General features: G+C 43.5%; 2 protein-coding genes across 3 annotated transcripts; one reads left to right on the top strand and one right to left on the bottom strand.

Moving 5' to 3' along the window:
* Nucleotides 1-50,635: 50,635 nt before the first annotated feature.
* cdh4 (cadherin 4, type 1, R-cadherin (retinal)) lies at nt 50,636-119,992 on the top strand. Its single transcript, XM_030052695.1, has 13 exons — nt 50,636-50,803; nt 66,905-67,060; nt 74,020-74,164; nt 86,762-86,934; nt 97,444-97,581; nt 104,770-104,955; nt 105,618-105,871; nt 109,467-109,609; nt 112,715-112,951; nt 113,823-114,056; nt 114,996-115,135; nt 117,650-117,814; nt 119,786-119,992. Exons 1-13 carry the CDS (start codon nt 50,636-50,638, stop codon nt 119,990-119,992), a joined length of 2,346 nt encoding a protein of 781 aa, XP_029908555.1.
* Nucleotides 119,993-129,583: 9,591 nt separating this feature from the next.
* taf4a (TAF4A RNA polymerase II, TATA box binding protein (TBP)-associated factor) lies at nt 129,584-143,075 on the bottom strand. Of its 2 annotated transcripts, none has more exons than XM_030052194.1 (16): nt 143,013-143,075; nt 141,843-142,786; nt 140,017-140,174; nt 139,662-139,781; nt 138,846-138,935; nt 138,479-138,601; nt 138,134-138,223; nt 137,790-138,008; nt 137,472-137,616; nt 137,260-137,365; nt 134,828-134,997; nt 134,598-134,728; nt 134,160-134,285; nt 132,281-132,337; nt 132,064-132,186; nt 129,584-131,045 (listed from the first exon to the last, which is right to left on the bottom strand). In XM_030052194.1, exons 2-16 carry the CDS (start codon nt 142,624-142,626, stop codon nt 130,881-130,883), a joined length of 2,607 nt encoding a protein of 868 aa, XP_029908054.1. In that variant the 5' UTR covers nt 142,627-142,786; nt 143,013-143,075; the 3' UTR covers nt 129,584-130,880. The 2 variants fall into 2 exon arrangements, with proteins under 2 accessions (XP_029908054.1, XP_029908055.1); XM_030052195.1 differs by having other exon boundaries at nt 141,843-142,684; nt 142,832-143,067.
* Between the last annotated feature and the right edge of the window lie 1,104 nt (nt 143,076-144,179).

The raw sequence follows: 144,179 nt of genomic DNA, 5'->3' as shown, positions 1-144,179 counted from the left end.
TGAATTACCCCCTCAATCTGTTTGGCGCTTTTTCTCTCAGAAGCAGTTGTGGCAAAGATTTGGTTAGACACTGTGTGAATTAATGTGCGAGTGTGTGAGCGTGTGATTGTGGGCTGCACGTGTTTTCCGATGTGAGGAGAGTGAGATCTCATCAAGGCCGATTGTTTTTTTTTTTTTTTTTTTTTTTTTTTTGTAGCTGCGGCAGTGATGTCAAATCACATTCAATCACAAAGTTCTATCCTCCCAGGCTCATAGCCAGTTTATCAGCAATACATCACTGCTGCAGCCTTGTAGTTTGGAGTGCACTGCATGGAGGCAGGGCTGATCTTTGGAGTTAAGGAGCCTTTAGTGATTACTGTACACTGGCGGTCGGGTGTCTGTAACAGCAGCCTCGTGAAGTACCCTATTACCTCTGATTTGAAGTGTACAGAGCAACAGGCTGAGCAATACAGTCCCCCCTCTGACAATGCCATTCCGCTCACGAACAGGTTGGCCAGGAAAGAAAGGCGAGGAGAGAGAAAAAGAGGGTGAGAGAAAAGCAGCACATCGCTGATGAGCCCATAGAGGGGGCGACTCTTTCTCCAGCATCAACAAACTGAAGAGCTCAGTTTTATTCCTGGCTGTCTGTGGCTACAAGTCCACAGATTAGGGAGTCAAGAGCCCATCAGAGGGGTTAAGCCTGGCTAAATTACATGTTGGGAGCAGGTAATACACTGTAAACATACATATCACCCAGCCACTCTTAAACATCACAAGAGGCGGTGGCTGCAGATTTCGTGTTGCATTGAGGCTCGACTGTACTGCTTGGATATTCTTCCATTATATTATGTCATTTAGCAGACATTTTTGCCCAGAGTGACTTACAGTAAGTACATGTTGTCAACTAACTATATGTCACAGCCCTCATTGGCTTCAGTAGGAATAAGTAGCACTTGTGGATTTTTTTTTCTTACTTAAATTATTGTGTTGGTACATATTTTATTGTGATATCAATGATTTGTTAGTAGGGAAGGATGACAGGTGAATGCCAGTGGAGTGCAGTAGGGGGGGGTCCAGATGTGTCCTGAAGAGATGAGTCCTCGGTATTCGGTGCAAAGGCTGATAACACTCGTGACTGGGATGAAAATCCTGCTTGGATGTACTGTTGCTTTCGCCACAAGGGCCCTATTACAGCAAAATGTTAATGCTTCATGTCATTGTGCTTCCATTCAGTCACTTTACTACAATAATTAATCAAAATAAACATACAGCACTTGACAATAAGGCTTTTATATTCAGGACTAATCAGACAACTCATTAGGCAGTAATGAGCCTGCTCTTGTCGTGTTTGGGGGAAGTTTGGCGCATGGGGAGCAGTGTGTGTATGTGTGTGTGTGTGTGTGTGTGTGTGTGTGTGCGTATACAGCATGTGTATGTAAAGGAGCACACAGATACACGTAGACTTACATGTACCCATGCACACATACACACTCACACACGCACGCACACAAACATTCACACACCAGCCGGCTCTCCTGTAGTCCCACTCCAATTATGGCAGCATCTCACCCGGGAAGAAGCCCACTTACCCAGCATTCACTTTATGAATAATTGATTATTTGTGCCAGTGTTATATTTGTAAATACACGTTTGCTCTCTGATTAATTGTTTTCTAGACATATTCATTTGTTCAATTTGATTAGACTCTTAAATTTATTATTTACTAGCTGGAAACACTCCGATTATTAATCACTACAAGGGCAACAAGCAGATTTGGCATAAGGACACATCTGCATGCAAACACCAAGCCACACACACGCAGACTGTATGGCAGGTGGCAGCGTTTGTGTAACTATGCGTGTTGCTAGGATGTTGTGAACACTAACAGCCTTTTAATGTGTGTTAGTGTATGTCATCCCGGCTCCCGGTAGATTTTTTTTCTCTGCTTTTCTATCTGTAGTACATTAATTAGATTCATAAAGAGTATGCAGTAAAACCAGTCCCTTTGTGAAAAAAAAAGCACATTTGCTATGCGCCAGGAAGTGGGGTAGCCATGAGCCTCTCAGGCCAAGTGAAGGGCACTAGGGAATCTAACAGACAATACGGATGTAATTTGGTGCTTTCTGAGGGTTGGAAAGGTGTTTTTGTGTAATTGATGAAGGAAATGAGTAACTGTGACCTTTTCCCCTGGGGTTGTAATGAGTGGGAGGGTGCATCATGACTTCCTTTCACTGATTCTTTTCACAGCAGTAATCCACAGCCTTGTAGTGACGCTGTGTAAATGTGTACAATCATTTTAGAAGAAAATGAATAGTGTTACCCACTCAACAGCAAGCATGCTCCATTTAAAAAAAAAAAAATGTTCACAAAGCATCAAGGAAGACGTGTTTCAGCATGAGGCCATCATTCATATCATAGTGATGGTTCGTACTTTGCTTTTTCATGTTTTTCTGTGTTTTCAGATTTACACTTTTTATTAAAAAAATAAATAAATAAATAAAACTCCTGAGAAAATAGAAATGCTTTACATTTTCTGATCTAGAGAGAATTAGTATTATTAACAGCTGTATTTGAAACACAAAGTGGTGTGCATATTTAATAAACAAAAGGCATGTGCATGCATAGAGAACGTTGTAAGGCTTGTGAGACAAAAAGTCGGCCTTCAAATTCAAAAGCCTCAGACACCAGACAGTAACTCTCTCAGGCACAATAGCCACTTTGTCTAACAGCCCAGCACCCCACCAGATATATTTAGCTGTTAAACACTGGTAAATGCCAGCGTCCACTATGACTGTGGCTGTTTTGGCTGTTACGGTATCCAGAACACCATTGTTAAAAACCTTGAAACCTGTTGCTGGAAAGTTGTGGACGAAAGCCCAGCAACTCAGCAGGGGTCTCACCTACAAAAAATACAGACATGGCGCTATCATTGGTGTGTGCATGTGTGTGTGCGCGCGCATTTCTCCCTCACTCTCACTCTCTGTCTTTGTGTGTATGTGTGTGTGTGTGTGTGTGTGTGTGTGTGCATGCATGCACAGGCCAGTGTGTGTTAGTCTGCTCCTAGGGAGTGCTATCAGGCCAACAGAAGAGAGAAGGAAAAGCAGCGCTGCTCTGCACCATATGCCAAATATGAGCCTGCCTGCCAATTTGTGGGGGATACTGGCAAGTGCTAGGAAGGCTGAATTGTTGACAGAGGGAGATGAATAATTGAACATGTGCGTAGCGGAGTTCTGTAGGGGTAGAGCGGGGGTGCCTTTATACATGGAGAAGAGGAATGGAGACAGCCGGGCTGTCTACTAGCAAAACTCTCATTTAGATATTGATGTGTTTGCTTTTTGTAAACAAGTCAAAAAGTTGCAGAGATTTCAGATAAACTCGAGATGGATTTATTGCGAGACATGAGCGGGGAAAATCCATGCATAACTCGTCGGCATTTATGCATTTTGATCATGTCAACCACAGCCTAAAAAGCCAAAAGATGCCATTGATCCTGCAAGTAACCACCAACCACACATAAAAATGAAAGATTGAATGCAATTACAGAATGATATATTATGTTTAAAGAAAAGTGTTTTCAACTTGCTCCATTTGCTGTTATCCAAATGGGGCGCAAACAGAGCAACCGTAAAATAAGCTTCACTTTCTAGATCTTACAAATGACCAAGAATAGTTGGAGGTCACAGGCTGAACCTCCAGATCCTCAAGAACAGATTTAACAAAGTAATTTTTGTGAACATGATGCTTGAAAGATCATGTAGTATTCTGGAGAAAGAAAATATAAAGAAATAAATGCCAGGGGCTAATAAATAAAATACTAATGGTATTATGCCTGGGTGGGCCAATTAAAAAAAAGGGACATGCCCAACTGAGGCAGCAGAGAGAGAAAAAAAATGTTGCTTGGCACAAAGCTACTTCACTTAGCTGGATTAACCCAACAGTAAGAGAATTATGTCACATTCACATCATATTGGAAATAATATAAATACAAACTGCCAACTGGCAACTTCATGTCAGCCTCTTAATGGTAACTACAAATAGGATATGCGGGATTTTTTTTTTCAGCTCCAACATCTCGCATGTCACACACATCTCACAAATTCTGCAAGGCTGTCAATGCAGACGACAAACACTGCAGCGACTACACCGATGCCGGCAGTGAGAGATTATAAAAATTATGCAGAGCAGCGTAATCTGTTTTGCTCATGAAACCTCAGTAATGTTAATTGCAGTTTGTTTAAGGTTGATAAGTTAGTTTGATTAGTTTGCAAACACAAAATGTATACAATGACACAGACATGCACATCCTGTGGGCCATATAATAAAGCATATAACAGCTTATCAGTGTTTTTATGTTGTATATATCAGATTTGCATGGTTTAGCCATTTTAGGGGACATAAGTGTTAGTCATTTGCCCTCTGGAGCTGGAGTCTTTTTTCTTTCAGCAGTTTAATTAATGTTTCTAAAACTCCACAATAATGTAATATCAGAATGTAAAATTCAGAGGTAGCAGGCTGAGGTGGGCTGTTTTTTTTTTTTTTTTTTTTTTTTTTTTTACAATAACATGCATCAACAGAAGCAGTGGCATGAATGATTAGCACAGTGAGCATGATTATATACATCCGATTGACTTGTTTGAAAGTGATTAGTGTTTGCAAGAGTCACTTGATAATGATCAGCTGATGGACTGTTTGGATGGGACAGCTGATACGCGATCAGCTGATGCCTTGTAGGGCTTGTTGTTAGCTCAGAAGGAACATTCAGTGTTGTGTCTGAACTAACGCTATGCCCCTTTTCGTTAATGTGAGCCGTGGAGTCGAGCAAAAACTGTGACCACCCCATTCGTTCCAGCACACAGGTCTGCTTTCACGCTCTGTGGGCATGGCTGTGCAGTATCTGCACATCCACCACCAGACACTGTTAGCCAGCACCGCTCCAGCCTCTCCGCCAGTCCCAGCGAATCGTTCCCCAGAGAAGCGGCTTTACTTATGGCGTCAGCTCGTTCTCACCTTGCAGAATCTCTGCAGCATTTTATTGTTTTTCATATAAGAACGGCTGAATTGTGAATTCTGATAAAATGGGGTTTGAAACAGTGTCATTTTCTTTTTATTTGCACAGTGGCATTCCTCAGTGCAGCCCGTTATTTCACTTCTTGGAAATGGGAAGAATAGACGAGTAGAATTCAGCAGGGGGTTCACCCTTTGTTCCCAAGGCACTTGTTCCCTCAGTGTAATTTCTTATTTATCATTATTATTATTATTATTTTATCCTTGTGTCATACCCTATAATGTATGACACAAGTGTATTTGAATACGAGAGTATCTTTGGTAGAAGTTTGATAAGCACCATTTCATATATTATTTACTTAACATGTGCCTTCAGATGATGCATTTTTGGTAATATACTATAGAAGATGTATAGACATTATTATTTTTTTATATTGAAGGAACATAGGACTGAGGGAACATTGGCCAGACAGGACCTTGGGAATATAAATGCACCCCCTTTCAGTCGGCATTTGGCTCATACTGGCTGCTGTGAGGATCTTGCAGCAGATAATTGTTGTTTTGCGGAGTTTCCCTCATTGTCCGTCACAGTTCATCAAAATTCAGGCAACCAAACATGTAGGAGAAGGTGAGTTAAGGAGCTTACTGGTCAACCAAGAGTGTTTATACTCAGCTCATGCCAATCTTGCTTAGTAGTGGTCTGCATTAGTCTAGAAATCTCTTCACCATGATTGAACTGCAAACTGTGGGACAAACTGGTGAGAAAAGGTGAGCCTGCGGGGGGGGTGTTTATATCAGCATTCCAGGTTTTCCGGAAGGCCTCCGTCTCAAATGAAGGCAATAGATGCAAAAGAGAGCCTTGGAGGTTGTTTCTGATCACATCTCAATATGCATCTCAGCAAGGGGACATCAGAGAGGGGCTGGCCACCAGGAGAGAGGAGGCGAGAACCTCCGTGGCCGCCTCTCCCCTTCGCATCACCCAGCTGTGACGCTGCGGTCCGCATTAATACCGCCCACGACGATGCACCCCAAGTGTGCGCAATGTGCACATGCAACACCACTGCAATTCTCCTGTGTTTCATTGAGTGAGCACAAGAGCAATATAGACATCACAACAAGCTTTTGAAGATGATGATGAATCCCATTGCTTGAGGCAATGACAAGAAGTATAAGAGGGAAAACAAACTGTATTCTGGTTAAATGGGGCTGCCTGGATAATAGACAGAGATAAATGTTAGGGACTGCAGAGTTGTGGCAGCAGATTTTCTCCGGCATCCTTACTTTTTCTGTATGTCACTGTCCCGCTGTTGCCCGTGACAAATGGCTTTCCATAAGTCTTTGAAAATTGATCTGTTTTGTTCTGTTTAACGGTGACTTTAGTAATACAGCGCTGTTTTTACTGAGGCCTATTATGTTCTAATCATCATTTTCTCTCTCCCCTTGCCCTTGCTCTCCCCTTCTTTCTCTCTCTCTCTCTCTCTCTGTGACAGATACCACCCTGTCCAGTGAACGTGGTAAGTACTGCAGCCGCACGCTCCCTTGATTTAGAGCCATCTGTGTTGACCATGCCAGGGACAGCGGATTGGCTGTTTTTGTTGATGTGGAAGAAACCATTCTCAGATGTTAGTCTCAGTGGGGGAGAGCCGAGCCACAAACATCATTTGCATCACCAGGAAGCTATTTTCCTCTCCATCACATTGCATGTCACGGCAAATGTTGAAACGACGAGAAAACATCAAGCGAAGGCAATTATGAAAGCAGCATCCGCGGACCCATGTGGCCAATCAGAATTTGAATTTAGCATATTTTCCCTGCACGCATTTTGCCTCGACCTACTTAGTCAATTTACCCCCTTTTGACTCCAAGAGTGTCCAATAAGGAGTATCTTTTTCACTCTGTCTCTGCGGCTTCAGTAGCATGCATCCCTGTGTAGGAGTAGATGGATTTCCCTACTGTAGTAACCCTCTATTTTCATTTCATTATGAATTGGACTCTCTTATGTAGTGCTTTCCTGTGCTTAGAGGAGCACTTTAATCACTCAAACAGGTAGTGAGAGATGATTTGTGTGCAGTCCTTTGTTTATACATTTTGTCTATATTGCATGCATGTATATATATGTGTGTGTGTGTGTGTGTGCGTGTGTGTGTGTGCTCTGCCCAGTCATCCAGTCCACCCGCAGAGCCCTGCTAAGGCTGGAAAGCACCTGTGTCTATTACTCTGCTGCACTGCTGTATCTGCTTATGGATGTTTTCAGTGTACATGTGGCTAGCACTTTCACTCATCAGAGTTCAGGCTTTAGACCCGCTGAGACAAGAGGTGAGCTTGTTGAACTGCCTCTCTACCCCCATGAAGGGTGGGGTGGTGTTTTTTTGGGGGGGGGGGCGGAGGGGTATTCAGGCAAGGTTTGTGTGGTGAGATCACATGGTGTTGACAGCCCACCACATGCTGTGCGTGTGGTCTTTGAAACCTCAAAGTGATGAGTGGGAAGAGCAGAGAGAAGTTGTGGTTCAAATCAGACACCTGAGGTTTATTTTTGTGTGCCTGGTTAACCTCCATCCGCCGGTGGAGGAGACAGTAATACACAGCTCAGAGAAGCTTGTGTGATCAATTTTTCATTGCCAAGCTATGGCATTTTTTTTTTTTTATATTTCATTTTATTTTTTCAGTTCAGCACAGCTTGAAGAAAGACTAGTGAATAAGAAGTCACAATGGGCAAAGATTTGTATTCATTCTGAGTTCTATCCTTGGTTTTGTCCTCATCTCTGTCTTTCTTATCCGCCCTCCCTCGCTCACATTAAAACACATGCATGAGTTCTCTCTCCCCCACCTACTTTCCTCTCCTGTGCTGCTGACTTGTCACATAATGTGAATGATATTTGAAGGGAGAAGAAGGGAAGAGAGATAGAGAAAAAAGATGGAAAAGGGTAATGAATGAATTGAAAAGCAGGTGACAGAGTGAAAGGAGGCAGTGTTAGGGCAAGGTCTCTGTGCCCTTGGTCTCCTTTGTGTAATGCTGCCAGTAGGCAACTATCCAGTTGACTGCTTAGCACCAACGTCATAACGACGTGCAAATCAATGCCTGCCTTCAGTCATGTTCGAATGGGTGTGTCCACATAAGAGCAGAAGCCAGCATACATGCAGTGCAACACACCGTCCGCACGTACAGTATGCCACATCCTCCCATCTTCCTGGGACTAACAAGCCCCTCTCAGCCTCTCTGCTGTGATGGGTTGTGTTTGGAGGTGTCTGATAGGCCTCCTCGATGTGAAGTGGCTGCCGGTGAGCTCTCTCTCCTCGCTTAATTGGCTGTACCTGAGGCAGGAGGGTGAGGTGTAATTGCGATAAGAGAAAACGCTGTGCCTGGCTGGTTTTAGTGCCCTTATCTGTAATCTCCGGATTGATTATGGTTTTTCTGCCAGCCGTGCAAATTGTTCAGCCCCATCAACGGCCCTGGAAGCCAACTTAACCCTGTCTTCACCGAACCTCCATGTAAATTGGCCAGCTTCATATAAAACGCACCATTCATGTAATGCTCATTAGGCTGCAGTGTTCTGACCATATGCTTTCATTTGCAGTCTTTGCTGAATATAAAGCGGTACATGTTTTTTGTTGTTTTTATTTATTTATTTATTTATTTTTAAAGGCAACAGGGATTATATTAAACACATTACAGTTAGTACAGCATATCAAGTGTACCATATAAATGTTTGTTTATCCTCAAATTAGCAAGGTTGTGTCTCCCTGTGGATAAATGGATCCATTCTATAACTGATTTTTTTTTTTAACCTGACTCTATATCTTAACTGTTAATCACATATTGTAATTACATAGTATAAGTATAATTTCTTAAATCGTAACTTAAAATCATATTGATTAACCTGAATACATGGAAAATCTCTCCCTGCTCGCTACATCTGCACCAGATACACTAATTGAAGTCCTTTGTGCTTGTCCTTCCTGTCTCTCTCTCTCTTTCTCTCTCCCTCTTTGTCTCCCCTGCCCCTCCCTCCCTCTGGTTTTGAGTAGCGGTTTGGGCTGAAAGAGCAGCTAATGGGCTGCAAAATGTCTCTGAAGCTAGTGCAACAACAGAAGCTAATGTCTCAAAGCCCTTCTGAAACAACACAAGCGTTGAAGAACCCTGACAGTGCAAAGAGAAGAAGAGGGGGGGAAAAAAAACTCCTAGTTTCCCTAGTTTCCTCTAATGTGTCAGAGAGGCCATTTCTGTCGGCCTAATTGTAGCGAGGCTTTCCTTGCAGCCTTGGTGAAATGGTGTAATTGCCTTCTGGAATGGACCAAGTCTGCATTGCTGGCTGCACCCAGTAGGGTTTCCTCCTGCAATGTAACGCAAGATCTTGAATGCAGCTCCACAGAGTTCTTACATTTGCTGTTTCAGTCTTTCTTACTGCAGAGTGCAGTGCTTAGCAGGGCAAATTCAGGGCTCAGGGATATTGACAGCACAAGGTGAAGTATTGCACATGGCGATATCAGCCAGACAGGTTGATTTACCTGCACTGAGCCTGAGAGCCATCAGTCGTAGCGGTGAATCAAGAGGTGGAGTTTTCCAGCATGTCTTATGTTGCTAATGTTGAACATGTGTTCAATTGAACTTCACTCAATAATCTAAGTAATTTTTTTGCGCAAGAAATCATCTTGAAGTGACTTGTGTGAAAACGTTGCTTGCATATACTGCCTGTGCCAAAGAAATGCTGGATGGAATGCAATTCTTGATCATTCACAGACATTTTTTCTCTAAAATGTGGTGAAGCGTGAGGCCCCTTCTGCTTCTCTTCCCCCTCAGTACCAATTAAAGCTGTTTTTCTGCAGCGGATCTTGAGCTGATGAAGACAGCCACTAAGAGCTCTTGAAGTAAAGTCACACAGGACCTGTATGGCAGATGGTTTGTGCAGGAGTATGTGCAAAGAGAGATAGCAAGAAAGAGGGAAACAAACAAGCATGAAAATGGCATCCTGTTTCCAGCGAGAAGCGCCTATTTTTCACCCAATTTAAGACTCGCCGTTTCCAAATTTTCAAACTTTTACACAAAAATGCTGTCAAGCCTTCAGCAGCATCTCACTGAGACCAGGGCCTGGGAAAAACATGAAATATTGTTCTGCTGAGAGTTTTTTTTTTTTTTCTTTTTTTTACGTCCTTCCCAAAAAACTATTTAGACAACTCCAATATTTCACAGAGAGAAATCTTGGGCGCTGCTTGATCTCATGCTTTGACCACCGTTCCTAGCTCCCCTTTCTGAAAGGGAACAAGCTTTACTCTGGCCTTCTGCTACAAAGGCTGAGACTGCAGAGAGTCCAAGTACAGAGGACAGTGCCTAATGGCTACAAGTCCAGCTTTTCCTAGTGGATTACATGTTTCAAAGAGGGTAAGAGCGAGGCTTGATCAGTGTTTTTATGGAGAAAAAAAACAGATTTTTGTGATGCTGATGAGAGCAGACCGTGAACTGGGGTTGGGGGGAACATGAGGGTCTAGCAGAGCCGAGGCTTTGTGCCTGGGTTCAGAGCATGGAGAGAAAGATCACACACAACAGACACTATTCTTCAGGGCTGGAAGACCACTTTACCGCGCAGTTTATTTCTGGACCACCTTTGGTCAGTTCTCCTTTATCAGCTTTGTCTGCTGGTGTTGAAGAAGCATATGAATCTAGTCGTTAAATTAAGCATCAGAAAAACTAATTAGGAGCTTCATCATGAATTGTTTTTGGACTATAGGCAGTCCTTTTTGATGACTAAATCTGATACATTTCCATATAGCGCTTTGCTGTTTTTGTCAACAACAAATGATACTGCTTCAGTTTGTTCAGATTTCATTTTAACACCAGCGCTGGGACTAATGAAGCTGCCTCTCTTAGGGTTATTTATATCAACATTATGTGATATTATGAGGAACAGGAGATGGCAAAGCGCACTGGAGTATTCTTCGCCGTCATCATTGCCTACCACTGGGGGAGACTTACTTCCGCGCCGTTCCCCTTCTATCCATTTATAAGTCTGTATTTTCTCCTTTTGGCGGGCAGTTGTGGGCACAACTTCCCTCTCTCTCGGCAACGAGGCTGGAAGGCACTGTAGCGGTAAGGGCCTGTGCGACAAGGGTTGTCCAGGCAAATCCCTACACAAATTAGAGTGTAGAAACCATTATTAAAGCCAATTGCTACTGCCGGCTCCCAACAGTTAAATTACAATGTCTCTTGAACACAAAGGCAAGCGGTTTTTATTACCCCCTTTTTCCTTCCCTGGCAGAGCTGTGCAGTGGAGCGAACACAGCTTTGGGACTGTGTCATTCCTCAGGATCAGGGGTGGAATTATAACGTACCAGGGAGCTGACACTCACATGAGGCGCGGCCCTAAGAGACGCACGCTCATGATTGGCATCCAGGTTTGCTAACACAAAGAGCATTAAGTTTCTTTATTTTTGAAAAAAAAAAAAAAAAAAAAAAAAGCCAGATATTTTTCCACACATTTCGCTCCCGACACTCAGCATGTCAAAGGCACACGCAATCCTCAAGTTTGCTTTCATGTGAAGCACACCGAGGCGATTTCTGTGGCTGGCTTTTAACTCTTGCGTTCAATGCTTTTCTCTGTCAAATGGGTATTTCAGTGGGAACGATTTGCCTGTCAATCAAAACTACCTCTCAGTGTGTGTTCCCTACACGCATAGATTACTTTGCTGCTGCGAGGATAAACTCTGTTTGTGTAAGTGTGTGCATGTATGTGTGTGTGTGTGTGTGTGCGTGTCTGCATGTGTGTGTATGTGTGCACACTAGCCACTTTCTGTTATAAGTAGTAATCTGTCACTTCCATAAGATTACTGCTGGAGCTGACTTCAAGCGGCGCATGTCAACGTCACAGCTGACAGAACCTGCTGAGTCCCTGTTTCCCTGACGTTCATTCTAAGTGCACTTCCCTCTACGTTACCAAATTACTTTAATCGACCTTAACTCGACACATTAATATCATTTAAACCCTCTCTCTCTTTCTCTCTCTCTCTCTCTCTCTCTCACACACATCCTTGCTGTAAAGAATTTTTCCCATTTACCAGCAAATTCGGTATGTAGAGCACATCAACTCTCCCTGGGCCTTGTTCCATTAACAATATAACACTGTTGTGTAATTATTGCTCATGTTCACTTGAAAGGAAATGCCACTCAACTCAACAATTCACATATGATACGGCTAAAAAAAAAAAAATGCAGTCCAGTTGTCCAGCCGTAACGATATATTTTGATTTATTTATATATTTTTTTTGCAACCAATGCAGTCAGCTCTGAGTTGAGAATGTATATGCACACCCTAAAAACAAAACAAAACAAACTAACTAACAAACAAACAAACAAAAAAAAAAACATTCTTGGTGATTATCTAAACTGTATATTGGTGTGATCTATCACAGATTAAGGGATGAGAGACCAGCTTTCACTTCTGGCTATGGTAGACAATGGCAAACGTTCACCGACGGCACATAAACTGCCGTCTGTCATAATAATAAAGCCTGTAACTCAAGGTATTCCTTTTTAATCTTGAGGGCTTAGACACTGAAATAGCTCCAGGACTACAGTGTAATGCACTGCAAAGTATTACCGCTCATTTTTATGGAGACCGAGGGAGTTATGTGAAACACTCAGTAAAGTATTCTCACCGGGAAAAGAAAAATGACTTGAGTGTTTCCTGTGAAGTATGAAGAGGCGTAGTATTTTTCTCACCTATGATAAACTCTCATTTCCTCTGCTCCCTAGTCACGCAACTGTCAGAATCACTTTACCATGGCCATTTTCTCCCTCATCATCTGAAAAGGCACATTCACCATCCACCTGTGAGTCAAACAGGCAGAGCGCCATATGGCCAGGCGCATATTGTGGATAGAGGAATAAAGATAAAGGCCTGGTTACCGTGCATCCTGCCACTCATAAACCAGGAGAAATGGGTGGTCTGTCATGTGTCGAATTACAGTGGATGGGGACATGTAGATGTGTTTAGATTACACACCATGCAATTTATTGATGAAGTGTTGTTGCTCACCTACCTCGTGTACCTCTGTTTCAGTTGGTGATTTCCTGCCTCTCCCAGAGTGCCTTTTGACATCGGCTGGCGAATTTTTTCCATTTAGTCTGTTTGTGAGCTGTGTGTGACTGGAGTAAAGGTAGCTTGATCATAGTGATAGCGAATATTGACTATTCTGTGGGTATATTTTGTGAGATAATTGAAACCAGTGGTTATAAATTCTCCTTTTTGTATTCCAGCGATCACAAATACATATGGTGTGGTTTATTGGCTTGGCAAGTTATTGAAGGTGGAAACAAATATCCGCCAAATATCCCATATCAGGTAACATTTTACATGTAGGAGGAGAGAGCCCAAGATGTTGTTGCAATTTGAAAAACAAAACAAAACAAAACAAAACAGTAATGTAATGAGTGGTGACTGCATTGCATTCTGGTCTGCTGAGGCTACTGTTGGAGAAAAGGAGAAATTGCTATCTGTGCCTCTTCTGCAATGAATTTCTCCCTGTATGTTTTTTTGCACAATGGTGTTAAATTATGAGCCTAGAAAGAAACTCTTGAGCTTTGATTTTAAGGGACTTACACCACAATTTGACTTTCAACTATTTATGTTTTAGATGGCTAAAAAAAAAAAAAAAATGTTGTATAGCTCCTCTGCAAATGCCTTGGATCCAGCAATGCAAGATCCTGCTGTTTTTTTTTTTTTTTTTAAGCAGTGTAAAAAGTCTTTTAGAGCCAGTTTTTCCAAAAGGCAGCAGGCGAAGCAGAAGTCTCATCCTCTGTCATCATTTCCATATCTCTAGTATAAGCCATTAGTTTCTAATTGATTGCACTGGTGTGCACCCCTAATTGTTTTCATTTAAGAACAGGGGGAAAGACAGCACCTTGCTGGCTCAACTTTTCCTAACAGCATCGGTAAAAATCGTTTTTTCACCCCACTCTTGTTGCCCCCATCACTCTCCCGCCCGGCTTCACCCATGCTCTAGATTGGCTCTGCATAGCACAAGTGGAGGAATGAGGCCGGCTAGAATCAAACATTAATCAGCTGCTGTTTTATAAGACAGAAGGAGTGTCTGCACTGCCTAGACCTCCCTCCTTCTTCCCCTTAGCCTGGCCTACGTCCGAATGTTAATGTGGCTGCCATTACTCATTTATGAGCCACCCGCTGCTTGCTGCCCGGAGCCTGGTGTCCGAGTGCAAGCTGGCATGGTGGGCACACTGCAGGTGGACGGCTGTGCCAGGGCATTCAGCAGAATCATAGCCAAGTCTGTTTTTTAAAGACGGGGTGTTCTGGAGAGAGGGAATGTGGGTTTGGACACACCAGCTCGTAAAGAGGAGGGACCTGCATCATATATCATCCTGACCTCTTTAACTGTCTCTGGTCTCGAATAGGCCTCTAGCACTATTGAAGACTCTTGTGGACTCTTATGGTTTCGTATGTACAGTCGATGACAAGGGGCATAAATGCTCAGTTAGAAGACAACACTGTCTTCAAAATGTTTAACAAGAGGACCTCTGGTTAATTCACAAAAGACCGAATTCAAGCTGTCCAGTTTTTTTCAGCTAATGGGCTTTATAATATGATGTATTCATATCTGGACTGTTGTAATCGGACATAAATCTAGCTAAATTGCCTCAGTGGAGAGACTAAGCACCCCGATATGTGTAGCCAGCTCTACTGAGCTGGAGATGAGTGGTTGTTTTCAGTATCCAGGACACAGAGTGCAGCAGGAGTCATTCTTATTCTTAGTACTGACATCAATAAAGGAGCACGCCTACGCAAGGTGAGGCAGGCAGACACTCTTTCATGACAGTGTGTGAAGAGTTTGTCATCAGTGCTAGGCTGTGTAGCAGAAATGGATGGAGGAAGATGGGATGGTGTATTTACATATGCAATATCTGTGTGGACCTGTGTGCACGATGAAGGGAAAGAGAGAGGGCGAGAGAGCAATGATTAAGATTGAGAACAAAGAGGAGAGAGAGCAAAGAGGGTGTTGGCATGTATTTTATATGGAAGTGGCATCCTGTCTGTGTGCACCTGTGTGCGCATGTGTGCAGCAGTGACAGCAAAGGTGTTGCTCAGTGTGAAGTGGCTGATGATCCAGAATCCCACAGAAAGTCACGCAACGCCGTTTCCCAGGTGGCTGTGCTCTTTGCCTCATGTTCTCTCGGTTGTCACTACAGCTTAAATAGAATTGACTGGAGACCGTTCACGGGTACGAGCCTTCACTGTTCCCATGCATGTTTAATGCCTGCACTAGAAATACCACAGATGGCACTCTCCACCGCATGTCAACATTTTTTGTGCGCAAAACCTCTGTTACAGTTTTGCTTCGTTTTATACAAATGGAATCCCTCTTCAGCACAAAGGGGCCTTTGAACATTGTTTTTACACGCTGAATATTTAAACATAATCAACCAGTGGTGGTGTAACTCACCGTAACAGTGCCTCTCATGAGAAAATGGCGCATAAACAGAGTTTCATGTTTATTTAAAAAAAACTTGCCCAAGGTGTGTGCCATCTCCTTCATCCTTTGCTTGACTATGGAGTCTCATATATTTGTGGCCCATGGGGAAATCCCGTCATGCAACAGGAACAGGAAGTGTGTAGCCTGTAGGTAAAAGGCACATATTCCTCCCAGAGTGTAATGCAATTCACCTCCACACATACACACACGTTTACTCCTCTCCTATGGGAGTGCTAATCCCCAAGAGATGAAAGGAGACTCCCACTGCTCTCTGGTCTCTGTGTCCTGCTGTGGCGGTTCATTTGGTACCTGGCAGAGAGAGACTGGTCCAGTTGTTGCTCCTATACATGGTGTCCTTGACCGAGGCAGAGCGGTGACTCAGGCCAAGCCCCACGCTGATCCAGAACGTTCTCTATTAGAAATCGATGTCCATTTGACGCCCCTTTCATTCAAGCCCCCTTTGTGGTGTATCTTTATCACCATGGAGAGAGCGGAAAAAAGACAAGGAGTGAGAGAGACAAAGTGTCTTTGTGTGCACACTGAAGACCCTTCTCCACCTCCTCGATTCATGGCGTTGCCTCAGGGGAGGCCAGGCATTAATACCAGATTAAGTGTCTCCCCTTCATTATGGGAAACAGAGCCCTCTGCTCAACCTTGATGCTTTGAAGTGGTGCAAAAGTTCACCTGGAATATGTTGACTGAGCCCGCTTGTGTTCAGTCCTTTGTGTTTGTGTTTATGTTTCCATACACCTGTGAATGCGTGTGTGTGTGTGTGTGTGTGTGTGTGTGTGTGAACAGCCCTTGTGCATGTACAGTATGTCTGGCTGTGCATGCATTCGTGTGCATTTGAATTTTTGTGTGCTAGTGCGTGCGTGTGTGCACAAGTGCAAGAGAGAGCCTGCTTAAATAAGCGCAGTGCAGCACCACTTAGTGCCGACAGAAAAAAAAAAAAAAAGAAGGGAAGATTTCCCAGCAGAGAGCCGCCCCAGCTTCCACGAGACTAAACGAATGCTTCCATGGAATAAACACACTTGCAGCTCTCCCCACACCCAAGCCAGTGCATCCAGGCCAGTGTGGAGAGCTGCTGCTGGCTGACGTAGGGCTTTGTGGTAACTCTCCTCAATGTCATGAATTTTAAAGAACAGATAATGAACCCCAAGAGCTCTTATTCAGCACAACGGGGCTTAATAAGGAAATTGCCAACGTATATCCTCTATATTTAATCACAAATAGGTCCAGATGACTATCTTCAGTTCAGATTACATCCTTAATTCTCTGCTTGACTGCTGGCCTAAATGGCACCTTCCTTCACAGAAGGAAAATAAGAGAATCAGCAGTAATGTATGGTGTTTGGTTTGTCATTTCTCTGCAACTTTTCTTTCCTGTCTCTGAATCGTACACTTAAGCCCACCAGGGCTGATGAAGCCAGAGATACATAATATCTTAGTGCTTAGTGCGCAGTGTTTCAGACACACACGCACACACACACACACACACGTCTCAAAAAACACAACAATGGTGCTTTTGATGTTCACAACTTCTACATAGCACCTTCAAAGAAGTCATCTCAATCAGAAACGTATTGTCTGTTCAGCCAAATATGAACCCGAGGCTAACTTGCATGCTTGCAGCCCAGTTTTAAAAGTTGCATCCCATTTTGCCGAGTAGGTTAGCTCCACTCAGGCCATTACAGATTCACCTTTGCAGTACTTTGCACATTGTGCTGTACTTTAACCTACAGTGTTGCTAAAACAGGTGGTACATGGTCTCCCTGCAAAAGGACACCTTTGTAAGCTCATAAATAACAATGGTGAATGTGAGGGCCATGTAGAACACACTGGGGTCACCTCAGCACAAGTAGGGCAGTGGCGTCCATAGAGGATTGGGGCGCATCCTCGCTCCCACTATCCAGAAGTGGCTAACATCAGCAGGTTTACAGCGAGAAGCGCCTGGTTAATATTTAGGACGAGGCACACCGAACATTAGTTTCCCCCAGGCTCTCCTTTTCTCTCTCTCTCTCTGGTGCCAGCTATGCGACAGGTGTCTTTTCAGCCCAGGATGTAATAAATGAAAGGCTGTTCATCTGAGGCAGAAAATAAAACATGCCCCATAGGGCAGCAAATAAAAAAAACAAGCATCCCAGACATCTTGAATTGGATTAATCAAACAACAAAAGGTGATCTCCAGAGACCTAGTCTGGCTGGTCATTCTTGAGAACAGCCTCTATTAGTTATCCATTAACAGTGTAAATAAGCCCTGCGCTCCTCACACTGGACGATCAATATAATACAATTGTACAACTTCTACTTAACACTTGATAAATATATTTAATTTAGTGAAAGAGAGAGTTTAGATATGAGAGCTTTCTCAATTGTTAAACTTCATTGTGCTGCATGTTTGTGCTGACACAGTTATAGCTTGACATTTATTGTAGTCCCAACACGGCACAGTGTCACTTAACCTCATTAAAAGAGTGTATGTTTTGCCATTAGGATTGTTAATGTAAGAGTTAATGATGCCGAGAGAGAAGGGCATTGCTCTGGGGTTGCTGGAGGACAGAAGACATGTACCTGCCGTCTCCTGAGACACTCATTAGGCAGCACAGTCTTCGCATGACATCACTGGTTGAGTTCATGCAGGGTATATTAACAGCTTATTAAATTGCATAACATGTACATGCAGGCATTTGGCCTTGTCAGATTCAAAACAAATACCTAAGTGCTGAAGTGAAATAAAAATGCTAAAGTAAAATTCTACCATACCATGGAAGGCTCTGTTGGTCTGCACTGGTGTCGGCACCATTTGCTGGCATTCACAAGGATCCGGTCTTTCCAAATGATAATCGCCTACACAACCCATCAGGCGTCATAAAAAGGATACACACAAGGATTAAAGAGCAACCAAGTATTTACTTCAAATCATCGGAATATTACGTTAATAGAAACACAGCCTAAGAATCAACTCAGCTGCAGCCAAAAACAGCTAAACATAATCACACAAGTGCAGGGGGAAGAAAGTCTCAGCTGGTCGGGTGAAATCTGGGACTCACTGGGCCCAGGTGTGCACCACTGGCCCTCCCAGTCCAATCTGCCAGTCCCCTGCACACAGAATCTGGTGTGTTTTTATATAGTTGTGTCTTACAACTCTGTGTTGCATGATTTATGTGTTAGGTGTACAGTATATTACCAATTTACTATCTCATAACTTATATTGGATTTAGTCCGCTCCTGCAGTATAACTTTATTGTAAAAACTCTTTACCACAATGCAGTATGTTCTCAAATATGGCCCATATTGTATTATTTTGTTATTATAGGAATCCTAACAACATCTGTCAAGGGACTGCCCATGAAAACTTGCCTCTTGGCTAACTTGGGCATATGATTTTTTTTTTTTAATTATTGTTTATTTATTTATTTATTTAATGTTGATTAATGTTCATAGAAATAAAATAGAGATAAAGGAGAGCAAACAGACAGCAGACAGAGTGTTGGGCTGTCATACTCAAGCCACAGTGTCTTTCTCTCTTGATGGAGTCGGTGCCCTCTAAGATGATGAAGATAATGATGTCTTGCCATTGCGCATCACCACCATTGAAGTCAACTCCAATAACAATCAATAATTGATGCGGAGTTTGTGCTCACATGTAAATACACAGGCATGCATATTGTGGAGGCGCATGCACATAACTTGCATGAACACCACCCTCCCACCCATGAAAATTCATGTACTACGGAGTGACATGCATGACTTTTAATGCACATACACACACACACACACATGCACATGCGCACATACACATTGCTCTTCTTTTTTGTCGATGTTATGATCATTTATTCATCTCAAAACCCCGATGTGCTCAGTCAAACATTTTTCATCAGCCAACTGTTTCCCCCCTCTGGGTCCCTACAAAGTATCCGGCCGCTCAGCGTGCTCTGTCCTCGAAATACCCCATTTAAGCTTAGACTCGCTGGCTGTGTTGTAGCATTTGGCTAATCTCCAGCTGATCAGTATGGGATGCTATAGGATGTGTGATCCTGGCTAGCGTTACGATGTGTGAGTGGTCTGCCTATAGTGGTGTGCAGTGTTGAGCTAATCACTTAACAGGCCCACTGAGGGAGTGTGCTCGCTGGGAGCCTGCACTCAGTATGGCTGAGTGAGAGCCAGGAGAGGTTGTGTTTGTGTGTGTGCGTATGTGTGTGTGTGAACGTGCGTGTGTTTGTGTGTGTGTGTGTATGTGTGTACACGCGCACTGAAATGACTGAAGGGTTGTGGCAGAACGAGGTCACTCTGTTCTACCAGGTGAATTTGTGTGGGGGTGGACAGGATAAAGAGTTGTGTGTTCGTGTGCCTGTGTGCCTACATACATTTGCGTGTTGCATATAGATGGGCGTAGGTGTGCGTTTGCGCGCGATTGTGTGCGCACACAAGTGCTTGCAGATTTGAGTGTGTAACGACTATGTAAGTAGATATCTGAAAGGAGAAAAGGTATGTGGCAGTGCTCAAGTTAAACTAATGTTTCCCTGAGTCTGCAGCCAGCCTTTACACTCTTTCACAATGTATATCTTTCAACAGTGGGCGACAAAGGTCCAAGTGCAAGGATATACGCGGGGAGGAATGCAGCAATTAAGTTAAGCATTCCTGGCGTTTTCTCAGGCTCGCTGCTGTATGCATGCCACAGTAATAGTCATCCAAAGCCTTGCATTCATTTAAAGTGCTGCAGTATTTCAAGTCCTATTGTTGTCTGCAAGGAAATCCTTCAAGAGGCGAAGGGACTGTGTGGTTGTGCATTACCAGTCCTTTGCAGGAATGAAATGAGGGTGAACCCACCTAATCTCACTCTATTTTAATTTATAAAATAGCGCACTGTGCCCACTTTGCAAAAGTCAAACACCGTGGGATATTATGATATGAATTCACAAGAGAAAGTGCAGCTCGCAGTATTCAACCGAAGTTACATTAAAATCAGTGTTTTTAGAAATTTTTGAAGAATCTGTTTATGATGGTGGTGCCCGAATGAGACTCACCTTTTGATTTGTTGCCACATTAGGGGCGTACGCGAGTAGCCACTTTCAGAAGTACACAGCGTTTCACCACAAACACAACGCGCTTCGTCTCCCCGCCTTTTCTTGTCTATTTTTATCTGATCACGAGTTCCCCAGCGCCCTCGCTCATTTTCATGCTTTACTCCTTTTCCTTTCTTTCTCTTCTCATTCTTTTTATCTTCGCCTCACATCTCTTTTATTCCTAATCCTCCTTCCTCTTTCTCTGTCCTCTTTGGTTTCATTTTTGTCGCCTCCAAAATGTTGTGATGTGCCGCACAGGCCTGGGATTTTTTTTTTTTTTTTTTTTCAGTAATAACTGTGACCTATTAACTGACAGTGATGTCTCAGGGGAGAACCGCTTGTCCTTAAATTATACATGATCACTCTCTCACTTTGTGCCTGCCTCTCTCTGCCTTTCTTACTTTATCAGTCATTCTTTGTATTTTTTCTCCGTCTTTCTCTCTCACTCTCTTTCTGTCGCTCTCTTGCTCAATCTTTTTCTCCCTCATCCTATAAGGTCACAGTATTACTTTATAATAGGTAATGCTGCAGAACAAAAAAAAAAAGAAAAAACAATGATATGAGAAAAAGCAGGGCAGTGACATTTATACATATTAGATCATTATTTCCAATGTTTGCATTTCTCTTGATGTCTGAGGAAAGTATTTCTTTCCATTCTATCATTGTTTTTCTCATTAATCGCCTCAGCATTTCTCTGCTTTCAAATTAGCTGCCAGTTTCTTTTTTTTCTTGGAATTGAAGGCATGTGTTCACAATTTCCCAAATGTACTGAATACTGACTCAACTCCTGATATGAGGACTGACATCATTTATAACAAATGTATCAAATGAAAGATCTGGGAAACTGAAATATGTCATTTCTTGAGCATTGAGTTAATTAGCTAGCTAGTCAGAAGTGACTGTAAAGATATTTGAAAATGAGTCTTATTAAAAAAGCTGTAAATCCCCACAGAGATTGGCTGTTTAAGCATCAGGCTTTTAATGGATGGGGCCTCCGCTGGGGACCGGTGAATGTGACTTGCTGGAGAGCTGTAAAAATCATTTCCTCAAATAATATTTTATTAGGTAAACTGATCACAATCCAAAAGTGTTAAGGCTGTCTGACCTGGCACAAGTGACAACAAACCTTTTCTGTCTCTGTTTGTACTCGCTGCATAAGCAACCCTGTGGGGCATAATACTATAAATATTAATAACATAATAATAAAAGAGGAAAAGACGGAGGTCATGGCCCTCAAAATCAGACAGAGAAAATCTGTGAGAATCTTGGCTCCCTTGCAACAAACATCAAGCCATCTGCCAGGATCCTCAGGCCACTTTTTTTTTTTTTATTATTATTCAAAATTGAACTTTGAATCACAAATACAAATAACAGTTAAGTAATGTTTGTATCAGTCGCCAAATATTAATAAAATCCAGTCAATCCTACCTGCTGCCAATTTGAAAAAAAAGTTACTCGTGCCTTCATTTCTTCCCGACTTGACTAATTAAGCAGAGTGTTTCTTCAAGCAGCCACAAAGTCAGGCTTTCCCCACATCAGCTGACAGCAGCTGATCACAAAGCCATCACTGCTGTTGTCATCGTTGCCTGCTCTGCTCTCTGCCCAATGGCGGGGTCTTTGCTGCTGCTCGCCTTGCTTATGGCTTTCCATGTACACATATGGAAGGGCAGGGAGGTCCCAGACAAGAGCCATACTCCCAAATGTATCCTACTACTTCAGATAGCAATGAAGTTTTCCTCACTGAACTGAAACTTTAACTGGAACTAAGCCACTAAGGGTCTAATGTTGTGGAGGAGACCACAACAGCCCTCACCACTGGTTCCCAGTTGGTTTTCGAATAAACGTCAAGACTTTATTGATCCCTTCAAAGTCATAAAATATTACCCGCCATCAGATGTGATCGAAGCGATGACTACGCTAGTGACATTTCGGTGATCAGTGATCAATTTAGGGGAAATCTTTGCTGCTAAGCGGTCATGTGTTGTTCTTGCACCACTCCACTTTTCAGAGATCACATGTCGGTAAAAAAAAAGTGTAACATGCTGCAACGTCTTTTTCTTTGGGTTTTCTGTTTTCTGTTCTGCTCTTTTCTTCATTTATTCAGTCATGTTGGCCATCGCTGCTGATGTTAAAGCTTGTGTAGGTAACTTTTTTCCTCATCATTTTGAAAAATCATTTTGAAAAAACTAAAACAAACCCAGCCTAACCTACCATAAGTATAGTATTTTGGCTTAGCTTACCTTGAAGAATGGCAGAGAATGCTCGCTGGCTTGCGACGTCCTACTCCCCCATTGCATCGGCATTGGGGCAAAACGTACGAGCATGCACGAGGGGGTCTTGGACGAGGTACTGAATCATGTCGGTGCTGTTTGCGTTTGTCGCCCCCTCACTGCAACAACATCAGCTTTTAGACTGGCTAACTGTTCGTCTTTTAATTTAGTGATGCCGTAACATTTCTTGAGAACAAATCATCAAATTCATGCTGCTGTCAGTGACGTCACAACTCCTCACAGCCGCTGCCATGTTTGTTTCCTGCTGTGATGTGAAGGCGTCATTAGAGAATTTGATGACCAGCCAATCAGGAATCTCACACAGTCAGATCTGTCAACCGGAAATGAGGGCACTTTCCAGACGCCAGGAATCACCGCTTAATTCAGAAATGTGGCGATTCACGGGGCAGGATCCAGGCTAACTGTTGCCGCTGCAGGAAACACAAAGCACATCACTGCCTGTTTTTCCTGTCATGTCAGAGGACAAAGATAGTAATTTATCACTTTTTAGCACCATGATTATATTTATGATCGTTGAGTGAAGTTTTGATGAAAGAGTGTGTGTGAATGAAGTGTGTATGTAGATGTATGGGGATATGTATATATGTAAATTGTATGTATGAATGTATGAGTTCCTGCAAAAAACTGTTTACAGATTAAATTAATGATAGTAAGAAAACATATATTTACTTATTTTAAAATATCAGATTATCATTTTCATTACAGTACAAATTGAGTGCTTGTTTAATATTAGTACAGTGGGAAATTACAGTGTTGCCCTGTGGGATGTAAGATTTTAAAACTCAGTATTTTTAAACTCAGACGGATCTTCATAATTCTGAACTCATATTGCATTGAGTATTGCAGAAGTTTGTTCAGTATGTATGTTGAAAGCAGGTATGGGGAAGGGTTGGAATTGTTGCAGCACTAGTTTCATTCAAGTGTGAAACAACACTGAGGGGAGAGCACTTATTCCCACTGCACTTGGGCTGGAGAGCGCGAAGACAGACTGTTGATGACTGCAGAAACGCCGAGTGCCAATGCAGAAAACCAGATTCTTGAGCGGCGGTATAGAGATGTCTGTCCTTGTGTCTTTATACTGAGATAGAGCCTTTCATCATCTAAAGCAGAGGTGAAAAGGTCTCCGAAGAAACAGCATCAGCTATGTTCTTCAATTTCGGTGTTTTTAGCCAGATGAAGCTGGGAGTATTCAGAGGTGTACTGTGGGAATTGGACGGCTCATTTAATTTACGTGTATCTACCTCGTAAATAAGATGCTCACCGGGGAACTCGGCGAAGAGACGAGGCGCTGCTCGTTCTGCCAATATTGTATGAGTAGATTATTTCCACAAATCCAGTGGAGCCTCTTGTACTACAGTACAGAATTACTTTCATATCGAGCTTAGACCGTTAATGCTTGGGCTTATGTTGTGCGAGTCAATAAGAAGCATGTTAATGACATTTGATCTATATGAAGTTCTCAATGTAAAATACAAAAGGATGAGGAGAAATTGGAAGCCTTGAATGTAATCGCACCTCTGAATTACCATTCATCAGTGTCTTTCTTTACATCAGCTCTCCCATCTTTTTCAAATATTTAAAACAAATCTTTATTTTTTAATTTTTCAAAAGTTGAGACACTCTCCTCTGCCGAGTTGTTGACCTTGATCCCGGGTGTTTTATATGCTGTGCAAAAGTTGAACGGAACAGCAACACACAAGAAATGTCCTGCATGCATCATGCATTTTACAACCTTGGCCTCTTGTGTCCCACACTTCAAATTTTAAGTGTGTCTGCTAACTTTGTGTGCAAGCAGCGTTGCCTTATTGAAAAGTAGAAATAGCCAATATTGATGCATAAATTATACTGCTGTAGCTACCTCACAGACAGGGAAGGACACCTGCCCCTCTCTCTGTCTCAATAGAGGGAGCTGTAACCATTTTAGCGTTTTCACGGACGCGAGTTCTATAGGCTTTGCACCTTTGTCGGGGCGTCGTTTTTGGCACTGTGCTTTGAATATTCAGCGACAATCTCTCGATGGACTCCTCAGCCCAACAAACTTAAAAGCACACACTGGTGCCACAGCCATTCCCAGACAATGCTGGCAGTCTCTCAACGCAGCCAAAATGCCACGTCTGCTCTTTTGATCATGGAGCGATGCATTTTTAATGAGCCCCCATCACCGTCCAGAATGAGGGAGCAGAGAAAGTGGCGGAGCTGCCCAAGTCAATTTCAATTTTCCTGGATCACTCTTTCTCCTCTGTCCTCATCACATCTTCATTATCTCCCCCTCCCTCGGTTCATTTTTATCTGCAAATAACCAGAGGACTAGTAAATGAGGATGGGGGAGAGGATGCCTTGATGCGTGTAAGTGGAGCAGAAAGAAGTCTGATGTGTCATACGGTGAGGAGAGAGGAGATTCAGAGGCGCATGCTGCAAGGATTGTTCCATTTTGTTTACAGCAGCCAAAGCTGGACTCATTGCTCCTGTTGCTCTCTGTATCTAGCTTAAGGCGGGGGAGAAATGGAGAGAGTTTGAGGAGCTGACACAATGAGTCAGAGCAACGCGAGAGTGTGTGAGACAGAGGCCGAGACAGAGAGGGAAAGGCGGTAAAGGTTTAGGCGCATGCATTGACAGCTTTCTCCTGCCGTCTGACAGAGCTTTGTCGGGGATCCGGGGTTCTTGCCGCCGTCGCCGCTCCAGGGTTTCGGCGATGTTGCCGCTGCAGCGCACACCCAGTCCTGACCTTTTCCTACACACTGTACGTCCATCCTTCACAACATGACCACTTCGCCGCGACCCCAGGTCACCCCGAGTGTCTGGATGATATTCATGGAAGAGAAAGGCAAGCGGAAAAGGGGCTGTCACGAGTTGACAGATGGCCTGCGCAGTCAGGACAACGTCATCACTGACCGCGTCTCCCATGAGGCGATAGCTCGGCCGAGCGCTGGCGAGGATGGCCGTTGCCTTCTGTGCCCCGCAACAGATGCTGCAAACAATACGGACGCCGCATGTGTCACACCGCGTTTCATCCACGAGGCTGACTGTGATGTCCCGCGCAGGATATTAGTTTGGGAGCATCAGCGCTGTGAAAATGGGTTGATTTTTTGGTGCTTCATCCCGCATACCCCGACTCTGACATATTGGAGCTGTAAACCTCATTCTGTCTCTCTCATTTCTCTTTCTCCCTCGGTCTGCCTTCCCCTCCCTCTCTCTTTGTCTGTCACTCCATCATGTCTATCTCTTTTTCCGTCTATTGCCCTTACTCTTCCTCTCCATCTTCCTGCCTGTGCTCTCTCTCTCTCTCTCTCTCTCTCTCTCTCTCTCTCTCGCTCTCTTTTTCTCTCTCTCTCTCTGCCGCTTTCTGGCTGTAGTTTAGAGAGCGGATGAAAAAAGATGAGCAAACACGAAGGCTGTCTCACGATTTATATTCATGCCCCACACGCTCTTACCATCTCCCCATCTCTGCCTGGCTTCCACCTGCATTATTCCTATTCTGCTGCTCCCACACAGGATTAGGCTTAAATGAGAAATGTATTGTTTCCTTCATTCACTCAAGTCAAAGAGTAATGGAGTTAATCTGTCTGGCTTCTGTCTGCTGAGGAGCAGGAGAGATTAGGGCCTCTGTTGGCAAAGATGAAATCACAGCTTTAAAAGATGGAATAAAAATGCCATCATGTCTTTAATGACAGCTGGTTTGACATTTCCCAGCAAGCGTTTCTCAGGAAATATTCATTCATTTTTTTTCCCCCCTTACCATCACACTGGAGGAAAATGCCATGTCGATGTCGCTCCTTTCGGTTATCGCAGGATTTGTTTAAACTAACTTACACAAAACACTGCATCAGCTTGTGCGTGTCAATTTTTCAACACGTCAGATGTTTTCATGTCTTTTTTGTCACTGACTCCAAAATATTAAAGGATCCCCTGGGCAGTTTACTTTAAACATCTGACTAAGGCAGAAGTCGCAGTAAAAACTGGTGTCATGAAAAACTATATGAAGGTATTTTAATAGGCTTCTGTAGATAATATACGGCATCTTAGCACAGGTCCCCTGGGTGAACTAAAATTGAAGGGGAAAAACCTTCAGGTCTGCTCAACGTAAAACAAGCAAGCCATTTGAAGCATAACTAGTGCTGCTGAATTTTTGTCGTCTCTCCACATCTGACAGCCCTGCAAATTTGTCTCTATGTGCAGGAATTTGCTTACCCCCCCTAAACAGTAACCATGCCAACACAGCAATTGTGCCTAATGGATTTCACTGTGCCGTTATTGCTGAACACACAAATAGTTACGGCGTGAATGAAGGCTTTTTTTCCCATGCACAGCAGGAAGACTAAGTTCAGTTTTACAAGTTCAGGCAGAGCAATAGAGTTTATTTTTTTGCAAATAGATGCTTTTGATGGGGGCTTATTACTTTATTGTCAGACTGTCAAAAGTGAGGTTTTAACCAAACATTTCTGTGGACATATGACACCTGCGCAATTCAAAGCCAAGGCCTTCACTTTTAGATGCTGTAGGTTTTCAGCCCACCTCTGATTATTAAAGCGATTCAAATCTGAAAGAAAGTTAGGAAAAGAGGTATCACAATGAACCGGGAAGCTCACAATTCAGGGTCAATGTTGTATCAGATTCTGTCTAACTGAATGGACTCTGTGACCTCTATTAATTCCGTTCAGAAAGCGACTTGGCTAGAAAGTCCACCGGATTCATCCAAAGTGAAGTGGGATATGAATCACGCAAACTGTAAACCAGTGTACATAATGAATCACCTTGGAAGGTAAACACTGGCCAGCCAGACAACAGCATATTTCGCACACACACCTCCGCTGAGGCCAGACTCACTTCCACCTGAGTAAATGCATGAGGGGATTAGCAGAGTTAAGTTTCCCTGAGGACCAGTTGGCAGGATGAGGAAGACAAGCAGGTGTCTGACTGAGACCAGAGGTAGATGTAGGACTAGACCCCCAAAAATCTTCTCATCCGTCCTTCTTATCTCCCACTGCCTGACAGTGTTGAAGAATCTCACTGCAGACAGAAAATTATAAAGAAGTTCTCGGTGAAATAGTTAAGCAGTTATTTAGCCAATCAGTAAGCCACCTGTCTGACTCCAGACACATCAGCATTTTCCTCTCCTGTTCTCCGGGCTTTTTCTCTTGGGTTTTTGACAGTGATCAGGGGAGTTTGAGCAGAGCTGAGCTGAACAGTGCTGACAAAGCCAAAAGACCCTGCACTGCAGGCTCTGGAGTGGCTGGATCGATCGAGTGCCATCTCTGTGGCCTGGGGGAACGGCTGCCACCATCCTTCATACTGCACTGGATGTCCTCATCTAACTCTCTGTCACCTCTCTGCCTGCGGCGTGACAGAGATTTATGCATAGCAGACAACTTAAGTCCAAGCATACGTTATAGGTTAGCAGGCTACAGAGCATGATGCTAGCAGTGCTGCTGGCTAGCCTCGATAGGCTTAGTGTCTCTCGAAACTGAAGGATTCACTATTTGAAAAGTTGATCACCGACTCCAACAAATTGGATGCTGGCGAGAAAGTAAAATGCAGTTATGGATTTGGCACGAAAGTAAAACTCAGTAATTAATTTGATGTTTTAAAGCCTCAAGCTGTGATATCAGTATGGTTGACTGTGTTGAAACACTTTCCTCCACTGCAGGCTTTGTTGACATTGACGATACGCTGGTTTAAACATATTTTTCACACTGAAATGTATGGCCTGGCATTTTCATATGGGACTGATGAGACACACCTACACTACGGGTACATACAATATTGTATGTACCTGTAGTGTTTACATTTGTGTGTAGATACTGGAGTAAATCATATTTGTACTTTAAGAGGAATCAAAATATTCCTTATAAAAAATAAAAAAAAAGTTTTCTATCTAAAAGTTCATTTCTTCAAGAAAAGGGTCCAGGATGTTATTATTGTATTTCAGTAGTAGCTATTATGTAGTGTAGTAATAAATATACTATTGCACAGTCGTCAAGACTCTCTCGTCCTGCAGGTTTTGGTCCCAGCCTTACGTCCGCACACCTGATCCTGTGAAGGGCTTCATATTTTCACGGCAACATAATTGGATCAGGTGTGCGAGACTGGGGCTGGATGCAAAGCTCACGAAGCAGGTGGGTCCGGAGATAGCTGTGTCGCCCACTACAGCCGCGTTTCTCAAGTTACCACGGTAATTACTGCATCAGTTTCTTGGTCAGTAGAGGCGGATCTGTTTAGACGATAACAAGAGCAGGTAAGAGTCTGATCTCATTGAAAGGAGTTAAAAGATCAGACGAGGTTCCTGGGAAATACAAACATTAACAGAAGGGGTAATTAGACCTATTCACGTTATTTGCGCGATAACGCGTAGGCCCGTAGTGTACCTTTTTCACCTGATAAACTAAACAGCCTGATTCTTTATAGATTAATGACTCGTCTCCGACTAATGTATTTTTATCACAAGGTCATGAGTGATGTATTATCAGTTAATGAGAAATACCGAAATATCTGGTGCGAGAGCGGCCGGGAGGAAGCAAACACACACGCTGAGAGACACCCACATTTGACCTTTCAGAAGGGTTTGCTCTGGCCTGCGGTGAGTTGTCCAGCAGTGATAAGAATAATGGTTTTCACACCGCAGCCCAGGGGTCCGGCCTCCCGTCCCTTCCCTGTAGATATCTGAGCAGAGAGGTTCAGCGTCTCCCATTGTGTCTCCCACATCTATAGCGGACAATGAGGCTTAGTGCAGCCCACTTAAGGGACACCCATAGATCCCTCTGATAACTTTCAGTAGGGGACTTACATTGCAAAGGTAGGGGGGTACAGGGACAGAGGACATAATGCCGCTTAGTATTAGATTATTTACAAATCGACCTGCAGGGAAATTGCTTTGCGTTTATGGCTGTAGCTTACGTTATGAGATTGTGTTAAAGGGTCCCAAAGACAATAGAGGACAGTCGCGGGGCATATTCCACCCTCCGTCAGACGGCCTTTTGAGGCAAGTTGCATTCCTCTGTAGAGTGTTGTTCAAAAAAGAGCACTGTAGGACTCCACTGATATGCTTCATTATTTAATTTCACTTTAATTTTAGGTTGGCGCTTCACTCGAAGCACTAAATGAGTTCGAAAAAGGGTCCTTGTTGAAATCCTCCCATCACTATCTCTGTGATCTCAGCATTTATGCGGCGTTAGGCAGTGGGGGAGATCAAAAGCTCTAAAGAGGAAAAGTAGAAAATGTTAGGTGCAAATGTATTAGTCGTGTTATTAATTGATTTTCTGGAACAGTCCAGGGTGACTTCAAAGCAAATTGCTGTTGAAAGAAACTCAGGTTTATTTCTTTTTAAGTGGGCTGCGCTCTGAAGGACTCGGGCATTTTTTTTTTTTTTTTTTTTTTTTAACTTCAAGTCAAATTTACCAAATATATACATACCCAAATTCAAATTGGGACTGATGACACAGGATGAAACAGTTTGCACTTCACAATAGAATTATAAAGTTAGTGACATCTGCTAGCTTATATAAAATAACCGGTGCTGTTGACAGCTCAGCGTGCATTTGCTGCCTCTATGACATTTTTTCCGTAAACACTGCTTATTCTCTGCTTCAGGGTTTTGTTTGTTCCTGGGCAGTTTGCACTGTTCATTTCATCGCTAATGTCTATTGAAGTCATGTTTGTGAAGTCTGTTGTGTGTGTATGTACACATTGAAAACAGTAAGTTCATCTAATGCGTATGTTAGACTCTATATGACTGTAAAAAAGCTTCTGGCTGGACTAGAGTCAGTAATCGATTCCTGTTTTACTTAAACACAATGCCTTCCGGCTCGGCGGTACAAGTTGAAGAAGCAATTATCTTCATGATGGCAACATCAGCACCTAGCTCACAATAATTTGTCCCCACGGCCCATGTAGTCCTGCTGCTCAGATGAACATCATGTGCCTTCAGGCCTGACCCTCTGGAAACCCAAACCCACTTTTGTGTGCTGGTTGACAATAATGAGACCAATTAGACGGCTCTGATTGATCAATGAAATGACCTTTAGAGTTACCAGACATCCACATGGAAGGAATCCGAGTTAACAATTACTTCAACATCAATTTGGCTGCATGTCGCCATCTGAAATCTCCCTCGCCAGATCAGATGAACCTCTACTGGTGGGAACTGACGGAAGGCAAATTGATACATCAGTGCTTTTGATTCAATAACATCAATTACATTCCCGGACAAAGAGTCAAAGAGAGAGAGAGAAAAAAAAAAACATCGGGCAATTACAGATAGACGACTAACACCAGTCGGTGTGGCTGACTTCTGAGATGGCCTTGATCTCCTCCTAGGCAGAATACAGATGAGTTTTTGTCCCTGGTCTCGGGGCCTGGAGACTAATGGCTGGCCCTGGCCTATCGCTTGCCCCAGGGGAATTTGGAGTAGAGAGAGGATTAGAGAGAAATGGATGAGAGCGACGGATAATGAAGGAGATCTGTCTTAAGTCTAATCACTGGCTTTAGACGACATGATCTGGGCTAGAGAGAGCGAGAGAAAGAGAGAGGGAGGGAGAGCGAAAGTAAGAGAGGATAGAGGTAAAGGTCGGATTTGTCTGTTGTCGTGATTACGCCTCATGTCATAATAGAGTATTCGATATATTACTTTTGTCAGATGCTGGGACTGTTGTATTCATTTAAAGCAAACATCTAGTTCACTGATTTACATAAATTCTGCAAGTATTATTTCGGCAGACCAGGTAAGGTAACTCATTATCAGTAATAATAACAGCAATAATAATATATAACTCTGCTGCCCATATATAAAATAGAGTAAAGTAATGAAATTTATGGAGGAAAAGCAAGTATTACTGGGGCAATTACAAATATGAACATAAAAAACAATAAAAAGCACACCTGATCTCCCAAGGCAGGGCACGCCAAAGTCTGCGGGCTCTAACAGGAAATGCTTTCGTTTTTAGCTGCGACTTTGGGACGGATAACAGAGTTTTGCCCGAGGATCTCAGGCAGCTCGTTTGGTCGTAAGGGGAGAGCAGCTCCGAGATAGTAAGGGGATGCCAAACCAGACAGGGCCTTGATTAAAAGGATTTTAAAATTGATTCGTAAAGACGTGGGTTGACCGATACAAGGCCTATACAGAACAGGCGTGGAGGAGCAAACAAGGGGAGGCACAGGGAAACAGACACAGGAGCTGACTGGGTAACAAGACACAGGTGAAAACAGTAAACCAAACGTGACTGCAGGGCTGCAGGCAACAGCAGGAACACATAGGAATAACACAGGGCAGGCGAATAAACTAGAAAACCGAAAACACAAAGACGCCAATAAACACAGGGGGAAACACAAAAGACTAGTAGAAGTTCAATGAAAGTCCATAAACCACAGAACCATGAAACAGGTAGCCAATGGAAACATCCTTGGGAACCAGTTAGGAGCCGAGCTGCAGCATTTTGTTTGAGGCGGAGGCAACGGAGAGACTTTTGGGAGACCCGTGTGTACAGGGAGTTGCAGGAGTCGAGACTTGATGAGATAAACGCGTGAACAACCTTCTCCAGATCAGTGAATGACACAGATTAGACTGATACACCTTTTATTACACAAATGCACGAGCGTTCTCTCTTCCTCTGGCCTCTATTGCCTTAAATTAGTCTTTGTCAGGCATAACAGATATTTCTGTTCCTCTCTAAGTGCATATTTGTAATGCTAATTAGGCAAATTGTAGGGAATCAAATCAAGATGCTGAACACAGCAGCTAAACAATCACCAGGGAAGGATGCAAACGCTTTTATGCTAATAACAAGAGAGAGGGGAAAAGATGGAGTGGAAAAAAAAATGAGCCAGAGAGAGAGAGAGAGAGGAAGGGGTGTGTGTAGGCTGTTGAGTGAGAGTGATAAAGACAGCGAGAGAGGGTGAGAGAGATACCGAGAGAGTGAGAGATAAAGTGAGAGAATGGATGAGGAGAAGGATAGAAAATTAAAAGCTGATTTCCTTCTGAGTGAATTCTCAGTTTCCCTAAGGACGAGGAGGAGGAGGAGGCCTTTTTTTTTTTAGTCTTTTAGTATTTATTAAGGCCAGTCTCCAGGGTAATCAAGACCGGCTAAAAATAACCAGCGGAGAGGTGCTGCAGTCATAAACACTGGAGACAGTCTAAGTGGTGCCGTATATAACTGGAATCATTTGCACCGTGCCGTACCTTCACTCTCATTCACATGGAAGCCTTTTTTTTTTTTCTCACCATGTCAATTATTGTGATAAAACTGTAATCATGGTATAAAACTGGATGAACATCTATATTTTTTACAATGTGGGTAATAGGGCAGCGTGAGTCATACAGGGAAAAGTTGCTTGCAATAATGGGTTTTCATTACAGTCATTATGCGGTCGAGTGAGTATCACAGATATTTCCCAGAAGCCCCTTTTGTCCCCTGGTCCCTGCCCCCAGTTTGCTCACGTTCAGCTCTTTGTCACTTGGCCCAGCTGAGGTCCTACCACCTAGCTTTGGGCAATGTGAAATTATTATATTGTACTGGGAGATAACAGACAGTGTGTAGCCTTGAGGCAGTTTCTTCGCTTCACCTCCTTAAAAAAAGATATTGCTGTGATAAAGCATGGGTCCTTCTCTGCTTGAGCTAAATTGAAGGGGAAGCCTTGAAGGCAAGGTCTGCTGAGTGGGAGCCAGATGAAAGAAGGGGGGGAGAAAAAAAATCACTTGATGTGTTTGTCCGGCATGCTGTGTTTCAGAAGGAGCGCATCTCGTTACCATAAAGCTCCGAAGAGAGCTCCCTGCCTAATCAGGGGAATTTTCTGGACATTGTTTGCTGCAAGTTTTCATGGCGGGCAGCGATTGGAGGAGATGGTCAGTTAAAGAATGTGCAAACAAAACCCAGTGACAGTCAGTTTCGACAAAAGCCCACAACAATCCCGGCTTTAACAAGATTTTTAGACAATATTTCAATAAATCAGCATTCAGTACTTCATCCTTCTATAGGTACATCATGTCTCTGCTTGAAAGAAATTCTAGCTCTCTGATGACAAGTAATTGAAAGTATATGCATAGGTATAATTTGAAAGGGCAATATAACAAGAAAAAAGCAAGCTCACTATGAGAAGGAGACTTTTATTGTTTATTAAGTTTCCACTCACTTCTTGTGTCCAACCCTATCTAGTAAACTTACTAATCCTAGATAGGGGTGGCTGCATATCGTATATATGTGTATTCATGGGCTTTAAGTCTGACAGGTACAGATAATTTCTCTGGATGTGTCATGTTGGGTTTACGTCGCCACGTAACCTTGAAATGGGTTTGGCCTGATACACCTGAGGATCGTGTGTGTACAGACACACAGGTGCCCCCTAGCTGTGGTTTGCTCAGGAGATAACCAGTTCACGCACACACACACACACACACACATATATATATATATATATACACACACACACGACACACACACAAAGCAGAGAAAAGCTCCTGGGCTGAATGGTGGTGTATTAATCACAGTGACGCCTGGCACTGCGATCTGTGACCCAGTCTTTTAATTGCATCCGCTCTGCTTTGCTCCCACTCTTCCTCTTTATCTTGCCTCTTTCCCCTCTCTCTCCCCCAGCCTCCGCGTGCCGTGCCCATGAGAGGGGGCTAATGCAGAGATAAGAGGGAGGGCTGGAGATGTGCGAAACTCCACTGCTTTCCCCAAAGGGCCCTGGCCAAAACGCGGGCTGATAGGACAGCGCAGCGGCGCATTAGACATTGAGATTCGTGATATCATCTCAGAAAGGGTACAACGCGGCTCAAGGCTTCACAGGCAGCACGCTACTGCTGGACTTTTACTGTGCGGTTTAACATGATGATGCACAAAGGAGGCAGCGTGTATAAGAAAAGAAAAAAACAAAAAAAAAAAACATGCCAACTTTGAACATAACCTTTGGAAAATCACCAAGCAGCAGCTGGCCTACACAAGAGCCTGTGTATTTGTGCATTTACACTGCGGATAGATGTGCTGTATAAAGTTCTTTCAGTATCTGACAGGCCTGTAGGCTCCGCTCCTTTTACTGCTGGAGCTGCTGATGACAGGAGGGCCCACTCTTACAGAGGCTCCTTCATACTTGCAGAAGGAGGGAGGAGGGAAGAGAGGGGGGTGGAGGAGGCGTGAAAAGAGTCGGGTAGGGAGGTACTGTAGTAGTGGTACAGTATGTGCGTGTGTGTGTGTGTGTGTGTGTGTGTGTGTGTGTGTGTGTTTGTGCAATAGGATTGGGGGGTGGGCATATCGATGTGACAGAGCACTAATGATGTGACAAGGTTTCGTTCAGCCCCATAAGTGCACCGGTCACAGATAACAAGCACACGCTGTTAAAAAAGTGAAACATGAGCGCTGATGCACACAAATGCAGGTTGACAGGACCTTCTCTCCCACACACACTCTCTCTCTCTCTCACATACACTCACACGGGGACACACACATTCGAAGGCCCCTTTGTGCAATCATATGCATCAGCTGTAATAATTTTATATGTAAGGAACTCGTGTCACACTCCCACTCCCATTTTTCCCCTTCTCTCTCCCACTCTGTCTGTCTTTATCTCTCTCTCTCTCACTCCCTCACTCCTTCTCTCTGTCTCTCACAGACGCGTGCAGGCACACACACACATTGACACCCTCGCACGCAAACACACACCGCACACACTTGAGTCACAGTGGTTTCCTTTTGTGAGAGGGAGCTGTCAGCTGTGTGGGCTTTTGTTAAAACAGAACTGCAGAGGCAGAGAAATTCATTTCCAACTGCGGGAGGGAAAAAAAAGCCTTTTCAGGAAAGTCACATTGTACCTGCAGTGTTTTAAAAACAGCAGCATGTAAATTGAATTAGTTATAACCATTCCTGCGGGGGCACAGCGGGGTGGATCTCAAAATACTTTCAACGCTTGTGTGTGTTCTGCACGGGGCGCCGCAAGTTCGACTTGAGAAGTTGAGAACATGTGCCAATCGTAATAATGTTAGTTTGAGAGTAATAAACTACTCCACGTCCTCTGTTTCTGTGCTCTTACTCGGAGTTATTCCAAGCGAACCGGCCTCGCGTCACAGCACTCTTTACAAAATGTGTCCTGTCATTTAGTCACATGTTGCTTTAATGGTCAGCCCGCTCTGTGCCGCTACCTCTGTCTATCACAGCTTCTGCCATGCTAAAATACTGTTATTTGCAAATTGAGTGGGAGGCGCTGATTTTCCTGTTGGCTTGAGAAAAGCAGCAGGGTACTAGAGGGAATGTTTACTTAGCACTGTGCCACCACTGTGATAAACAGCATCTTAACAAAGAGAGCGCCATATGCTCAATCTGGACCTATTTACCAGCCCTCACTCTGGCCTACCTACAGTAGCTTTCTACTAAAAGCGACACGGCAGACAGACTCTCAAGTTTTGCTTTTATTCAGAGAATTGAATCGTGCCAACTGCACAAATCGGGATATTTGGTGTCCTCCGCCAACCCTCTGCTGTATGTTTTAAGTCAGGATTTCATTTTCCACTGTTGTTCCTAATAATATAATGATGTTTATTTCCGCAGCCCTCTCAAAGCACAGTAACAAAGCCAGTGAAACGCACCAAAGAAAAATTAACAGCAAAAGCAATAAAGAGAAACTTAAGTAGTATAAAAGTAAAGCAAGAGTCATAAAAAAAAAGGCCAGAACAAATAATGAACATGTAATAAAAGCAAGTCTATAGGGACAGCCATGTGATTTGTGATGTAATCAGCGAAATGAATACTGACACTAAATAAGGAATATATAGATGGGAAAATAAAGGCAGAGATAGAAAAAAAAAAAAACTTCAGAGATGCTGACAGCTACAAATAAAATAATATCAAACAAATTATGAAGTGAGTACTTCCATGCATATTACTGTTATTTTTATTTGAACAATCAACAGTCCACTGAAATGAATGGAAGTGCTTGGTCTGTATGTTTTGATAAAATCACAGTGATGTGGTCCTTTCTTACTCCTAATTATGGTGTCCGTTTTGTGCCAGCTTTTTTTCCATCCATAATTGCAGCTATGCAGCTCACTAACAACGGCAATAACTGACCTCCCAGGGCAGCCATATTCATGCCTCAAGCTAGTCATTTAACCTGTGGGTCACTATACGGAAAGACCCATGAAGTCCACTGTGAGTGTCTGCCGGGGGCCATTCTTCACACACAGGTTTGCAAACGTTTTGTCGTACGGTGTGTTGGTTTGCTTGTTTATGCGATGCATCGCTTTCGAGGAGAAGGACAGCGGCGGCGTTTGTCTTCTTGCAGCAGGCTGGAAGAATGTCCGCTGAGTCTGGATGCATGCAGCGGCTTCCATCCGGGAGAAAGTGGCTCTGTCTGCAGGGAAGAAACATGAAGCGCAGGAGAGGAGGACGGATGAGGATAGGTTGGGGGGGGTTAAACGGCGAAAGAGAGAGAGAGAAGGGACGCAGCGGAGGGAGGGCAGGCGCATGTGACAGTGGAGGACAGGGGAGGAGACGGGAGGTGTAGATGTGTCGACAGGTGAACATGATGTAGGCTGCAGGGGAGAGAGAGAGAGACAAAGGGAGAGAGAGAGAGACAAAGAGAGAGAGAGAGAGAGTGGGGGCTGGTGCAGAGGGAAGCTGGGTCCATATGAATGCACAGAGCAGCAGGCTCTGCAGCATTAGGGCCTGTCATTTACATTATAGTATGTACATGCAATATCCCATACAAGAACAGGCACTCCCTCCTCTGGGGTACAAGCAGCTCCAGTCATGGAGCTAGAAGAAGAGACAATAAGAGAGCACTGTGGTGGGACTGTGTGTTCCTTTGTGTGTGTGTGTGTGTGTGTGTGTGTGTGTGTGTGTGTGCGCGCGGGGGGTCAGTCACAGCTGCTCTCCCCCTCTGTTTTGCCCCGTCTATATATTGCGCTAGCCGCTCTGCTGGACAGGATGTTCTTTGCTGGTACGAGTCCACAGAAGAGCAGCCGAGCAGAATGACACTGGCCTCAGCAGCCCGCCAAACACCACTGTGGAATCACTTAAATATACAGGACATGGAGGAGCACACACACAACTAGACAAGTAGAGACTCACACACACACACACACACACACACACACATACATACTCACACAAACACACATGCACACTGAGAGGGAGGAGTTTTTCTTGCAACAACAAGGACAGTTTGTCCCACCGCCACTTGTGTTTGTAGGGACGGTTGGCCAAGCAGCAGGCACCACCACCAAGGAGTGTGTCGTAGTGGCAGCATGGGAAATTTGCACTGGTGCCGAACAAGACATGGAAAAATCACCACTATAAACCACCATATTTGAACTTTGCCCGGATAAGGACTGGACTACATAAAATAAATAAAAAACTTAACATAATGTGTATTCTTTAATCCAATGTATGCATTCGTTTTCCATTTGTTTCTTTTCAAGACATCAGGACCCGGTCTAGCAGCGCCTCAGGAAATTTGCATTTGCAGGAAAATGACCTGGCTTGGGTCATAACCCGTTAAACGAGCTGAAATGACTGGTATTCTAAGGTATAAGGGGGGGTCACATGATGTCCTCTCCCTCTTTTAAACATTCCTGGACCACCACCGGGATACAAACCCAGGTCTCCGTAGTGGTGGGCGTTTTTCTGCCGCAGTAGCCCACGCCCACGCCCTGTAGACCCGCATTCATTATATTCCCGTGTCTCTCCTATTCAATCACTTGGCCTCCGATAAGCTGGCCAGGTGATGAAGTGAGTCCAATGGCAGCATAGACTGAACATGGGGGAATGTATGTGTGTGTGTGTGTGTGCGGGTTTTATGTTTATTTATTTATTTATTTATTTTGATAAAGGACCATGGGTTTACTGACCTTCAGGGCTGTCAGCACTGAAAACAAACACTGGCGCAGTTGGTTCAATTCAATTTCAACTTTTTTTTTTTTTTTTTTTTTTTTTTTTTTCCACTGTGTGAACAGGGATCCCATATATTTGCAAAGCAGAGGGTGACAAAATGAATTGCATTCACTGGAGAGCAATAACAATCGAATCAACACGGGTTAGCTATCCACAGTGTTCGTACTCATTGTTAGTATTCATTCACCCTTTTTTAGTCATTCCCTAAAAATCGGGAATTTTTTGAGGGCTAGATTTTTTTTTTTTTTTTTTAAAGTGTGGCATATTTTACTTCACTTTGAAAAAAGTAAAGTAAAATATCTTTCTTTAACTGCTTTTTTCCTGTCTCGCATGCTATCTCTGTCCCGCCCTCTCTCTTTATCCCACCATCTCTGTCTCTCACACAGACGCGCACACACACATGCACACACAAACACACACGCGCACAATTTCTTTATCACTATCTTCTCTCCATGTTGTCTCTTTCTGCCACTTTCATCTTCTGTTAACAGCTTGGCAGATCAGATCCCACCACCTCCGCTGATATGCAGGGTTTGAGACTCTCGGCGTGCTCTGTATGAGCTCTGTGAACAGCGCTTTAAATGAATTGCAGAGTGTATTGATTATGAATATCTCCACGCTAAATGAATGTGTCAGTAATCAGGGTCGTGGTCTTGGCCCCCTGCTGGTGTGTAACAGTAGGCGGTGGATGGCAAACTGGGAGCCGGCCTGGTGCTCTTTTGGAGAATCAAAGGCCCGCCTCAAACAATGCTGCATTACAAAGCCATGGCAGTGGCTCACAGGCCATGCGTGTGTTCCCATGCCAACTGGCCCGCTGTCACCGCAACACGCAAGGCAGCAGATTCAGACGTGCCCTCAGAGCCCCCGCTGGTTTTATTGTGGGATTAACAGAGAAATAAATATATGCACAGAGGCTGAGGACAAGCATTCATAACCAGATACTGTACTTTGAACTCAGTACTAACGCACATTCGGACATACACACACAACTACAGCGCATGAATACGCACAGGCAGGAACACACACAGGCAGTACACCAGCATGCATGTATCCTTAAGCCGCGCTTCGCGAGGTGCACCACAAGAGACCTGTCTAAGTGACAACAATTAGCCTGCTCATTTCAAGCTAATTGAAGTCATTTGCATAATACATGCCCGTCCTCAGCTGTGCCACAATTCATCTATGGACAATTCGAGCAGGTCTGTGCCATATATTGTCACACGCTGTTGTTAAATCACCTCCCCTTGATAAATGATTCCCGAAGCCAGGCAATAATTTCACACAAAGCTTATCACTCACATAAGAGCATCCTCTACCGGGCTGTGTTTTTTTGTTGTTGTTGTTGTTTTTTTTTGGTTTTTTTTAGTAAACAAAATGTGGACTGTGTTTGCCAAAGTAGATGGGTGCACTCATTGTCAAAATTGTGTTGACCATTCCCCTTATTACCCGCGCAATTACTCTTGGGTTGGAACAAGCAGCCTCATTTGTGTGATGCTGAGCTGCAGTGGTGAAGATCTCGTGCTTTATTGGCCTGTTGTTTTGGAGCTGCTTTTGACAGGAAGCTGGGCGATAAATTGAATAGATGGCTTGATAAAAAGCTTGCTGTGCAGAATTCTTCACGCTGGATTTTTGAAAAATCGCACTGCCATAGCTCATAACGGGCGACCTGTTCCCTGGGTGATTTATGAAATCAATTTGTCTTGTTATCAACAACAAGACTGTGTGAGATAACATCACAGCACATGCATTTTAACTTGGGGGTAAAAGCGAGATGAGATGAGTAAAGCACAACATGTGTGTGAGTGGGAGTGTGTGTGGATGTTTAATTGTGTGCGTGTTTGTGTGCATGTCCTTCTGTGTCTGTGTGCGCCTATTATCACCACTGACAATCCTTCATTACCAAAATCCATGCCGTTGCATCATGGCATGAATCATCGCAGGACGGTGATGCACTGAGGGTTCATTGACTTTAGAAATGGAATGGTGGACTTTTTCAGATTGCTCTGTCTCTCCGCATTGCTTTTGGTCTCCTGTGTGTGTTGTGCGGTGTAATGGCATATTCATGTCATCTGTCATTGGAGGGTCGGTGCTGATGCACTCGACAGTGCATCACGCCATCTCTCTCCGTCTATCTATCTATCCCTCTCGCTGTCTGCTTGTCAGCTCTGATCATAAGCATGTGTGAGCCTTCCAAACCAGCTGCTAATATGTGGAGCGGAAGAACTGCAAACACGCCTCCACCCCACAACAAGCCACCCAAACACCTCATACAAACATAACGTTACTCTGGAACGGTGGACAAGAGTGCAGATATGTGTGTGCATGTATGACTTTCCTCACGATAGCCTTATGTTGTTTTCTCTCTTGTCACGTTCAAGCGGACGCCTCCAAATGTCATTCAAAGGCTGTGCTGTGTGTGCATGACAGCACGGCATAGTGAAGACAAATTTCATAGAGAAAGATAAAGACTAACACAGTTGGCACGGACAATCGAATGTGTTTTAGACCCGCTCTTCCAGCTTTCCCTGGAGAAGCCAAGGGAAATGCTATTTTGATATGTAGCTAGTTTAGAAAAAGAATGATATAAAAAGAATTAGATTTCCCTCCGTGTATTCTGGTTCAAAAGCAGATAAGCAGTTTGTTTTGCCGAAGACGTCAAAGCAGGGAGTCGGGAGTGACAGCGGAGGCAATGAGATATTTCAAGATACATCTTGATGGATGCTGGTTAATCTTAAGACTGCCAGATGTGTCAAGGATTTGTGAACACCTCATGGACTAAATCTGTCTGTGCTCTCTAACTCTGCACACTCTCCCTCTCTCTGTCATTCTCTCCGCAGTGAAGTTTGAGGATTGCCAGCACAGCAGAGAGGTGGGCTTTGTCAGCAGCGACCCAAACTTCAGCGTACGGGCTGATGGCTCAGTGTACGCCGAGCAGGAAGTGGCCAACCTGTCAGTGCCGGTCCAGTTCATGGTGACGGCCCGGGGGCTTCATGACCCACACATCTGGGAGACCACCGTAAAGCTGGCCTTGGCCGGACACCCCCCGTCTATACCACTGACCCAGGTAATGAAAGAGTACATATTTGGGAATACAGTAAAAAGGCACAGGGGCAGATCAACATGCCTTAATCTGCATACCGCAGCAAGATAATTTTTTTTTTTTTCAGAGGGTGATGATTTTATTGAACAATGAAATAATACAGCTGAAGTAAATAAAGGCAATTTGCACCAAGATTTGTTTTAGCTTTTTCCCACTTATGGAAACTATTGGCAGAATAGGATAGTGTTGTTTTTCCCTCTCTTCCCTCAACCAGTCCGACTTCCACCCCTTGATTGTTGTGCTTTTTACTCTATTGGTTATTTTATTTTTTGCAGATGCAGTGTTTTTTTAAGGTTAAGACTTTCTTTTACGGCTGAATGTGGTGTCAACATTTTCTGCTTCTTGAGGCCGCTTGGTTTTAACGTGGTTGTTTTCTGATAAAAAAAAGAAAGAAAAAAAAGAAAAAATGCTCAATTTTTCTTGCCCAGAATGCAAGAGGAAAATTAGCCTTCTCATAGGTGCCCATGAATCACCTACGGTGGCCCACAGGGGACAGTACTCACATTCACACATGAATACTTGACAACTCAAGAAATAAAATATGGATGTGGCGACATGCAATAAAAGGTACTTCTAATTCCGGGGGTCAGCTTTTGCCCCCTCATTTTTAATTTCACGGTCATTTTTTGAGCTGTCAGAGCCATTTTTGCCACACACACACACACACACACACATACGCTCTCACATTCCTTTTGTTTCTTGCTTTTTCTCAAGGTAAGACATTAGCAAACTGCATGCACAGCACTAAAGATGCAGTGTGTCCACATGTGACAAGTAGAGACATGGCCCTATTTGCTACCAACGCACTATTAGCCAGCGGAGACGATAGTAGAGCGCAGGGCCACATGTATAACTCCTGCTACTGATTTTCAATATCGGGCTGCGCTTTGTTGAGGGACAAGCCCATTATCATTTTTCCTGTAGTACTTGTTGAACGCCATTGGGCTTAATGTTCACTCATGTTTCTAATCATGACAAAAAGCCCAGGACTCATGTAACTAAAGCAATTGCAGAGTTGGGATTAAAATTCTGCCCACTCCTGGCAGTGCAATAATGGAGACCGCAAAATAATTAACATTGATAGAGCTAATGTTCCACTCTGATGGAGGCTGCAGGAACCAGGTGACGTGGTGGCAGCATATAATTATGTTTCCCCCATCGCTGGACCTAGAGAGAGATTTAATAATAGAACAACAATAATTGTGTTTCCAGTAATCAAATAAAAAAAAAAGCATAAAAAAACACTCACTTTATTAAGTGTATACTTTTTTTCTTTTCTTTTTTTTCACATGTTGTTTCTGTTGTTGTTGTTGTTTTTTTTATGTTTTTCCTCACAGGTGTTTTTTGTTGTTGGAAATCACTATCATGCTGTGCAGCAGGGGATAACAAGTTTTAAGTTATAATAAATAATTGGGATGGTTTTCAATGAGCATGCCGTCATGGGCAATATAAGTGTGAAAACATGGGCCACAGGAGAAAATGAGACATGAAAACAAATTCAGAAATACTGTACTTATTTAAGGAGTAATTATTCTATAAGAGCAAAAAGTCTTTTTGGTCACCTTTCCTCCACTTTATCTCCACCATAAATTCCATAAATTCAAAACATTTTGGTCTTGCCTGATGTAGAGTAGCTTGCAGTATATTCTTTATTTTCGATCTGTTATATACAATAGAGTGTTTAATGAGCAGCAGTAAGGTGATTTCTGATGGATTTAATGAATAAAACTGCACAAAAATAAGGGATACTTGCCTTGAGTGTTGAGTGTGCCCTCTGAACTCCTCCATTTTTTTCTTTTTTTACATAATTTAGGTCTTCATTTTCTCAAGGTTGAAAAATCTTCTTTTAAACTCTTTCCTCTCCTACATTTGCAGCCTTCTTGCTTGACTCAAGTAGACTTAAAAGTTCAAATTCATGGAGGGAGCACAGTCTTAATGGAGACACTAGCCATTCGGGAAGGAGTGGTGTTTGTAACATTATGTACTCTCAGGGGCGAATTGTCAAAAGGATTGCACGGCTTTTGCAGCCAGTAAACCTGCGCAAATAAGACAAAAAGAAGCCGTGTGACTCACAGAACACCCGCAACGGGTGAAATAAACCCCTAACCGTGCTTCCAAGCAAACAGCGTCACAGTGCACCTTCACTATTTCCACATATTTAAATTATGTAATATGCGTACATTTGGTGCAAAATTGGCCCCTTTCTGTGAAAATGAGCCTCGTTGCAAAAAACAATCCAGTTCACAAAGACCAACGCTAACAGCCACACATTAGAGTGAAATTATTAGCATCTTGAGAGAGAGACTTTCCAGTGATCGTGGCAGCAGTGATTATAGCCAGGTGAAGGACTCCTTATGGCAGGCGTGTGCGAGAGCGAATATTTTAAAGGAGAATAACACTTTTTTGCTTTAACTGAGAATTATTTAAATTATTTGCAGATACAGGTTGCAAGGTCAAACTATTCTCGCTATACATGATGACATCGGATGACATTGAGCCTGCCACACACAGATGCCACGCAGTACCTGCCATCATCCTGACAACTGTGTTCTCAGTGCAATATTTGTACGTTGACACAAGGACAATAGCAGTCAGAAGCAAAACTTTATGGGTGTGTTTGCACAGTAGTATCATTAGCATAATATTTTTTTTGTTGACACAGGGCAGATAGCGGTCACAAGTGGCATGCATTTCACGGTGCCATCAGCGGCCACCGTCCATTCTTTGTGAGTTCGCCCCTCGTTGTGTTTCTTTGTGGGCATGTATCCCTTCACTCAGCATGGGAAAGGTGAAAAAGTATTCCATGTAGTACAGCAGAGTCTCCTCTGAGTCTGTGACCTGTTGTAATGTCAACCAGCCCTGCAGACAGGCTCGGGATCTGTGGGCGAGGTTATGTGGTTCACTGTGCATGGGCTTCCTAACAATCTATCACTCCCTCCCCCTGCTGTTCCCTGTTGCCCTCTCTTTTTCACTCCTTTGGACAGATAGTTTCCTCTTTCAAACATGTGGGAAAACATTTAGGCAATATTCAAACAATTTTGACAACTGCACATGGTCACACAGTGTCATACTTAAATGTAAAGCTGCACTAGGCAAAATGTTTGTGTAAAAATGCACCCGTCTTATCAGGCTGAAAATCACAAAGTAGGGCTGCAGCAGAAAAGAGTGTCCCGTCCCCACTGATCGAGACCCAGCGGACTGCCCAGTTTGCCCAAATTTCACAGGCCTCAGATCTTTTGCCTCCGACGTCCCTTTGGTATCCTTCAGTATAAAGCATCCCAGACCGGCTGGATTGGTAAAGATGAGTGTGCTGTGTGGAGCTCAGTGCCATCACTTTGCAATTTCCTGACTACTGCAGTTCAATTTTTCCCAAGCTCCCTCTCAGCTGCCATTTGGAGTTGCCAACATGCAAAGTTGCCTTGGTGCAGCTTTAATTATGGAAGTTACATCGAGGCACCCACACAGGGATGCTGCAGCACAGCATTTTTGAACCCAGTGGCTCATTTTCCTTTGTCAATTTGGTAAACAGACATGGTGGTGAACACGTTGTTATCTGATCCCGTCTCTTTGTTCTGAAAGTCACTCGTGTTTTTTTTTTTTTAGAAAAGAGGTTATCATAATCGCATTACCTAACCGCAACCCAGCCCTTGTTAATCAACATGGCAACAGTTGGAGAGGCTATAAACAGCTCCAGATACGCTCCTCTCGCCTTTGCTGATTGAAAGATAGGCAGCTTAGTTACCAGGTCATTTCTCACATTGCCGACATGTATAGATGGAACCAGCTGACATGTGCGAAGAGAAATGCCACCCAACCTTTATGCTGTGATGCTGGAGTAATTGCAGGCTTGGTTTATCTTTGCACAGATGAGCTGGGCCCAGAATATAGCCTGTTATTAATATCTCTGGGTTGCTTTGTTGCATGGCACAGGTGTCAGTGCACATACGCTTTTAATATTGGGCTTCGTTTCCGCCTTTTCTTGTAGTTCTAGCAGAAACCAGCATTCGTTGAATATGCACCGATCAACAGAGTTTTTTTTTAGTATTTAATCTTTTACAATACATTGTACAATACAGCAGCAATTGAAGTGCAGTGCATCTTTGGCCCAGAGGCTTTTCTGCAGTGTTTATTTGCTCAGGCTATCGCACCTCACACAGGTAGGGCCTCTCAATGAGGGCTCTCCACCCCATACTGATTTCATGGCACGCTGGTTTGCCTTCTCCACCAGCTTAGAGCCCATCAGTTATGCACCACTGAATTTGGAGTTGACTGGTTGTCGGAACGGGTGTTAGTGCTTATTTGGTTTGCATTTATTTCCCACAGTCTCCCCAGACCGCCTCACCTGTTCAAGGTAGATTACAGGCAAAGGCTGTTAGCAGGGTGTGAGACAGAGCCCTGGAGCCAAGCGGTCACTGAAAATCAAGACCAGCAGGGTTGGATGGGTGGACCTTTTCCTGTGCATGTTGTATTTGCGATTACTGTATGGCCTAATTAAGCTGGCAATACATGGCAAAAAGTACCAACATGCATGCAGCAACAATGATTATTTCAATACTTTATACGGAGTTAGATGCAAATGTTTTTTCTTCACTTTAGTTACTCTGGAACTTTGTCCTTACCAAACTCTATCGCTGTGAAAGTTGTTTTATCACAGGGAACCGTCATGGGGGAACAACATTCCAGCACTAAAGACATTAAAAATAAAAAAAGGAAGAAGAACTGAATAAAATGTTTTTTTCAGATTGACAGTGAACAGGGAATAGACAATGAGACTGTTATTATGTTATTCTGCGTGTTTGTCAGATTGATAACCTCCAGATGTCAGCTCCAGGGCTGGGGGGGCTGCACACTTGAAGAATGCCCCAACAATGTGCAGGCTGCCTGTGAGGAGAGAGCTGCCAGCTGGCCTCCCTGCCTCTGGGCCTCAGGAGCCTCCGGCGCATCAGGGGCTGATTTCACACTAACTGACTCCTGATTGTGTGTTCATGTGTGTTCGCTCTCATACACAGCACACACATATATGTATACGCGCGTGCACACACACACACACACCTACACACAAAGACACGTGTGCCACACCACATGTATAGGAATTTTACACATTTGTATGAAGTTGCATGAAGACTAGCATACATGACTGCACCGCATGCATGTTGGCAACACACTGCTCATGCGCACACACACACACACAAATACTCAAATAACCAAACTCTAATAAGCACCTTGATTTCTGGCAGCCCACAGAGAGTCTGTTCCAGTTTTGACTTCCTTCCTTTGTAATTCTGGTGTTGTCATGTTGCCAAGTCGGCCAGCCTGTCATCTACCATGCTGTTTGAAAGTGACAGTCGCATGCAGCCTCTGCGCTGATATCATGCCCAAGCAGGCCGACAGTAAAGGCCCTCTCTTTTCTCTGTCAGTCTTTCTCTCTGTTTCCCCTCATTTCTGTCTCAGCGACGTGTCCAAAGGAATGTTGGTGTTTGTCCAATTGCTGCCAATCGGATGCTTTGACCTTGTTATCGCCAGGCCTGATGTCCTGCCTTCGTCAGCAGACGGAGTGGCTCGTGGAGGCGTAGAGCACCACGATGCATTGTGTTTCTCCGCCGATAGCTGGGAAGGGAGATAAGGACTTTATCTTCGTAGCAACACGCTGGATTGAGCATGGATGCAGAGGAGGAGAAGTCTCAGACAATCATATGTTCACATTCGGAATCATAACCAGCCATATGTATATGATCCATACGTGATCCATAGACAGCCCTCATGATGTGGTTGTTCATCATTATCTGCCAGGGAGAGGGTTGTTTTGCTCTTTGTTGCTTGTTTGCTCTGGGTATATTTTTTTTTCATTCTTGCTTGTTTTCCCTTGCTTTGTGTTCATTTCAAATGAGCATTCGCAGATATGCAAACAGCCGCAGAAACACACACACACACACAAACACAGTAACTAATTCCACCTGCTGCCCATGGAAGGACTGGCACGCGCCCATCTCGCCCCGCTGCCCCCATGCCAGTTGGTACCTGTGAGTGTTGTGGATGACTGGAGCTGGAACGAGAGTTATCTTATCTGTGAAACACATCTGGTCCCCTCTTTCCTCTTTATGTCCTCTACCAACCAGCCATCCATCCACCCAGCCACCCCTCTGCCTCTGCCTCCTCCTCCTGCCCAGCTAAATCCACAGCCCTGGCTATCTGGAGGCCTGCAGTAAGCTTGCAGTCCAATCCTCTAAGCTGTGAAGCTGTGAAGAATTAAAACAAAAGATGAAAAATATACACTGCGTTTGCTCAGGTTTAGTTTACAGTCTGTCTCTCTCACAGGCAAAGCATGTGTATATTGATAGGATGACCTGCCAGCCTCTGTTTGGCCTGACAGTGTGTGTGTGATTGTGTGTGTGTGTGTGTGTGTGTGTGTGTGTGTGTGTGGACAGGTGGGTGGTTGAGTAGGTGTTTGTACTTGCGCAAATATGTGTCTGTGTCTGTGTGTGTGCATGTACATCTGCGTCTTTGTGTGTATGGCTGTGTATGTGTGTTCCAGGTGGAATGAGCAGGAGGATTTTCACTGTGCTTCAGGTGACAGGGGCACACTGCCAGTATGTGTGTGTGTGTGTGTGTGTGTGTGTGTGTGTGTGTGTGTGTGTGTGCGTGCTTGTGTGCCTGTGTGTGTGCACCCAAATACGCACAGAGACACCGCCAGTGTGTATGGGCGGTGCAGAGACAACAATAGGATTAGGTGGATTACAGCAATACAGCCGTCTTACACAGGAGGACACCATAGAGGATAAAAAAAACTCTTCCTTTCTAACACACCTTTTTTAACCCTAATTTCACCAGGCTAGCAGACTAAAGACACCGTTTTCTTTCTACAACAACATCCCAGGGGAGAAGCGACAGGGTGGAGGGTTATGCATCCATACGTCGCTCTCTGGGAGTACAGAGATGGTCTTGAATGGTGCTCAAGTTCACCTCAGCCACCATCAGACAAAACATGTGTCATTCACTTACACTGCGCATGTTATTGCAGCTGGTCTAGGGATTTAAAGGGATTTAAATTAAAACGCATCACAGTGTCATGGTATTAGATATCCTATGAGCAAGACCCCCCCCCCCAAAGCAGTCTGATACTGTGTTCAGTGCTTGTCAGATGCTCTGTAAATATAGTTGAATATATGGGATTTTTTTTTTTTTTTTTTGGTTTGTTTGTTTTATTTTTGTTTATCTTCCACCGGACACCACCAATGTGGGAAGTATGTCAACACAAGTGGGAAACATAGCAGGGAAATCCAAAATCATTCAAAAGTCAGCAGTCCAAGGTATTAAATATCAAAATGATCATTTCTGTTAATACTAATACTCCAATGTGTGCTCCAATGAACCATGAAGAATGTGTGCTCCAATGAACTATGAAGAATCAAGAATACGTCTGAGCTGGAGCAACAAAAGCCTGTTCTTACCTTTCCTCCGATATGACCTGAATGCAGCACAAAACCGACAGCCACTGAAGTGAATAAGGAAGTGTGTGAGCAACGCTAAAACAGCATCAAATGGGTTGTTATACCTGAAACGCTGTGGTAATTGTGAAACCTAAGTGCAGTGTGACTGTTGATAGGTTGTGTTTTAATTGCTTTTGGGTCCAATTATTAGAAGTTATGTTGGCCCTGTATGTATGTCATGGACATCAGTGCTCCTGGCAAACAGAGGCTTATCTCTGTGGTGAGGTAAGCGATGAATACTAAACACGGCCGGTCCACATGATGGCAGAAAACTAGGAAAATATGGCCCAGGTTGAAAATAAAAGGAATTATCCGTTTAAATTGCCATGTGGATTAGAACACAACACAACAGATGCTAGAGTCAATAGAGGCAATATGTTCATTTAACTTCAACTTTATTGTAATTCAACCTAATGCATGTACAGGAGAACAGTGAGATGTGGAGTTTTTCTTAAGGTAATGGCACATTCACAGTTAAAAAAAAAAAAAAAAATGTTGCCCTGTGTTGCAACAAAACAACATAGGGCAACACTGATCAGAATTGAAATGTTTGTTGTATTACGTCCAGAGCGAAAAAAAGCCAAAAGCTAGAAAAGCTACTAGGACCAGAGGGATGCAATGCATACCCATGTTAATTCCCCTTTTCAAGTCTTATCTCTCTACAACAGGTGGAGGAAAGCTGTCTTTGATAAACAAAAGCCAGTGGATGTGGCTTCTGTGCGCTCGCTGTGTTGACCAAACTGCTGGGTCATCTGCTGGTTGTCTCCTCTACTTCCCCTGTTATTACTCTGGTATTTCATCAATACCTGTTTTATTTGATGATAGGCCTCTGCCAGGGGAAAATGTCACAGAGGGCCACCAGTGTGTTTTTTTTTTTTTTTTTTTTTTTTTCAGTAGACAGGCGGGGATGGGGACAGGCAGGAATAATGTTGTCAGCCTGAGAAAGCTTTGCAGGGACACAAAGCTCAGCACCTTTGTGGACAAAGCCCAGCCACCTAGCCTGGGGGAGGTCTCACTTTCTTTTAAACAGAAGCCAAGGGCTGGGGCAGGTTCAGGTGTCTTGCCAAGGGCCTCATGAAACATGACACAAAGGCATTCAAACAGCGTTGATTCATATTTCCTTGTGTTTTTGGCTCTCTGTCACTCCGCCAAAATGGATTCTATTTGTGAGCCTGACACCCAGTATTTTCTTTTCAATTTTAGCAGAGGTGAAAACTTTCCATTTTGGAGCACTTTATAGCTCCATCCTCTGGCGTGCTATGACAACATAACATTCTTTAAATGATAACCTGCCTGACTTGTTCAATGCTGGATTCAGCGCAATGTAATATGTCTGCTTTTCTTTTCAGGTTGGCATAGAGGAGATGTTGTCAAGAGTCTGGGAAACCCAACCCAGAGTTATCAAGTTTCCCCGAAAACATCAGAGAAGCTCCTCTGCCAATGGGCTGAGGCGGCAGAAGAGAGACTGGGTCATCCCACCTATCAATGTGCCCGAAAACTCCCGAGGGCCATTCCCCCAGATGCTTGTCAGAGTGAGTGATGGCTCATTTAATTTCAACATGCACCACACCTACTTTACTGATTCTGGATGTCATTGGTGTGTGCCGCAAAGTTTTTCTCGCACCTAACTTTTCCTTGCCTAGAAACCCTAATTTAGTCTTTTTTTTTTTTTTTTTAGCTGAGATTGGAAAAAAAAAATAAAGTAGACAGCCCACATATTCTTTCTAAGTACTGACTCAGGGCAGGCAAGCGAGAAGAGTGAAGAATAATAATATCTCTTACAATCACCATAAGGCCCAGAGACTCAACATTCCAGTATTTTCTATCAAAAGCACCCAGTGGGCTGAAAGAGCTGCTCTTGTCTCCAATTTAAGCCTTGATGCCGGGTGATTTGTCTGCTCTGCCTCCTGGCACCACACAGACACACACACATAGACAAAAGTAATCCTTGCATGGCGGGCACACAAATACAGACTATACGCTCGCTCTTGGAGGTATATCTGCGAGGATTATTCAGGACTACCCTCTCTTGATTGCTTTTCGACGCCTATTAATACTCCTGGCAGATTATTTTTCATTTCAGAGTACATAACTTTGCAGATTACAGGTTATTCAGATTGATGAGCGCTCCTCACATCTATAATGTCATGAGTCCAGGGAATCCAAATACTTTCAGCAATGAATGCTTATTAAAGGAATGCATCAAGTTTTTGCCGGCAAGCTCTTTGATTAAGTTGCCGTTTTGCGACAAGAAGATTGGTGGCCGTTTAACCTCAGTGTGTATTTAGTTAGCTACAGTGCATGCTAATGACCCCACGCGCTGTGATTTTTCAGGGGATGGCAAGTTAGCTCAGCATTGCCTCAGATTTGTTACATCGGTCCGCTATGAAATGCTGCACACTAAAAACTGTATGCACAAAGTCTGAAACTGCTACCGATCTTGCTCTCCTTGAAGATGGCGATGGACTGATGGGCAGGGCTGTGCTGCCACTCTCTGATCTCACGGTGAAAAAAAAAAAAAAAAATGTGACACTAAACATCTACATAATATTTACAACCGAAAGATAGTAATGGATGTCGCAAACAAGGAAAGTCGAAAAGTCCCATCTGTTCCACCAAGGAAACGCGTTTCTGAGGGGAGCACTGTCAGCTCTGTGCTTTTACGCTGAACTCTTCTCATTCGCTGCCTCTTATCAGTCACTCAGACAGACACCCAGCTTTCTGCTGGCGTTTCAAACACACATACACACACGCACACACACACACACACACAAGTCCCTTACGCCCATTTGTACAGCACGGCTTACACTCTCGGATTACCGAAATCGCCTTTCACCAATGTGTCGGCAAGAGGCCTGATTTTCCACCAAAGCGTAGAAACACTCACACTCACAAAAACACACATAGTGGGCCGTGGTGTGTCAGGGGAGGCGCCGAATTGTACTGCCCCGCTGGAGAAATGGACCCTCTTTTATCCCCTTTTCATATGTTGGCTTAGATGGTTGGATTTGCTGAACCTCCAGGGGTTTCTTTGTGTGTGTGGCCTTGTGAGTTTTGAGCACGAGTTCTGAGAAAGTGTGTGTGTGTGTGTGTCTGCATGTGTGTGAGCTTGCACAGCATACGTGTGGGCACATTTGCACCGGATATGTATGCGCAATATGTGCATAAATGTGTGTGCTATACGTCTTTGTGTTTTTCTACGTGTTTATGTGTGCGGTAGGTGGGTTACAGCCCTTAGCTATAGCTGAAAGCACTGCGCTATGGGGGATGTGACTCATGCCGTCCATTGCTCTCTGAGCTTCTCCATCCCCAATTCTCTCTGCAGCACAACTCTCTATTCTGACAGGCAGCCAAGTAAAGGAGCAGTGGGGATTTAGTGCTTTATCTCGCCTGTCTCAGAAGTGGCCGAGAACAACCTTTAAAGCTTACGCACTTGATTTCAGAACACTCAAACTCTCCTGCACTGTGGAAAACGCTTTGACTTTTCTTCACTTGTGTTTCTTATGACCGGGCCTCCACGTGGTCAGGTTCACCAGGTTTCAAACAGACCAATTAACCTTTGGGGTGTAATTACCCATTTGCATCCATCAAACGATGCAAATGACATGCCTAAAGATGTGTGTGTGGTGGGCAGGTGGTCGTTCTCTCCTCTGATTTGGTGGGGAAAGAACTGGCAGCATGACACCGGGCACAATGAGAGGCTAATGCACCTCTGCTGTTGTGGGATATTTGATTAATCCTAGTTCCTACTGAACATATTGAAAAATCCCTGCTGATTGTGTTTTGCTTTGACTGGCAATGATATTCAGTAATTATCGTAAAAACACATTCCATCTACCTTGTTTTTCTCTGCCAGTGAATTCACTCGAATTGTCTTTTCTATTTAGACACTTTGGAGATTTTGTGTTATGTCATCCTCCACCATCATCATTGCTACTTACATATCACCATCATCATCATCACCATCATTATCATTATCATCGCTGTCAACAGTCCTTTAGTTGAAAATATCAGTCTGAAAGTTACTCTTGTCTTATGAAAAAGGGGTAAAAAATCTCTCTCTCTCTCTCTTTCTCTCTCTCTCTCTCTCTCTCACACACACACACAAACACACACACAAACAGTGTAGCAGAACTCGATTCCACTGCTACCCATTTTGCCCTGACACGTGCAATTCACTCATGAAGAATCACAACTGGCACAGCTTTGATGGCATTGATTTACCATTGTGCTCAAATGGAATATGCTTCCCAGCTTTGGCTGTCATATAAATTATTTGACTCGACAGATGTAAGAGCAGTGGAAATGGAGAGGTTGAAAAACAGCTTGAGTTAAATAGATACTGAGATAGATGGCAGGGCCTGCTCCTTTCAGGAGACAGAAAGAGAGACGGGGTGGGTGATGGAGAAGGGAGAAAGGGGGACAGGGACAGAGATTGAAAAAAAAGACAAGAAAAAAAATAGAAACCTTTGGGAGAGTGCTGTAAATGTGTGGGGTGAGGGAGGCCAACATTAGTTTCAGGCCATTTGTGGCATTCTCATCTCAACCATCTCCTGCAGCACCTAAGACTGGGGCCAATGAGGCAAAACTGATGGAAAGCAGGCCAAGAACGGGAGAGAAAAGATCACGCCTCAACACTGGCTCCCTCCCTGACCTGCGATTAGCAAAAGAACAGAATCGCCAGGAAAGAGGAGAGAAAAGAGAAAGGCTGGTCTTAAAACAAAGCAATAAGGCATTACTGACAGCCAAGCAGAGATCAGAGAGTGGAATTGATTGAAGCCATGATTTATGAAGGCTGCGGCCCACACCCACTCAAGAGGCAAACTGTGAGATAAGAGTTAGAGTTCACTGAGCGCTCTGTGGAACATGATTATAATATTATGTGATTCTTTCGCTTCAAGGACCACACTTAGCCGGAGAAAAGGCGACAGAGAAAAGCCTCTGTTTGTTATGTTTCTACTGGGAACAGTTTCTGCTTGATTCTGTGTGCTGGCCGTGGCAGTAAAGTGCAGCTGTAATGATATCAGCCCATAATATATTCCTATTCATATTGTTGAAGAAACTCAGTCTCCTAAGGTGAACAGGTAGCTCAGGCAGTCCAGCAATCTCTGGCTCATTATTCTGAAAAGTTCATTATTTTAGCACTCATGGGCAATGTAATACATGGTGTAGTTTGGTTGAACGTTCAAGTTTCCTAATCAGGATGACTGGAGGCTCCTCGTTAAGAAGTATTTCATCGAAAGCAAACAGAAACACAAGAAAAGAGAAACAAATGGTGAAGTTCACCACCTGCGCCCACCACTCGATTTAACTTTCCACACTTTTGCAGAGCCAACGTAATGCTCAGTTTAGAGGCAGAAAGAAAGATTTTATGGGGTTTCGTTGGCTTTTTAATTTAGTTTAATGTGTAGCTGAAATATGTCTGTGCACGTACGTGCGCGTGTAAGCAAGTTAATGCTAATGTCAATGACACTGTAATGTCTGTACCGCTGTTTGCTCAGTGCCCAAAATGAAAACACAGTGGGTTTATTTACAACCTCATATTGCAGCGTATTTCATTACAGCTCATAATGAGTTCATAATATGCTTTTCAGATGTGCTTGTTTTGTTTGCAGTTTTATTGCATCCCTTGTGCATTGAAATGCATTGTGTCCATTGTGTGTAGTGTGTGTGCTTGAGTGTGTGTGCGTGCGCGCGCGCGTGTGTGTGTGTGTGTGTGTGTGGGTGTGTGTGTGTCCACCACCAACATATCGTCTCATCCAGGATAGAGCTATGAAACAAAAATCAGAGTGATAGTGCTGTGTTATGAGGCAAAATTCATGCTGTCTGACCTGTGATGGTTGCTATTCAAATGTAACATTGTAAAATGCCATAAATTCAACATTTATAATTGTGACACTTTCAACTCAGCTGCTTCTACAAAAAACTGTTAATTTGATGAATGACTGAGTTCTCCGTCGTGGATGATTTTAATTCTTAGCAGTTTCCAAAAAAACAGGTTTTTCCGTAACACTTATTCATCTGGTCTATCCAAATTGGTACAGCAATAGTGGAAAACTTGAAAAATAATATCACAGATCCACTGCTCCACAATCTGGTGAGCAGGATTTAATCTAATCTGGTAAACGTGTTCTCAGTACCTCTGTGTGAATGCTTGGCACATGGATGCATTATAGCCACAGAGAGGTTAGATATATCATTATAAAACATGGCATAAACTTTATCGTCTCTGTTATGAACACACATAACAGCTGCAAAGCATAAACTCCATCCTGGGCCTGTGTTGTTTACAGGTAAACTTAATGTAGTCAATACTAGGGATGCACCAGTGTGATACTGGTTTAATCTGGTATAGGTACCAGATTAAAATGGAGAATCACTAACTGAGCTTTTACCCGTGACCAGTATCTGACACCAAAAGCCCTGAGTAACATGGCAGAAATAAAAGCAGTTGAATTTCTGCTTTTTTGGCACGCAGAAGCCTGTATTTCTCATATTTCACCGATGTGCCAGAACAACTCGACCCAGTGCTGATTCACTTGTTTTTCAGGTGACATCATGTCCCGTCACCTTGTGACATCATTTAAGTAACATCCCAGACTGCAGGGTTACATGCCAAGAGAGGGGAAAAACTGCTTTCTGTAACCCTCACCCCACCCCTAAAATTTCATACTCAGTGTTTGTATCGACATTGATAAAGTGGTATCGGTGTACGCCTGGCCAATACTTAACTGCCTAGCGGGGGAAAAAAAAAAAAAAAGGCTTCCAGAAATCCAGTAGCAATAACAAAGGGTAAGTGTGCATGTGTAAAGCAGCACACAAGTGTAAATGTCCACAGACAGGTTCACATTTGTGCGCTGGTTTATGTCTGTGCGTACCTGTGTGTGTGTGTTGATGTGTTGCATGTGCGTGCCTATTTGTTATTCTCAGCATCCCCAGCCGGACAATTAGAGGGTGACAGTCCCATTACAGCTGGCCTGGTAGTACAAAGGCTGAGTGCTGTTGTGACTGACAGAGAGCTCAGCCCCTCACTAAATAACTGTCAGTCTGCTCTCGTCCACTCTGACCCCTCTGGCAGCCTCCCTGTGAGCCTCTCTAACCCCCCATGGACTCTCACTGGCAGCCTTCGCAGCTCCCAGAGCCAAGAATGGCCCTGCTTTCAAACCTGGCCTCCAACTGATTGGTTGGACCTCGCCAGCCTTTGGCATGCCAGGAGGGCTTTCAACTGGCCTCAGGGTGCTGCTGATTGGCCAGGCTGTCAGGGCTGCACATCTCCTGTGGGACCGTGTGGCAGCGGCACGGGTTGAGGGATGCAATTTGACAACGGAGGTAGGCGGAGAGGAAAAGTGCAACAGCAGCAAAAATGTCATCCCTTTTTTCTCTCTCTCTCTTGCTCGCTCTCTCTCCCTCTCGCTTCTCCTACGGTTGGCCTCCAGCAGCCAGGCACATCTTCACTGTAATTATCCTATGGTACGTTTCCCTGTGCATGGAAGGCCTGGAGTTTGGTTTACCTATTGTGCTTGTGTTGGGGAGCTTTGGGGAAAGCTGGAGAATGGAGCCATTTAACGACTCGAAGCTCTCCAGGGGCCCCGCAGTCTGCATGGGCGGAGCAGACAAGAACGTGGGCCTCTGTCTCCTACATTCTCACTGCAGAGAGAGGGACTGTGGCTCCCTTTATACGGCAGACAGAATGGCTGTATTAGCTCTATTCTTATCCCTCTCTGTGAATCAGGGGAATTAATGCCATTGTTAATGCAGGGAGACCGCTAGTACATTTCAACAGGGTTCTCGCCTCGCGCGGAGCTCATCTAAATTGCCTGGCTAATGCAGTAATTGGGTTTGTGAGTCACTTCTTAACTTCCATTAATATTTGTTCTCCCTCTAATTGCTCCTTTTTCCCATTCTACATTTCATTCCTTCCTCTGGTTAATGGTCTAAGGTGGAGGCGGTGGGGTGCTGGTGCGTGTGTGTGCATGCGTGTGTGTGTGTGTGTCTGTGTGCGCACAAAAGCATCAAATCTATTTTTGAGTGTATACAAAATGTTAAAGCCTTGAGACTCCCTTTTTCTCCTCTGAATTAACAATGAAGAGGCATTTAGAATTCTAAAATCCAGCTCAGAGTTTAAGGATTTTCCAATTTGAGAGAGAGACATCAGAAAGGTTCATGGTCAGAACTTGAGGAACAACCTCGAGTTATCTGTGGATCAGATGAGCTTTGGATGAAAATATTCTTCCCTCCAAGGACGTAGCCAGAGTTCAAGCCTGCTTTTTAAAACACAGCCCAACTCCCTCATTTGAAGGTTATTTCTTGGATATGCTGCCGGCGTTCAAAACGCTCACCTTTCTTTTTGCGCGGTTCATTAAAAGACATATCACTTGACAATGCTTCTGTTTCCTCAGAGGTGGGTTTTTTTTCCTCCCCCTTTTCACACTTTACAGAGAGTAACTGGATTGTCTTTTCCTTTAATACATCACATCAAAACTCTCCTCAGGAGGTAGAAATTTATCTCTCTGTTTTGCTTCCATTATTTGTCCAAAAAAACCCCCAAAAAAACAGTAGCTTTAAATCCAAATCCAATTCTCAGCGAGATTACCTCAGGACCTGAAAGGATTCAATTCAATTGACCATGTTAGAGAAGGCAGGAGGATAACTGAATAATAGTGTCAGTACGAGAGCAAACCAAACCCTCCTCAGGTGGCAACCGACGCTCATTTGTACTGATGGGACTCTCTCTGGTCCCTTCCCACTGGGAGGAATGGCAGCGGGGAGAACAAGAGACGGTGAGATACACAGGAAAAGAGGGAGAGAGATAGAGACAGAGATAGACAGGAGTGAGACATACTGAAATGGAAATCCCGACAGAGAGAACAGGAGAGATGGCAAAATGAAAAGGAGCACGAGGCAAAAAAATAAATAAATCCATATTCCAGGACTGCGCCGTGCACGCTTCATTTCCCATTCAGTTTCCGATCCATAATGGAGTAGCCTGTCTGTGTGCCGAGGCGCAGGCGCAGCTGTTCTTTATGAGGATCAGGGATAACTGTGTGCGACGGTGGCTGTCACTGGCTCTCACTTGAGAGATATTAAACCTGAGCTCTCCGCAGCTTCCCGCTCTCACAGGCGTCCTATGTGACTATTTTTAAAAATATCTTCACTGTTCTTTTCTCGTGTTGCCACTAAACTGACAGATTTTTTTTTTTTTTTTTTCCCTTTTGTCGCCACACTCTTGCATGTAAGGTTGTTATTGTATTTTGTAAGAACGAAAGTTTGAAAGCTGGCAAAAACTCCTGGCCCCATATCTTCCCTAATTGGAAATTTTGTTTCCATTTTGTCGGCCTCTCTCTCTCCCTCTCCCTCTTTCATCCTCTGCCTCACTATTTCCTCCTCTGTCATTTTGTTGGATGTTTGTGTGGATGGTCTATCAGACTATTTGAATTCCTCTTTCCCATCAAAAGCAGGGCATATCAGCTTTGAAGAGTGACAAGCGCACAGCAGGAGGGATCAAAGCAATGCAAAACTGAAATTTAAGAGGAAGTTAAAAAGCATGTAGTTTTGCCATTTCCCTCATGTTCAACAAAGAGAAAGCAGATACTCCATAACAGCAGGGAGAGATGAGACATTATCAAACACTGATTTTCAAGGATGCCTCTGTAGTGTGCAGATGCGCTGATGCTTTTGATAGTGCTGTTAAACATACCAATACAACCTTCCAAAGTGAGTCATGTTAAAAGTCGTCCTTATACCCATGAGTGCGAAGGTTTATTGTCAGATCTGAATATATAAACCCCAGTGGCACTCGAAAGCTGGAGGCATACTGCCAGATTGCTCAACGCTGCTCAAGACAGGAAAATCAATCGTCTATTCTGGCCTGTCATGTCTTTTTTTTTTTTATTCTTATTATTATTTTTATTATTTTTTTTTCCCTTTAAGCTAACTGACTGGGGTGCAAGACCTGCTATGAGCCTGTGAAATAAAAAATAGCATATTTGTAATTCCTCATCACAGCGGGCGATAGCATCAAAATGAACAATAAAGCAAATAAAAATTAATACCACACATATGTGCTCCTTGCTGAAATCGCTTTAAGGTAAAGTTGTTGGAAAATCACAAAACTGGAGCACAACTCACTCTGGGGAAGGGGAAAAAAAAAAATTGTAATTGTTGTCAGGTTTCACCCATTCGACACGATGAACTGAACTGAACTCATGCAGAAAACTTCCTGACTCCCGACTGATTAAAAAAGTCTGGACAGTGAGGTTTGGTGTTACTGTACTACTAATATTAGAAAAATGCTGATTCATGCTTTCCTCGCCACCAAATAACCATGCTGTTTGCGTCACGTGCGTGTCTGTGAGTGGCGTGACCAAGTGAACAGACAGTTCAGAGTAAGAAAGCGAGTCTAAAAGCAAAGAAAGCTTGGGAGTATATGAGCCATCCAGTCAGTAAATAGTTTCCATTAAAGCCATGCAGAGATTTGGCAGACACTTCTTAATTAAGGGTGACAGCTATGACAGCTAAAGCGTGACTGAGAGGATGCCAGAAGGGCTTAGTCATAGCCTGTCTGTCCCCTGAGTGGCTGGCATCACTTCCTCCCACAATGCACCTCAGGAAGGAAATACCACTGAATTTGGCAGTATCTGCTGCATGCTAACCATCTTTCATACCCCCTGTATACGATATGCAGAACATGATTCACATGACTACATTTGAAATACCAAAGTGGAATTAGTGCAGTGTTGTAGGCGTTCTCCATAATTGGTTAGTTTTACCATCAATGACTTTGTGCTGTTTCACCCAGCACGATGAATAGCTGATACACTGCTACTTCCTGGGCAGCATTTTCCCATTATCTCCTCTGTTTAACACACACATAAGTGTAGCATTTTGAGTGGATGGGGTTCCAAAAATATTGGCCCACTGAAACATTTTCACATTCTACTTCTTCTGCTGCCAGCCCTGCTCATCTGCATGTGCCGCGTAACGGTAGCATTAGCAGATATCTGGCTTTTTGAGAGAATCGGTATCCGCCGACGCCGGCACTCGAGAGGTTGATCCTGTTGTTAAGCGCACTAAAAGTTTAGTTTTGTTTTTCCGCTGGCCACCGCACCATGATAGGAGGTGTTTGGACAGAGCAACAGTTCATGTCCGGAGAGACTTGACCTGTTAAGCAGGTCAGCTGGGCAGAGCCTGCGCTGCAGCTTCAGCCGCAGATCTGCTTATTAACAGTCGATGAACTCGTGGCGTGCTCCGCTCCAGGTTGCACCCAGACTGTTTAAGACAGCAGTTTTTGGTTTTCCGTGTTGCATGATTGTGTGGCGATGTAGGACTTTTTAACCCTATAAAGCCATTTGTATTATATATGATAACATTTTCAATTCTGTTTTTTGTTTTCAGTTTAATCAATACTTGACCAAAATACTGTTGTATACCTTTAAACACTTCCCCTGTTCACCCTGGACCATACCATTGGCACTTCAAGTACATATCATATATCATACACCACAAAGGTCGTGTAATAACATGTTTTTTGAATTTTTTATATATATATATATATATATATATATATATATATATATATATATATATATATATATATATATATATTGTTATAGGACTAAATAAAGGGTTCAATCTCAAAAAATTGGAATTTTCTGCCAATTCTTTCATAGTTCAGGCTTTATAGGGTTAACCTACAATGTCCAAGTCCTCTAGTTACAGTTCAATTAAAAAAAAAAAAAAAAAATCAGCATCAGCCATCACAGCATTCTTAATAACACTGAATGTTTGCAATTGATTCAGCTATTAGAACGTTTATACTTAAGTTAGCAACACAAGATGGGGGCACATAAAATGAAGAAATTCAAAGGATTTATGTACAAAATGATCAAAAACAATGAAATGGAGCATGGCTTTCATTGGTGTGTGTGTTTGTCTGTGTGTTAGCACCGGTGACCTGTCCAGAGTGTTTGCCTGCCTTCTGCCCAGTGCACTCTCACATAGGTTCCAGCCACCTGAGAGCTAAATAGGAATAAGTTGGTATGGAAAACGGATGGCTAAACGGGTGGATGAATGGATCGATGGATGATTGTCGATAGTGTCCGTGGCATGAATGAGTGATCGACGTTGCGGCAGCGTTGTGAGGTCTGAACCAAACGAACAATTCAAAACAACTAAACCAGCAAAATGTGCACAGGAGGAGAAAGCAAGTGTGGTGCCAGGCCGCAGACATTTTATACCAAAGGACACGGGAAGCCTCGTTAGGGCTCGGGCAGGGCCCTAACGAGGCTCCCGACTCCCTCTTCCACCGTCTTTGAACAAAACAAAAACAAACAAGGCAGACATGGAGGGGTCGTCACCCCCAGCGGATGTGCTATTGAATGAATCCCTGGCTCCCTGGTGTGGCGCTTGAGCCTCTCTAACCTGGGAGGGGGGGGTGCCCCAAAGGCAAGGAGAGGTGATTGAGCCCATAAAGAGCTATAAAATAAAGAGAGAGAGATGTGTGGAGCCAAAGGACTACAGCGCAGGACTAAACCATTAAGCGTGTATGAGGCATAAAAGAGGCTATCAAAGAGTGTAAACCACAGATTCCCATTATTGTGTGACATTAGCCCGTAGCACACTGTAACCCTTAATGATCCCATGGGTGCCTGCAGCATGCTGTCCTTTAATGATTTCCTGGTTGAGTGATTGTTGTTTCCTGGAAGCAAAATTCTGCTCGGCTAAAGGAACTGCAGCTCCCCACATGTCTCTCTTTGCATTTGGGGATGCTGCTTGTTTTGTCATGATGCTAGAGCTGAGGAAGATGGCGGATGTGGAGTGAGGAATGCAGAGCAACATCAAATTAGTCCCTGTTTATATACGCATCAAACTATTTATGCAGCCGGGGTAATCAGACAGGGTTGAATCAATTAAGAGAGATTTGGACAGACTGAAACTTCACAGTGCGCTCATTAGGCAGCCAGCCGCCGTGCTCAGTAAATGGAAATTATTCTTTTCCATTCCTTTCTCGCTACGTATTTGTGTGCCACATGTCACCCTAAGGAGTTTAACAGAACACTAATTCCTCATCTAATTTTCCCAAACTCCCCATTGCTTTCTCTCCCTGCGTTGCTCTGTCTGCGTCTCTCTCCGTCTTTTCTCTTCATGCTGATAGCTCGTCCCATAGGATCCTGGGAGTTGTCAGTAATCAAGGAAATCACTCTCAAAGAGCTACAAATGGGTCACTTATCTGATGTCTAGTCTGATCTGACAGAGGCAGACAGCTAGTTAAGTCCCCTGAATTGGTCTCTCCCGGCTATTTTTGGTCTGATTAGTAGCCATTTTATCTGCCAGGAGGTCCTGAAGAGAGAGAGAGAGAGAGAGAGAATGAGGGAGAGTTTAAAGAGAGAGAGAGAGAGAGAGAGAAGGATAGATATCCCAGCTTTCATCATTAGTGCTCCCTTCAAATGGCTCAATTGAGCAGTCGTCACTCATGGGATTCCCAGGACTCCAAGAAGCCGTGCTTCTTCATTTATTCAATTTATCGATATAAAGACTCTTCATTAAGAAACACCGGCGAATGTGACATTGGGTCTCAGGTGGCCTCGATGTGGAATTTTAAACAGGCATGGAAGCCGCGGCCGCATGACTTGTAAGAGCTCTGCCTCCTCTTGGGGCTATTAAACCAATGCGCCTGCCACACACAGCCCCTCTTTGAAGTTCCAATGAAGACACACATCACACACACACACACACACACAGACACACAGACACGCATCCTTGCTCGCGTCTAGATGCAGAAGCACAGATCCGTGGCAGGTGGAAATTTCACATGTGTGTTTCCCACATGACGGCCTTGTGAATTATTGAACTGAGCTGGTCCTTTTGATCTGCGCTTTGGTGCCCACACAGCGAATCTCTAACCTGTCAAACACTTCACTACCCACACATACATGGGTACCGCAGCCGCCTCGTGTGCACACCAAGGAAATATTTACATGTTGAAAGAGATGGTGCTGGGTGTTGGATTTGTCTTTGTTTTTATGCCGCGCGTCTTCCTGCAGCTGCGGCAGACGGGACTCTTGTCGCAGTGCCTTCGTTAATTTTTTGTCGCTGTTTTGAGCACAGGGGCCTCGGCGTGTTTGTTTCCCTCAACAGATAAGATAGAAGATTTCTCAGGCACACTCTCATTACTGAAACGCGTGATCCGTCTGTTCCGCTGCACATTATCTACCAAACAGGTGACATTGATGATGAAGGTGAATGATCAAATTCTTGCATTATTTATGCTGTAATGTATTCGGCTTTGATTGATGGATGGTGGGCGCAGTGAATAATAAGTCTGATTAGATGTACAATATCATAATCATGCCACAGTGATTGTGTGTTTGCCAAATAAAGCAGCTTGAGTGCTCAGACTGATATGAGTTATGCTACACTGCCTTAAATTTGGATCTGAAGATAGAGCTGCGCACACGCGGCTTTTTATATAGCATAGATCTTATGTGAATTAAGCTGAGGAAATGAGAGGGACCCCTGCGAAAGCTTGCAGAGGAGTGATTTCTCCTGCCTCCACGAGGTTGTGGGTGTGGGAGGACCATGTTGGAAATTAAGAGAAGGGGTATCATGTTCAAACAGCGAGATGTTTTATGCAGAAGCTGCCGTCACCGCTGAACGGATGAAGTAATTTCATTTTCATGCATGATCTCCAGCCCCACAGACCAGGAAAATTGCATAGGAGGGGAAGAGAGAGATAGAGAAAAAGAGTCGAGTCTTCCATTTTCTCCATTTGACTCTGTGATTACTCCCTCTGACTTGTAACCATAGTGACGCTTCAGGCCCAATAGGAAATAAAAAGGAGCAAACATTCTGTTGTGTTGAGAGTCGGGGGCAAGGTTGGAGAAAAGATGATATGGACTATTTGACGCATAAAGGTAAATAAAACTCGTCCAGGATCCGCATTTGTCTTGCGCCTGCTAAGTGGGTTACATCACTCCACTGACCTATTATCCCTGAAAAGAACTGCATTTCTGGAAACATGGACGACAGGTCAGGAGGATCCAGTAATCCGATTACTCGAAAATGATCACTGTAAACCATTACAGCTGCTGCAGTTCAGATTGCAGATACAGTGTCTGGCTGTAAATGGAGAAATCTATATTTGTGTATGTCTTTCGATCTTCTCCGTGAGCGTTCATCTGATCGACTTCAAACATGGCAGGTGTATCGCTGGGGACCCAAGGGAGTGTAGCGTCACTTTGAGGTGAGAAAATCGAAGGAAACACATACTCATATAGCTCAACGGAGGCGAGGCCGGTGGAGGCGGGGGGAGGGGAGGGGCCTCCTGGAGACATCAGCAGGTGATTGTGAGCCACCATGCATGGTGACCAGCCACCGTAGACTTAGGCCATAAAACGTTCAAGTGAGCTCCTGCGCCCAAATGACATGATGCAAGCATTTTCACATTTTCACATTTAACGGGTACGGCACCAGAATATGAAAAATCGCCATCTTCATTTTATTTTTATTATATTGGAATTAGTTATGACTGGATGACTGGCACCTTTAGTGTTGGTAGGGTTTGCAACACAAGTGAATAATGTAACTTTATATATTTTATATGTTTTATATATTTTAAAACAAAAGCTCATTGTGACAGCAGATGATGATAATAACATCATTCAAATACATAACTTTCCCCTCAAATCCTGTGCATTTGAGTGTTATGTAGAAGTAACAGAAGTCGTCTGACCACATTGCTGTTTTTATGTTTTCCTACAGATTATGATATTGATTACAAATTGGAACAGGTAATCACTAATCTGTAACAAACTACATTTTGAAAGTAGCCCTATGGAGAACCTGCTGTTGGAAAGAAGGCACTTGCTGTCTTTGATGAAAGCCCTCATGCCTTTTTTTGTATCTACATAATTTTTTTTATTAACAGTCCCAAGTCCATAATAAATCCACATGATTCATTACAAAGTTTGTGCAGAGATGGGACCCTTGGCATGTCTACTTAGCAGTGGAAATTAGATTTAATAGCACTTTCAATGAATGTGCAGGAACCACTCGTTTAACAGTATCGTCAAATTAATGCAGTGGCATTGTGTGGTGACTCACTTGAATCCCTGGAGCTCATTGAAAATCAATGCCACTGGAAGTAATGCCATGACACAATATTCTTTTGTCTTCTTTGCAGACGGCGGGGCACCGAGCAGAAATATTGATATTTTTTATTGCTGTGGCAGTGGTGGTGCTCACACATGCTGAAACGTGTTCAATGTGCAATATATCACTCTGTAAGTGTCAGATTTTGGATGGTGTGGGAAGTAACAACGGAGGTGTTAAAGGTGGAACAGGCATATTGAGAAATGCTGTCTGGATCGGCAATAACAACCAGGGAACCTCTGCTCTCAGCCAAAGGTAACCGAGAATAAACCATGAATCTGTTTCACATCATCCAGGCAGATAGCTGTCAGAAATACCTTCATAGCTGGCAATGAGGTCCTGCTCACACGTGTTCAAAGTCCAGCGAGAACTGCCATGCAGGTAAAGAAAATCACCAGTCAAACAGCAACTCAGCAGCTCAGATAAAATTTTTGACAGTGGAACGATCCCCTCCATGTATTTCATTTGATTTTCTACCTCCAGCCCTCACTTTTAAAGTGTTAACAGTAAAGTAAGCTTGACAGGAAAGATCATATATCCCCAAGTGCAATCATTATTGTTAATGCATCTGCCAAATACACCACCTACACTAAGTGCTCACACAAGTGAACTTTTGGCTTTACTCTACACACTTTATGTCGCTCATTATGCTGTACGCTTATGCAGTGCTGTCTGATGGAGGAGCAGGTAGGATCGTAATATTGTAAAATTATAATACAGACTCGGTTTCATGTCTTTTTTCATTAAAAGTGGACAGTATCATAACTGCCAAAACACTTTTTTTACCCACTTTCGTTGAATAGTGTTCGATACTCTGAGATAATGAACACAGCGGTGTTTTCAGTCTTCTCCTGCCCCGTTCCTTTCATCCCATCTGGTCTGATTAAAATGTGTTTCCTTGTTTGGGTTGCCGTCACCTCACAAGGACACACACACGGTGTCTAAGAGGCAAGAGCACCCTCTTGGTAGCCTCTCTGTGTATTATGACAAGTCAAGGCACATTTCCATGGAGCACCAGCTAGTGATGCTGGCATCCGCCGAAACCGGTGCACTGTGAGGCGGATTGAGAAGGATTAAGTGTCAGTGGAACAAGGTTTTAACACTGAATTTGAGACTAACTCACTTGCTAAGATGTATGTTTTCTGCAGTGAAGGACCAAATCATTTATTTTATTATGTATATATGTATGAATGTCATTTTTTTTTTGTTATTATTTGTAAGGGACAAATACAGAGAACACCGACATTTGCAAAAGCAGTGATAGCCCAAGCAATCATTAAAATTACATGTTCAAATTTAAAAGCATTGCGTATAATAATGAAACAGGAATGACAACCATCTGTGACAGCACACAAACAAAACGTAGAACATCAAGGTGCATCAAAGCACATCAAAACATAACAAAGTGCATTACATTTATATCATGACTTCAAGTGTGAAATATTCTCTTGCCGCTGAACGTGTTTCTCTGGGTTTCTCCACAGATCCGCTCAGACCAGGACCAGGACATCGGCATCCGCTACAGCATCACCGGAGCCGGAGCCGATCAGCCGCCCAGCGACATCTACAACATCGACCCCGTCCACGGCAAGATGTATGTCACCAGGCCCCTGGACAGAGAGGAGAGGGCTTCCTACCATGTAAGAAGACAGCTGTCGGTCTAACTCATCTCCCTGCTTCATTAGACTTCAGTGCCCCCTCCAGCTGCATGCATGCGTGTCCCATCATCTCCCAATTATCCCGGTGGAAATGTGCCTTGCTTTTATACCTCCCTCCCCGTCTACCTTTCTGTCCGCCTGTCTGCCTTTTCCCTCTGACGCTAATGTTGCCTGCCAAACAAAACCAGAAGTCAGAGCACATTCAGAGGACTGCCTGCTCTGTTCCAACACATAACTACCTTCGAACCAGCCTCTCCAGACTCCTGAGCGATGCCAAAGCCAGCAATGAAATAGAGATGGCCTTGACAAAGCACAGATTTTCACAGCCACTCCAGCTGTCAATTAGATGGAGGTTTACCTGCAAAGAGCAATGAGGGAGAGATGGGAAAAAAAAAAAAAAAACAGAAGAAAAAGAGACAGAGAGAAAAAGAATCAGAGAGAGGAAGAGGGAAATCGAGGCGGGGCTGGAGGAAAATTGTTGGCTGTGTTCTCACCATAAGAGCTAATGAGCAGGTGCTGCACGTGTGTGTGTGTGTGTGTGTGTGTATCTGTGCTCGTACATGTGCGTTTTGCATGTGATATGAGCACGTGTTACAATATGTATGCTGATTTGATATATGATGTGTGTTTACATCATGAGTGAGATCATATCACACAAGAGGCCTCTTTCTCTCTCTGTCTCTCTCTATTTCTCTCTCACACACACTCACACACACACACACACACACACACTTTGTCTACAGCCATCCAATTTTGCTTAACCACCACATTGGAGCATGTTCACCCCATGCACTGTGCAGCTGTTCTGTTCAAAGACACCAGCTGACAGATGTACAGTTAACACGCATATGGCCCATAGGACCCTGCCACCGCACACACACACACACACACACACACACACACACACACATGCACACACATAGGCTAGGGGGTTGACTTCATGACTGGCCCCCTCGAGCCTTTGGTGCATTGCACAGGGAGACCTCCTGAGACTCCTGTGAGCAGAGGGCTGTTGGTTTATGTACACACATTACAGGTTTCATGTATACAAGCGGGGACTAATGCCGCCACTTGAGGTGAGCCTCCTCCTCCTGGTGTCAAACCTGCGAGCCCCGCACGCCTGTCAGCATGATAGATGGCTGTGCTGCTGATAGGGCTAATTCAAAAAGCTCGCTCTCGTCCCGGAGGAAGGATAGAATAAAGGATAGTCAAGTTACACTGAGCTCTTCAGTGGCTCACACACACACACACACGCACACATTCACCAGCATGCACAGATTGCAACCAGCTACACACACACACACAATATAAACAAACACAAGGCCCTAGCTGATGGTGTGTGTGATGGTTTGACTCATACATCTCTGTGTATGTTCCCTCTGTTCCATTTAGATCCAGATGAGCCTCCTGTCAGCTCAGCCATCAGTCCCTATTACCTCAGTTGCTACCTTGCTCTCTCTCTCTCTCTTCCTCTCTCTCTCTCTCTCTCTCTGTATGTCTCTATGTCCGCGCCTGTGACTGTGCCTCACCACACCTGCTCTTATGCACAAGCAGCAAATTGGGATCGATAAAGCAAGCCGCTTATTGGTCCCCGGAAAGGACAGCTGCTCGGTAAACAGCTCTTATTCGACACTGCCTGCAGCGAAAACAGCAAGTTAGGTTGAGGGCACTTCAAGTCGAATACAGCTCCTGTTTAGACTCCCGTGGACCCATCCTGCCTGTGATTTGACGTATGATTTACTGAAGGAGAATGTACGCCAGTGTTTGGCCCAGGGGAAATTTAGTCCATTGCTTACTTTCTTTTAACTTGACAGGAAGTTCCCGGCACTGCCGCGCTCTTCCAGGCCAAACTTTGCTTGTTAGTTTTGGGTTCAAGCAAAAAGAGAGACGAGGCTGTTCTTTTTGACAGATTAACACCGGGGGGAAGTGATCTGCAAGGTGGGAAGAGTGGGTGTTAGCCTGAACTTCAGTTTTGTCAGACAGAGCTGCTGTGAGTCAGCAGGGCAGTAGGGAATACGGCAAATATGAGTGTCTGTCTTTTTTTTTTTTTTTTTTTTCCATAGTTGTGTGCATGCATGTGTGGACCTTTCTCTCTCTCTGTGTGTGTGTGTGTGTGTGTGTGTGTGTGTGTATGACTGAGAGGGCTGCACTGATCCGTCAGACAGCAATCACAATTGGCCAATAGACATTTTGAATACTGTTGGTCGAGGGTGCAGGTTTAGTTTGAAAATAGATAGGGACACAGAAATTGACAGGAAAAAAAACAAATTTGACTTTTAATTCTTAAGTAGTTCTGAAGTCATAACTTTCTATCTATCCATCTATCTATCTATCTCTCTGTAGGAGTTGAAGTGAAATGTAAAAACAAGTCAGGCTCATATCATTCAGTGCTGTGTCTGGATAGGCTGTAAATGGCTAATTTCCTACACCTCTGTCAGACTTCTTTCCACGTCCACTTAAGTAAGACAGCCAATCCTGTGTCTTGTACTCCCTGTTTTATCCTGTTTTATAAGTTTTGTCCTATAAAACGTTGTGTTGATCTAACAAATGCTTTAAACTGTTAAAACGACCACGTGGCTGCGCGGGTGTGTGTGTGTGCTCGCTGCAGCTGACAGTGTGTCACCGGGTGTTTTAATGGCAACACACAAACACAGCATTTATTATTCAGCTTGCTTTTTCTTCATCAGCCTAAGGAACTGACAAACTGTGTTCATCGGCTTTACCAAGTGTCATATCCAAATAATAAGTTTCCCTCACTGTAACATGCAGCCGAGCCTCTCTGGTGTCTCCAAAATGCTGTACCCCTGAAAAGAGGAAAATCAATAAGGAGGCCGTCGACCATGAAATTCTCTTGTCTCTCAGACAGCTTTATTCAGAATTTATCAAAGCCCAAATAAAAGTGTTTATGAAAACGACTTTGCTCCAAACCAGGATTCTCTCTCGCAGTAGCCGGCATAATTGTTTTAGGAAAGGCAAATGAGATTTGTTATTTAATTCGATAGCAGCTTATCACCAGTTCAGTCAGATTTAGTTTGCACCTCGCCGGCTCACCAGTGCAGGTGAATCCAAGGTAAAATTGTTAATTTTTCCTCTTCCCTGCCATTATAACACACACTCCTCCTTGCCCGTGTGCGTTTTGTGGTGCATTCTCGGGGAAGTGCAAGAGTGCAGGCGCATCTCATTTGTCAAAATCCATACCTCATACAGCAGCGTCACTGAACAGAGCAGCTGTGAGAGAATTAATCATCTCTGAGACTGATTATAAATGTTGGCTGTTTTGTTATTCCTCAAATGACCATACCTAAATCTGCATCTGTGCTGCAGCTCATTCAGGATCAGCCAGGCACAGTTTCAATTCCCCAGATTCTGAAAGCTGTCAAATTCATAGTGTTGAAAAATATGAAAAAAGAAAGGAACAAGGTTGAAATGTAAACACTGTAGTTGAAATCTGCAGTATTAATTGAACATAAATTAATTTTCTCATTGCTACTCCAAATCACTGATGCCGTTTTTCCACTAGCACCTACTCAGCTCTACTCGGCTCGACTCGGTTTCGGTGGTTTTCCATTACAGTTGAGTACCACCTCATCGTCAGTGGAGTCGTCATAGCAACGCGGCCACACCACCAAGCACAAAAAAGTCTCCACCTCTTCATTTGACCACAGTACCGGTTTGCTTGCCATTTTCCAACTTCAGTGATGATCAACATGCACGGTCGCTGTTGCTGTTTTTTTTTTTTTTTTTTTAATGCCAGGTTTGGTTTTCGTGAAGGAGTCGCTCTCATGTGTCGCCGCTCCCTGTCCAATCAGTGGCCTGCATTTCGTTTACGTCACAGTTTCGGCTCGACTCAGCTCGCTTGGAACCCCGGCCGAGTAGGTACTAAAATAGTAAGTGGCACCAGGTACTGCCACCTAATGGAAAACCTTACAAACCGAGTAGAGTCAAGCCGAGTAGGTGCGAGTGGAAAAGCACCATAACTGATATAACGCAGTAGCGATTCAGCCTATAAAGCACAACACTTGCTTTTCCAAACACTCGCAGTCAAGTATGTGTTTTCTAGGAAAATCCTCTTGTGCCAATTAAGTGCTGTGTGTTACAGTAGCCTGTATTTTGGGCTGCAGCAACAGCAGTTTGTTTGGAAAAAAAAAAAAAAAAAAAAAAAAGAACTTCACTCTGATCTTGTACAAAATAATTTATGCTTCAAGTCTCACAAATAAATTTCACACCTTAAAATTCTTGTTGCGGATGATTGGTTTCTCGTACTCGTGATCCTCACACTTCTTTATTACTCTCCCATGATTGGTTTCATCAAGTCAACTTCTCCTGTTCTAACAAATGCAAGTCAAATCAAAATTAAAATGAAAACAAACAAAAAGACTGCAGTATTGTAAAGATCAGGACAGTAAAAGAGATAAAAGGCAGTATAACACACACACACACACATAGATAGATAAAGTCAAAGTGTTTTAGAGTGTACGCTTCACATTCACTCCAACATCCGTACACTGGTGACAGATGAAGATGACCGCTCTACTTTCTAAGCCCCATCTCCCATAGTGGATGCTGTAGTTAAGAGTTGTTTTCGCATAAATATTAGATGCTGTAGTCATAATGTCATAGTCATAATGGGAAACATCTCCATCTTGGGTGAATGCAGTGTGCCTCTGTATATTTTAAAAACCATCGCACCAAGTTTGGCAGGCTTTGACACGTCATTAAAATAAACCTGGGATCCAAAATCTTTAGAGCTGCTGCAGGTTCTCATTTTCTCACTTCTGCTCTTGCACCAGTCGTGTACAATTACCGAAAATGTTTCATGCTAAAGCGCACCGGACAGAAGACAGACATGATTTTCATGTCAGCGCTTGGCGAAGGTGACCACTGGGCCAAAGTTGGAGTAGTCCCTTAAGCTGCGTTGCTCCTCTACAGTTTGTCCAGTTGTAGTAGAACCCACCCTGCTGAATACTGATGTTGGCTCACACCCGCATTTGCAGTCGGTGCACTCGACACACTCCTCCAGGCCCTCAGATTGCATTTCCAATTCCTCCGTCGAGCACACAAGCACACAGACACCAGTGCACACACACAGGGGTTACACACACACATACACACACACAGACATGAATTCATGGACGCAATCAGAAAAACACCACTAACGACACACTCACATACGCAGACACATAGAAATGCAGGGGCGAAACATCTGCACACACACACACAGTTGCAGACACTCAGACATGCAGAAGCACAAACACAAATACATCGACATGCAGTAACACAATAAAAATAAATAAATAAATACACACACGTACCTGTAAACATACACGCGAACACACAAATACAGAAACACAAGGCCAAAACAGACACACACACACACACACACACACATGCATGGATGCCATCACACATATCATAGTCAGCCCTCCCTCAGCGTGCAGCATTCACAGCTGAGAAAACAGATTGGGTTTGTTTGTTTGTTGGGTTTTGCCCACCGTGTTTGTTTGCTGTGTTCCAGCCTATGGAAAACCAGCATCTTGAGGATCATTAAGTGACTAAAGAGGGCTCTTTTGATTGGCTACGTGTGTTTCCCCAGTGTCTGTCTGCGCCCACGTTAATATGTGTAAACGTGTCTGAATCGGTATTTGAATGTGTGTGTTTGCGTGTGTGTGCGCGTATTCTCAAGCAGGCATACATCTGTGCCTGTTTTCGCAATGGCAGACACAAAAGCGGCGATGAATCATGTTGGGGCGAAGGCAGGTGTCGACGTCGCAAACCATTCAGTCCCTCATCTCGCTATAGAGTACATTGTGAATTCCTGTGAATAGACCGGCAGATAGATCCTGTTAGACAATGTCGAGGCAGACAAAATATTTTGCTCCCCAACGTGTGGCGGCAGCAGCCAAAGAGAGAGAGCCCTTCTCTTAGCGCCGCTGCCTCTCTTGCTAAGCCAAGCCATGATTCAATAATGCTTCTGCAGAGGATATGAATTTCCATGTGATTGAATGAGAGAGTAATGTAAGTCACGGCGAACGGCGCTGTTTGGGTTGCAGGGCTATTATGAAGCTTTGTGTTTTGTTAGATATCATTAGTGGGGATTGGTGGGGAGTAGAGGGTGTGCAACAGCGGCGGTGGAGATTAAGACGTCCCGGTGTAGATGATGATTGCTTTTGTCAGTCCTCCCCGTTAAACCCCCAAACCACCGCCACCCCCTCTCCACCCTGCGCTGCCTCTTCATATTTTCATCGTATTTCACTCTCCTCCCTCCCTCCTTCTCCTCCGTATCTTCCCTCACCACCCTTGTTTTTTTTTATCCTCCGTGCTTAACCCCCCCCCTCTCCCATCCCCCTCCTCCCTCACTCACACTGTGAATTGTCAAGAAATAGCTCATCGGCGAGAGACATCCATCCAAATGGCTGGCTTTGTCCAAACAAACCGAGACAAACATTCTCCCCGAACAAAGAGAAGCCACAGCGTGAGCAGCAACACCTCTCTGATGTTTCTGGGGCCTCTGGCTGTGCTAACAACAAAATAGGTGTTGTTTGTATGTCTGGAACATTTCACTACTTTGCCCCTCTCTGCGTTGTTATGGTCCATGCCAAGATGCCAACAGGGTACTTATGCCCTGCTGACAGAAAAGAAACTGAATATTTTCCAAAAGAATGAAGTTTCCTATTAATAAAAAGTCAAAGTTAAGCTATAATAAAGCTCTCCTCGTTCCACTCCAGACCAGCCCTGCTGCGATGTAGATATATATTTATAAAATCCAGGCTCCGCAGCGCTGCCAAGTTCAGCGGAGGAACGTCATGCAGTTAAGCTGGAGAACTTAAAGGAAACTCGTATTCAAAGCGAGATGCTAATGATCCTCTCTCTGTGTGCGTGTTTGTGTGTGTGTGTGTGTGTGTGTTTGTGTTTTTTTTTTTTTTTTTCATTTATTTTTTTAGCTGCGAGCCCATGCGGTGGACATGAATGGTAACCAGGTGGAGAATCCAATCGATCTGTACATCTACGTCATCGACATGAACGACAACAGGCCCGAGTTTCAGAACCAGGTCTACAACGGCTCCGTGGCTGAAGGGTCCAAACCAGGTAAGAGTCCCTTCTACACACTGTGGTTGGCGCTGGACTCATCCGTCTTACTGGCTAATGCAGGATGCACTTTTCAATGGCATGTCTTATTTTAGAAAGTACAATGCACTGTAGTAATGCCATGGAGATACTGTATAGATCCACGAAAAGGAAATTCTCGCTCTGCTTGCTCCCTCCACTGGGAGGTCAAAGGTCAGGGTCTGCAATGTGTGTTTGTGTATCGATGTGTGTGTGTGCCCAGAACCATTAAATAGACTGATACTCACTGTAATTCAACCATTCTATTTCTCTTCAGCAGTTGCCGACTCAAAGCTCACTGGCCTTTAACCTCGACAGGGTTAGATCTGCCAATCCCGGAGGTTTGCCACGTTGCATATCAACTCGGGGTTGATATGACCCCTTCCTGTAGCGGACTGTGATGAGAATGAGAAGGGCTAATTATCACTGGTCAAGACATTTGTGTGGCTTTGAGTCTGATGGCTTGTGTTTGTGTGGTTCCAATACTCCTAGTTCTATAAGCACAGGCAGAGTCCTCTAACGAGGGTCCTCTGCTGCTCCCATGACACTCGGCAAAGAGAAATGAACATGGAATAATGGGGAGTTCGGGGTTAAATATGCCTCGTGATTGGAGCGGAGTTAAAGCCTGTGGAGCGTAGTTATAGGGCTCCTCCTGTGCTTGTAGAACAAGGGTTACAATATCGTAACTTTCTTTATATGCCTTTGTGCAAGAACCCATGCTCAGCACCATGCCCCCCCCTTTGGCCAATCAGTGTGAAGTTAATTAGTTTTTTCCATGGCCCATTACCAACATTTCCACAAAGTTTCCTGCATGTTCTCTCACGTCTTGAGATATCCTGGTAGCAGATAAACAAACAGACAGGCAGACAGAATGGGCTGAAAATATATTCCCAGTCCAACTGTGCTGGTGGAGGTAATTAAAATTAATGTAAAATTAGAAAACGCTGAAGGCACACCGGAATTATCTTTAAGACAAACCTGTTTCTATCCATACCGTCGACGGTACGCTCGAATGTGCTCGCGCCTAGACTTGTATGGCCAACCGAAATTTTATAGCGTGGACTAGGGATGAATCCTTTAGGTCGGTGCAAATGATGAGCAGGTTCATGAGATGTTTGTGTTGGCTCGGTTGGATGTATCATTATCAGCTCCCGCAGAGCATGGAGAGATGTAGACATTACCTCGGAATAAGAGAGCAGAGTTGTGGTCAGTGTAAAGCCAGAGACGAGAGCAGAATGTGCAAGTAGCTCTCATGTCTCGACTGGAAGAACTCTTGTTCTAACAATCAGACCCCGAGGACCCATGTTTGTCTTCATAGTGTTCAGATATTGTTCTGCTGCAAAGTTTAATCTCAGGAGGATTTGTAAACAATGTAGGAAACTGTGTGTGTGCGTGCGTGCGTGTGTGTTTATGTGTGTGTGTACAAGTGGGTTGAGTGAGTGTGTGTGTGTGTGTGTATGCTGGCCTCTTCTCAGTGGAGCGTAGGTCTCTATACCAAGGCCCTAATTAGCGAGGGCAACCAGACTTTCCTAAAGTTACTTTCTTTGTTTTTGATTCTGATATTTGTGCTCTGCATTTTTCATAATGAGAGCTCATAAAGACAAAATACACAGAATAAGCGGCTCTGAGGAGAATGAAATCTAAAATGTGCCAATTAAGAAGAAACACATCACATCTGTAATTGTTACGCTCACCATTAGGCAATTCCTGCTAGGTACAATTTGTTCTGGGGCCACAATCACAGTATCAGATTTTGTGCGCTGGTGTTAGAAAACTCTATCAGCACATAACGTATAAAACGCAGCACTTGCCGACCTCCTTTGCACAGTCACTGCTTTATGAATTGATTAAGTTTAATTGGAGAAAACAGGCCGAAAAAGCTACAATGGCCTAATTGCCTGTTTAGTCTAAGAAAATGAGAGTGGCTGAGGTTCACCTAACATTCATCTCTAGTGTACGTTCAAGTGAACGTTTTTAAATTTCTCTGGCCCATTTAAGCGCTCAGTAGATCCACCACCACTTAAAACCAAACACTTTATCTTGCTCACTAATGGGCCCAATTCAGACCTTAACTTAAATGCTGCACGCTGATGCTTTAGTTGTTTTTTATATATACATATAGCTGCAGTGTTTCCATTATGCACACTGTTGTTGCTGATATAAAACAAGACATCTGCATACTATTTAAGAAAAATAACAAATTTAATATGAACTGCTGAATCACAAAACCTGAAGCAATAACCAGGAACACTAAAATTAAATTTTGTTATTTTGAAGGAAGACTAGAACTACATTAACAGAAGTAAGTGGATAAACAGTAAATATTAAATAAATACATGTTAAAAAGATAATCACAGCAATCTCAGTCCACTAAATCCTTAACTGGACGCTTGTAAGATGGATTAATGTGTGGACTGTTTCCTCTCTTGCCTTATATCTGCCGTTATCCACAGTAGACACACTCTTACATAGTTTTATTACAAATGCAAGGGATCATGAAAAGACACATCTGAATCCGGGATGCACAGAGGGTGACACGAAAATGTCTGCATGTGAACATTGTTTGGATCATTGAGCAGAATGGAAAGATGATTTGCGGAGCCACATGGCACAACGGACATCCTTGCAGCGTTACTCAAGGTAGCACGCTCCCTTCCTATCCTACCAACAGGTGCTGTGTCGAGGGGCAGGAAATCAGACAGGTGCTGTGTCAGACAGGGTGTCCGGGATGTTTTGGGAACATCTCAGCCTTCTGCTTGCCGCTGCCCGGAGCGGTTTATAATAGTAATGATCCGTCCTGGAGTACTTACATCCATAGTGATGCAAGAAGCTGCACTACCATAGACACTTTCGATTGAATGTGAGCTTTCCCAGCATTTCAGTCTTAATACATCAGGCACAGATGCAGAGCAACACGTCTGCTGCAGCAGACGGCGCCCATCATAATCCACTGAAGCTGCTACACTGACCATGGCAGCTGCACGCACACATGCAAGCATCACACTACACATCTTTATTTTTAAACAGCAGGCCGAGTGTTTTTTTCTGTTTGCAACGTGGCCTCCAACAGGTTAAAACCACATAGAACTGTGTAAAAAATAAATGCAATCTGCTTAAAAAATGATTTTAAAAAATACATCATTGTAGTAAAGCACTGATTCTTGGGAATTTGGATAAAACAGGTTTTAATTTTGAAAAAAAAAAGTGAGTTAAATTACAAAATCTGAAGGTATATCATAATAGGCCAAGGTCTTGGCTGTTCAGCAATGTACCGGTGCAACCTCCTCATTTTGCATTTTTTTCATAAAATAGGTGTTTTTCCAGTTATTAGGCTACTTTGTTTTTGTCAACACCATCACCGTAATGTTTTTTTTTTTATTTGAAAAACATATTTTGTATTAAAAGAGACTAATACTTAAATAATTCAACAGCACCAAAGAAACATATTGTAAGCACATTCATTTAAAACCAATATAACTGCCTCTGACGGTGGTGACACTAATCTGACGGTGGTGACAGTCGCCTCATTAAAACATACATTTCCAAAATTTATACCACTCAAGTCAATGGCTTCTTGCTTAACAGCTTTATTTAACTATTTGGTACAAAAAATAACAATCCTGAGCACTGTTATAAGCATTTTTCAGACTTCAGTCATCACCGTCACACAGAAAACCTGACGGTGGTGACGTCTGACGGTGGTGACAAAAACCTACTTTTTCACATGATAAGCAAGAGTTGTTCACATTAGCCAGCTTGTTTTTGCCCTGTTGCTACCTGCATCAGACCTCTTCTTAAAAAGTATACATTTATGCCATAATATAATCTAATATTTTTATACAAAAGTGACGGTGTTGACATGTTATGGTTGTGACAGTAGCTGTGTCCAAAAATATGAAGAGATTTAAGAGAAAATAGCAAACTTACAGGAGCCTGAGTGGTCTTGAAGCATGCAGTAGAGCTGAAGGTTTGAAAAGGGCTCCTCAGGCATGTAATTGACCTTGTAGTTATTTTATTATTATTTTTTAAATAAATATCTGACGGTGGTGACGAATATGCGGGACACATTTTGAGCAACCACAAAATAATAGTAAATATTGTTCAAAAGTCATCGTTTGTAGTTTTTAATACATATTATGATGTACTCTTTCATGTGGTAAATATATTATTCAATGAAATTATTACTTTTTGTTGTTTTAATCAAGTTGAAATGATTATCTCCTATCCGAGGACAACTGGTTTTGTAGGCCATGGGCCAACATATAATCATTAAATTAATAAAAATTAAAAATAAACCTATGAAAGAACCTTACAAATCTGCAAAGGACCCCCTGATTATGCCCTTGATTCTTTTTATTCATTAAAATGTCCAACAGAAATAGCATTTTTCTTCATGGGACATGATTTTGTCAAATTCCCAAGAATCAGTGAAAGGTAATGCAAGGAAGCAGTGCAGCTTTGTCGTTAAATCAATGTGTATCCATAATCCTGCAGTTAAAATGGTCTAGTTAATTAATTCAGTGCCACTTCATATAGTAAAAATGTGAACAGGTCTAATTTTTGTAATAGTTTAAGTGGCAAATGCTTTAACTTACCCATTTTCCAAAGTAGCCTACTTGAAACCTCCTCAGAATACATGGCTGGCACGCAACCTCACACAGCACAGACACAGATGGTGTAGCAGCTTAAAAAAAGCCCTCTGTCATGCTCCACACCACCTACTTGATGCGTTGATTAGGTGCCTGGTGTATTTCCCCCGTTAAATTTGCCATTGACTGTGTCATAATCAGGACACAGAGTGCACAAGAACAAGTTTGGAGGAATAGCAAAAGACAATGTCTGCATAGTTTGCCTTACTAAGTGTTTGCACAAAGTTTCAGCATAATGAGCAATAAACTTTTGGAGTGGTTGGATGGTGAGTTGTTTTTTTTGTTTTTTTTATTTGGAGATGTTTTGGGAACAAAGAGAATCTTTAATTTTTATTGGCAAATGTGTAGGATAGAAGGATAAATAGCCCAAATCATATTTTTTTGAAGTTTTTTGGTTCTGTTTTTCTGTTGCCAGCTCCTGAAAACATTTGAAAGCAGTGCCTGAGCAGTAAGAGCTTAAGGTTAAGATCCACAGACGTTCTTTCACTAATATGAGTAAGATGTCTCACTATGGGAAGGAAGCCTCACTGTGACCCTGAAAAGCACGTATCTCTCGTTCCACCAATCCTGATTGGCTGGTGAACGTGTCCATCTGCACCTGCGTTCAGGGCCCCTGGGACGTGTGTTGCTCCCAGGGAGAGGAAATGATGGCTGCTCCAGAGGATCGGTCTGCGTGCCAGCGTGTGTAACTAACAGGAGTGCAGACCCCCTTGATGGTTGACATACACCGCTGTCGCTGTATTGTTTGTCCTTACTAAAACATGATGAGTTCTGTGGAAAATGTTCTGTGGAGTAATGGATCACTTTTCTCTATCTGCCAGTCTGATGGCCAGTCTGGGTTTGGTGAATGCTAGGAAAACGTTACCTGTCTGACTGCATTGTGCCGACTGTAAAGTTTGGTGGAGGAGGGATAATGCCATGGGCTTGTTTTTCTGGGGTTGGCCTCGGCCCCTTAGTTCCAGTGAAGGGAAATCTTAATCTAAATCTTCAGATCACCAAAATATTTTGGACAAATCTCTGCTTCCAACTTTGTGGGAACAGTTTGGTGAAGGCCTTTTTCTGTCCCAGCATGACTGAGCCCCAGTGCACAAAGCAAGGCATGCTTAGGTGAGTTTGATGTCGAAGAACTTGACTGGCCCGCACAGAGCCCTGACCTCAACCCCATCCAACACCTTTGGGATGAACCTGGAGATTGCAAGCCAGGCCCTCTCATCCAACATCAGTGTCTGATCTTACAATGCTCTTGTGGATGAATGGGCAAACACTGCTACAGACACACTCCAAAATCTTGTAGAAAGCCTTCCCAGAAGAGTGGAAGCTGTTACAGCTGCAAAGGGTGGACCAACTCCATATTAATGCCTATGGATTTAGAATGGGATGTCAGAAAAGTTCCTGTAGGTGTAATGTGTCGGTGGTCCAATACCTCTGGCCATATAGTGTGCAAAGAGCCTAAGCGTTTGAATAAACCTGTGCAGAAGGAGAGGTGCAGACAACATCTTCAATGTGCACACTAAATAGTGCAAGTTTATGCAAACAACTCAAATGTGCAGATCTCACTCTGTGTAGGAAAAAAACTTGACACAGCGTGAAAGGCAAAAGTTGCCTGATGAGAATAGTTGGCACCATCACACAAAATGTCTCTATTTTTCTGAGCTGCAAATGCCAAGCTAAGGGGGGATGTGAGGATATGCTTTAAGCTGCGCCAGTATCACATTCTGTATCTACAAGACACAGATATCAAAGGGTCTCTGAAGTATTACAACGCACATCTTTCCATCTAAGCACTGTGTGAAAGCCATCAAAGACGGAGACCTACAGGGAAACGCCCTTATCACTGTCACCAGACGTAACGTAATGTGTGATCCGATCAATCCGTCAGCCAGGATCGGTTTGAAACGGCACTGTTTGTCATTTGCCACCACAGGGCCCCTACACGGCAGGAGATGAACTTGTGGCTAATAGAATTTGATCCGTCTAGGCAATCAAACAATTACAGCACATAACAAAATGATCTGATTGCATTCAGTCCTTGTTTTGATATTAATGAGGAACAAATGGGATTGAATCTGAACATTTTGTGGGCGGGTTACCTTAGGAGACCTGCTAGTCAGACGGTGGAATGGGTGTATTGCCAGTGAGCTTAACATGTTAAATACTGTAATTGCAGGTATGGTCCTATAGTGCATGGCCTAAGTACTCACATAAGCACACATACTCTCACAAACACACACACACACAAAATACACAGCATAAATCACATCACCGCCATCTCCCTATCATCAAGTGAGGTCGCCACAATAATCTGTCGCTCGACAAAATCTTCTGGGCTGTAACAATAAACAGTCACTGCATAAAAAGCTGCAGTAAGTGGCTGATAGCAGACATGACATGACTTCTTCAGAGGGCTCCTCTGTTCTGTGTCTGGAGTGTACTCTGAACATCTGCCCTGTGATGTACTGCCCTTCTCCTTCGCTCCCTCCCCGAGTCTGACAGCAAGTTGTTCCCTTTTATGGACCCTCTTTTTCAAAAAGGCCCACTGAAATGAGAGTGCAAGATCAAAACCAGCAGCTGACTGCCTTCTCTCACAGTCGATTTGCCCTCCCAAGGGGGGCTGGGGGTGTGTCTCTCCCCTCTCTCTCCTGAAGAGTTTGGTAACAGTCAGAGAGAGATTTAAGAGACTTTCTCCCTCCATCTTGCCTGGGGGGCTAATTAGGAATAGGCACAGGAGGGGAGAGATGGAGGGATGGAGGGAAGTAGAGGTGGAGGAGCACAGGGATGTTTCAATCAGTGTAATGGACCCCGACTGTGTGGGTGTGTGGGTGTGTGAGTGTGTGTGTGTGTGTGTCTCAGTGTTTGTGTCTGCCTCTCTGTGTGTATCATTATGTTGGCCAATACAGGCAACACTTAAATTCCAGGTGAATAGTTTCTGGTCACACAGTGGCTCCATGCTTCACACTGTCACTTCGCATTACTAGTCTTTCTGCAGTTAATGCGTCCTGAGTAGAACCCAATGAAGTTTTGAAAAATGCCACACAAACACACAAACAGTTTCAAAATTGATGTTTTGTTTAAAAGAAAGAAAAATAAAACTTACTTTATGGTTTTAATTACATTGCATATTTGGAAAGCCTCATTGCTCCCGCCACATTTAAGCCAAATCTCCCACAGAGGTCTAGTCCTTCTGAGCGTTGTGATGAAAACAACTGGAGTCAAATCTACAGAGGACAATGCATCGCACAAAACACAAAATAACATGTTGGCAGCGCAGGCACAACATGCCCGCCTAACCTGCATAGTGTACCCAGCACCACCAGCCTTAGACCCTCGGTAAACATATGGAAAAACTCAGCTGAGTGTGCACTGGGCTCCAGGATGCAACACGGGACAAAATGGACAATGATATGGACACGTAAACAAGTAAGACAAAGCTAAACATGATGCGACAGAAAGATCTGACTGGCCATAAAATCTATTGTGCCTGCATCCACTGCAAGGAAAAAATCACTGCATACAACAAGTGTCTGAAAAGAAGAAAAGAAAAGCCGGCAGACAAAAAAACACAAACACAAATAAACACACACAACCGCACTAAGAGTGGCTCACACACTCCGTGCCGATGTATTCAGCAATGAACACAGACAGCAGACAAGCAGTGAGTGTAATGATGCAGAGAGAACGAATGGCAGCCCTTGACTGGATTCCCAAGGGCCAGCTCCTATAATAATGCTGTCAAAACTAAGGTAAATTAAGGTAGGAGAACAGGCTGTATTAGGCCTGAAAATGCAGGGCTAGGGTTGGTCAAAAGGCAATAATAGCAGATATGTTTTGAGTTTGGATTGAAAGATTTCCAAAGAAATAGCTCCCAGACAAAGATAAGCCAAGACGTGGAGCTCCGTTGGCAAAACTCACCTTGAGGACTCGCCGGATCGTGTCACTCAAACCCTCAGAGGTGGTCCGGGACACACTGGACCATGTCGCATTTGTGGCGTGAATGTTAATGTGTCCTGATGAAAGGAGCATTTGATACCATACTGTTGTTGCGAAATTCAAATTTTAATGAAGTTTACTTTTGCAGTGAGTTGGCTGTGTCTTTGTGATGAATATATAATAGGAATAGGCCAGGTGGGGAATATTGGCAGGATAGTGACAGCAAAGAATATACAAGTGAGGAGGAAGAAAGGACGCGAGCGAGCCGGTGGAAAGCGCAGAGGAATCAAAATGAGAGAAGAACGGAAGGGGATATGGGCGATATTTTGGAAATATTTAGGACAGATCTGAGGGCGATCACATATCCAATCAGAAGTGGTCACTGGAGATACCTTTGAGACACATGATAGTGTCAGGTTCAGCATCAGCCGTACGCAATAAAAGGTGAATTTCTGCAGTGTTGCAAAAGTTGAAAGAGGCTGTCGTCAGGATATATTTGATGTGAGGCTTCGATCCAATGTTATGTCATGATTATTAAATATGGGATAATAAAAGTATTAAGACAGCAATAGCCTCTAAGTCTCTAATGGACAGTGCATTTAACTGGAGAGACTCCTCCGACTCTCTGGAAGCAGGAGCGGCTTAAGCAACATTAGAAGCCAAAGTCAATAGAGATTTTAGTATCTCGGTTGTTTTGTTTGTTCGTTCTAAATCAAGCTTAGCTATTTTAGGCCCGCCAGCATGCCGGTTGGGAAGCATTCTTTATGGCAACAAATTAAAATGCTAACAGTGATCAAGGCTCCAAAACTGCCCGGTACATTTGACTCAGTTCAGGGAGCTCAGCCGGCACATCGGGGTATGACTGCCGCCGGCTTCAGGGCTCGTTTTCTAGTGGCTGCTCCTGAGTGATTCTCCCGACGCCTCCGCAGACCGGTGGTGAGGAGCTGAGGGTGGAGGCGAGGTGTCATTTGGTCCTTAGAGAATGATGGGCTCCATTAGAGGCAGCTGTGTGACCACTTTGTGTCCCCTTCATCACTTCAGTCCCCTAAGATTCACCAGGCTTCAGCTGTTTCTCTTACCTCTCTCACACCTCTATCCATCTCTCCGTCTCCTTCTCTCCCTCCGTCTGTCGTTCTGCTACCACTCTCTTCTGTGCTATCACAAAGCAAACCCTCCCTTACCTCTGGTGACAGCAGTTATTATTCGCCTCTTACTCTCGATTCCTTGTCCTCTCTTTCATTTTGCCTTTCTTTTTCCCTCGTGCCTTTGCTTTTCCTCATGAAACTTTTTCTCGTTTCCCGTTAAGCAGTTTCCTCCTGTTCAACCTTTGCATCTGTTTGCATCCATCTTTCTGTCACTCCTCTCTCTCTCTCTCTATTTGCCCGTTCTCCTTTCTTCCTTTATCTATCTCTCTCTCTAATTGGGAGGCAGATGTTGACTCTGGCTAACTAATGTTTAGGCAGCAGATAGACCTCACCGGTGATCTCAATCCCCTGCCTTCCCATGTGACCGAAATGGCCCACAACATGCCCGCCACCAGTTAAATTTTCAGCTTCAGCAGTTTTGGCGGAAAAGCAATTAGGATTTGGAATTAGTTTTCAAATTAAGGAGGAATTAAACAGGCTCAGAGGTTAACCATTTCAGGCATGGACACCTTGATTTGGTCTGAGAGCTCACCGTTGACATATTACTGAGCTCTCCCCTCTTGAAATGAAAGGTGGCAGAGTTCAGGTGATTTTCTACATCACGTTGTCTTCTCCCTCCCTGTCAGGCTGAAAGGTTGTTCATATATTGATGCTGTCCTCGGCGGAATAGCAGTAATTGTTTTTCTTCTCTCTGTCTTTCATTGGTCTCTGTGTCTTTTTTTTTTTTTTCCTTGCTGGGCAAAGTGACAAATCCTGCTTTGAAACTTAATGAAGTTTGAAATAGAATTCTAGGCTACAATTATCCTGTCGATGCAGGCTGTCACAGGAATGATGGTGCCATCTAGACCCAATTATTAGAGTCAGACTGAGGAGACACCTGTAGCTGCTCAGACCCATAGGGGACCTCTTATCCCTCCTGCCTTCAAATCCAGCAGGTCTCCTCTTTCCGCTGATACAAGCACTGCCTCACATTTTGCTAAATTATTTTGTTTATTTTTCATTTACATTCATCATTTAGAAGGCGATGAGGCGAAAACTTGCCGTAATCTTCCTCCCGTTGTACACTAAATCATACAAGACCTGAGTTTGCCCTGCTAATTTTGATGGCTTATGTAATAATTGCACTCTGTTATGGTTGGTGCCTGCGCAGCATGACCACCCCTCACCATCATGTCCAATAAGGCAATCTGATTTTTTTCCTGACTCGTTTGCTGCAGTGTTTTTGGGAACCCACTAACAGGAAACAGTGGGATCTCTCCCCCCCAAAAAAGTCATTAAATTTGAAATGCTACAACGGTAATCGTTTTTAAGTCTTTAAATATACATTAGACATTACCACTCTTTCTGCCTTTCTTTCTGCTTCTCCGCCTCCCTCTCACATCTCATCTTGCTCTCCTATGCCTGTGTCCTCCTCCTCCTCCTTCTCCTCAGGTTTTATACTTACTCTGCGGTTGAATTGAAGCATGTTAGTGGGTGCTTCATTCCCTCTCTCCTGTGCCCTTGTCTTCCTCCTCTCCAGTTTTTCTGTTCTTACGCTGTCTTCACATTCAAGCATGTTAGTGCTTCAGCCCTCTCTCCTCGCTGCTGTCCTCCTCCTGGGAGATGTCTCCTCCTCTCTTTAGCAGCTGCAGCAGCAACAGCAGCCTGTAAATGGCTGCCTGATGGAAAGTGACATTTTCCCAGAGCTCTGCGAAAGAGAGGCGAGGTGATCTCTCCCTTTTCCTGCACAGAGCGCTCCTAATTGCCTGGTCACATTTGTGAGCCCAGCTGACAAGCTCGTGCAAATCAATAATTCTGCTCGAGGAAAATGGGGAGACACGGGCCTTTCACCCCGAAACGTGCAGTGGGAACACACACACTCATGCAGACCCACACATGCACACACTCTGTCTTTCCCTGCATCCCTCCCCTGTCTGCTTTAAATGGCAGTGATTATCCGTGATTCCAAGACAAATAGGGAGAGAGCATCGGAGCATTAAGGGCGGCCACGGTGCCGCTGAAGGCTGAAATAATGGATGGTGGAAATGGCAGAAGACCCAGTGCTGCTTGTTACTAAATGGACTCTGCAGAGGTGGAAACTTTGGCACGCTAGCCTTCTATATACAGAGGACAAAACAGCACAGCTTGAAATGGGGGCTTATTTAACAGACTTTGTGTGTTTGTGTTTGTGTGTGTGTGTGTGTGTGTGTGTGCTCTGTCCTGTAATAGCCCTCTCTCTAAAAGTTTGTTGCCGAAGAACAGAGAATGTCACTGCAAAGTCTGATTGAATTATTTCTCTGTATATAAATGGGCTTTGTTTTCTTCTCTGAGTGCTGTCTCCTTGGATATTTGCTGCAAATTCATTAATGTTAATGGGTTTATAGAAAAAAAACTTCATGTTCCACGTATTTTATGTATAGAATGTGTGTATAAAGGGCCTTGAAAAGTGCATCATTATATTTTAATGAGTGCCACCAGCTTGCTGTCCTTTCTCGCTTTTTATGCCTCCGCGCCGCCAACCACCGTGGCCGAAGGCGTCATGTTTTCAGGTCGTCCGTCCATCCGTCCATCTGTCCATCCCATTCTCGTGAACGAGATATCTCAGGGACACCTTGAGGGAATTTCTGTAATGACGGTTTGAGGATGTGTGTGAAGAATCGACATTTTACAGCTCCTTTCATCTTGGCAGCAACATCCATTTCCGAAGCACTGTCCACTGTTTTTTTGTGAGTCAGGACAGACACGGATGTAAACTGCAGCTGCGGGATTTCTCATCTTCATCTTGACCTAAACTGGCGCTTTGTGTGCAGATAGTTGTCATCTTCTTTTCAGATTATTGTCTCTCTAACCCCCGAACTAATAAAACCTTTCATCGGCAGGCTCATCGGTGATGCAAGTGACAGCCAACGACTCGGACGACTACACCACGGCTAACGGCATGGTGCGCTACCGCATCCTGTCGCAGACGCCCCACAGCCCCATCCCCAACATGTTCACCATCAACAGTGAGACCGGAGACATTGTCACGGTGGCAGCGGGTCTGGACAGAGAGGTCAGTGTCTTCGCTGTTGACATCACTTGATCATGTAACTCCGATTTTTGCCCACAGCCGTCAGATTGTGGTCGTGGTCTGATAAGGTTATGCCACAGCCAGTGCATTGATTTGCTGCACTGTATGTGGATGACTGTCTGTGTTGCATTTAATAGCTTCAGCCCTTAACAAGTTGCTGATAAGGCCAGTTGCCCCTCTCACCCCACCCCTTAGCCATCAGGGGGAAAAATAACCCGTGAGATGCGTCTAATCTTAAAAAAAAAAAAAAACCTCAGGGTTACTTTTATCTCCATTCCAGTCCTTTCACAAAACAAAACCAGACCCCCTTTTCATGTTTTTTCTCTCACAGTTTTAATACAAATGGCTGGCCAAAATAAAATGTTTTCTTTTTCTCAGTTTGTAGAGCAGGCCCAACGACAGTATAATGGCCATGCAACTCCAATACCTTTATTTGGACGAGGTCAAGGGAGCTTTTTCTTCATCTTCTTGTGTCTCACTCGCTGTAGGTGCATGTGTGTGTGCGTGTGTGTGCGTGCATATTTGTTGTTTTGCACTAGCCCACCCACCTCCACTACCGCACACACACACACACACACACACACACACACGCACACATTGTCCCCATTCCATCTTCCATCCGATGCTACTAATGAGGGAGGTCATGCAGGGTCGGCTTTTGTTTATCCCAGACTGCGTCAGGTGGCTGTGGGCAGTAGTCTTTCATGACAGACCGTTCACCCTGGGGCCTCTTGCTCTCTCTCCTACACAGAAGCACACATTCACCTTCATTCCTCCGTGGTCCAACTTTCAAGGAAAACTACAACCTGGAAAATGATATAAACATTTGAATTTATATGGTATCATTATGATGATAATCTGATCCTTGTAACTTAGTTGGCTGATTTTACTGCCAACATAAAAGCACCGTTGTCTGTGTCTCATAATGTTTATACTCTGAGAAGTCCCGCTGGTCTCTCTCAGCACTAAACCCGGCCAGATAATACTTTGGAACTAAAATGGGATTTTACCAACAGTAAGGCGAGCGTATTCGGAGAGTAATTACGGGTAAAACCTCAAGAACAGAACCAGCTTTTGATAACAGAAGAATACAATACATCAATGCTCGTTGCTTATCCAAGTTTTATAAAGAGCTGGCATGGCATGATAGCGCCGTACATTTGTGGGACAATATAAATGAGTCTAGTGAATGCAGGCCAGCTCTGTGTCCCTGTTTCCAGTTTGGCCCAGGCGGCAGCCGTAGCAACTGATGTGAGTGAGGGAAAGCTCATTAATCTGGACACATCAAGCCAGGCTCAGTTCCACCTGCCTCTGATCCTCCCACTAAAACTGGGACACACCTGGGAGTTCACCCACCTGCTGTCGGGGTCATCAATGCAAACACACAAACACACTCGAAACACATGGCCACACGTTCACATACACACCAGGTAGTTATGTTTGCTGTTTATATGCATTAAAGCATGCATGAGTGTGCATATGCAGCGAGTAGCGGGACATCCGCAACCGTGATTCCAGGTGCCACACTGGATCCATGCAAACAATGTACAGCTTATAAATGTGCTGATACACAAGAGTATGAATATGCATATGCACTGTATAGACACTCAGCACACTATGAATAGACTACGTAACCCATGCATGCTCATTCCCCCTGTCTCCCTTCCCCTCTCTTTCTCTCACACTCTGTGCTTTAGCTAATCCTCCTCATCCACCGTGCTGATGTCTAATTAGAATATTCATGTGCTAATTAAGGGGTGAAGCAGGTTCTCTCATGTTGAGGAGAGCAGAGGGTACATGGAGGTTAGCTCGGCATCACTTAGCCCTGACACCAGTGAATACCAATTATCCTCATACACTCACAGCACCACGACCCCTTACTTCCCGTGACCTCGCGTGCCTCCACATGTACCAGCCTAAAGGTTAACAAGCAGCGCTATGTGTGTTTGACTCTATATCCTACATATATCAGGGATCTCTGTGTGCATGTGTGCGCTTCTGTGTGTATTCTTAAGGTTAGTTTGGAGTTAGGATTAGAATTAAGATTGGATTCAGGTTAGAGTAGGGGCTGGTGTTCATTTTTAGAGGTATTTGAATTTTAGTTTTTGGTCTTAGTCATCTCTCAAATGTATTTTTATCTTTTTTTTACTCAGATGTTAGTCATTCATTTTACATTAGTCTTACTCGAGTCACAGTCATTTTAGTCAGGACAGGACACCAATCTAAAATTACTGTTGCATTGTCTGAGCTGCCTGGGCTTATTGTTCTGGCCAGTCCCCTTGCTCGCATTACAGTGCAGCATTTGCTCTCCACTAAGATTTTAGAATAAGTGATCATCACTTATTTATTGTATTAACTTTCCACCTGAAACACCACAAAGAATAAACTATACCTCAGCTGTGTCAGCATTAAAGTTCATAAATAAACACACTCTTCTTAACTAATGTGATTGTTAGAGCTTCATTACAGGCGATTTGGCTGTTATATGAGATGAAGAAGAACGCTCTGCTGTTGCCATGACAACTGAGGGAGTGATGGGGTCAAAGTTGAAGTAGTTGAAGTCTCAAAGATGAGCTTAACCACCACAGCATTGACAACAACGAGGGCATCATTGACCAAATGTCATTGCGACCGACAAAAAAAATGTGATTCTCGCGGCCACCACAAATCGCCGGATTGTAAAATGACCTTTAGGCTCAGGTTTAGGGGTTAGAGAGGGAAAGCTATCATAAAAGGAAGGTTATCATGAAAGGTCCTAACAAGTATATTAATATTAATGTGTGATTGTCTTTCTGTCTCATAGGCCCCTCTTTCTATTTATTATGGGAGTTGTATTTTCTAATGGATACCAAATTACGGTGCAGTGTGGTATATGTCTGTGTACATGTACTTGTGTTTGTGTGTGAGAGAGAGACAGGGAAAGGGAGCCTGGGACAGAGAGACAGCGAGAGCGTCTCAGCAGGCTCACAGCACCTCAGTGTGCCACAGCTGGCATAGCTGATCTCCCTTTGTGCCCCCTCTCCCTGGCACCGGCTGCAGTGGCAGGCTGAGCTGTTGTCTTTCATTACCCCAGGCTGTGTCGGTCTTGTGAGCGCTGGACAGGCATGGTTTGGCATGGTTTGGAGCAGAACCTCCCTGTGAGCTAGTCTGATGCCAGCTAGACTGTCTCCGCATCGATTAGGACATCACCATGACTGCTTAGAGGACATGAAAGCCCACAACCAGGCCCTGTTAGGAACCGTAGGGCCCGACTGTTGGGGATCTACTATTTCTATGCTATGTTACCTCACCATATGCCCAGGAATCGGGATTTTGACATCCCGAAGCCCAACAAAAAAGCCATTGGAGGACTGTGAATGGAGAGTATCCACTCAGTGTCCAGTATAGTATGTACATCCAGCTAGTGCAGAGTAGGAGCTCTTTTTGCCTCCAGAACAGCCTGAATTATTGATGGCATGGATTCAACACGGTGCTGGAAACATTCCACAGACATCTTGGATTAAATCAGGGGGTGTCATCCTGTTTGTTGTAAACTCGTGGGCATGTAAAGCCCTTTGAGACTGTAAACAGTGACACTGGGATTTAAATAAACTTGAGCTTAAACTTGAGCTCATGACATTTCGGACATCATTACATCATCAGCAGCAGCATGGATCTATGGATGGATTCATGCAGTTTATGACAAATTTTCACCCTGCCACCAACAGATTGCAACAGAAACCTGGATTCATCAGACCAAGTAATGTTTTTCTACTCTTTATTCATCCAGTACTCTTTCATTCCTCCTGACCACCAGAGACTGTGCATCACACTCAGTGCTATGCCCACCCACACATGTGTAGGTCACGTGTTTACACCAACAATAACTTTAGTGACTCTGGATAAAGTCGGGTGGCAGTTCCCTTCTCATTATTAAGCCCTTGCCATCCTGAGGAATGTCTTTTCTGTCATCTCATAATTTGCATCACTGCTTGAGTCAGAACAAAGTGATGATGGCTTGTTGCAGGTAGCCCCTTAACTGTTTATAGGAGATACTCTGGTTCACTGAATTTGGCAGCATTAGTGCTGCTGTTCTGTTCAGGGTTTTGCTCCTTTTTGTTTGCTGGTTCCCTGTTAGCGTTTGTTTCTGCACGTAAATCAAACCCACAAGGTTCAGGCTTAGACTACAAGCACAAAGTTTCCATGATGTCTTTGTGCAGGTCATTTCCTTTATGGTGAGGAAGCTGACTCTCACGTGACACAGGTGTGGCTGACTCAGTCTCCACTGTCAGAGCTGAGCAGAAATGCCCTTAGCGCTCTCATTGCAGGTAAGGTGTTTGGGCCTGAAGCATAGCAGACCTTGGAGCACAGAATTCAGGCAAATTGCTTTAGGCAGCAGACACGCAGGGGCTGGGCTTCTAACCAGGATCCCCCCAGGGCTCCTAACGGCTGCGGGAGCAGAACCTGAGGTCTCTGGGCTGCTTGTCAGGTAGTTTTCCCGGCAGCACCTGCATTTACCTCATTTATATCACGGCCTGTCATGGATTATGAATTAATTAATTGTCCTTACTTACAGTGTCAGCAGTGTGTCCAATGGAAACTAAAGGTGAACAGCAAAATATAACCGAGCACTGGCACTGCACTTAGCTGCCTACAGTGGTGCTGGACAGTTTTACATATCTCCAACAACTTGAAAGTGTCCATTTGCTGTTTACAAACACCATTACATTAAACACCTGCCAGTTTAAGTTTCACTTTTATTTTCACAGCTGAGAGCACTTTAGTCTCTCAAAGAGAAATAACATGATGCACACCAGGGAGAGACTGAATTAGATATTTTTTATAAACATCGACTGCACATTGGGACAGCATTCAGAGGGGCTTAAATACATCTTTTTCCTCAACTGACAAGCATGTTTACAGCTGCCAGGCTCACTTTCGTCAAAGTTTATTATGGCGTAACAAGCATACGATTATGTTGTGGCGGGATGGCTCTGTCCTCAAGCTACCCGCCAGTCCAAGCAGAAGAGCCACAGGCAGGGAGACCAGCAACCAATACCCGCCAGGGCACAATAGAACAGAGCCTGTGCCAAAATGACATTGAAGCTATGGCACCGATACAGTATAACACAGGTAATGAGTACTTATGATTCTAATCAACTTAGGTCAACAATGTGTTTAACAATACACAACACAAATGCCGAAATAAAGAGATAGGATGTGAGGGGGAGCTGAGGCGGAGGTGGGATATTGTGTGTTATATACAAGCATAGGTAGCTGATCAGATTGCACTGTCAGCAGCATTGTCACTGACAACATGGCCAATCAGAGCTTGCACATGCTTCATTTACATGCAGATGTGGCCAAATGGTTACATAGGTACAGGAGGGTCAAAAGGTTCAGCCAGTGGAACTCCAGCCTTAGAGGAGCAGGGCATTGTAAATAAAATTCCCTTGGGGCAGTTCCTTGATATTTAGAAGTGATGGTCATAGATGTCTCCGCCTCTGGGTGGGCTGTACAGAAGAGGCAAGAGCATATAAATGTGCTTGAGCTGCATGCTACACATTTATTATCACAGTTGGGTCTTTGCACCTGGCTTCCAAACCCAGTGCACCTGCAGCTGTGCATCCAGGCAATGAGGGGCCCTATCCACCTCTCAAAGACTGTGACCAGATAGTGGTCCTTACTATTTCAAATTCCAGAGCACCTTGTGCTTTGTCATTCTGTGTCATTCTGAGGTACAGAACAATGTACCTGACAGTATCTAGGTGCATATGATACTCTGCCTCCTGCAGTCCCTGTTGGATAGCAGCAAGTTGGCCTCTACCGTGAGGGTCTATGTCAGTGCCCTGTCAAGTGCACAGCCTTATGGCATTTTTCCTCTGGCTATTACTTCTGTGAATGAGCTCCTTGCCTAATCTGGCTCAGGCATGGCTGGAACCCTGGTAGAGTAAGCTTGTGGCTGAACCCCTTGTTTCTGACTTCGAGGAGGTCTGTGCTCCATTGCAATCAGTCCTCTGAGTTGACATTTAGCACTGAGCTGCCACAAGGTGAGGGGCCTGAAGAGTCAAGACTGCTATGTCCTGTTCAGGTCCTTAGGAAAGGTCATGCCTGATCTAAGTCGGGACTATGTGGGTTGTCAAAGTGTTTACTGAGGACCATGAGTGTAGGTGTTTGCTGGCTATCATTGCTAACAAGAATTTTTTTTTATTTTTTTCTAACTTTTTTGGCTTCTCTGAACAAGAAATAAGAAATTATAGCAGTGGCTACTCAGCTTTATCATGTACCTTGTTTTCATGCCATGTTTTTCGTGCTTTCAGGTGATTCCCAATAAGGCGATTAAGAGATTCCTCATGACCTTGTTTTTTATAGTGTGAAGCACTGCTTTTGGCAGTGAGTAAGAATGAAATTGAGTGAGAGTTATGGATGTGGCTGTGGTTGTGTGAACTCTAGCAGACTGCCGGATTTGCTGTTATTTGGACTGTCAGTGAAAAGATTCTGTAGGGACAAGCTTCAGCATGGCAGGTGCTTATGATGCTTAGGATTAGGGGATGGCTTCCCTACATTATCCACAGTCACACATGGTTCTGTTGATATAAACACTTAAGGATAGTACCCAATGTGAAGCCGTAGTTACATCTGTAATTCTCATTTTGGTGATCAGCTGGCCACTGTAGGCTCTTTTTCCAAGCCTCAGCTGACAGAGTTCGAACAGTCTGGTCTTGTGCTGCTTCACAGTAACAAGGGTCAACAAGTTGTGTGTCTCAGATGACCTACACACCATTGCTGTACTGAGCTGTAATTTGCACACTTACCTGAAATAGGTCTTACCTTTTTTCCTTGACCTCTCTCTTCAACAAGGTGCCACACAGAGCTGCTGCTGAATATACTGTGTTCATCTGTTTTAGAGATGCAGGAGCTGCTGTATCTGGGAATTACAAGCACACTGTGTTCATCTTTACTTAAGCAACAAGTCTTGCCCATTGTGATGTTTTGTTGAACAGCCAATGATCCAGTCTGCATGATTTATATTTGCAATATGCTTTATTTATATGCTCCTCCCGATGCACTGTCGGGAGGAGCTCTTGTGTAAAAGTGGAGGTGTATCTGATACAGGGGATCCTGAAATATCTTGGATTTACCATAGCTGTATTTCTGGGTGAATGTTCTTATAATAGCCAAAAGTGGAAAGCCTTCAAACAGCGGTTTGTTGCCTTCAACAAGCCAACAACGTTCTGTGTTCTCTTCACACCAGTTGTGGAGTTGTTTATGTCCTGTTATTAAGAAGTCACTGCAAACCTGATAGAGCTTCAAAGAAGGGGCTCAAGGAACTGGATTCAGCTGAACTAAAAGGAATGAACAGGGGCAGGTAGTGCGTGTTGAGTTAGGAAGGTGGGGAACAGTGAGGGTCTCGAGAGAGAGAGAAAGTAAAGCAAGGGATGGAATCTGGTCTCTACATTGCCTAGCCATCTGAGGTAGATTATAAGTGACACACTAATGACTGTGGTCATTAAGAGCCCGACAGGCTGGAACGCAATCTCCGAAAAAAGGAAAGTGTTAGTTCCCGTCAGTTCTCTCTCTCTCTCTCTCTCTCTCTCTCTCTCTCTCTCTCTCTCTCCCTTCCTGTGTGAGTGGCTTTGTCCAACACACCAAGTAAAACCACACTTAATCTCAGATATAATTTATTCACTAGCGTAATTGTTTTGCTAGAAAATGCACTCTTCTCCATTTTCTTGTTAGGTGCCGCTTTAGCAGTTCAAAACATTATTTTCCCTGCTTTGTTCTCGCTAACAAACAGCCTCACTGGCACCCGGATCTATTCGCTTACAAACCATGAGTGGGCACTACGAGGCAGGTTTGTCCAACCAGCCTGGCCCCTGCTTGGTTTGAGCTGTTGAGTAGCGAAACACTGAGCTGCTGATAGCTTGAAGCCCTTTTCCTCTTTCTTTCCTCTGTCTCCCAGGCGATAAACTACCTAATTTAGTCCCTGTGAAAAAAAGTAGCGAATTTCATTGTTGGCAGAGCTCTGTGTAGAGGTGTTCCTGTGGCCTCAGATGAGTTTCAGCCCCCACAGATTAAGTCTATGACGCTCAGGGCTGGGAGAGGCTGGGCTGTTGCTGTTGGAAGTGAGAGGAGAAGGTTTATTTCCTCCGAGCACTGGACTCTAATCTAACAGAGTGAGCTTCTGTTCTGCACTTCTATAGGACTCATTAGAGAGCCCTTTACTGGCTTGTTAGGGCAGCCACTTTTGGACAGCAGAGTGTGCTCGTGTGTGTGTTGGTGTGTGTGCGCGTGCATGCGTGAATTGGTGTTTATCTGTCTATGAGTCCACGTCTGAGTTTTTGCATCCAGTGATGATCCCACAGTGTGTCAGTGTGTGTGTGTGTGTGTGTATGTGTGTTTATACCCATTACACTCATTGGAGCATTAGCTGTTGTATATGTGCACTAGAAGAGCCATAAACCCACGACTACCCTCAGATGAGTGATTTAACCCTGCAGGAAACGCCAGCCCAAATCCCCCACTGTGTGAGAGCTCCCCCTGCTGGCTTGGCTCTGCTCATCGCTCCTTACCTGACCAAAGAAGGAAATGTTCATCAAATCTTCAAAGCAATCGCTTCCTAAAGCCATCTGGTGCTATTTCTAAATTAATGTACGTGACTGGATCTAAATGCGTCTGGAGCAAGACAAACTCATTGTAGGCTGTATTTACTGACGCGCTCTATGAGAAGCAATGGTATTGATATTTCATTATGAGTCTAATAAAGGGCAGCTTGTATTGAGTTTTCATTAATACGGCCTGGTTTGGAGCAGATTAACATGTCTGTGTGCTTCCTAATGACTTGGAGAGACTCTAAATGACTCCAGCTGGGTGTTTCAACTGCCCTCAGTGGTCTGACTGATCTAACAATCAACTGTAACGTCTCCGCCCGAGAGAGAGAGAGAGACAGAGAGGGAGAGAGAGAGAGAGAGAGAGAGAGAGAGAGAGAGAGAGAGAGAGAGAGAAAGGGGTCCACAGAAAGAAAAGAAGAAAGAGTGAAAGAGACAGCCACAATAACAGGCAGAGTACATTGAGCAACCAAGGTGTGATGAGAAAGATAGCGAGAGATCAAAAGAAGTACAGAATGTGAGCTACAAAGAACACACAGCGAACCAGGAGAGAGATAAAAAGAGACAGAAAAAAGCAAAGATGGAAGAAAAAGACAACAACAAAAAAAGCAGGCATGTTAGCAGGAATCAATAACTCCCACACCTATAACTGCACAACATCTGGGATTGTTCTCATGCCTTTAGGCGGTCCGTGACATCAATGCCAGTGGCGCTCAGGTCATTAGATGCCATGACCCCAGAGTGGAAACTGCAACATCAGCCTAGCAATAACCAAGCACTAGCCCACTGATAGAATGCATTGTGGAGGCTGAACAAAGCAGCAGGCTCTGAGCGCAGAGCCCTGGCCTGTCCTTGACGTCCAGCCTCCCTCCCTCCCTCCCTTCCTCCCTCCCTCCCTCGCCTCACACTGACACGATGGATGTTTGAGCCAAATGGATTAATAGGGAGAGAAAGAGACCGCAAAGCAGAGAGGCTTACACTCAGAGAGAAACAGGGAGACAGAAAGAGAGGAAGATACTTCTCCACAGTGGTGAGGCTGGGGATAGACTGAACTTTCAGCACCATGGACAGTGACACTGTGCTGGAATATGGATGCACTGTACAGTATGCTCTCTCTCTCTCTATCTCACTCCAGTTCCCTTTGTCTCCCTGCTTCCCTTTTTCCTCCTCAAGTGTCAGTTTGTTTTGTTGTGTCTATGAAGAATGAGACAGAAAGAGAAAGTGGAAAGGCACTTGAAACTCTCTGTTGTGGCTCAGTATGGAAACAGCATAATGTTATTTCTTGTCATGGTAGTATTACGTCCAAGTCCTCCGTGTGTGGAGGTCAGTGATGCAGCACTGCTTCAGCGCCAACTCCCCCACACTCTCTAACTGGACGAAATAAGGTCCACTCACCTCGTTGTATTATCTACAGCATCGTGGTGCATCTTAAAGTGGCGGCGCCTCCGTTAAAATGAGCGATGATCCAGGTCTGTTCCTGCAGCTGAAAGCCGAGACTTTTAGCTCGTAATGGATAGGCCTTTCACCAACACTAGTTGCTCCCTCACTGTACCTCATAGCCTTCACTTCTCTTCCATGTGTGTGTGTGTGTGTGTTCGGATGCTGTCACCCATCTTTTAGTGTGCAAATAAGGTATTCTAATCAACTCCAATTAATGAAGTTACTTTAAATGGGTGTACAGCTTGGTTAGAGGTTGTGGGTTTTTTGTTTAATCAGACTGTCAACTATTCTTTAATTAATTTATTTATTTATTCATTCATTTATATTCTCACGATAGCATTAGCAAATGGAAGAACTCGGGCCATTTATTCATTTATTCACTGATTCAGCTCTGCTATCCAAGCTCGCTGCAATATCCGATATGCAAATCCTTGACAGTGTCTATCTGTCTCTCTTTCCACAGAAAGTGTCCCAGTACACCATCATTGTCCAAGCCACGGACATGGAGGGGAACTTGAACTTTGGCCTGTCCAACACAGCCACAGCACTCATCTCCATTACCGACATCAACGACAATCCCCCAGAGCTTACAGTCAGGACGGTGAGTCCAAAATCCCTCTGTAGCACATCATACATGCTTGCCGATTTTGGGACTATACCATGGGTCCTCTTTTTTGAAGGATGTTTTATCTACTGGTTATGTTACTTGGCTGCACTGACGAGCCACCTCCTATGTCATAGTACACAATGTTTCATTTTTCAGAAATAGTTCCACATATTTCTGTGATAACAGAGGAAAGACTGCTTTTATTCCCCCATTACTGCTAGAGAAACACAGTTGGCCCTATTTTTGTGCCAGCACAGATCAAGTACGCTGACCTTGTGCCAGTAAAGTGGATTTCTTACTGCCTGCACCTTTTCAGTAATTTCGTGGCTCACCATGACATCAGTTGCACCAAAATGGATGGATAAGAGCACTGCAGGAGAGTGTTAATATAGATCAGGTGGCACAGTGTAATTTTGGTATCAAAAAATTACACATGTACTTCCAACTATTGAAACCACATCCTAGCGCAGATGCAGGTGTTTTGAGCTATCCTCCAAAATCACATAAACTAATTTTGTGCGTTATGAGTTATGCTTGCTTGATTCGCTTTGATATAAATTCTCCAACCAGTAAACATGTCTACATGCATATCAAAACTGTGATTTCGGTGTGATTAAGGCAACAATGTGAATAAGACAGAGTCTGTGCTGGGCGAGATTAAGGACTGATTCTCACCTATATCTGTCATCCTCAATTGCTTGTAGGATGTATGAGGACCTTCTAGTTCTGTTGATTAAATTGCGGTACCCGTGTAAAGCTGGTAGGACAGGTATATGGGTTTCATCAGCAGCCAATAATTTAAAGGATGTGGTGCACATTTTCAAAGCACCGTGCAATTATGCATGCTTCATCCAGTGAGGGTGCCTTGGTTAAATATTGCACAGCTACCACCAGACTCCTGCAATTGGCAAACAAACTTGTGTGCTTTGTGCACAAACTGGCTCATTATTACTTGGTATTCAGCATAGCTTTCAGGTTTATGTAGAGCAAATTATCAAGTCTACATGAACACTAAAATTCAGGAGCGTCAACAGTCAGCATCCATTGTGGGGACACAGTGGATGCAGGGGTTCAGACGGCTCCATCAAAGATTTTCGGGGCATTTTCAAGTTTCTCTCCACTGTGCATCACCGAAATCCCTCAGGACTCACCAGGCCTCATCCCACACCCTCATCCAACATCGCCTTGTTGCCAGAGGTGCAACATTTCAGGCGCCGCATCCTCATATCCAATGTTTTGCCCAAATGTAGCACCTGATGTGATAGAGCAGAATTATGGCTGCAATCGTTTTAGGTAATTTGGCAGTGGCATGAAAGGCAAGAGGTTTTAGTTTCGTTTTTGTTTTTTGTTTTTTTGTTTTTTTAAACATAGAAAATGCTATTTCCACAATTCTCTTTGGATAATGGAAATAAGTACTCCTTTCATGGAAAGAGGGTTATTATGGTGAGTCAGTGTATGCAAATATGTAAATGGATAAAACAGACATTTGCCTTGTTTGCAGTATTCCAGTGGTTCAGTTTAGTGTACTACAACATTAGCTGCAACTGTATATGTGGTTATTGTCACTGTCTCTTCCAAAATAAAACTTTCGTTCTCATCATCAATGATGGAAAACAAGGTGTCAGGGATTTTAATTCCTCCACAAACATGAACTCAACTTATAATTCACATGCTGCAGCTCTGCACCTCCCAGACAAGGACATTCGTTTCTTCTTCAGATATACCACTCTGGAGTCATAACAAAATTGGAAAGTCATGTCAGTGGACGTCATAATGCATTGACACTTTGTCATCCAAACACCACGACAGCATCACCTCGGATCACAAACAAATATGCACTAGAAGCATCACTTAGCGATACATGGTTAGAGAGCAATGTGCACTGAAATGAGGGGAATGTATGGAAACAGCTGACAATGCTGAGGACAGTTGTAGGAAAAAACTGTAAAAAAAAAAAAAAAAAAAAAAAAAAATACCAGAGAAAGTGACAAAATGACAGAGAATGACTAGTGAAAATAGCATATGGATGGATGGGAAAGGGTGAAGAGAGAGATAGAGAAAGAGAGAGAGAGAGAAAGACAGACAGACATACAGAAATCATAGCCGTGCAGTTTGGTGTTGGGAGGAGTGCTGCTCCCTCCCTCCCTGTGTTTTCCCTGCCAGCAGGGCCTCTGGTGGCCAGGGTATGTCTGCAGGCATCTGGCCCCAGTCCCTGATACCTCCTTATTGGGCTGACAGGAAGCCACACTACAGCTGGCCCACTTTGCCATAGCGCTGTGTGCGTGAGAAATGTGTGTGGTGAGGTAGATGGGTTGTTTGTTTATGAGAGTGGGGGTGGGTTGTTATTGTACGAGGGGTTATTGACAAAGACAAGGAAACGGCATCTGGAGGAAAAAGCTCTCTTGGCCAGAGATACGCTTGAGTGTTCATGTGAAAGCTGTGACATTCGTGTTCGCACACGCGTGTCTTCGCATGCGTTTCGTTTGTATCTTTTCCCTCTGTCCGGTACGTCTGCATCCTCAGCCAGGCCACATAATACAATCAAGTGCTGACCACTACAGCTACGGCGTGACAACTGCAGTTTGACAGATTTACAGAATTGTAAGTGGCCTGAGTTTCTGAGTTTCCGGAGAGAGACAGATGCTGTCTGCAGAAGGGCTCAGAGGCAGAGCTAGCAGTGTGTCAGCGTCACACACTGTGATCCCCGGCTCCTCAGTGGGGCCGTCGTCAGCGTGCATGCCAGTACAGTTCCAGCCGCATGCTCTGATAAGAGCTCCCCAGCTGTCCGGGCTAGAGCTCGTCGAACAAGACTGCTGCTCTGCTCTGCTCTGAACTGCTCCGTCCCTGTCTGTGGTGCTGACTCTGTCACTACTCTCTTGCTGGTGTGAGCCTTTGGGCGAGCTTCCCACAACCAGATAACCGTGGCAACGCCCTGCTCACACACACATGCATACACATACACATACACATACACACAAGACCACATGTACATTGTCCTTGACGCATGCACATCTGACACATGCTCACAATATTGCATTAACAAATCACTCTTAGGTCTTCAAGTGCAATTTCTTTTAGTACAGTCACAGCCAAAATACTAAACAAATCCTTAAAAAAAAACATTAAAAACTTAAAATTGATTGGTTCCATAAAAATACATAAGAAATTTTGAGTATTGGGTCATTTTGGTACCAGTGATGAAGGTCGTTCTTTTTATTAAAAGGCACAATTTTTGTTGTCAAGCTTCGTGTCAATATAAAGCCAGCACATTTGAGAGTTCTTCAGACACAAAAATGACTAAAACAAGGAACCTAACGCAGGAAACACGCCTGAAGATAAAGATTAAACTGTCAAGAATTTAGTTTTGTTAGTTTTTTTCTTGTAAACAATAAACAAAAAAATATAATTTGTATTTGTTTGTATCTGTCTAATGCAGCCACACCTTTTGAAACACACACAAAAAAAAAAAATTTCCACCAATATTTCATGATAATATTTTAGATTGTGAGATTGTGTAAAATTTTAAGGGTGTCCGAAAACTTTTTTCCACCACTGTACATGATAACTTTACTTTTGTAAGCCTCACCCATGACACCTTCTCTTGAACACTCCTCCATAAAAGACTGGATTAATGACCTTTTTAACTCAAGTTTTATTAAAAGAATCTGTAAAAGAACAGCTGACTGTGTTTTGTGTCAAGCCTGACTCAAAGATTCAAGGATGGTAACAGGCATCGCAGTCATAATGAGAAAATCTTTCACATGTGAACACAATCAGGCAGACACTCTCACATGCATGCACGCACTTCCATGGCAAGAAAGTGTTCTCCACCAAATGCCGTTTCCTCTGCTTTGTCAATCTGTAGTTTGTCTTTTGCTTTCCACACAAGCAACTAGACTTGGAGCAGTTCAGTAATTATTTGTGTATGACAGACGCGGGAAGAATTCACGGCTCTCTACGGGAGGCGTCGAGAAAACATAAGCACGCTAATTAAGTGAAATTGCTTGCGGGGGTGTAAACCAAGCAGATATATTGCGCCTCATTTGAAAAAAAAAAAATTGTTTTATTCATTTCACCACACAGGCATGAATGCAAGAGTGCTATGTTCGTCATTATGTGATAAACAAAAAGACAATGGTACTTGCCACAACTCATTAAGCTGTATTCAGCGTTAGCATCATCTCTCAGAGAGTTCTGCTGTTACTATCTAATCAAGTGTATCATACCCCTGCTAACGTGTACCCAGAGGTTTGTCATTGTCAGATCAAATGATGAGGAGCAGGGGCTTGGTTGGAAGACTGGGTTGAAGGGCTGAGCTCCCAGACACACCGCGGATCTGTGTAAAAGTGCTATTTCTGGTTCACCTGTTAAGCTGCAGCTTCCAAATTGGCTAAAAGGGTTGGAGTGCCTGAGAGATTATCAGACTTCATCACTTTGCGATCCTTTCTGTGTTCTCTGATTCGTGTGAGATTCTGCCATTGATTTAAAAAGAAAGTACCAGAGAGCGCTAGAAAAAGTTGTTTGATATCTGTATATAACAAGATAAACAAGCGAGGAATAGCCATCGGCACATCTGTTGCCAATAGCTACATCTTTATTATGCCATAGCGAAGGCCTAATAGCCTTCTTAAGTGGACTGATCGCAGCCTTTTTTCAGTGGGAGTCTGTTTTGGGACATTTAGTCCTACTTAATGCCGTCATTACCATTTGCCTGGTGCTGTTTTCAACACCCCACTAAGGAAAGTAAGAACTCATTTAGTCAAGTCGAGCCGTGGCTGTGCCATCCAGTAACTAGTGCTCTCATTTGCAGTCAGTTTTCAATATGATCATGGCAGATTTATCCTGCTGCAATTCGCTGGGATGCAGGTTTATTTTTCTTAGACATTTCTATCTCTACAACACTGTTTTTTCAGTGATTTCCCTCGGCTGGTAACGTATCACCGGCTGACTCTAGATGGTTAAATGCGCCCCGTGTTGTCTTCAGGCAGAGTGAGAACCGATAGAAAGCATGGACAGATATGCTCAACACAAACTGGTCTGCATAACCAGGCTCGAGTCCAGTTCTATTCTTGATGCACCTGTGCAACCCATGTGAATTGTTCATAACATTTAATGACCACTGAAATTCCTTTTTTTTTTTTTTTTTTTTATTCTTTTCTCTGAGGATGATGCATTTTTAAGTATTGACTATGTACTAAGTGAACCTCTCAGCATGTATTACTGATGCTTTGAATGCAAAATGACGGTTGAAGATGAAACACAATTTCCTCTCCATGGACACCAGCTGTGGGTAAAAAGGAGTCTGAGCTGCATCTACTATTTTTGCCTGATCGTGTTCTTTCAAGTTGTCCTCTGGAGAAGCACGTCAACACCTTATTCCAGGGGAGACAAGGAAATGACAACAACTTTCTCTAAGAAATTTAATTTTTAATTGCTCATTTTTATGTGCATTTTTCAATTTTGATCCTTTTCATCTTCTTAGGATGTCAGTCCCTCAGAAATGTTGTCTCCACTGAATGGCAGCAGTGTATCTACCTGTCACAGAAAAAGCCTGTGCTTTTCCATAGAACCGCCCTTAATAAAGTTTTTCTCGTTCTCATTGTTGAATATTTAAATAGGCAGAGCACATAAAGTTTGTATATAAAGCCCTAAAGGCCTGAATCTGTAATGCTGCAGGGCCTGAATTGGTAATACCTTTTGTGACATACCAACTCAAATTAAAATTTTATGATTTTTTTTTCTCATTTGAATTCCACTTCTACTTGCAAAGTAGACTGAGGTCTCTTTTGTTGATTACCTACAATTAAATCTTATTTGCCCCACTCATTTCCCGCCCTCTTTTGTAACCATAAAATCCTTCAGAAACTCAGAGTGTGTCTCTAGTGGCTTATCAGTGGGTCCACATTGCATTTTCAAGAAAGTGTCCATTTTGGAAGCGCCCTCTCCTACAGTCAGCACCATTGTGCATGCCTCTGAGAGAGCATATTCCATTTTGGCTCTCTCTCAGCATGGCCAAACAAGCTTGGAAGGTTTGCGGTGGTGTTTGTGCTAAACCTGGGGGTGAAAATGAAATGGAGGAGCCCACACACCAGAGACTGAGAGTGCATATTTAATTTGTTCTGTGCTTATCAGCCTGGTCGTGCTGCAGGGGATAGGAGGAGAGGAGGAAAGGAAGGGGGGAGGGAGGGGAAGAGGAATGGAGTGTTTTGGATGCTGCTTCAATGCCATGATGATGAAGACATTAAAGTGAACAGCAGCTGGCAGACGCACACCATAAACAAGTTAACACTTCACAAGAGGAAACAGGGATTATTGTCTGACAACAAGAGCTCTTAGTGTGTGTGCTAATGTGTGCATATGTGTGTGTTAGAGTCTTCCGCGCTCTCTGTATTGGTATGACCATCTCTCTGTGGCCAGATAAATCTCTACAGAGCAAGACAGTGTGTATCCTGCTGCGCTGTTAATTCTTCTCCGGGCTCTGCAGCTGTAACCAACTTTACTCCAGACTTAGTTCAGAAGGGAGTTGTTTCAGATTGCTATATAATGAAGATCATTAGCCAAAGATTATTCCTACCACCGCCTTAATTACAGTACTTATCTAATTGCTTATTAAGACTTAGATTTGGTGAATGCACAGAATCGAAATTAAATGGGTAAACACTTAATTGAAGAAATCCATTAGTTCAAATAAAGAGCTTCATACTAGCAGACATGGCGTGGAATAAGGGACTGCATTAATGTAATGGAAGCAATGATTCCCTGTTATCCATATTTAAACAAATTTGTCTCTCCCACTTCTCCCTCTTTGCCTTTCTTGGTGGCTGATTTTCTCTAACCCTTCATCCTGTCTTTCGTCTCTCTCTCTCTCCTCCATTCCTGAATCATCCCCTTTCAATTCAAGCTTAGATTTAATGGGAACACCACTGTGGCATTTGACATAGGGCACAAAAGCAATTTGTATCAATAGTCGCAATTATGAAAAATGGAAGAAAAAAAAAATGATGATGCCAAGAAATAAATGATTAAAATCTCCATGAATCTGTTTATTAATACACATCAGCCGAGTGTGGGTTGCAACTGGAACCGTAACCAAACTGTAACCTTTCTCTCTTGTCCTTTCTGGTACCACCCTCCACCCCCGACCCTCCCGTATCCCCTCCCCCTTCATCCTTCTCCCTGTAGTTTTCTGGGGAAGTGCCAGAGAACAAGGTGAATGTGGTGGTGACCAACCTGACAGTGGTAGACCGTGATCAGCCCCACAGCCCCAACTGGAACGCTGTCTACCGCATCGTGAGCGGAGACCCCTCCGGACACTTCACCATCCGCACCAACCCCATTACTAATGAGGGCATGGTCACAGTGGTCAAGGTAAGATGAGGATTTAGCCTTGGCTGTAATGGAAAAAAGGTCCATCATGCCCTTCTTTGGATCACATTATGAGCAATCTGTGTCTGAAAGTGTGACAAAATGAAAGTGAAAATGAATTCTTTATTTTCCACTTTTTTCTCATAAGGCCCTTTCCTCAGGGTGAATAGCAAGAGTGTATGCAGCAGTATTTGCTCACATAGTAAATGAAAACTCCTATTTTGATTCAGTTTTTACCATACACCAAAAAAGGTGATTTGTTTTCTAACATTTTTTATGTGCTCTGACATTGCTTGAACTAAAGTCCAAAAAAACTGGAGTTCAAAGACGGTCATCCAACTTGTAATTCCAAGTTGGATGACCGTTCTGTTTCTTTTTTCTTAAGTCAGAGCTTGTTTTTAGCAGGTTCCGAGTTGAAATGAATGAAGCATAATACCACCAATACTATGCAGCGTTTCTGATTGTTAATCTGCATCTTGTGTGTCTCCACCTGTTCTGAAGTGCCAGATGTTGACAACTGATTGCACTTTTGTCGAATTGTTGCGGTGAATTATATGCAATTTCTTAAATTGGAAGACAAGGTAATCAGCTGAACTGATTTTCCTGATGATTCCTTCCATCTCGTCCTTTCCTTCCTCTTTCCCTCCTCGTTGCTCGTTCTCCAGCCAGTGGACTTTGAGATGAACCGAGCCTTCATGCTCACCGTGGTGGTGTCTAACCAGGCCCACCTGGCCAGCGGCATCCAGTCCTCGCTCCAGTCAACAGCGGGGGTCACCATCTCCGTTCAGGATGTGAACGAGCCGCCCGTCTTTCCCGTCAACCCCAAGCTGATCCGCTTTGAGGAGGGCGTGCCGGCAGGGACCACCCTAACTGTGTTCGCTGCCCAAGACCCTGACCACTTCATCCACCAGACTGTCAGGTACTTACAATTTAACAGGAGCCACAGTGCTGAGCATTCACTCTTTTCCTGGATGATGTAGGAAAACTGACTGTTTTAGGCTTTCTCATGGCTCAGCAGGCATATCTTAACATGTCGGTTCAAATCCCACCCCAGTCCTTTCACTATACACCACTCAATAAGGCAAAAATCCAATTTAAATAGTATTTTAAGTGGTAATCCCTTATTTTAGTTGTCATTTTTGGGAGTAATCAGTCACAGATAAACGGCCACTTCATTGTCCTTTAATTTTCTATTAATGAAGTTTGGGTTTCTGTAGCTGGCACTCTTTTCTGTATCTATTGGGCACTGGTTGCTATTGCTGCTCATGTTAACTATCCAGCTCTCCTTCTGTTTATTCCTCAAAAACCGCTGTTGCCAGTGCCAAAAACATAAAACGCATAATTTCCTGCCCGTTAGAGGATTTTTCCCAGGATAGAACTACCTGTCAGTGGGTGCTTAGAATAGCAAATATAAAAGCTTTCATGAATTGGCTAAGTTAAATGACTTCATTTCTCCAGATATATAAAAATGTGGGGCAGTATTTCTTTAAAGAGGATAAATACACAGTTCAGGTTTTGCAGCACTGGAGTCCGGGGGAGGACTGCAGCCATTCTGAAGGCGAGGGGTAGCGTTAGACCTGCAGTAATTGACATTCATATATAGTTAGATGTGTCCAATTTTTTCTCCACCCCTGTGTATTTACATGCATATAATTGACGTTCATCACCGACGTTGAATCAGAAATGAGCGGTCTCCAATGGCTGTCACTCTGCACTGACATTCTCAGCTGACGCCTCCTCCCACAGGCCGAGCTCCAGTTACCTTTCTGTTGCCAGGCGACGCGTGTGGAGAGGTCATCTCGTAATGAGCTGGACTCTGGTCCATCTGCCCTCTTGAGATCCCGTCTTCCCCTTCCCCTCATTGATCCCTCTCTCCATCCCCTCCCGACCGGGGTGGCACACAGCAGGCATGGTGCCATCCAAGCATCGACCCTGTGTGACAGAAACTCCCATATGCCCACCGAGGTCCAAGGGCACCGTTCCACCACATCACCAGCTCCAACGGGAGAAATCGATTTTTCTTAATGTCAGTGAGACAGCCGTCCGCCGAGGAGGCCACTGGAAATGTTACTGAATTGATAGAGAGAGAGAAAGAGAGAGAGAGAGAGAGAGATCCACAGCTCAGGCCTCTTTTCCTAAAAAGATCCAGTCATGCAAACTAAGTGGGGTGAGCTGTTTTGCCCTTTGAGAGAAGTAACACTTCTTTTACTCTTTCTCTCTGATCTCATCCCTCCCTCTCTCTCTCTCTTTCTCTCCCTCTCTCTCCCCCTCTCTCTCGCTCCCAGTGACCCCGTCTCTCTTTCTGTCTGTCTGCGTGTCTGTTTGCTGCCGTCTTCTACAGAGTGGCTTGCCAGCAGACACACGGCTCATGCTCAGACAGCCTCATCTCCACTGGCATATTCCCTTTTGGTGACCTCACTTGAAAATTCAGATACACAGTCAAAAAAACACCAAATGCACGCAAGCATACACATACACACACACACACACACACATACACACACAGAGGACGGGTGAGCAGGCTGTGCACATGCAGTAGATGGGTGACTGTATCCCTCTGTCTTTCTATTTCTGCATTTCTCCTTGCATGCTTTTTTCCCCCCTCTTTCTCTGTCTCTCTTGGGGAAAGGAAAGAGAAGACAATTTAAGGCCAGACCTGTTAGCCAACTGACTGTACTATGAAGTCGAGCTGTGCGATATGGACAAAGTCTTCTATCATGATTTCATATCTTCTGTCCTTCTGTAAGTGATCGAGGGGCTTTATTGTGCTGGAGTCTGACAGAACCCGTGCTCTTCAAGATACCGCTTTCTGTCCGCGTCAGATTTCTTATATCCAAACGACAAAAGCTCTCCTCTTTTTAGGTACAGGTTCCTCGTCTTGTCTTGTGTCCTGACTTTATTTTTTATCTAAGCACATGTGTAGCAAGGGTGCATTCAAGATGTCTAGGCGCTCTGACTCAGTGATAAAAATACTGGCATGAAGCAGCTTTACGATAACATCAATTGAAACAACAGAGGAAAATCTCTATCAATAGGTGTTTTTCTCTCGTCTCACAATACAAATTGTCATATCACACAGCTCTAATATGAAGTGGCAGCTTATCTGCGTATGTTCTTGTGCTATAGTTATTTCTGTATGGGAACTAATTTGAGTGTTAGACCCTTACCGTAGGATTAAAATTGGGGTTTTAGAAAGAAAGAGTAGCAGTACCATTAAGATTAGGCTAGGGTTTAGGTTAGGCATGTGCTGGTGAAGGCAAGAGGTGAGGGCATGACTGTTGTCAGCGGGAGGTCCTCAGTAGTGTAGCGAGAAGTTTGTGTGAGTGTGTGCACTTTGCTCTGCTCCAGCAGCTGGGTGTGCTTCCCCGCTCCGCCAACCGCAGATGAAGACAGCATGAGGTGGCACCTAGTTGGCACCGGGAGGAGAGGAGAGTGCCAAGCTTACCTGCCAGACAACATCAAACCCTGACTGACACCAAAGTCATTTGCGGGACACACTCCAGCAGATTTTTGCTGTGCCACCGTCACAATATATTTTTCATTTTTTTGTTTACTTTCTCAACAAAAACACTCGTGGTATGAGAATAGCGCCATCCAGGGTGTGTGTCCCGCTGTCAGTCTGTCTCTTTAATTAAGCAATTTGCTAAGTGTGTGCCGGTGTGTGTGCAGATGTGCGTGTGTCATTAGCCCGGGCTGGATTTAGCTCTCTGCCATTAGCTCCCCCACGCCTGCTAGGCTCCGGCTAACCCGTGTTAGCCTCCAACGCACTGCTCTAATTAAACCCCTTCTCACTCACATCACGTCTTCTACTTACCCTGCTTATATTCACAAATGTACCTCTGTTTTCCCCGCTCTCTCTTTTTCTGTTACGCGCCCACTTTCTGTCATCTGGAGTGACAGGCAGATCATTGCATTTCCCATACCTGTGGGCCTGCTCACTTGTCTGCAATTAACCTTTGCTCACGAGGCTCACTGGAACATTGGGAGGGAAGTACTTTGTTCACTCAGTCAGTTGTTAAGTCTCCTCTTACTTATAAAAGCAATGCATAGATTTTAATTGCAGCTGTCACTTGTCAGTCTGTTGATGTTTTGACTTGTGATGGCGGTGATAGTTTGTGCGACTGCTGTGTGGGTACAAAGACTGCAGAAGTTGTTAAGAGCGCTGCTTTGCTGCTCTACACAGTGGTTCTGGTTTTCATCGGTCCTCATGCAAATGAGTTTTTGCTATAAGTTCAGAGAGCATATGCTCCGCTCTCCATCTCAGTATAACATTTCAAAGGTGTGCTGGTATGCACAGAGGCTGCTATTCCTTATTATTGTAAAGAACATTCAACTTGATAATGGATGTATCTGTTCAACAGATAAAAGAGAACTGCTGGAGCTGAAGCTCAGTTGCATACAGAAGTTAATATGTGGAAGGTTGCATGTATGACTCAGTTTTTAAATTTGGGTCTGTCTTATCCTCTCTGTCTGTCTGTCTGTCTGTCTCTCGCTCTGTGTGGACGTGTGCACAGGTACTCCAAGCTGTCAGACCCAGCAAACTGGCTTAGGATCAACAGGACCAATGGTCAGATCACTACCATGGCCCTGCTGGACCGAGAGTCCATGTATGTCAAGAACAACGTGTATGAGGCCACCTTCCTGGCCTTCGACAATGGTAAGTCTGGTAAGTCAGGATGAGTGTGTGTGTTGTGTTGATCTAAACGGTGGCTGCGTAGCTTGCAGTGCAGTATGCTTTTCTGTGTGTGAATGAGTGGGAGAGCCAAAGTGAAGTGTGTGCGCATGCATGTATGGCATATGTAAGCATGCATCAATCTTCCCTGTCTGCTTTGTGTCAGATAGAATAAAAATAAGATCTGTCAATAAGGGTCTTGAGTGCAGCCTCAGCCGCTGCAACAATCTATGGAGCTAAAGAACTAAAGCTCTACAAACAGAAGTGCTTGCTCTCTGTGTAAGTAGGAGGGACCCAGGTGTTCTTACGCCCGTGAGAAATGAGGGATTGGTTTGCGGGGGAAAACTACAATGTTGCCCTGAAGCACACCAACGTAAGCTCAACAAAGTGTTGACTGCCTATTGATTCTAGAGCCCAGTGTCAACAAGGGGATATATTCCACTTTGATTGAAATTCTCTTTACTTATTCTACTCAAGCCAAGCGAGAGAAGCAACAAAGCACCCAGCCAATCATAACCGACAAGTCAGTCGATGGGCCTTGGGGCCCAGAGCAATAGACCTTTACATAGTTGATGCACCAAGTTACTGTCTGATGGAAAACAAAGTTGAAGCACAACGCTGATGAGCTACTGCTGTAAACCCCATCTATGCTGTACATCATCAGGAATTTAGCTTAGGCCCTTGACAGGCTTTATGTGCGCGTATGTGTGTGTGTGCATGTGTGTGTGTGTGTGTGTGTGTGAGTGAGTGAGTGAATATCAAGGCTACAATATATCATTGTAGAGTTTGTTTGTTTAACAGAGCAGTGTAGACACTTTTTCAGACATGGTTTAGAGCATTTATGCTATCGGAATTGCTGGCAGCAATAGTATCACCGAAGGAGGTCTGGTGATGGTAATTATTACCTGAGCGCATCCATTGATTTTATTTGGTTCAGAACAGCTATTTCGCTTTTTTTTCCCCCAGCTGCTGTGGAGGGAAAATTTTGACTCCAATTATGCCCTGTTTCTTTCCACGAACATGTCTGTCTGGATTCTTTTGATCAATGTAATCCCAGTAATTTCAAGTACATCCCAGCGCAAACAGTTTAAAATGATTTCGCCCCCATTGGTTTTGCACAGTGAGCATTGTGCCCACATTTCTGTTGCACTGACAGCTTCATTACAGGTGAATTTTCTGGAATATTTTTTTTTTGTAAGAAACGCACAGCACAATACAACAGTGCATTACTAGTGATGACACAGTGCAGCAGTCTGATCTTAAGGCTTGCTGGATCTTCCACCACCACTGGTGACGTGAGACCGCTTTCCCTGTAACAACAAGGAAAATTCATGCCAAGGACGTCAGCGTTGGACACGGAGATGTTTGAAATCATTTTCAGTCAAAGACTCGAATTTATTGCTAACACTTTTATGTTAAAGGCAGATGAATTGGCATTAATTCATGTACTTCATTGTTGAAATGCTTGAATATACATGAATTATCAAGAATGTACAGTTAGTATCAGTATCTCATGCATTCCTTAATGGAATAATAATACATGAACAACAACAACAACGATACTACTACTACTACTACTACTACTACTACGACTAATGATAATAATAAATAAATAAATAATAACAATACTACTACTACTACTACTACGACTAATGATAATAATAAAGATAAATAAATAAATAATAATAACAATACTACTACTACTTCTACTACGACTAATGATAATAATAAAAATAAATAAATTAATTAATTAATTAATAATAATAATAGCAATACTACTACTACTACTACTACTACTATGACTAATGATAATAATAAAAATAAATAAATAAATAATAATAACAATACTACTACTACTACTACGACTATGACTAATGATAATAATAATAATAATAAAAATAACAATACTACTACTACTACTACCACCACTACTACTACTACTACTACTACTAATAATAATAATAATAACAATAATAATAATAATAATAATAATAACTAAAAGAAAAAATATCAAACCACAATGTGAAAGGCTGAAACAGAGAAAGACGGGGTGGGAGCTGACTGAAGCTCCCCAGGGAGGGCGTCTCAGAAGCCAGAACAGCTACACAAAGCTCTTTGTCCCCAGCAATTCAACCTGGCCAGGAGATCTGCCTCAGAGGACCTGAGGTTGTGGGAGGGGGTATAAGATTTCAGCAGAGAGAGAGAGAGTGTATCAGGTGGGGTGTGCTGAGTGTTGTAGGTGATGAGGAGGACACTGAAGGTCAATGTGACACAGATTGCCCTAGTGAGGATCCAGGCGGCAGAGTTCTGTACATACTGGAGTTTATTGAGGAGTTTATTCGGGGTACCATAAAGAATTTTATTACGGCATGTGAGTTTGCATGTGGCAAAGGCATGGATGACAGTGAGACCCGCAGGGGCGCAACGTTATGATGAGGGAAGAGGGCAGGTTTTGTGATGTGGTCGATGTGTTTTTCAGCCGAGCAAAGACTGGTCGAAAATGATGTAGAGGTTGTAGATGTGAGCTGAAGGAATAATGCTGTGTCCATCACTGCTGTGGGAGAAATCAATTCCAGGGTAGGAGTGAGTAGTTTCATCATCACCAGAATCGTGATGCTGACTGATTAAGCATGTTCATGGCCTCTTCGTTGTAGTCTGTTGTAGTTTTTTTTTTTTTTGTATGCTTCAGTATTAAAGTACACAGTATTGTCCCTCTATTTTCAACACCCCAATAAACCCTTTCTTATCATTTTTACAGACTCACTTTGCTGGTACTTTTTGTTTTCTCATTTCTGAACATGAATCAGCCAGAAAAACTGTAATTCAAACTGAGAGATTGTTTTACTGTTTTCTGCAGCTTTCTCATCGCTGTGTCTTTCATCCCCCCCCCCCTATTCCCTGCTCTCGCTCCATCCCCTGTCGTTTTGTCTTTATGCCTCTGCTCCTCCACGGTTCACCTTTCTATCGCTGTTTCACCGCCTCTCCTCCAACTCTTATTCCCCTGAGTTATTGATCTCCCCCTTGTTCTCTTTCCCTCCTCCTTCCTTCCTCCTTTCTTCTTCTCCTCCCTCTCCCCTTGCTTCCCCCTAGGCTCCCCCCAAGCCAGTGGGACGGGAACCCTTCAGATCTACCTGATCGACGTGAACGACAACGCACCGGTGCTGATGCCCCGCGAGGCCCAGGTGTGCGAACGAGCCCGCCCCGGCTCCAGGGTCAACATCACCGCCTCAGATGCTGACGCCGACCCCAACGTAGGGCCCTTTGTCTTTGAGCTGCCCTCCTTTCCCACCAGCGTCCGGAGAAATTGGACCATCTCCCGTCTCAGCGGTAAGACCGGGCTCAGGTTGGGCTGGGCAGTGCTGCTGTACATTGTTTTGACAAGTTTAGCAAGGATTCAACTTTTTTTTTTTTTTTTTATTGCAAACTGATATTCACTAATGAAAAAAGTCGGATATTGCAAAGGCTAAAATCATCATTATTTTTTCATGTGGTTGTGTAAGATGATATGATGATATATGAAAAAGTTTGCCTTAAGCCTTTATAGACTTGATGGTTGGGATACAAAAATGCCCACTGCAAAACTGCCACAGATGGGACTGGTGACATCAACAAAAACAATGGACTGCTCTTAGCTGTGTGAGAAGTCCCAGTTTAGCAAAACGCCTCACAAAGCTCACAGAGAGAGAGCTGGCTACCATCCGGTGTTGACGTACGATCTGTCGTTTGTGACAAATGAGATCCATTCATCTCTCTGTCCCCCGAGCAGCCGATCTGTCAACTAATCCACCCAGTTGGATGTATCACAGCAGTTGTCTCGAGGACAAATCTGATCACATACCTGGAATCGTCTTCCACAGCGGTTCCTGTCTTAGCCTGACTGAGTGATAGATGCTGAAGGTTATGTGCTCTGTTTTTATCTTTAGTGCCTCTCCACATACATACGTGTCAGAGTGATTGCAGTATGTTTGGGTGCGTGTCGTCGCCGTTTTCATTCAGTATGTCACACCGAGGTACATGATGGCATGAAATCGTCCAGTAAACAAAACAAAATTTCTCTACAGCACACTGCCTAATCTTATTTTCCCCTTCTTCACTCTGTCTCCGCTCCCTCGTGACTTCCTTCCCCACCTCCCTCTCCCCCACTCTCTCTCTCTTTCCACTCATTTGCGATTGCGCTCTTTTTTGTCTCTCTGCCCAGGTGACTATGCCCAGCTGCGGCTGAAGATTCCCTACCTGGAGGCAGGGGTGTACGATATCCCCGTCATCGTGTCCGACTCAGGGAACCCTCCCCTGTCCAACCGCTCGGTGATCAGAATCAAAGTGTGTCCCTGTGATGAGAACGGGGACTGCAGCGCCACGGGGGCTGTGGCTGCTGCCGGCCTTGGCACTGGGGCCATCATCGCAATACTCATCTGCATCATCATTCTGCTCAGTGAGTACAACAAGATGGAACGCAAACATAAAAAATGAATGTACACACTCAATGGAGCACAGCCGTCACGTGGCACAAGTCTGCCCCCCCACAGGAATTCATCTGAATATGAGAGTTTTAAGGCTTGAACCAGCTCCAACCCGCGACAAGATGAATTATGAACTCATAAGAATTTGGAAATTGCAAATAAGGTATTTGGAAAAAGGACAAAAAAGTAGCGATACAAGACTGGGTGCTCAGCAGCTTTTATTTGGCACTGCTTTTTGCCACCTTTCATCTGAAGTTACATTGTGTCTTCGGTGATTATAGTGACTCCTAGTGTGCTAGTTTGCTAGAGGCCGGTACAGATGAACCCCTGAAATAACTTTGGGAACAGCGACATCTCTGATTGGTGAAAGTCGTTTTTGGAATTATGATTAGTGTTGTACTCCAAGAATAAAATACAATTTCTGAAAAAACATTGAAATCAGACGGAGCTATGGGTTCTGCAGAAGAACACTGTGTAAAAATGTTTCACTTGCTCATAGTTAATGAGTCATACTTGCAAGGCTAATATGTAATGGCTCAAAATACTCACTATGGTGAGTAGTGAATCAGAGTTTGTCTTTCAGAACCCACGACTAGGACTGTTGCGCCCTGTAATGAGTCATCATATCAATATTCATCATATTCAACGCTATTAAAAAAGCACTCAGGAGAGAGGTGTCCAAACAACGTTGGTTCCGTTGTTTCTCAGTGAAGACAGTCACATAAACTCACGCAAACTGACACATTTTGAAGATGTATTAAGGCTACACAACATGTACATTTTAACATGTTTAATATTAACCTCCCACACACACACACACAGAGTATCAGCACTGTAAACTAACACTCAGTACTCTAGTGCCCATACTTGACCACAGCTTGTGTGTGTGTGATTTGCTGTGTCTCCTGAAGGCATGGTGCTGCTGTTTGTGGTGTGGATGAAGCGCAGGGAGAAGGAGCGTCAGGCAAAGCCCCTGCTGATCGACCCCGAGGACGACGTTCGAGACAACATCCTCAAGTACGACGAGGAGGGAGGGGGAGAGGAGGACCAGGTATTACAGAAATACATACGCCACGTATATACCATCCTGCATTCTGTGAGTTTCACTTCTTGCATTTTAGGCCGCGTTTCTCTGCTGTATTCCATGTGGCTCCGTAAACCCAATTGAGCATAACATTTGCCTAAGTGGTCCCTCCATATGGTCAGACAATACAAACGTCAAAAAGGCATAAGCTTGTGTGCACAGCAGCCATATGAGGCTTATGATCTGCACACCCTAAACACCTTGCATTCGGCTAATTTCTATATCATCCAACACGCAAACATACAGAGGCAGATGTGTGATGCACGATGGATAATATTTCACTGAAAGTTGAGCAAACAAAACAAGCAGGGATTGGGCAAGGTGGAAGTTAATGCAAACAAACCAGGTAGGAATACAGACAGGTATAAGGACATGAAACCCGAGAAAGCCAAGATGCGCATTTGATGATCTGGCAGAGGCTGCTGGGTAAGTGAATACTGCTGAAAGGCTGATTAGTGATGAGGAGCAGCTGGTGCAGGGAGGAGCGGGGCTGGCTTGATTGCAGAGAGGGAATAGGTGTGTAGTGAAAGCAAACACTGACTGCGTTTACATGCACAAAATATTTCATTTTTTCCCCCTTATTCTGAATAAGACACGCCAATAAGACGCCTTGTTGATATCCAAGCCATGCAGAATGTTTAAAATTAGGTGTATTTCTCCTTTCTCCTTTTGTGAATGCACCTCTAACCCAGCCTCGCAAACTTGGCTTGGCTCGCTGGTTTGTTTACAGCACGCAGAGCTTGCCGTAAACAGGCAGCAGTGTGTCGCACATAACATCAGCATATCCCACATGACTTGAGTTGAAAGTGCTCCATTCAGCAAAAGGCTTTATTAGGAGTATCCACACAGAAAATGCTCTTTACAGGAGCCGTTTCAAATTCTGAATGTCGTGGAAAATTAGTGTGCATTTAAACACAGACAACACAGACACAGACAAGCTAACACACAATGTGTACACACAGTAAACTTGTCGCTGCCTTTTTCAAGCGGGGCTCGGCGCTTCGCATTGTTGCTCTCGTTAGGAATCTGTGAGTGTCTACGTGGCTGGCTTACGCGCTAAAATGAGGAGTGACAAGGAGTGTATTTAGCGCTAATGTGAACAGCCAGAGAGAGACTAGCAAGGAAGACAGGAGTAGTTGAGTAAGTCAGGTTAGGTGATCCTCTGACAGGTGAAAGTGAGTGAAAACAATGAAAACCATCTTGCTCAACAACACTTAAACTTAAACACTGTAATTGCAACTGTACGGTCATCACTTTAAAAAAAAAAAAAAAATCATGGATCATTAGCACATAGAACATTACCTCTAAGATTCCCCTATTTATCATACATATACAGTACCACACACATAGAGGAATAAATGATTATAATGATGAAATGCAGTTATGACTAGGGTTGCAAAATTCCGGGAATTTTCAAAGTCGGAAACTTTCCATGGGAATTAATGGGAATATATGGGAATTAACAGGAATTTACAGGAATAATCTGGAAATTTGCAAAATTGCATGTTGGCCTATAAGCGGGAACTTAATGTAGTTGAAGAAAAACCGTCTTGCAGCATAATCCTGATTAAAACAACCAGATTTAATACAAATTCAGTTGAATTTCCACGCGACTCGAGCGCCATCTGAGCCCTCGGACAACATCCAGTCAAGGAGGTTTTCATGATATGACTGGGGTAAATATATTTGACCCATGGTATTAAAGTTTAACTGCAAAAAATAAGTCAATATGTGTTTAGTAGCTATTTAAGAGGCTTTCATCAGCCATTGAGCTCCACTGTGATGCTGGTTCTTCTGCCTTCTGCTAACCAATTTTTTTTTAGAAATGAAGAGTTCATTTGCAAAAACAGATAAAAGCCATTCTTAAAATGAATACACCTTTTTCACTGATACTGCTTGGAGTACACACACACATATATACACACACACACAAAGCATGATTTAGGATAATAAACATTATGCCAGACTAAATAAACATATAAAAAATAGAAATAAATATAAAGTAAACTTTAATAAAATTCAAAAAAGTTTAAAAAGGTTTAATAAATTCAAATGGAGATATCTTTTTTTTGCAAATGAACTCTTCAAATATAGTTTTCATATAAGAACGTAGGTTATAGTTTGATTTAGCTGCTGACTGAGGAGTGTTCATCTATTCATTGAGCCTATTTCTATTCATTTATCCACCATCAATCTTGAAGGACTGAGAAAAAAAAATCGACTCAAAATAAGTCAAAAATGTCATTAGTTTGCACGCATGTCTGCTTATGACAAAACAAAATTTCCAAAATTCCCCAGCTGAACTTCCCATGGAAAGTTTCCGGAATGTTTCCGGAAATTTACCAGAAATTTTCCACCCCTTTGCAACCCTAGTTATGCCCAAGACAAGAGTGCAAACATGTAAATAACGTACAACATGGACGGTATCATCAGATCACACAAATTGATTCTAACCTTTCTCTCACCCCTCCACCCCTCCAGGACTACGACCTGAGCCAGCTGCAGCAGCCCGAGTCTCTGGACCACATCATCAATAAGCCAGCGGGGGTGCGCAGGGTGGATGAGAGGCCTGTGATTGCCGAGTCCCAGTACCCTGTCAGACCCAGTCTGCCCCACCCTGGAGACATAGGAGAGTTCATCAATGATGTATGTTCACTGATACCAAGATGGAGTGGAGGGGAAAACGCTGATCCAGTAAAATGTTGTTTTTAGGGCAAGTCTTTTGTTTCCACAACTGTCAGTTACAACGCACCGAGGCAATGTTTGATGCAGCTCAAGTGCACCGCCTGTGTGTCCCCAGATGCAACTCATAGGGAGGGTTTGACCGAAATGGAGTTTTGATAAAAATACAGTAGAGTAACACAGTACATGTCGTGATATTTTTAGACTGAAGGCACCAGTCGCAGACATGCCATACCTTTAAGTGAGATCATTTTCATTCCAGGAGAGAGAACAGTATCCTATGAAACAGCATTTAGACTGTCAAGGAACACTAAGGGCCCTATCTTGCGCCAGACTCCCTAAACCCGCTATTTGCGGATTTAGGATTTAGGAAGAGGCGTTCCCCCATAAAAGTTGCTATCTTGTGCACCTCCCGCTATCCGCAAAACACCTGCGCTACCCGCTATATTATGAATAGGCGTGTTTTGGGCGTTACGCCAGTTAAACCAACCAGTGTGCCAGGTGCCATTGCCTTTAAGGGCAGGATGCGCTATCCTAAATCCTAAATCCTAAACCCGCGATGGAGAGAGGGAGGTAGATTTTCTCAGGGCTTCTACTGAGGCTAAAGCAAGTTGGCTTTATATATATATATACATATGATATTTTATATTATAGGCGAGTTAATTCGGGAGGTGGAGCCACATGTGTCCAAGTGGACGTGTCACAAGGTTGTACTGATTGAGTAAAATCCCCGGCCACACCACACACACACAAGAGGCAGAGGTGGAACTATGTGTAAACTAATTTATTGACAAGGTAGATTGGGCAAATAAAATATTAAAAATAAAATACAGCACAGCTGCTGGCTTATGATAAAACAATAAAACGTGCTGGCATAAGTGTCCAATTAAAACAGTCTTTCCTCTAAACAGTCTATATGAGTAATATACTCAGTCCATTCCGGCGGCGTCCCGGTATCAGTCCGACCGTGTGCGTGGCGAGGCTCCGTCGGGGCGCGCATTGAAGCCGCCTGGGCGCGCTCTCCTAACAGCCCAAACTTTAGGGATAGGGATAAAGTGTGTGCGCAAGATAGCAACTTTAGGGATAGCGCATGAAACACGCCCACGGACACACCTCCAGGCGCACATGATGCAGTCGGCATAACGGATAGCGGGTAGCGGGTGGCGCAAGATACCGTTTAGGGATAGCGGAAGCTCCTAAATCCGCAATTTGCGGGTAGCGGGTAGTGGCAGCGGATAGCGGTTGGCACAAGATAGGGCCCTAAATACCTTAATTAAACATTATTAATGGAATAATGTGAGATCGATTCTCAGCTCCTTAAAGCAGATTTCAGTGCAGGTTTAACAAATTGACACCACCGAAGCTGTTGAGGAAGCTTGTATCCTCACCTCCATCATATCAGTGGTGGGTGACACTGACTGGCAGTATCCAGTCTTTCAATCAGAGACACTTCACATCAAGGATTTAACCATTTTTTGAAAAATTTAGTACAGCTACATCTGGCAAACAGGCTCTGCTTTGTGTGGGAGCCTCAGGATTCCTCGCAGCATGAGGACTCTGCTGAAACGCTAATCTCACCCTGCATAGTCAATCACAATAGTCACAGCATAACAATAGGCATAGTTGAAATCATAGATAGCCAACTAATTCAAACATGATCGAGCCTGTTTAAACTGGCAGGAGGATGTCGGAGTGGTGGAGGGACTTGCAGCACTGGCATGGCATGAAATCAGCAGTGTAAAGGCAAAAACTGAGAGCTGCCAATCAGCCAGATAGCCAGTCTGCTGTGGTGCTTGCAGATTTCAGTGCTCTGCCTGAACTAACCCAATGCTTCATTTATTAAATGGAGGATCTAACCCTGCTCATGCACCAAATGCAAGACGTCAGAGAAGAAGCTGAACATCTTTCCTCTCTTGCCTCTCTTTCTCTCTCCAGGGTCTGCGGGCGGCAGACAACGACCCCACCGCCCCTCCCTATGACTCTCTGCTGGTGTTCGATTATGAGGGCAGCGGCTCCACTGCTGGCTCCGTCAGCTCTCTCAACTCCACCAGCTCAGGGGACCAGGACTACGACTACCTCAACGACTGGGGCCCTCGCTTCAAGAAGCTGGCCGACCTCTATGGAGGAGGGGACGACGACTGAGAGAGGACGGGGGGGCTGGGCTGGGCTGCGGCAGGGGTCGGGAGAGGCGGGGTTGGTCTCAGACTGATGCTCCTCGAAACCACAGCCAGGGGCCCCAAGAACATGACATAGGTTCCATGGTAGACATGTGAGGACTGGACCCCTTACATGGGCTGTGTTAATTTGCTCACAGCAACCGAGCCCTCAACCACGAGTTCCGCTGCAACGCAACTGTATTCTGGCTTTATATTTTTAGTGGCGAGTTTTTAGTGTGATTTTTTTTTTTTTTTTTTTTTCTCACCATGCTGGACCCTGGAGCTCCCCGGGGACAAATCAAGGCAGCCGTGAGAGACACAAGTAGTGAATTTGTGCTTTGATTGATTACTGGAACAAAACCATCATTTGCTTTGGTCTCACACTGAAGAGAATGTTTTCGGGAAGACACTCTCTGACTCTCTCTTTCACTCTGTCAACTTGAATTTTCCTTAGAACAGAAGCACTGTCATTTTATAAAGTGCCTTTTGTGGTGTGTTTTTGTATCAGACTCCTGCTATCTCAGGGTCGGTTGCCATTCGTGCAGTTTCGGGCGGCACGTTCCCTCATTGGCCCCCACACCCCCCCAACCCAACCCTGCCTATCACTCTCCTCTCCCTAACACAGTGATGCAGATGAAAAAAACCCCAGCAGCCAGTCACAGGAGGGAAACAGTACATCCGGGGCAGACTGTAGGATATGATATGATTTCTGCTTCCTGGCCAAAAAAGAAGCCAATCGGAGTTGTTTTGGGCGAAGCAACTCTCGTTCCAAGGACCTGCTGAGTTTGGACTTGACAAGCATCACCTGGTCAACACAGCTACGACTACACACTGGCATTTTGTGTGACCGTTTTTATACGTGTGGGGGTTTTTTAACTTAGTGGAGAATGCCTGCCTTTCCTCTGTGGACTCATGAGTTTAGGAGCCTTTGTGTTGAGACGCTTGCCTGCCCTGTATGGTTTTGTGTTGCTTTCTCCACAGTGTAAAGCTTATATAGGCATGATCTGAGTAGTGAGACGATGTAAGACAGTGGGACTCGAAATGACTTTGAAGGAAGGCATCGGAGAAGTACTGAAAGGAATTTTCTCGCCTTGAACATTCCCGTTTTTTATAGGCCAATGAAACTATAAAGAGGTGCATGATTTTTTTTTTTTCCTCCAAAATGTTTTACTCAACGCACTTGTTACTATGTGGTGAGAATGTGAAAATAGTCAGCGGAAACTATATGAATATACTCTGTATAAAGACACTGAGAAAAGAAAAATACTGTAAGATACCTATTTTTGAAGTATTAATGACATAAAAGTTGCTGCTCTCTTTCTCTCGCTCTTCAGGGGGCTGAGGGATATTTTTTGGCCTGTTCATTTTCAATATGTGGATATTCTTTCTTTCTGTCTTCTGTTGAAGCATATATTTCCATTTTGCTCAAGATGCCTGCTTAAAGTTTTTGTTAGTTTGTTTCAGTTATTTTTGATTTGGCAGGTTGTTTTATAAATTTGAAAAAAAAGAAGAAAAAGAAGAAGAAACGTTTTGTTACACTCCTGTTTTTATATATAAAACGGCCTTCCCCTTTCGCTCTCTATTGTCTTTGACAAATGCGTTTCTTCTGTCGGTCTCTGGCCTTGGGACACTGGAAGGTTCAATAGCCATGCCTGCTAATAGTTGTTCTATTATTCAGTGTATTGGGATTCTTTTCTTCATTCGTCTAGATACTGGATATGTGCTTTAGAAAATAAAACGAGACATGTTTTGAAAATGTGCTGCTTTATTGAATGTGGACTATCTGCATCCTGTTCTGCTGTGCTGCACCACATGGCCTTGCTGGTTCAGTAATAGCCCTTAAAAAAAAAAAGCCTCTCATTAGCTTCAGTGATTCACTTCTGGGTATCATTTATTCACTGGCCAAACTATAATTTAGCATCTTTGTGTGTTTCATAATATGGCTGGTTGTACCATGTCATGACAAAACGGAATAATTGCATCTCCTTTATTTTTATTTTTAACAGTGGATTTTATGTATTTTTACTGTTGCTCCCTAAGGCTACGCATTTTCAAGAGTGAAGTGAAGCCTCCCTTTGGAATTGAGCATTTAACCTTTGACTGTATTGTTTAGATATGGCCTCATTTCCAACCCTATTTTCATCCTTTCCTTCATGCCAGAAGTAGGAGTGGGAGACCCGAGTACAGGGTCAGAAAGTGTATTTGTGTCCATTCCTGTGATTTCAATTAATCAGCCGAGGCGCCAAAAAACCCACTGGGGATTTAAAGGGATTTAATCCTCTCCGGCTGTGTGTCTATCAATTAGCCACACCATTAATCCCCACGGCGTAATCTCATTAGATAGAGTGCCTTTAATGAGACACCCGGAGAGAAAGCAGAGAGGGAGACAGTAAGAGAGAGAGAGAGAGAAATGAGGTGGTGGTGAGATGAAGGTGTGGGCCATGTGAAGACCTGATTAGAGGGAGGGAATGGAAGGTCAGCCGAGGGAGGGTGAGAGAAAGTGAGATTTCAGCTCAGCAGGAACAACACATAACATTTAGGAAACAGTGGTGGGAAAAAGACAGAAAAATGGGAAAGCGAAGTGGAGCAGCATTTCAGTTTTTGCCACGCACTCCGGCCAAATAAGAGAGGAGCGCAAGAGTGAGCGATGGAAAGAGAGGAAAGACGCGCAGAGATGAGCGGAGATGAGCGGAGCTGATCAACCGCGAGCGTGCTGGGCTAGTTAATGAGGGGTGCTTTGATTCCCCTGTTAATCTCTGTTGGAATATCCCAGTAATGAGAACATCCAATAATATAAGCTAACCTTCAGTATAATAATGAAGGCCTCCATGGGCCCAGTGAAATTGTGGAACCATGTTAATAAGAGAGCCATCAGCGGTGGGTTCCATTGCTCTGGAATAATAATGAAGTTGGTAAAAAGTCATCTCGGTCGTAGCCAGTCATGATAAGGAGATTAACTTCATAGAAGGTTTCTTTGATGGGCTTAGAGGCATTTCACTTGGCCTCCCTATGGCAGATAGAGAGACGAAGAGAGGAAAGCTAACTGGAGTTGCCCCTTGATAAACGGCATAAACAGAGTTTTGCTGCTGGCTTGCAGCCAATGCCTTGTGTCTTGTAAATAAAGTTCTCTTCTTAAAATGTGTCCAGGCCTGGCGCTTTTCATTTCCTCTCCATAAAGCGAGGGAGCCTCTTGGGTTGGTGCTGGGAACAATCCAATCTGAAAACGACTCGGACCACCGGATTTCGGTTCTGATACTTGCTGGGTAATCAACTGTTTACAACTTAGAGTTGATGAGGTTGTCGGTGTTCACACAAGGTGCTGCTGACACAGCCCTTGGCCTCCTGCTATTTTAAGACCGAGCCTAAAATGAGATCAAAGCAGCAGGATCAATTTGATGTTACTCCTTGCAAAGACCATCCACTGTTAAACAACTCCTGCCATTCACGACGTGGGCGACTGGCCCGTTGTAGAAGGAGAGCAAAAGTGGGAGCCCAGTCAGAGATTTTTAAACCACTTCACACCACCGTGCCATGATTATGACATGGTGGTTGTCCAGAGTAAAAACACAGGTCGGCAAGTCGGCAGTGAGACACTTCACTTCTTGATACCAGCGTGCAATCAAACCTCTCCATGGTTTACAGCACTTCAGAAAAAAAATGCTTTCCAGGAAATCTTGCCTTCTCTATATAAGGTGGGATGTGATTAATAAAAGGAAGTAAAAGTTGCATAATTTTGAAAACTACTTATCCATCTAACAGTAAGTCCCTAAACTAATGTGTAAAACTCTCACACAACTCCCACAATCCTCTTCTCGCATTCAGAAAGAACAATGTCTAATCACCACAAATTCACCATGGGACTGTACAGAGTCTGGCCTTGGTGTCTCCCCTCAGTGTAAGTACATGAAAAGTGGGCTGCTTTGGCTGCATGGCCGTGCACAGATCGAGGCTTTGTGTGACTGCGTGCTCGAGCGCAGTAGGACACCTGAGCGGCATACTTAAGTTCATCCGTTGCTCTAATCAATCGGGTGTAATTCTTCACCAAACCCGCAGGTTAAGTGCCTTCCCCAAGACACAAGCTGTATGCCTAAAGGGTGTGACATGATTCCTTCACAGTCATATCAGTCTCTGGTGCCCCTTAGGGTAAAATCTGACTTCTATCCCCATCTCCCTTTCCATCCACTTCCATTTCCCTTTGTCAGCATCACTTCAGGAAGGGAGACCATGAATAATTGATCTATAGCGGGGTCATTAGTATAAATAAATAATTGCCCACCACACGTGCATACCAGCATTAAGCTTGTAAGTGTAATGATGATATAACAATAACATGATGGAGAGGAACGCCAACCTCTCTGGGCATGTGCCAGATGTTACCTGATTAGTCGCCGCCTGATGACTTTTGTCTTTGTGTTGTGTGTTTGTGTGTGCGCCCAAGCTCTTCCCTCCACCTCAACAGTACACATTTACATATGCTCCATGGTATTTCTTCATCAAAGGGACTCATAACACAGCTCATGCATAATTCATTTGTTTTTTGCTGAACCTTACACAGGGTAAAAGTGCCTCAAGGCAAGGTGAATTTTTAGGACTAAACATGTCTGTCAAATAGAAGTAAAGCAATGCAAAATCATTTATACTCCATAATTTTTTGTTGTGCGGATTCAGAATTTGCAGATATTTAATTTAATATGTTATTTTTTTTTTTATTTTTTTTTTTTTTTGGCTGTATAGCTATAAACCCTGTGGTTTTTATGCTTTTGTCGCCTAAAGTGTACCACCACTATTTACTCACATAATAATGTGATTTAGGTTATATGAAAACAAACGGCGTGAGAGTCTGCAGAGTCTGTTTGGGCCTGGTTCAGCATCAGTAATAAGGTTGATTTAGCTACTGTGAGAAAAAACCTCTGAATTTTTTATTTAACAAGCAGGATGCCAGGCCATTGTCAGAACCAGACAAAAGATGAGCAAGTGAAATTTGAGGAGCTGTTTTGAATCCTACACCATGTTTTCTACCTGCACCACAGAGAAAGTTGGAGTTTGATTGCATGTATATGACTGTGGTCGTGTGTGTGTGTGTGTATGTGATCCAATGCATGGCCCACATTTCTGTGGGTGTACACATGCCACACTTTTTTTTTTTTTTTTTTTTTTTTTTTTTTGCCTGTGCCACCACATTTGGGAGATGACTTTGTAAATGTAGATAGTCTTTTCCTTGGCGCTGGTCTCTCCTGTGGGCTGACCTGCCTGTGGTGTCCTGCCTCTGCTATGGGCCTGGCCTTAATCAGTTCCATTAAAGAGGCCAACAGGCTATTAACCCCCACGTCAATACTTCACAGGTTCAGCCACGCTTATGAACCCATTCCGCTGCCAGTCATAAACACCGGCCTTATTATAGCATCTCCAGGCTAAAGCAGACTGCCTCCGTCGACCCTATAACAAAGGAGACCTAAAGTCAGCATTAACCCGGGCAGAGCAAGGGCAGAGACACGCAGTAAATGGAGTCGTGAGGAGGTGTAAACTAATGAATCGGCACTCCTTGTTACATCTGAGTGTCTCATTCCTCGGGAGAGGTGGAGAAGAATTCTCTTTCATTTGAGCATAAAAGTGGTTATAGGCTGCTGAATTTGTGCGTCCTAATGGATGATAAAGTGCAGTGAGTGAATCAAAGTACGCTGCATCAGTTCATTCAAATCACACTCATGTCCCTCCAAGGAGAGTTTTATTCATAAGCTCAAACCTTAATCAACAATATCCAAGGAGGCATTGAAAAGGATAAAATTAATGAACTGACTTTTAGTATTCCATTTGTCTCACTCCATGAATGTAGTAGGATTATGAATCAAATTTTGCCTTCATTGGTTTGCAAACTAATCTTTAAGTCAGTAAAAAAAAATAATAATAATAATAAAAATAATAAATAAATAATCATAACCTATTCATTCAGCTGTTGGGGTCGTACCTTAATAAAGAATTTCATAACCTTCTATTTCAGTAAGTAATGGAGACGGAGCCAGCTTTCATCAGCCTCTAACCATCATTAAAACTGAGCCCCTCTGCGAGCGTAAACAAGAAAGGAAATTTGGACCTGACTGCAGACTTATCTCAAAAGTGCAAGAGGAACACCCTGCTGTGAAGCACTATCACAGCAGTCAAATCCCCTCTTGGAATCAGACAAAGGCACACATAGCTAACTGCATACACATATTCAAACATTCACAGGAAGAATGCAACTCTCTCACACACACACGCACGTGCACACACACACACGCGCACACATATACTTGTCCCTGGATATGGTCCATCTCATCATGTCACCCAGGGGTGGAAAAAAGGAGATGACAACAATGAATTTAACAAATTAATAACAACCCCTCTAATAACTGTCATGGAAGGAAACAGAGTGAAGTGATGTTACCTCTTCCCTTTTCTTCCCTCCGGCAGGCTCGAGGTGTTTACCCAACACCCTCAGGTGCAGTGACTGCGATGTCGCTAGGCAACCGCACCATCCCTGTTGTCGCTCTGCCTCTGGCACTCAAGCGAGAGCTTATGTGGACTTAACTCTGAAAGAGCAGCGGTGTTGAGGAGTGGAAAGGGGATTACCAGGAAAAATATTGGATTGGGCAGGCGCACAAGGGGCAGGGCCTAACCCATGGGCGTAGGTTTCATTTTGAACATGCACACACACACACACACGCACACACACACACACACACACTAAACACTAAACACTAAGCACTTCATTCCCTGCATTCAGGTGAATTTATTTTCATCCACTTCATATTAATTTAGTGCTAATTAGCAGCATATTAAAAGTGGTCCAACCTGCAGCCCATGCTAAGGGTTCCAGTTATGTGGCAGCCACTGGGTGATGAGCTCCCAGGAGGAGGAGTGTGAGCTCCCATGAAAGCAGTAAAATCATACATCTCTGGGGGTTGCTAATACATTAAAAACAACCATTATTTTAATCACAAATAAAGCATTTTTCAGTGTAATGAGTATTATTTCCAATGCACAATATTCTGCCATGAATGACAGTATGGCTGCACTTCACCACCACGCCAAAAGGGGTCGCAGTAGAATATTACACGAGCCATGCCTTTAGAGAGCGCACCAGGCGTAAACGTTTGAACCCATTCGACAGGGTTCCAGTTATAATCTGAGCTTTGTGGAAGAGATAAATAAATAAATATAGCCTAAGATTGCCTAAGGGGTGTGCTCTCTCTCTCTCTCTCTGTGTGTGTGTGTGAGAGAGAAAGAGAGAGAGAGAGAGAGAGAGAGAGAGAACTGCAATAACTGTATCTACTAGGCCTTTTGAGAGCGTGCGATGTAGCAGCCATCATTATTTTCTATAATAGATGGTAGTAGACTTGCTACCAAAAAAAGGCCGCTGCTGCAGACAGAGTCAACAAGCCTGGCTAGTTTTGTTTGTTTCTCTTTTCACAAATAAACAAGACAACTGGAATTCACCCGTTAGCATGACAGGCGCTGCAGAACACTGGGCAGGGCTGTTTGCAGGGGCTAGTCAGTCACTTCATCCTGGCACCAGGCCCAGTGCAGTCCATTTGGCCATATTTCAGATTTCTGGGTATTGAAACTGAAGTCTTTCTCTCTCATTCTCTCCATTTCAAGGAGGGTGCACCTTTTAGGCCATTATGTATTTACTTATCTCCACCCCTCACCTCAGTTATGTGAGAGAGCTCAAAACTCAGATTATAACTCGAACCTTGGCCCACTCCATAGTTGTAGGCTCAACTCATAGACCCAACTCAAAAACGTCTCCTAAAAGCTCAAAAATAGGGGGGAACTGCTCTTTTGGAAGAAAAAAAAAACAATTGCAGTTGAAAATCACTATGTTATTCTGAGTTGATATACTATGGACATGTGTGCCATTTTCTATTCATACCATCCACAGGCCTGGAAAACACTTTTTAAATGTCAAGCTATTTCCATGACCATGGGAATCCTGCCTCACTCACTTCAGCTGCACTCTCGCCGTTTCCTGTGGCATTCTGAAGGCCGGAATTACTAAATTACCCAACAAATAACTACAGTTAGGTGAGTATGGTTTCATCACTGCTTGTGGACAGACTGAATTAAATAAATGCATTCCATAGTTGTAGCCCTGACTCTTAAACTTTCCTTAGTAGCCTTAAAACATTTTCTAATCTCAGAATGCACCAAAATGCCTCATGTCCATGTTGAAAACAGCTATAACTTTTATTGCTATATGAATTCGTAACATGTAAATAAATTCCAATTGATGAAATGTAAATTCAATTCAATTCAAATTCTCCAGCGGTGGCACAGAGCTAAAATGAAGTGTGGAGAGTCAAGGCAATGTGAGACGAGTGTATGAGTGACATTATAGCGTGTTGTTTGTTTGTTTGTTTGTTTCAAAATAAAAGCCCTGTGCTGCTTTCATGTTGTTATTGGGTGGGTGGGTTGCACGTGTTGTAAATGTTGAAGCTGCGCCTAAGGAGCTGATTCACCAGCAACAGACAGAGATGCCACGAGCGACGTTCAGATAGTACAAGTCCCAGGTTGTTTCTGCATTAACTATTGAGAGCCCTGCTGCAATTAGGCTCTGCTCTGTCTCAGCCACACGCTGCTGGGAAATCAGAGACATCCTGGGCTGCAACCTGGGAGGACGGGAGACAGCGCTAAATGCCATGCACAGTAGGAGTAGCTGATATGAGGGACTCTGGTCAAAGACACTGAGCACCAAAGCCGATGAACCGGTCAGCAAGTCAGATTATGGCGATACACGAACACACTGAAATCAACCACCCATAATCGAGTAAAATCTAGTATTGAGAATGACTTTTGTTTCCAAAGAGAGGCCACATCAGTCACCAGAGAATCCTGCAATGTAATAAAATTTTAAGGGGATGAGCTATTGCCACCTAGTGGATTCCAGATGTACCTCCAGTGTGGGAAGTGGAATTTTGGCAAATCACCACTGATGGCTGCAAACATCCACTTATTGTTCCTCTTTGTTCAGCATGCGTACGAAAGCTGCTCCCAATCACTGTAACATCAGGCTACTGTCCCACTGGCAGAATGGCCTAATTATTTCCACCCAATGGTTGTTGTGAATGTAAGCATCTGATGTGGCAGCTGTTGCCAATGCACCGTGTGCTGGGATGATAATGGAGACGGACTCCAACAAGACAATCCAGCACAGAACAGGACAGACTGGTAGCAGACTGTGTGTGTGTGTGTGTGTGTGTGTGTGTACATGTGTTGGGTGATGTGTGATCTGCTCAAGGGAGCTGTTCTCAATAAATGCTATTTGTGTGGAGCAGGGGGAAACATGTTGTGTACGACAAGTGGCAATACAGATGTTAGTGGATTAAGTTGGATTATCTGTGACCAGGCAGAGACTGAAGGAGCTCCGAAGGAATCATCTCTAACAACACTTTATTGTACAAAGCCCCGGCATCTTTAACAGGACATGCAGGCCACATCCAGATGCTCCGGTGAAGTGGTGCTGCCCCCTAGTGCAATATGATGGGATGAATACTTTCTTCATCACACTGAAATCTATACAGCCAACAAACCAACAAAATCAGTTATTGTAAAATCATTATTTATTCAAACTTTTCAATAGAGATTTTTTTTTTTTTAACTTTCAATGTGTGGGTAAATTCTTTCAAATCTATACAAAACCATGTGTAAAATTTTAGGTGTAACATTTACAAATATACAGGAAGAAAGAGAAACTCCAGTTTCTGAAGTCAGATACCAAAAAGGTAAAGGCTATCCAACAGCACACCAAAATATAAGCACATAGAGAAATGATTGGAGGACATTGTCAGTCAACATCGAAAGAGTAAAAATGCATGTTGGTGGGCAGCTAGAAAAATATTTTCTTCAGTTTCAGGTAGATGTACTTTTGGTATAACAGTACAAGTTAAAAGCCTTTTCAAACCTGTTTAAGTTCCAAAAAATCAAAACATGTCAAATAATTAATTTAAAAAAAAAAAAAGTCCTATGTGAATAAATGAACATTCGATACATTTTCAATTTAAGCTACATAAAACAGATACCATGTCACACATGTAATCAAATAAATAGCTAAACATTAATTTAAGCTTGAGTTTAGTAAAATAAATATGCTGAATTCTGAAATCAAACAAAGAAATGGAGATGATAGACAGACATCGAGCAAGCTACTGCTTATGAATCAACAGCTAGGTTAATTGCTCAGGGATGGCTATATGGCTTATTTTTATAGTTAGGAAGGCAACTCAGTAGATTACACAGTTTGGAGTTCAAACTAATTCAGTTGAGAAAAAAGATCATTGAATTACAATAAAATTAGTTGGTGGTCTATTAAAAGAAATCTGCTCATTTTCATTTCTTTAAAACCAAATTCACATATAAACAGAATCAGAAAATAAAACTGACTGTATCGTATTACAGTGTATACTTGTACAGTAAGTCATTTGTTCATACAAAAACAGTATGTCATAAAAACATATAATCATTTTTTTATACACATTCTTGAAAAGGGGATACTAAAAGAAGTTTTACAAAGTAAGTAAAAAGGGAGTTAGTCCATGACTGCTTTGAAGGAAAATAGTTAGGCCTTCTTTGAGGAGGGAGGTAGAGAAGCTGAGGGACCGCATAACCAAACTCCACTTTGGAAGCCATGACTAGAGAGCCCTCCCATGAAGTGCCATCCAACATGGCTGCCATTACCAGGTATACCTGGAAAACCTTGAAATGTGTCAAGTCGCTGCCTGCTCCTCTTCAATTACAAGAGTCTGTTACGCTCTATCTGCTGTGGGAGTGATGGGTCTCTCCACACACACTTCATTTTAACCCTCGTCCCTCTGCTCTTACTCTCCTCTCTGACATCAAGCCTATTTGAGGAAGCCCTTGTAGAGGAAGTGGGAGCGACTGGTAAATCTCTCGTTCTCCAGACAGAAGAGCAGGTCCCTGAGGTTGACACGTGTGATGCGCTGCCGCGTGGGTCTGGAGCCGGATGAACCAGCACCACCAGACAGAGAGGGACTGGGTCCTGAGCCCTGCTCAGAGAGACAGGAAGACAGAGAGAGAGAGAGAGAGAGAGAGAGAGAGAGAGAGAACGACAGGGGCAGAGAGTGACAGAGGATGTGATGTATATGTGAGATTTTTCATTTGGTTTGTTCTTTGATGAGCAGACCCAGGGGCAGTCAACAGCCTACTCCTCATAATAAGTAAGGTTTAAGTACTGATACTAACAGTGCTATTTTCTTGAAATACTATACACTACCAGGAGCCTGTGACTGCCAAACACCACCTTTTACTTTAATGTTTCAGAGGTACTAGACTTGCTGCTTAGCAACAATGTAAACCCCCTTTGAAGTGCAGCGCTGTTACAAGATCCATGCACTTTTGTTGTCGCAGTTGTTTTGGAGACGTCTTTGATTCAAGTGGTCACTGTTGTGGTATTTTTGCACGGCACTTCTCAGACTAGTCAGTCACACAGTGTTTCCACTACTGTGATGTCTTCTTCATTGTATATTCTATTGATGCAGTTTGAGTTTCCACAGGTGGTGTTCTTTGTCTACTCAGCAATGGTGACTGTTACTGCCTATACCAACTACCTAGTTATCACTTCCTGTGCAACTGAGGAACTTTCCCAGAAAAACCACACACCAGGTGTTTATAACAGCAAATCTAACCATCATTCATGAACTGTAACACGTTGAACTACATTTGTGTCCTATCAATCACAGAGTATAGTAAAATACACATCTGAAAATGTTGAGGATTATTACCTTAATAATCAAAATATTTTGCTAACATGCTAAATTCTTGGTGCTGTTGTGCAATTGCTGTCCTTTACACAGAAAAACAGGCCAGTGATGTACAGAGAGGTGCAGCAGACTGAAAACTACACAGGCTGTATCTCGGGAGAGCAAGTGATACAAAAAGGTACAAAGCCATTAAAAGACAGGGGAGAAAGTCAGCATCTGACCCATGATAAGTAAAACTGCTAGGGCTGGGCATCAGGAGATTATGATGAAATTGGGGGGATGCAGGTACTGAAGTCTGCCTTACCTCAGCTGAGGCAGCAGAGGAAGGAGAATCCACAATCTTCCTCTTCTTCCTGGGGCCGATGGCTGCCAGAGCTGTCAGGTTGGCCTCCCTCTGCCTCATCTGAGCCAACTCCTGCTGCTGCATCTGGACAACACACACATACCAACACGAGAATCGAATACATATAAACACACTAAAAACAGACACTGTTAGACTCACATGTCCACTTTGATCCTACCTCTTTGGCCTTCTGCTTCAGACGCAGCTGCTCTGGGTCCTCCTGCCGAGCTCGAGACTATAAAGCCAAACATAAAACGGGTTAGTAAATGATGTTGACAGCAGAAGTGAGACTAAAGCCAGATCTGCATGGGGCTGTCCAGTCATTTTAAATAGTTGTTGAACTCATCCACATTATAGTTTGCATGCATGTCTGCAATCCCATATGAAATTTTGAGAATTTGTAAAGTAAACAATTCATTAAAAAAAATACTGGTTTTGGCAAAGACTGAAAGTGGTTAATAATCTAGAGCTGTACCAAACTGCATTCCAGTGTTACTTCATTGGCTTTACAGCACATCTTGAAATCAACAACTTTTTCACCAATGCTTGCTGAAAAGTTTTTTGGAGGCTGCACAGCAGTTAAATACACACACACACACTCATTCATCATTTTATCTTGCAATATTGCTGTGCCAATAGGATTTGTTATTACAAAATGGTTATACATCAATATATCATCTTATTCCTGATGTCAGCTTGTTGCTGGAATTTCATTTGGTGTCATAAATTCTTATCAAGTGCCAACTGATACATCACATACAAGATTTGTTAGAAGTTGTTTGGTAACTTCCAACAACAATAGATCATAAAAATCAGTCTCAGGACAAGTTTGTCAAACTTAAAAAGAGTATGAATGTACATCTGGAGACCAACTTGGAGACAACATTTCTAACCGTAACTCAGACAAAATGGCATTTATTAGAAACTATTATTGGAGACAGGACTTTACCTCATCTAGACACAAAACCTGAATAATAAATTATAGTGTATGAACACATGGTAAGTATTTTGCTTTCATCTTTTAAATTAAAAAAAAAAAAATCTCTAGTTATTTTGCATTGCAAAGTGATGCATGTTTTGATGGGTGTGCAAGCTGTTGTCTCAGAGAAAAATTAATTCCAAGAATCTTTAACCCAGACATTTATTTGTCAAAATGTCAACTACAACGAATAATCGAAATGTCAACAACATCAATTACAACCTCTCTGGTGATTATGCCAACTGCAGTATGTAAGTCTGTTATTATGAAGTTTTACATTTAGTTTCAATTCCTTAGGTTCCCAACATAATGCTCGATCTACTCAGACACTAAAACATTCAACACTACAACAAAATTTCATACCTTTGAGGTAAGCACTTTATCTTATTTCTTCTGCAGTCAAAAGCAAGTCTGCTTTATTGGACAGCAAGTAGGTAACGTGTGGTATGACAAAGACGGGTTAAAGGGCCACACCAGTGATTTCCATGTTTAGAGCATTATCTACAAAATGTATATACTTCATGTTTCTACTAATCTTATCACAAAGCAAGCAGTTGTATTTTAGAACTCAGTATCATTTTTTATACCTTTCATCCAGCCATTGTTTTCCATTCATTCCACTACAATGAAAATGAACTTTCTGAGACTTCAAATGATCTTCACACTAGTATTCCATCATCATCATGTGGTGGTGGTTTAACAATGGAAATGATTTTGTTAGCTCCAGAGGAAGAACATTTTAAGGTGGGTGTTTCAACTAAAAATTCAAATTTGAAAATCAAGAGATTTTGATTATATGTTGTGGAATCTTAAATGCCCCCACATGATTTGCAAAATGGTTGGTTGCAATATAAAATATGCATAAATTATATTAAATGGGTCAAACATTCAAAATCACTGTGACAGTTTTTTAAAGAATTGTCATGGCATTTTCCATTTGAACTTAGCCATTTGATTGAAGAGTCAAATTTTCTACAAGTTCCTGTAAATAAAATTTCACCAATGGCCTGCGAAAAAAATTGTTTTATCTAAATTGAAGTGTCTGTCCAAACAGCTGAAGCAGATTCTAATGCTGTACCTTAGCTGCCTTTAGGAGAATCTCTCTCTCCTGCTCTTCCTTCCTCTGTTTCTCCAGCTGGTCCAACTGCTCAAAGAATTTCAGCTGGGGACGCACATCACTGCTTTGCTCATAGCAGCCATCCTCCTGCCAACAGAGGGCAGTGTTGTCATGTTATCCCAGCACAGGGGGAATCAAGATGAATGGGAGAGTACAGCGCATGATAGGTTACAGCAGTAATAGAGACTCAAAACTCTTCACCAGTTTTAGTTGCTACTTGACTGCTTAACAAAGTGTCTCTAAACAAAAAACATGTTCAGTGTCGCAGGTCTTCTGCTTGAGTTTCTGAAGACTTTGATGTTGAAATTTGTTTAAAACAGGCTGGATGTTAAATTTATATCACACATGCACACAAAACTTCGTACTGTGAACATCTTCTAGGTTAGGCTGTGAACAAACCTTGAAATTTGAGTTCTTCTGCTGGGCTACTTGAGAAACTTTTTCCAGGAGGTTCTGGAGCCGCTGCTGAGTGGCGTGGGAGATGAAGGTTACCACGTCCCCACCGAGCTCAGTCACCCCAAACCTCCTGCCTGGAGGACACAGAGAGAGACGTTGTAGGACTTAAGGGGAGGAGGGAGGGATGGATGGATGGACAGAGGTCAATATTAGCATGACAGTGTGTGTCTCACCTATCTCCAGTATCCTCCTCTGCAGCATGGAGAAGGAGAGGAAAGCCTCATCCTTACAGGAACGTGTCACCACTCCCACCACCTCAGAATTGGTTGCCAGGATACGGGCAGTTTCCTCTGACAGGTTGACTCCAGCCATGGAGGCCACATCATTGATGTCGTCATCATCCCTGAACACACACACACGCAGTCAGTCAATCCCCAACAACAACTGGACAAGCAAACTTTTACTTTTAGTTTATGTGTTTATTATGGTGCATCACAAATGATGCCCAGCCCACATGGGCTTACAAAAGACATGCGTAGATAACAAAAGATTCTTAATGCAAACATCCAAAGGCACAGAACGTACTGTATACCCAGAGAGAAGATAGGTCAATAAACAACTGAGTAAATTAAATATTAGAGCAAACCGTTTAAACAAAGAGCATAGCTTGTTTTCTTTCCCAGGCTTTAGATAAGTAACTAGCAGTCTAGAAATGCTCATGCTGAAAAAGCCATTCTAACTTAACAATTTCACCATATCAAAATAACTCAGGATTTTTATATTGCATAGCTTCAAACAGGGGAGCCCTCAAATCTTCATACAGTGTACAGTGCTGTCCTGGACATTAAGTGTAATTGATTCTCAACGTCACCAAGATCACAAACCACCACCAGCTCCTTGCTTTTGCCAAGGCTGAGCTAAAGGTGGCTGAGGTCACACCATCTTATGAAGCTCTCGACCACGTCTCTATACTTTGTACTCCTCGCCAAACAATGGAGGAGTCATCTGAGAACTTCTTTAAGCTATATGTGGTGTTGGAATGAGTGTTTTTTTTTTTTTTTTTAACTCTTTACAGATGGTCTCTAAACTTTAAACCCAAAAAACTCAATGCACAACCTGGATTTTTTCACTCATGAGAGAACTGGTGGTCAACCCAGCTAGACAGTAAATGAAGAGAGAGACCAGAATAGAGAACAAAGAAGTGAGAACAAGCAAATTTCAAAGTTTTACCATCATCCCAACCACAAGGGGTTCTTCATCATACAGTCGTAACTGTTCAAGAAATTTTAGGCTGATGGGCCCAGTAGTTTGTGAGATTAGCTACGGACAGACACACCACACCAAATGCACAATCTCCTCCAGGGTGCCAACTGGCGCACGTTAAAAGGGAAAACTGATCTCGCCCCCTTGTGGATCCGTCAGGGGGTAAATAATACAAGAACATTAACTCTAAGCTCTAACCTCACAGCAATAATTCCATCAATTGACCGATCTATAACAGAAACATCCCAGTGCTGTTGTGACCAATAATACTCATAATCATTTAACAAATTATGTCAGGATTAATTTTTTTATTAAAGATTTTTTTGGTAATTCTTCTTTATTTGATAGTTAAAGAGGAGAGGGACAGGAAAGGCAGGGGATAGAGAGCGGATGACGAGCAGCAAATGGCCTGGGCTCCGATTCAAACCTCGGCTGCTGTGGTAAGAATTCAGCCTTGATAAGTGGGACGCGCTCTATCAGGTGAGCTAGGTGGTCCATGATTAATGTTCTTTTAACAAACATGTCGGAAGAGTACAATCTACCAATGTCCATCCACTGACATTCCAGTGAAATAAACAGAAAGTCTCAGTTGACTGGGCGAACCTATAAATACTGAATCCATAATGGGAAAGTGGAAACCATTACTGAAATTCATGAAATTATGGAAATTGTGAATCTTGCTACTCCACTGTGACATTTTCAAAATTACACTGATTGTAGAGCCCTCCCTCGGCACAATTACAGGTAAAAACAGGTGCACATATTTGTCACTGATTACTCCAGAGGGGGAAGGCATTGTTCATAGTACTTTCCCTGCTCACTTACTTAAGTGGCAATTTGCTTCATCTTTAACATCATTGCTTTTTTATGTGTTACAGCTATATATGCTCATGCTTTGAAGTTGTAAAAGGTTTGCTGAGAATGAGAAGTAAAGCCTGACCTTTGAGTGTTTATTTTCCACCTAGAAATAAAACTTGTGAATAACATATGTGATTATAAACAAAATTCACATGGTCAAAAGGATTCTGAATTCTTGATGTACTATACACTTTTATCAGTATGTCAACTATTTGCAAAGCCACTCCTCTCTCCTCCCTCGTCTCTCCCCTGTCCAAAAGTATACATCATGGCAGTACAGAGACAAGCTTAGGACAAACTCTGCTATTCTGTAGCAAAGCCAAACCAACCGTGGCTTATTTTGTTACATTTCTTTTCTACTCAGAATGTGGCCTTTTGAGCTTAACGCCATCACTTTCCCCAGTTGTTGCACTCGTCACTTCATGATTTCCACCACCGTGAATTGGTGTCAAGCTCCACCACAGCAGGTGGAGCTTGACACCAGCACAGATTTTGGTAACACTGAGGAGAAGTAAAAAAGTTAAGCTGTTATTATTTCTCTTACTTGAAAGTGCCACCCGCCTCTTTCAGCTTGTTCTTCTGAGCAGGAGACAAGACAGCAGTAGGGACTTGTTTAGAAATAGGTGGCACCCCTGGTCTCACTATAGGAACTGGGAGAGAGATAGTGAGTTAGATGGACTACACCTTATCACCTTAAAACTACTAGTGACCAAAGACACTCATGCGCATACAGTTGTTAGCAGATTCACATCCCACCTGTTTGCAGCTGTTTAACCTGTTGGACCTGTGGCTGCTCCAGCATGATGCGGCCAGGAGCCTGATTCCTGAGGGTCACAATGGGGGTCGTCGCCAAGGTAACCTGAGGTCTCAACATTGCTCCCTGCTGCTGAGGCTGCAGAACCTGAAGTTTCGAATGGATAGATTATCAGATTACCAAATTATCAGTCATAACAGCACCATGGTGTCATATATTGACATTCTCTTAATTTGTAATTTTCAGGGTGTGAAAAGGGCTTGATACTGTGAACAAGATCTCTTGCAATGATCAGAGTTGCTATTTAGTGGTTAGGTTACCACTGGGGGTGTCTGTCCTGGTTTGGTGATGCCTGGCTGGAGCTGGGCCCTGGTGAGTGGGGCAGTGAGGCGAGTGCCTGGGCTGCCGAGGACCACTGTGCTGGGAGTGGGTGAGGCGGTGGAGGTGGAAGTTGGACCAGAAGCCGGTTGGGGCAGCTGACTCTGCTGGATGAAGGCTGCTGAGTCTGGGGTGAGCTGCCTCAGGGCTGGGAGGCTTCTCTGGTGGGAAGGCAGGCGAACAAACATGAGAAATGTTGCTTTAACACAAGACAGTGTCCATGAAAATCTACTTAGAAAATCACTCTATTACTTATGCAGTGAATAAGACTGTAGAACTTCCACACCTTGAGGAAAGGCACAAGATAAGGTTGTGGAGAAGAGTTGAGCTCTTTGTGCAATCTGCTGGTGAATTCCTCCGCTTCCAGTTTGCCTTCCTAGTGCAATCAAAAACATAAAGGTCTTGAGGTGAGTGCTGTTATCTTTGCAGGCACAGATGTTTAATGTCTCTCTTGGCTGATGATGCCAACTTTTAAAACATGTAAGGGATTTTTCTTTCAAAATTATTTAAAAATCAGCACCTTTATTGTTACCTTTCATTTGTAATGTCCTTGTCACACATGAAAAATAATACACCAACTGACAGGTGTATGTCATGAGGAAACTGCCTGCTGTATTGAAGCCTCACTCACCAACAGGTCCTTGATCAGCTCTCTCACATTGGCCGCCGTCTCTGTTGACTGCTTCCCAGTGGACGACAGCTTGATCAATGTGGACAGGAAGTTTCTGCACTTCTTCACATTCTCCATTGTCTCCTGCCAGAAGAAAGGAATAAATTCAGACTGCAAGACAATGTCAGGTCTCACATGTATATAACTTTTATAGACATTCTATATATCAAACATTATAGGCTGCTGAGCCGTCTTGTATAGCGCCGTGCTTCTGGGCTATATCTGGATATAGTGAGAGATACTGTTATAAATACTGTTGTCAACAATACTACTATCAACAGTTATGGTTCCCAGCCCTTTTTGATCCATGGGGCTTAACTCAACTCACACTGCTCACTGTTACTGAGGTAACCGTGGTCCCAGCTGATTGGCTGACTGTCCTGGGGGTCATCCCTGGTACTGAAGCCCCAACTGAGCTCTGGAAGAGAAGTAATCATCTTAGTTTTCCATTTAAATTTAATAAATTTTTTAATGTCTGTTATTGAAACCACAATAGAAGTAGACTGTTTCTTGATTTTACAGATGTTTCCTAAGCATTCAAATACACTATACAACACACAAGAGTTTTAAAAATAGCCCATTCCAATTAGTTGCTAGAGGATAGTCTGTCTGGTCTTCACCTGGGACTTGACTGGGCCCTTTTAAAATCATGAATTGGTAAATAAACTGACCATACTATGATTAATTGTAAATTATCATCTACAATAATATTAGTTATGCCTAAGTGTAAAGAGTTTTTGAAAAAGTGTGACTTGCAGTTTCTCCTATTCATCATCTCTTAATTAACACTCCTGATATGACATTTTTAGAAAGTACAGTATTCTGAAACAGCAGACCATTCAAAACATGAAGCTAATTAATTACAGCTAATTAATTCACGCTCATTAACTAAAAAACCCTGCCCTACACAAGATTGTATTATGATATGCTGATCCAGGCTCATCCTGTGTAAAGGAAAACCTCACACACAAGCCATGTATGCTGTGGTGTCACCTCTCAATGTTATTGAGGCAGGTGTTTTTTCTTTCTCTGTTCAACATGGGTGGCGGCATGATGTTCCAGATGCAGTGAACATAGGAGACAAAGAATAATAAGGCAAAATAAATATAAACATAAATGATGTGACACAAACAGCTGGTGCTACCTGCAGAACAGGAGGTCTGTGAAGAGTGGTGATGGCAGAGATTGAGGTTGGGGCTGGAGAGCCCTGGCGGATGATGGTGCTAGGGGCCACTTGTCTGCTGATGATAGGGTTCCCAGGGGCCTTAGAGGAAACAAAATGCATGTTATGACATGCACCATCAACTTTCAATAGGCTAGACAGCACATTTTCTGATTAGAGCTATATTCAAAAATTAAAAGCTACACCTCATGTAATGTTTTGCTGCTTGCCTGAGTTGTATGGGGTAAGCCAAGCTGAATGCTGAGAAGTCTGGCACTGAACTGAAGACTGATGGTTCTCAACAAAAGGGCCATGCTAGCTAGACTAGTGACCTTACCTGGCCAGGAGGCATGCTTGTTGGGGTAGCAGGCCGAGGGGCGATGCCTCCCTGAGCCTGGGCCTGCGCCTGGGCCTGCGCCTGGGCCTGCATCTGGGCCAGAGCCTGCTGGGGAATCATCAGCAGCTGCCCGCTCTCGCTGCGTACTAGCACCATACCTGAAGCAATTCAAAAGATTCATGAGATAATGCAAAAAAAAAAAAAAAAAGGAGAATTAAGAGCACTGCGTGGGTCCTCAATCAAGCAAGCAAGAATCAGGTGAGGGGCTTGGATCAATGGAAAATATGTTGAAAAAATGTTTATCAGGATGCACCTTGATGAAGGCTCTTGGAGCTGAAACGTGTTGGTCAGCAGCCAGTTTTTTAAATCATACTTAGCCATGTAATAAAAAAAGGATTTATAACATTTTCTGAACAGAACAGTGTGCCTCAGATTTTTTTTTAAGTTTACCAGTCCTATTCTGTAAAGGATGTTTGTTTAAAAAGAAGATAAAAATATATTTACAATTCATGAGTTAACTTGGTTATACGTGTACAGTTAGACAATCAACAGAAATTACTGACTGGAGCTTGTGTCAAAAATGATGGCCTTTAACAAATGAAACTGTGCAGAGCTGAAACACAGCAAACATGATCAATGCATCTTGTAAACTTCACAAAGCTTTTTGCCTTCTGTGTGATTGTGAATGACTGCCTCACCCATGTTTGATTCATCAAACAATGTAGCGCATAATTTACACACCACTTTTGCTTTGGATTTCAGATGCTTTGTGGACCATTTTGAATAATTTGGATGGGTTGGCTATTTATATGAAAATTTGCATTTGCCCATCCAGTGGCCATGGGTAGACTGGAGCTAAATTGGAGGGAGCAGCCACAGCTGTCATTCGTTAGGCTGAACGCCCACAGCAGAGAAGCCTGAAACAGTCGAAAGAAGGCATTTTAATTGTTCTCTCCTGCGCTCTCTCAGTGTAAAACTGAGAGAGCGCATTTCTTCAAAATAAAAAATGCATTATGATTTATTTGTTGTGATTTTATAAATTACACATTTGTGAAGTGTACATAGAAACAATAATCTGGAAATGAAAATGTCCTATGGAAATCTTTGCTAGTTTTTCCATACATCTCCAGATCTGAAGATTATCAAAATTATATTCCATACTTTTTTTATATACTTTTCCAGACTGTGTAGGAGCCCTATTATAAAATACTAAGGATGAACAATTTCTCGAAATATTACTGAATACAGCAATATCCAAGTACAATATTCATGTCAGAGACACTGCATCTTTTTTTTTTTTTTATCAAATTAAAAAAATGTGTTGTCCTGAGGTAAGAAAAACGTTTTCTTGGTACAAACCTCAGCAAAAACCTCATCACCATCACATTAACTGTTTTTTTTTTCCCTCAGTAAAAAGGAAAATTATGATGCAAAAATGATCATTCCTGCTAAAGCTGTGCATCATATCAACATATCAGTTAAAATAAATGCAATGTCTTTCTTTTTTAAAATATCATTCAGCCCTATAAAGTACAATCACTTCTTTATGTGGTGCTGAGTGCTGCAGTCTTTCAGGAGAACTAAGCATTACCAGCAGCTTAGCAGGAGAACAGTTCTTTGGGCAATCTGATGCTGAGCTGTAAAATCTTCCAGTTTGATATAATAACACTTTCTTTCTCTTGGCAATGACTACAGTGAGTATTAATCCTGGGTGATAATGGTGCTAAATGTAGACAGCAATGAAACTCACCAATTAGGTCTATTATGGGCGGTATTAAATTTCTCTGAACATTAAATCACCCAGTAAAGGTTCTCCATTCACTTACCTGGGGGGAGCTGGATGTTATGTATGTTGGGCTGTCCCGGGGAGGTCTGGGGGAGCCGGGGTGCCAACATCTGCGGCGCCAGGGCTCGGATCCCTCCTGGACCGGCAGCTATCATCGCCGGAGTCGAAGTCCTGGGAGCGCTGACACCGGCAGGGCTGGGAGCCTGCTGTGGTGCTGACTGTATGATTGTTTTTGGTGCCTCTGCCTTGATTATATGCGACCCTGCGCTGACAGACACCGGGTTGGACGGCTGACCATTGTTCACAAGCGGAGTTTGTATGCCAATACCTGGCTGACCTGCTGCATTGGCAACTAAAGCCGGTCCCGTATTATTGTTCCCATTCAAAGTTACACCCGACCCGATGTTTTGAATTGACGGCCTGACGAGAGTCACCGTGGGTCCTGCCGCCTGGCTCACAGGCTGAGTTGAAGCCACAACACTCTGTGAGTTCATGAAAGGCGTCTGAATTACACTGTTTGACGAGGGGGGCATTATCGCGTTGGTCAGCCCTTTTGACAACACTGGTCCACTGTTGACAGCTGTGACAGATATCGTAGTATTGCCGCTGTTACTAGTGCCACTTGTCACTGTTGTCCCCGTGAGAGGGGCAGCGCTTCCTGAACTGTGCGAGTTCATAGTTTGGCTTCCATTCAAAGTCTGAGCTGAGAATGAGCCTACTTTCTCCTGGTGATTAGGGAGAGAAGTTGCACCGGCATTGACAACAAGTGTTTTGCCTCGGTCGTGTCCCGTGGTTGAGTCCGAGTTGGGCGACGATGCGTCCATAGCTTAACCATGGGGACCTCGGTGTGATGATGAGACCCCCCCTCTCCCTGCGCTTCAACTTGTTTAGGAGGAGCGGAAACAAGCTTAGATAGGATGGGGCAAAACTCTGACACATCTACTGGTGTTCTCTGTCAGCACCTGTGCTTGCTTTTCGTGTATACTTGGAGAGACAAAGAGCAAAACAACATTAGTAGTTACAGCGTACCTGCTTTAGCAACCGTCTTGACCAAGTCCCAGCTGGACATTAGCTCCCGCTACCCCCTTGTCCCGGAACTAGCCATATAATTACCGGCTACTTCGTGCCTAACCCAGGGGTAGTTGTGACTCGGGAACGACAGTTGTGACTCTAGAGACCGGACAGAATGACAAACTACCGCTTTATTCACCTCTGTGTTCAAGAAAAGCTCGTCCAGCAGACCGGAGCCTACCGCCATCTTCACACTCCTGCGAGCTTGTGAGAAGTGAGGTACTAACTAACTGACGTGCGCGTGCGCACAACAAACGAAACGTCATCCAGCAGGGATTCCGGCGAGCCGTGATTGGCCGGTTCCAGATTCTAAAGGGCGGTACCAATGGCTTCAGCTGTCATTCCAGGGGATGTAGGAGACGGAACAACATCGGACCGAAGGATTTAAGAGAGGAATGGATTTTATCAAATTTTACGTTGTTACTTAAGTGTTTACGCTCTCACGATAGCTCACCCGTTGCACAATTGCATCACACGATTTTTAGTTATATGAGAATGTACTTTGCGACAAATCAATGATGCAAATTTCTGAGTTTTATCGCCCTCGATGCACTGTGCAAGATGGCTGCAGTGTTTTAGCCAGCGAGTGAAGTCGCTGCTGTGAAGAAGCGTTTGAGGGCGCCACACCCTCCGTTTTGAGAGGAAACATTGTATCATGTCAGGGACTGATGCAGTTCAGTGTGTAGAAATAAACATGCATGCTGTGTTTAAAAATAAATGATCAAACTACTAAAACTTCTGAGTTTTTTTCCTTAAACATTGAACATCTCAGCAACAGTGTCATGGTGCTAATTCTAAACTGCACCTATAATTGCAGTCACCCTTAATTTCCCCAGCAGTTATGATCTAGTTTGTTTATCACATTGTGTTCACAGTACAAAGACAAAGCAGTGAGGGAAGACAAAATGTCATGTAGACTAATTACTTACAGCGTTATAAACCACTTTTTCCAAACATAAATCAGTTAGATTTAAACAAAAATGTAAAACTATATTGCTTTAAAAGAGCATATGTAGGCCCACGACGTACAGAATACTTATGATTTACTATGATGTAGCCTATATTCATAATATATAAACATGTCATTCCTGAAAAGGGGTGAACTAAGTCTGAGTGTCTTACTAATTTGTCCTGGAAATTCGAGTTATTTTGTCCCAAGAAGAGGGTTTTTGCTCTTTATTTTATCTCTTTATTATAGGCCTAGGTGAGGACCTGACAGGGGAGACAGTTCAACCCGCTAACCAACTAATTTAATTAATTAGTTAATTAGTCAGTAAGTATTTTAGGGATTAAAATAATTGAGAAA

This window comes from Myripristis murdjan, chromosome 5 (genome assembly GCF_902150065.1).
Source record: "Myripristis murdjan chromosome 5, fMyrMur1.1, whole genome shotgun sequence".
Lineage (NCBI taxonomy): Eukaryota > Metazoa > Chordata > Actinopteri > Holocentriformes > Holocentridae > Myripristis > Myripristis murdjan.
The sequence above is the reverse complement of the archived record's forward strand: the minus strand, read 5'-3'. Positions and strand labels throughout refer to the sequence as shown.

What these genes read in the sequence shown, in the direction of transcription:
- cdh4 (XM_030052695.1), top strand. Translation starts at nt 50,636, where the DNA reads ATGTTGTCAAGAGTCTGGGAAACCCAACCCAGAGTTATCAAGTTTCCC. An exon ending in CAGCGGGTCTGGACAGAGAG is followed by an intron (nt 86,935 to 97,443) that starts GTCAGTGTCTTC and finishes CTCTTTCCACAG; the next exon opens with AAAGTGTCCCAGTACACCAT. An exon ending in GACCATCTCCCGTCTCAGCG is followed by an intron (nt 112,952 to 113,822) that starts GTAAGACCGGGC and finishes CTCTCTGCCCAG; the next exon opens with GTGACTATGCCCAGCTGCGG.
- taf4a (XM_030052194.1), bottom strand. Translation starts at nt 142,626, where the DNA reads ATGGACGCATCGTCGCCCAACTCGGACTCAACCACGGGACACGACCGA. An exon ending in ATCTTGTGCCTTTCCTCAAG is followed by an intron (nt 138,009 to 138,133) that starts GTGTGGAAGTTC and finishes CCTTCCCACCAG; the next exon opens with AGAAGCCTCCCAGCCCTGAG. An exon ending in GAGGCGGGTGGCACTTTCAA is followed by an intron (nt 134,998 to 137,259) that starts GTAAGAGAAATA and finishes GTGTGTGTTCAG; the next exon opens with GGATGATGACGACATCAATG.